At 39.7% G+C, this 144,179-nt stretch overlaps 1 protein-coding gene and 1 non-coding gene across 3 annotated transcripts; both read left to right on the forward strand.

Annotated features, from left to right (window-relative positions):
- The first annotated feature begins 37,450 nt into the window (after positions 1–37,450).
- On the forward strand, positions 37,451–100,851 carry LOC131229424 (uncharacterized). Of its 2 annotated transcripts, none has more exons than XM_058225385.1 (6): positions 37,451–37,995; positions 38,068–38,217; positions 43,405–43,462; positions 43,543–43,635; positions 86,372–86,462; positions 100,436–100,851. In XM_058225385.1, exons 1-6 carry the CDS (start codon positions 37,567–37,569, stop codon positions 100,710–100,712), a joined length of 1,098 nt encoding a protein of 365 aa, XP_058081368.1. In that variant the 5' UTR covers positions 37,451–37,566; the 3' UTR covers positions 100,713–100,851. The 2 variants fall into 2 exon arrangements, with proteins under 2 accessions (XP_058081368.1, XP_058081367.1); XM_058225384.1 differs by lacking the exons at positions 37,451–37,995; positions 38,068–38,217; positions 43,405–43,462; positions 43,543–43,635 and adding exons at positions 67,664–68,266; positions 68,339–68,488; positions 78,171–78,228; positions 78,309–78,401.
- Positions 100,852–122,635: 21,784 nt separating this feature from the next.
- LOC131230093 (small nucleolar RNA R71) lies at positions 122,636–122,742 on the forward strand. The gene has a single exon (XR_009163818.1). It is a non-coding gene; the product is annotated as a small nucleolar RNA R71 (small nucleolar RNA).
- The last annotated feature ends 21,437 nt before the right edge of the window (positions 122,743–144,179 follow it).

A 144,179-nucleotide genomic window follows, 5' to 3' on the forward strand; every position in this document is an offset into this window, starting at 1 on the left:
ATTTATTTAAATAATCTCAGGAAAACTTTTGGTTGTTTCAAAGAAGTGTTTGGCCTCAAGATCAATATTCACAAAAGTGAGATGCTGGGCATTGGTCTCTCTCTTGATGAGACTTCTCACAAATATATTTGGTTGCAAAGTGGGCTCGTTTCCATCAGCCTACTTGGGCCTTCCATTATGTGTGGGCACTCCTCTGAAGCATTTGTGGAATCGGGTAGTCAATAAATTCGAATGGAGAGTATCCATGTGAAAGAGGAGACATTTAACTATGGCTGCTTGTGTTACCCTTATCAAGGCTACTCTTTCAAACCTTCCTGTCTACTATATGTCGTTATGCAAGTTTCTAAAATCTGTTTTGCCGAGATTGGACAAACTCAAGAGGGATTTTCTATGGCAAGGTGTAGACAATAGTCACAAGTTCCATCTTCTCAAATGGTAAGAAGTTTGCAAGCCAATTCATGAGAGGAGGTGTAGGCGTAAGGGATTTGGAGTCCATGAACAAGTCTCTTCTTGGAAAGTGGCTATGGAGGTTCATAATAGATGAAGGATCTTGGTGGAGAAAAGTCTTACAAGCCAAGTATGGTGTTGAAGCTGAGGGCTGGGAGACAAAAAATATCATTGTTGTATCATGCTTCGGGTTTTTGGAAAGTTGTTTCGTCACTAGGACATTTAATCAAACCCAACATTTCCTTTTCTCTTGGGTTTGACAGCTGTATTCGCTTCTGGGTGGACTTTTGGTGCGGCGATGCACCTTCGTAAGTAGAGTTTCCCTCTTTCGCAAGCTTGTACCTTGATAAGAATATAATGGTGGCTAGTTGTTTCTCTGCCAAGGTTGGGGGCGGGGTTTGGTGTCCTCCGTGTCGTAGGGCTCTAAATGATGATGAGGCGGATGATTTCGTGAGGCTTATGATGCGCCTACACAACATCTCCCCTTCCCTTTCTTCCCCAAATAGCCTGGTATGGAGTGCCTCCCCATCTGGGAAGTTTTCAGTTAAATCCCTCTACCAATCAACTCGTCCTGCTTTGATTACCAGTGGGGGTGATATCTTTTATGCCTTTTGGTCTTATGGGACTCCTCCAAAGGTGGCTACCTTTGCTTGGTTAGTGGGCCACAAGTGCATTCTCACAATTGACAATCTTCAGAAATGGGTCATGATCCTTCCGAACGTACATCTTATGTGCACATGGAACATGGAGTCTACAGACCATCTTTTTATTAATTGTGAATTCGCCCACAAAATATGCTCTCATTTGTTCATGGTCCTTGACTTGGCTTGGGTGATGCTGGCTTTAGTTCTTCATCTGTTTAGGATGTGGCATGCCACACAGCTCTCTAATCCTTTTGGATCCTCTGGCGAATGTCACTTTTAGCCGTCCTTTGGAAGAGTTGGGGGGAGCGTAATGCTACATATTTTCACAGCAAAGAATGTCCGTGGGAAGAAGTTCTTTGGAAAATCAAGAGGGATATTTTGGAATGCTCATCTTCATCTGCTGAAGTGAATTTTTCTTCAGTTTTATCTTTTCTTCGCTACTCTTTTATTTCTCAACTTGTTTTCAACTGTTTTCTAATAAATCATTTATTACTTGTTAAAAAAAATAAAAGAAAAGAAAGATAGAAGAATCAAAGCAGCCTCATACAAGTTACAGTAAACTGGAAACAAAACAATGTAAAAATGCCTGGATCTTCATAGTTTGTGTTATTGTTAAGGCGGAAAAATAGAAAATGAATCACTTAAAGATAGGCTTAAGGCGCGTTACGATGTCACTATCTTTAAGGCGATATCCGCACCCTACTGGTGATTAAACCAATTTCCAAGAGGGTTACAGCAAATCCACCTCCAGGATACAATAAGCCTCTTCTCCAAGATGGGAGAATTATAGGTTTCGACCTGTAAAATCGAAAAACTGCACCCCAAACATACTTTTACAGCGTACAACCCTGACTTCTGTGTTGTTACAATTTACCTCCTGAAAACTGTTTGTAATTTACTGCCTGAAAAACTATTTGCAATTTAGCGCCTAAAAACTGTATTTTTCAAAGAACATCCAAAAACGAAAATGCAGAAGAAGAAGAAGATGGAGAAGAGATTGTTGGAAATTGTGAATTTGGATTGACCCAGAGATGGGTTTATATAGAATCATAAAAGATGCTTAAGGCTCTTTTCATGAAAAGACATCATCTTTCCTTTTCATGAAAAGACATCTTCTTCCATGGTGTCTTTTCATCAATGGTGGTGTCTTTCCAATAATGGCATCCCTCCATTTCAAATTCAAAAGATGCTCCCTTCACCAAGAGGCGTCACTATTCACACCAACAATCACCAAAACCATAACCCTTTTCCCAATTTTCTTTTCTTCTTATTTTAAAAAAAAAAACCCAACAATCCCCCACTATTTTTCAAAATACAGAGGTTAGGGTATGTAAGAAAATATATGCATAGGAGAAGATGTCTTATGGACTTGAACCTTCACTTAGTGTAAACAAATGAAAGTTGAATCAGAATCCTTAGTGACTATGGTCTTGAACTAAGTATTCTATATGGCACAACTGGACATGTTACACACGCATATTTTTCAATTGTCATGTGTTCTAAAATTATAGCACATTAACGGCCTTGTGCTCTGTCCTAGATTCATGAGCTCATGAGAGTAGCCAAAAACTCTCGAATATCAGGAAGCGGCCCCACTTCCAATACTCATATAGGTGAGTCCTTATGAATGCCCCTGTAACTATAGCACCCTTGAAAAAAACTCATTAAGAGCAACGGCTCATCCTCCTTTTTTATCATTACAGACACCCAGCACTATTCACACATGTAGAAATGAGACATATTAAAAATGTACAGTGCTGCTTCAGACACTTCTGTGAGGTACTTTGCCCATTGAACCTATTAACTTAGGTTAGGTTTTCCTCATCCGGTGTCTGTGAAATTGGCTTAAGTCTCATTCCTCTTGATGTTCTACTGACAACATCCCTTGCCAGTCCCTTGGTGAACGGGTCTGCTAGATTCTGGATAGATTGTACATATTGTATTGTTATAACACCATCACCAAGTAGTTGCCGCACAAAACTGTGCCTTAGACTAATATGTCTAGATTTTTCATTATAAGTCTTGTTATATGCCTTTGATAGTATCGCTTCACTATCACAGTAGATAGGAACCGGTGGTAAAGGCCTTACCAATTACGATACTTCTAATAACAGGTTTCTTAACCACTCTGTCTCTTTACTATTAGCTGCCAAAGCTATAAATTCAGATTCCATGGTAGAGTGAGCTATGCAAGTTTGCTTCTTGGATCCTCAAGAAACGGCAGCTCCTCCAAGTGTAAAAATTCATCTACTGGTAGACTTGGATTCATTAGAATCAGTGACCTAACTTGCATCACTATATCCTTCAAGTACACTAGGGTAACCAGAAAAATATAAACCATAGTTAATAATTTTTCTCAAGTATCTGAGTACTCTAGAAACAACATTCCAATGATCTAAACTTGGATTACTTGTAAAACCTACTCAATTAACCTACTGCAAAAGTAATATATGGCCGAGTAGAAATCATGACATACATAAGACTGCCAATCACCTTGGAATACTCTAACTGAGATACACTACGACCTTCATTTTTAATTAACTTGATATTAGAATCAAAAGGAGTAGAAACTGGGTTCTTATCATAGTGATCGAACTTTTTGAGTATCTTTTCAATATAATGTGATTGAGATAGGTTATACCGTCATTGTTTCTAAATAGCTTGATATCTAAAATTACATGAGCTTCACCCATATCTTTCATGTCAAAACTAGATGATAAGAATCTTTTAGTGTTATTTATAACTTCTAAACATGTACCAAAGATTAGCATATCATCTACATAGAAATATATAATTACTCCTTTATTATTAGAGAATTTTGAATATACACAATTATCTGATTCATTAATTTTAAATCCATATGAGGTGAATACTTTATCAAATTTTTCATGCTATTGCTTAGGTGCCTATTTAAGTCCATATAGTGACTTGATAAATTTACACACTTTATTTTCCTGTCCTGGAATTATAAAACCTTCTGGTTGCTCCATGTAAACCTCTTCATCGAGATTACCATTTAAAAAGGCTGTCTTCACATCCATCTGATGAATTTCTAACTTATGAATGGATGCTAGAACAACTAAAACTCGGATAGTTGATATCCTTGTTACTAGAGCATAAGTATCAAAAAAATCAATACATTCTTTTTGTGTAAATCCTCTAGCCACTAATCTGGCCTTAAACCTTTCTGTAGTTCTATCTGGTCTTATTTTTCTTTTGAAAATCTATTTACAGCTTATTGGTTTTGATCCTGGGGGCAGATCTACAAGTTTCTATGTTCCATTTTTCAATATAGAATCTATCTCATCGTTTATAGCTTCCTTCCAAAAAGAAGCATCTTGAGATCTAAGGGCATCATATATTGTTACTGGATCATTTTCTATGTTATATATCAACATAGTTTCCTCTGTTATGTTATCTATATCTTCTTCTATTAGCAGAAGGTAGAAGTCGGGTTCGAAAGATGTACCTTTTCTGATTCTCTTGGTCCTTCTAGGTTCTATGTCCTCTTTATTGAGACTACTGATATCTTGATCAGGTATTTGAGAACTACTGCTTGTACTAGGATCTTAAGGTCTTGTCTCTTTTCTAGTTATAGAAGAGAATGAGTTTTCATAAAACTCGGCATCTTTAGATTCTATTATAGTATTTATCGGCATCGTATGATTAGACTCTACAACTAGAAACCTATAAGCCTTACTATTTTGTGCATATTTTATGAAAATACACTCAAGAGATCTTAACCTTATCTTCGACCTTTTAGGATCAGTAAGCCTAACTAAGGCTCTACAACCCCATACCTTTAAGTATGAGATATTAGGAATCTTTTTCTTCCATAGTTCACATGGAGTCTTACAAGTCTTAGAGTGAGGTATCCTATTAAAGATATGATAAGCAGTCAATAGGTCTTCTCCTCAAAATCCTGAATTTAAACCCGCATTATCGAGCATAGAGTTTACCATGTCTATGAGAGACCTGTTTTTCCGTTTTGCTATCTCATTTTGTTGGGGTGAATAGGGAGCTGTAATTTGGTGAATTATACCATAAGTTTTACAAAACTCTGAGAATTCTAAAGATAGATATTCTCCTTCCCTGTCCGACCTTAGAATTTTAATCTTTCGATCTAATTGGTTCTCAACTTCTGCCTTGTATATCTTGAATTTTTTTAATGCTTCATCATTATTCTTCAATAGGTATACTAAGGTATAACAGGAGAAATCATCTATAAAGGTTATGAAGTACCTCTTTTCCCCTCTTGTTATTAAACTACTCATTTCACATATGTCACTATGAACTAGGTCTAAGAGTTGTGATTCTCGTTCCACCCTTGGAAATGGTTTTCTAGTTATTTTGGATTATATACAAATACTATATTTGTTATTAGGTTTTGTATACTTAGGAATTAGATTAATATTAGATATATTATTCATTCTACAATAACTAATATGTCCTAATCTAGCATGCTAAACATCATATGAATCAAACATGTAAACTGAAGAAGAGTTTTCATTTATGAGGTTCAATTTGAACATTCCATTGGATACATAGCCCTTCCCTACATATACCTCATTTTTAAACACAATCAATTTATCGGATTCAAATAGGAGTCTGAATCCAAACTTAGTCAGTAGACTAGTTGATATAAGATTCCTCCTAATATCTGGTACATGCAGCACATCATTTAAAGTAAGGGCTTTTTCGGAAGTTAGATTAAGACATACCTTCCCTTTTCCTACAACCTTGCATGTGGAGGATTCCCCATATATAGTTCTTGATTATCTCTCACTAATTCATAGGAATTGAACATGTTGTAATTTCTACAAACATGTTTGGTGGCGACAGAATCTACCCACCATTTAACATCCTCATTCAACATATTAACTTCAGAGACGACAGCTGCCAGATTCATGTCTTCTGTCATATTGACTTGCCGTTTCTTTTCTTGCATTTTCTTTTTGTATTTTCAACAGTCTTTCTTAAAGTGACCAGAGATTTTACAAAGGAAGCATGGACCCTTCTTGGATGTATTCTTTTTAAACCCTTGGTTATTAGTTTTGAGCCTATCATCTTTCTTAAAAGATGGCTTCTCTAATTCCCGATTCACACTATTCTCGACTATATTAGCGTTACTTAGGGCCTCCTATTGTTCTTCATTTTTTTCACGGAGCCTAAATTCTTCTTCTATTTGAAGAAACATTAGGAGGTCCTCCAAGGACATTTTCTCTTTTTTCTGTTTCAATGATTTTCTAGTATCCTTCCATTTAGGTGAAAGTTTAGCAATAATGGTAGATACTTGGAAAGATTCGTCGAGATTAGTGCCATCAGCAATAATCTGTTGGATGATGACCTGTAACTTATGTACTTGATCAAGGACAGATTTTTCATCCAACATTTTGAATTCTAAAAACTGACTTACTAAGAATTTTTTGTTGCCTTCATCCTCTGATGTGTATTTGGTGAGCAGCGCCTGCCACAAACCCTTAGCAGTCTTCTTTTGACAGTAAACAGCGTATAATGAATCGGAAAGAGCGTTGAAGATGTGACCTTTGTATAGGTAGTCGTTACGCTCCCAATTTTATCTCTTTTGAATTTGTTCTAATATATCATTGTCAGATGGTGGTGAAGGAGGATCTTGAGTGAGCACGTGATCCAACTTGAGTGATGTGAGGAAGAGATGGACCCTCGATTGCCATCAAAGAAAATTTGAGTCGTCGAACGACGTAATTTGAATAAAGTCAGGATGACCCATAGAAGAGGCCATAATATCGCCTTAAAATTGTTATTATTGAGGCAAAAAAATAGAAAATGAATCACTTAAAGATAGGCTTAAGGTGCGTTACGATGTCACTATCTTTAAGGCGATATTTGCACCCTACTGGTGATTAAAGTAATTTGCAAGAGGGTTACAGCAAATCCGCCTCCAGGATATATACAAAAAGTCTCTTCTCAAAGACCGGAGAAATGTGGGTTTCAACCTGCAAAATCGAAAAACCGCACCCCAAACACACTTTTACAGTGTACAACCCTGACTTCTGTGCTCTTACAATTTACCCCCTGAAAACTGTTTGTAATTTACTGCCTGAAAAACTATTTACAATTTAGTGCCTGAAAACTGTATTTTCCAAAGAACATCTAAAAACGAAAATGGAGAAGAAGAAGAAGATGGAGAAGAGATTGTTGGAAATTGTGAATTCGGATTGGCCCAGAAATGGGTTTATATAGAATCATAAAAGATGCTTAAGGCCCTTTTCATGAAAAGACATCATCTTCCCTTTTCATGAAAAGACATCTTTTTCATGGTGTCTTTTCATCAATGGTGGTGTCTTTCCAATAATGGCATCCCTCTATTTCAAATTCAAAAGATGCTCCCTTCACCAAGAGGCGTCACCATTCACACCAACAATCACCAAAACCATAACCCTTTTCCCAAAATCAAAAGGGTTTCTATATTTGGTGTGAATGGTGACGCCTTGTTGGCCTTGTTCCATAATCCTCTGATATTTAGGCCCCCTCAATGTACAAAAATAGCTCAATCTCTGATTTAAGTTATTTCTATATTTTCCTTGATTGAAGTTGTCAAGAATATTATGTTGTACTTCATTAACAACATCATCATCATCATCATCATCATCTAAGCTTCATCACAACTAATTGGGGTTGGCTCCCTAAATCCTGCTCCACCTTTCCATGATATTGTAAATCCAGATTCAATTATTTCTAACATTCATCACTTATAGGTAAGGGCTAGACTCAAACCCAATACCTCAATGTTGAAATGCACCTGGTCTACCACTGAATTTTGCTGATATGTTCCAATAGTATTTTAGACTATGGGTTATAAGGCTCATATCAATCTTCTTCTTTTTTATCCCTTCCCCTTTTATCTCTTTGCAGGGCACGACACAGTTGCTCCCTAACACTGCTGCCAATCCTGCCAGCACGATGGCTCAGGCATCACCAATTTACAAAAGACCGGTTGGCAATGGGCGTTCTTCCACTGAACCCCAGGTAATCTCCCAATCTGGGCTTCTACATAGGAGCAAAGTTGATGGGCCTCCCAGACAAGCCGAAGATGAAAGCCTTGTAGAGCCCCAAGAACTAAAGGTGATATGGTCAATGGCCTCGGAGCCCACAATATTGTGAAATTCATTTTTCTTTCCATAATGTTTTATTTTCTTAAATGGCATTTTGTAAACTTAAAAATGAAGTCTAAAAATTAATTCAAGTATTGAAAAGTTGAAGTACTGAATTTTAGTATTTATGTAAGTACTGAGAATTTCGTTTCGTAATTTATCTGAAAAATGACCCGATGTCCGAAAATAAGCAATTTTTTCACAAAAACTTGTTTGGTAAACACAAATGAGAAATGTTTGAAAATTGACAATTTATCATATTATTCCATATCATCTCAATTTATTATTATTATTATAATTATTTTTTTTAATGTAGTATAAGAAAAAACTTGTCATTGCCCATCCCAATTAAGCAATTGACATTATACCTTAAACAATTTAGTTTTAGTCATCTATTTAATAGCCACAAGTTGAATTGTTAGTACTCTCGATGACCTTAATTTTGAGGCTAGGATTCATTTTCAATGCACCCACAGCTTGGAGGGTTTGGATGGACACACATTTATGCAATGTAACATGTATGATAGACGAATTGATGCATGTGTTATATACCCATGTTGTCCATCTATTTGTCAACTCATTTTAAGGCATGGGCCTTAAAATGATGCAGATCCAAATCTTAGGTGGACAACACCACAAGAAACAGTGGTGATTTACCATAAATAAATAAACTTAAAAAATTTTAAAAAAAAAACTGTGGGCCACAAGTTTTAGATCAAGCTAATATTTTTGTCTTTCCCTTCATCCAGGTCTGTGTGACCTTATCAATGGGTTAGATGGCAAATAAACAATATTTCAGATCTAGCCCTAAAATGATCTCCAAAATGGATGGACCATGTGGATAAAACACATGCATCGTGGTGGGACCCACAGAGCACCGATCCGTAGTGTCACTAACCAAACTGCATCCTGGGAGCGGATCAGGTTAACTGTTAGTGGTTGTTTCCATCACCGTGGGGCCTATTTTGATGTATGTGTTGTACATCTATGCCATCCTTCAATTTTTAGAGCTCATTTTAGGCTTGGTAAAAATTGAAGCAAATCCAAATCTCAAGTTGACCAAATAGTAGGAATTAAATGCCCATTATTAAAAACTTATCGTGGGCTAAAAAAGTTTTGGATGTAGCTATTATTTGTTGTTTCCCTTCATCCAGGTAAGTTTGACATTATCAATAAATTGATGGCAATTAAACATTATGGTGGGCCTTAAAAAGTTTTTAATGGTGGGTGTTCGATGACCATTGTTTCCAGTCTTGCCGTCCACATGAGGATTGAATATACAACACATCCCTCAAGGTAGAAGTCACGGTCAGAGTAGGTGTTACCCCAAGGATCCCCTAATCTGCTACCTAGATCCAATTTTATCGGAAGCATAATGCAGTATAGAAACTGCAGTAGGTTACATCATCAGGGTTTTTGTTGCAAAGTTTTGTAGGCCTCCTCATAATATATCTATTACATCTACACTGTTCATCCAATTTTTCAGATCATTTAGGGGCTGATCCAGAACTCAAGTGGACCACACCACAGAAAACAGTGTAGAGAATACACCATCCAAGATTCACTCCAGCACAACAAATCAGTCCAGCTAGCAACAAATGTCTTCCATGTTTATTTGTAACTATATTTAGTCAGGATAATATTTGATTGATCCTATAAAATTTGCAAACGTGTGTGTATATATATCACAAAGCGTAATGAAATGATTCATTCAGCCAAACAATATTTTGTCCTTTTATGGTATCAAAGCTTCATCTCTAACAAGAAACCTTGATCCTTCATCTATGGCTGAACAATAATCAATCACCACAACTCCCACGAGTATATCTGTTATAGCTTCCTTTGATTCAAACGCGATGTTGATTGCCATTGCTAATGCACAACTCCCTCTCAAACTCATGCCCTTAAACTATCCAACATGACGTGCCCAATTTGATTCTCTCTTGATTGGTTATGACCTAATAGGCTACATAGATGGCTCAAAACCATGTCATTCTGACAATTTATTCACATCAATTATTTGGAAGCGCCAAGATCAACTTCTGTTAAATGCTATCTGTATCTCAGTCTCTGACTCGATTGCATCCCTAATTGCATCTAGCAAATCCTCCAAAGAAGCGTGGGACAAACTCAAAGGCCTCTATGCAAATTGCTCTCGCTCACGTATTATGAGTCTCAAGGAACGACTCACTCGACCCTGTGATGGTAAGTCTATTGCTGAATACCTGCAAACCCTCAAGGCCATCTCTAATGAGTTAGCTCTCATTGATATTCCTCTACTTGATGATGATCTTGTTATTCACATCCTCAATGGAGTTGGTGATGAATTCAAAGAAATCACTACCGGCATTCGTGCTCGGAAAAATCCCATCTCCTTTGAAGATCTCCATGATAAACTTATTGATTATGAAGCCTATCTCAAACGACAAGAAGCCCGCAGTAAATCCCCAATGTTTTCCACCAATGCAACTCACCGTGCAAGCAACAATTCTCCTTGCCATTTTCCCACTAATTGTGGTGATACTCATGGTCGATCCCAACAATTTCGGTTCCCTACTAATCAAGGCACTTAATACAACTCCAATTGTTCCAATCACTTCGAATCATACTAATCAAAGGAACTCATACAATCCAAATCAGCGGACCAATATCTCTCAAGGCCGTGGCTACAAAGGGTTTTGTCAACTATGTGATCAACAGGGCCACACTGTCAAACGATGCCCTCAAGCTCGTCATTTCTCCCATCTGGAACCAACAGCCAACTACACAGCCACCAGATTTTCTACTTCTCAACCTTGGCTTGTCAACTCTGCTGCAACAAACCATGTCACCTCTAACTTGCAAAATTTATCCCTTCACTCTCCCTATAATGGACCCGACAATATTGTTATTGGTGATGGCTCAGGTTTTCATATTACTCACTCTAGATCTACATCTCTCTCTAGTCCATCCAAATCCTTTACTTTATCTAATACCTTGTGTGTTCATTCCATGTAAAAAATCTTATCTCTGTCTCTCAATTTTGTAAATCTAATCTTACATCTATTGAATTTTTTCCCTCTCATCTTTTTATTAATGACCTGCGCACAGGGGAGATTCTCATCCGCGGCCCAAATAAAAACGATGTGTATAAATGGCCTACGAGTGTGCACATTTCTGTTGCTCAGCCCTTAGCCATGATTGGTGTCAAGGCTCCCATGCAAGATTGGCACAAACGACTTGGTCATCCATTGTCTCGCACCCTTTAATATCTTGTCAAGTAGTTTTCTTTACCCTTGTCATCTCTGTCTACTCTCTCTACCTTGTGCTCCTCCCGTCAATGTTCTAAGAGCCATAAACTTCTATTTTGTGCATCTTCTCTTAAAAGTCGTGGTCCGCTTCATCTCATTTACACTGATGTATGGGGACCGACTCCGGCTGAATCAATGGATAATTTTAAATATTATATTATTTTTGTTGATCATTTTACCAAATATGTGTGGCTGTATCCTCTCAAAAATAAATCGGATATTTATTCTCTTTTATCAAAATTTAAAGCTACAGTTGAAAATTATTTTAAGACTAAAATTGTCTCCATTTACTCCGATGGCAGGGGTGAGTATAAAAAACTTGGCTCTCTTCTCTCTAGTTATGGCATCACGCACTTAACTACTCCACCCCACATGCCTCAACACAATGGCCCTGCTGAGCGTCGACACCGCCATCTTGTTGAAACCAGACTCTCCCTACTTCATCATTCCTCGCTCCCACTTTCATTTTGGTCATATGCTTTTCAAGTTGCAGCCTACCTAATAAATCGCCTTCCCACACCTCTTCTTGATAATAACTCCCCCTTCATTGCTCTCTTTGGTGACACACCCAATTATTGCAAGTTGCGTGCGTTTGGTTGTCTATGTTATCCGTGGCTCTGCCCCTACTCTCGCCATAAACTTTACCCTTGTTCTCGCCCATGTGTGTTCCTTGGGTATTCTCCCACTCAAAGTGCATATAAATGATTTGATCCTTCCACCAACCAACTATTTCTCTCACGTCATGTCATCTTTGATGAATCTGTTTTTTCCTACCCTTCATTTTCTTCCTCCAATCCATCTTCATCAACTCCATCCACTGCTTGGCTTCCTCATCTCAATACGACATCAGCAATTATTGTCCGTATACCCATCTTGCATGGTTCCTCAACTTATGAGCTGCCTATCCCTAATACCTCTATTCCTTCATGCCACACACCTCCACTTATTAGTGCTGCAGACTTATCTCCTCCATGTGTTGCTCCTACATCACCCTCAGTGCATCTTGATTCACCTACCCCAACCCCTCTCACCCACCCTAAATCTGAGCCTACCCTATTTCAACCCATATCTCAACCCCTAGTTGAGTCCTATCTCTCCCCACCTCGCACTCATTTCATGACCACTCGTGCCCAACACAATATTTTCAAACTCAATCCTAAGTTCCTTAATGTCACCACCAAGCATAGCCTGCCAGAATCGCTCGAGCCCACTTGTGTCACATAGGCTCTTCGTGCACCCCACTGGCGACGTGCCATGTCCGACGAATTTAATGCCCTGATCCACAACAGCATGTGGGATCTTGTTCCCTCTCACTCCTCTCAAAATCTAATTGGCTACAAATGGGTGTTTCGTATCAAACACCGCCCAGATGGTACCATTGATGGCTACAAAGCTCGCCTAGTCGCCAAAGGCTTCCACCAACGTTCGGGCATGACCACACTGAAACTTTTAGTCCGGTTGTCAAACCCACTACTATTCGGATTGTACTTATCCTTGCTCTTCACCACAGTTGGAAAATCCATCAACTTGATGTAAATAATGCATTCCTTCATGGCTCACTCTCCGAGGAGGTTTATATGTCTCAACCACCGAGGTTCACTGATCCGACACTTCCCTCCCATGTTTGTAAGCTTCGACGTGCAATCTATGGCCTCAAGCAAGCCCCACACACTTGGTACCAAGAGCTTAGTTCCTTTTTACTCTCCTTTGGATTTACCAATGCCAAATTGAACACCTTACTCTTCATTTATACTTGCAATGGTGCTATCATATATTTTCTTGTATACGTTGATGATCTACTAGTTACAGGTAGTAATGCAAGCTTTGTCTCTAGCTTCATTGATGCTCTCTCCCAGCAGTTCTTTGTCAAAGATTTGGGATCACTTCACTACTTTCTTGGGATTGAGGTTACTCACACTACCAACGGTCTTTTCCTTAGTCAACACAAATACATCCATGATCTCCTTGTTCGGACTCATATGGATGGCGCCAAGGACATTAGCACACCTCTTCCGACCATTGGTTCACTTACACTTTGTGATGGCTCTCCTCTAGCCGATGCTACCCAATATCGCAGTGTCATAGGGGCATTACAATATCTCACTCTCACTCATCCAAACATACCCTTTGCCATCAACAAACTCTCTCAATTTATGCATAATCCCACAGATTTACATTGGATAGCAGCCAGGCACTTACTGTGTTATTTCAAATGTACTATTTTTCATTGTTTATTCCTTCGGCGAAACATGCCCAACTCTCTCTATGCCTACTCGGATGCTGATTGGGCTAGCAATATTGATGATCGCACATCCACCACTGCATATATTGTTTATCTTGGTGGCAATGCCATCTCTTGGAGTTCCCGCAAACAACGTTCAATTGCTTGCTCCTCCACCGAAGCCGAGTATCGTGCCATAGCCTCTACTGCTGTTGAACTCACTTGGATTCAATCACTACTATATGAACTCAAAGTTCCAATCTCTCAACCACCAGTCATCTATTGTGATAACGTGGGGGTAAATTATGTGTGCGCCAACCCAGTTTTTCACTCTTGCATGAAACATATTGCCATCGACTTTCACTTTGTTCGTGACAAAGTATCTCAAGGCTTCCTTCGTGTTGCTCATGTTGTCACTGTTGATCAGCTTGCCGATGCTCTCACCAAACCACTGTCTCGCCTATGGTTATCTCTTCTTCGGTCCAAGATTGGCGTCTCTAATAGAAGCACCATCTTGCGGGGGTGTGTAGAGAATACACCACCCAAGATTCAGTCCAGCACAGCAAATCAGTCTAGCTAGCAACAAATGTATTCCATGTTTACCTGTAACTATATTTAGTTAGGATAATATTTGATTGATTCTGTAAAATATTTGATTGATTCTGTAAAATCTGTAAACATGTGTGTATATATATCACAAAGCGTAATGAAATGATTCATTCAGCCAAATAATATTTTGTCCTTTTAAACAGTGGGAATTGAGCACTACCATTTAAAACTTCTTAAGGCCATAGAAGTTTTAGATCAAGCTGATATTTGTGTTCCTTTCATCCAGGCCTGTGTGATATCATGAACAGGTTGGACGGCAAATAAAAATCAAGATGGCCATAGCCCACCATTTTTTGTGATGTTGTCCACTTGAGCTTTGGATATGCCCCATTTTTTGGTTAATGCCTTAAAATGACTTGGAAAAATGGATGAACGGTGTGTATATATAATAGCTGTGTCATGGTGGGGTCAACTGAACTTTGCAATGTCAAAGACTTCACAGGAGTTCCTTTAAAAGGGCAAAGTTGTCATTTAACAAAAGTTTTGAGGATATTTTAATAATGCATTTTGAGGTTTGTTGATTCCAAATGTGCATGGGAGTCCTGATGCATGGCAATTCAAGTGCTATGTGTCAATGATTCTGATGTAGTTCTAAGCGTGGCGTAACAACAGGCAATTTGCAATGTGTGCCTGGTTGGGGCTTACCTGCAAAGTTCACAACTGTTTAACTTGTGGCATCCCCAGTTAGGAGAGAGCTCATGTGTACTTTGACTAACAGGCTGGAAATTCTCTTAACACAGGTGTATGGCAAGAACGTGCTAAGACAAACCATCTTCACGCCCCACATGTGCAAGAAATGGTACAAGGGTGCAGTATCCAAGCCACCTATTAAATAGGTTTGGCAATGTAGATGATCTTGTGCAAATGTTAGGTTAGTCCACTCGTTAGTGTTGGCAACTCCAAGTGTAGGGCTGCACTGCAGTAATAACTCAGTGAGACCGATGTCGAATTCACAGGGACTTAACTTCTACGTATTCTGAAATAAACTCGAACTAGAATCGGACTTCAAACTAAAATCTAGATTAAGAGAGATCAATGGTGAAATAATTATCAATACCAAAAAGTGAAATTAGAGCACCAATGATCTACTTGTAACTATTAAGATGGCACCTTACTTGATTTAATAAGCACAACTAGAATCGAAGTCCTATCATATTTAGTTGGATGATAGAGCAATGAAACCAAAATATGACCTTTTAATTGAATTAGCTCCTACACGAAGCACCAATGTGATGATCGTAAGGAATTCAACCATCTACCATGCCCAGGAGACAATTGTGAATCACGAATTTTATAGATCATATGATTGCAAAATCAGTAAGAAAATATCCAAAGCTTTCACAACATCTACTGTAATTGAACTCACAATAAACCATTGAAAACTGAAAATATTCATTAATTCAAACTAAAAATCAATGGAAGTTCAATCACAAACATGAATCAAAGTAAGATAAACATCTAAACAAAATACAAGCTTCATCTCTTAGCTCTAGCTAATAGATTAGTCAACCAAAGACATGATTGAAACTACAACTCTTAAACAAAACAAAAAAACTAAGTAGAAGAAGAAGATTAGGGAAGAAGGAATGACTCCTTGAAGTTCTCCAACACCTTTCTCTACTCTTCCAACCATAATTCGTACTTAGGAACAACTAATAGACCCATATTTATACTATTTGATCGCACCGACTTTGAAACCACCTCGAATTTACATAGCAAATCATGCTTTGGTCGGACCGAAGTCGAATATGAATTGTAACTTGATTCTTTGTCCTCTACAGTTGCCCAATTTCAGTCGCACCGAATTATCCTTCGGTCGGACTGAATTATCTCATTTCAACTCTGGAGCTTTTTTGCCACTTTTGGTTTCATCGAAGCCTTCCTTCGGTCGCATCGAACTTGGTTTCGGTCGGACCGAATTGACTTTCAGTCGGATCGAATTAGCTCTGAATATCATCGTTTCTTTCTGGACTATTTTCTGTGATTACGATCGCACCGGTTATGGCTTTGGTGAGATCAAATTGGGTTCGGTCGCACCGAACGAAGAGTTGAACAGTCCGTTGCTCCTGCAGACTTTGCGATTTTTCAGTCCTTCCCTTCTCTTTTATACTTGGTTTTCTTGGATCTTTGGCATGTAATTTCTTCATTCTTGACCTCCAAATCTCTAAGCCTTACTTTGGTAATCTTTTGAGCATCAATTTATTGTTCCAAAGCTCTTGAAATCACATCGTGATAGAAAATAAGTAAAAATATATCAATTAAACACTATAATGTTTATAAAAACAAGGGATAAATATAGGGAAAATATGCAATATTTCACACTCAACACACCCCCAACCAGCATTTTGCTAGTTCCGAGCAAAACATGCGAACACAAATTCTCAAAATTCTCAAATTCCAACCCTCCCTTAGATATTAATCTTTTGTGAAAGCCTATACATGTGAGTGATATTCAAGAATATGAAAAGAAAACATGGGCAATCTAGATCCTAATATCCTCAACAATTAAATGAACTAAGTTCTCTTTCATTAATTAACAAATAGAATAATTCCAAACATTAAGTTTCTTGTGTATTTATAAGTCTCATGAGCCAGGGATGGTGGAATGAGACACTATGCCTGAGCCGTCGGCCTATGTTGGGTGACAAACCCCCCATAGTGACCTTTGAGCTTTCTTAAAATGGTTGTTTGAAATTAGAATAATAATGGATGGGCTAATCACACATCTCATGACATGTAGACTTTACCAGGTGGTCGATACAAGACGCAGGGTTTTCTTAGGTCATTATGGGTTGTACCGTAAAGTATTTTACCTGATAATCCTAAGTTTTCGTTGCGTGTATTCGACTACCATGGGCTGTTCTTTTCAAATGGGCTTTTCTGGGTGTCTAGTTTTCCTTGGACGTACATAGAGTACTCTTCCAGCAAGCTAAGCCACCTTGGGTGTCATCTTTGCATGGTCTTTTCTGGGTGGCTAGTTCTCCTTAAGGTGTATCTTTGAGTACTTTTCCGGGTGGCTAGTTCTCCTTAGGCGACCTTTTTACCAGCTGGATGTGCATCCTCATGTCTATGAGCATATGCATACATCCATGCATTTAAATAAGATTATGTCTGTGGAATCTATTTAATGAATGCGTATCTGATGAACCTTATCTGATTACTATGATAATCATTGCAAAATATTTGTCGTACACTATTCCTGATTACCAAGCATAACTATCTTGATGACATGATAAATCTTGGGAGTTATACCTCACTGGGATAGCCATTAACGCTATCAAATCGTACTTAGTGTGCAGGAAATGCAGATGACGCTCATGCTGGTGTTTTTATGGAATAGGAGGAGTCAGTTGATCTTGCGACTCTTTATTTATAATTTCATTTGTATTTTAATTTGCATTGTTAAGTTTTGTAAAACGTTAAGACATCGGTTTGTATAAGTTTTCGAGTAACCACTTGAAATCTTGGTTATGTATATTTGGACTCCCTCTTATATTTGATTTACTTCTATCTCGCTATATTACTAACTCTAATAAAGAAAAAAAATGTACATGAAATTTGAGCCACCATTAAAGGTAAACACTTGGGTTTTTGGAAAATGAGTAGTGTACTCGGGTTTCAGGAGTCGAGGTGTTACAAGAGATGGCCAATCTCCTTTCCTAGCATCAATCGTAGTCCAAGGAGGTGGCCCTATGTAACACCATGGTTCGCAAAACCCAAGGATAGTTACTCCTCATTGAGAACCTGAGTATTACGTTATAAAATGGACCATCGTACATCCAATTAATAGTAAATTTCAAACTTTACGTCTAATCACTAGAAAATTTCATGACGTAAACCAGGCAATTGCCATGTAAACTAGAATATCAATAGTAACAATAAGGAAGTTCAATACATGTAAATGGGAGCAAGATGAAATCTCACAACAGGGGAATTATTTTTACAACTCAAACAAAACATATAGTCTGAATTATGTAAGCATGTAAATCTTAAAATATCAGTTGAGCTCTAACGGCTCAACAACGTTCACATAGAACTCTTCCTCACTAGACTCCAACTCAGCCATCCCTGGAAACCCATCGTAGAGGTCTTCACCTGTCTTCATTCCTGCATCTATTTTGTGTAACCGCACGATTAGGTGAGTGAAAACTCAGTGGAAATTTTTCGCATGGATTCATACATATCATGTCATTCCAAAATAGTTTAAATCAACATATTCAAATTACAAGGAGACAAATCATGAAATTATAAATGAATGTATGGGTGTATGAATGTATGTTCAAGTCACAGATCTGGGGATGCACATCCAGCTGTCAAAATAAAGGGTCGCCCAAGGTGAACTACTCACCTGGAAAAATACTCATAGGTACGTCTAAGGAAAACTAGCCACCCAGAAAAGACCATGCAGACCGCCCGCAGTAGATCATCTACTTGGAAAAAGCCATGTAAGTGAGTGCACCTAAGGATCTCTTCTGGAAAAATACACGAGGTATGCCCGAGGAGTGTCTAATCCCGGAAAAGCCTCATGCAAAGAAAGAACGCCCAAAGTGACACAAATGCACATGCTCTGAGAGTTTAACTGAAGTGCTAAAGTCTTCAGGAATTCAATCAAAGTGTGACTTACATCGAGCACTCGGAAAAGCTCATATGTCATGTGTGAATGTCATGTACCATGATGCTCATGCACATTTCCTAGGATTCACAAGATTACTCTCATGAGCATAATCAAGACTTGTGGTCTTTTAATAGAATGTCTAGCATTTACATATGAGCTCAATATAAATCTGATTGCTTTCTTTAGGCCCAAGTGAGGGCCCACAAGTGTGACATTTCTAGCATTCTAAACAAGTCCACTATCCTTCTCAAGTGAGGTAGTAATCTACCTTTGGCATCCTTTGTACAACTTATGAGATACAAGTAATGGAAGCATCATGTCACTTTTCTCCTCTAAAAAGGCTAGGTACAAATCAAACCATTACTTAGGAAAACATAAAGAATACAAGGCTACTCCTAAACATATTGTCGTTATTTGTAGGACAATTGTATGGCATGAATCATAGAAGTTAATATCATAGTTCACATGTATTTCATCCAAATAAGAAAGCTAAGGACTACCTTAATATGTTTGATATTCTAAGGCCATTCTAACATGGATAAGAGTAATGTAGCAATTTATTTTTCAGATGAAAACAAGATCTCTTACCTCATGATGTAACTAGTGGGAGTGTACATGGATATAAGCATTTCTAAGTGTGGTATGATGTGTGTAACACAATTTTCATAAAATGAATTAGGGGCATGATCACCAATTGAAATTTGGAAGAGACATAATTACTATCCACACAATCACAATATTATTATAAATTTAAGTTCAAACTATCTTAGAATTCCATGAATAAGGAAGCCAAGTGGGATATCCCTCACCTTGATTGAGAGTTTCTCTTGATTTGAACCTTCCTATGAGGTGAGTCTATGAGCTCCTGATTTGGGATTGATCGAAGGAAGGTGTCTTTCAAGTGTATCAGTTGTAAACAGCCCATGAATAAGGTATTATAGAATCTCAGTGAGTCAGTACTGAGTTGACTCGGTTGGGGGTTCTCAACCATTGACTAGTTAAGCTTGCTTCAAGAGTTTAGCTAATAACCGGGTTAGATCAAATATTCATTGGACCGAGTGTTCCCCAACACACCTATAATTGGTTGGAGTTAGCTTGTTTTCGATGAAAAATTGACCGAGTCAACTCACAAATGAGGGCAGAGTTGACTCAGTTAGTTAAAATAGTTGGGTCAGCCCCAAAGTGAGCAGATCTCAGTTGCCACTAGTTGGATTTAGGCTGATTGGAAAATCTTGTACCCCAGGTCCCATTGAGTCAGAACTTCTGATTCAGAATCGGTTCCGAGTCACTGACTCAGTGACGACTCGACCCGAACTATCCCCACAACCCACATCCTCAAGAGTTATAGAACTCAGGTTGGATGAGGCCTGCCTGGTCCGAGTTGTCCTAGTCAGGAGACTCGCTCATAGGCTCTATTTGAGTCGATTCTTTCAACACCTCTCGTGTGTGGTTTGGGATGGTGCAGGCCTGACCCAGCAGAAATCGAGTTGAGTCAAATAGTGAGTTAGACATTAGCTGATTGGATGAGTGAGTTTGAGGTATTACCTGGGCAGAGACTACAACTACAAGAAATCGGACCTTAGCCAACCGAGGGGGCTACCCTTTACTGGCGGCCAGTTTTAACGGCTGCAAGCAAAGGGGCCTATATTATATATAAAAAAAAAAAAGAAAAAAGAAAAAAGAAAGCCCTAATTAGCGCCGACTCTCTCCCTCTCGCTCTCGCTCTCTTTACCTCTCACTATCTCTCTCCCTCTCCCTCTCCCTCTCCATCTCCATCTCCGCCGTCTCGTCTCTCCCTCTCCCGTCCTCGATCTCTCTCCCTTCCTCTCCCTCCCCCTCTCAATCTCCCTCTCCTCCCTCGTTTTCTTCGACGTGCTGTTCCTTCTTCGATCTCTCTCCAACAATCGAAGAAAATAAAAGAAAGAAAGGAAAATCAAAGGTACTCTCTCTCAATCTCTCTCCCTTCATTTGTCTATCTCACTTCCCCTTTCGATTATCAAAATTTGGGCAGCAGCCATCGCAGCAACAGCCATATCCGCTGCTGTCCATGGCCGCCGACATCTGCATGTTAGTTGTTTGAAGAAATGCTTCAACCAATGACGTGTACCACTGTTGTACAATTAATCTCTCTGATTCTTTCATACTTTTTTGGCCCATCCATGAGTGAACTAGCCTGATATATGGGAGGGGAACAATCAACATTGATCCACCTCATTAGAGGCAGTGATCCCATCCCATTTAATGTTGCAATGGCCATGAGTTGAGTCAGATCTGACCACCTAAGCAACCGCATTTTGACTCACTTTTTAATTTCAGCACAGGACATGTATTTGGCAGATCCAGGAATGTGGTGTTTTGGTATGCATTGATGCATATGGATGTATTGCCTGTTTAATGAAATTTCTCAACCGGACTCTGTTTCTCACCAATGAATCGTACCAGCTCCAAGTTGATTTCCCCAAGCATGACCTCATGGAAGCACCTCAAGTCAGAAAAAATTTCATTTGTTTTTTGGGTAGAAATTGGTTATCTGAAATGTTGATCAATTGCTTGAAATGTCTAACCACATAAGATTTTTTAAATCAAAAAAGCCTGACCAATTACTCAACTCTGTATTGGATTGTTATTGTAGGGCCCCCTAATCTCTGATCAAACAGCTTGTGGGGCCCACTCCTGGGGTTTCGTGGAACCAACTCCTAGGCTGCAGCATCACGCATCATCGAGTTCAAAATCAAAATGGACATTTCCTATTCCACATTTCTTAAGTTGCTTATGTTTTATATTTATCTGCTCTAGGAGTAGCTGAATAATTTTTAAGACCTACAACAGTCCACTCAAATATCTACATTTCCTACACATTTGGCTTGAGCTTTAGACCATTCATGTGGGTGTGTTACTACAAACCTTAAGCTGATGAAATTGAAAATGTTGGAAAATTGCATTTACATGATGTTGATAAAACCTAATTCAATTGCAATGGTCAGTCCCAGGTCATTACTGTAACGTTCAGATTCTAGTTTTTACTCCAGCTTTTCCTATTTGTGTTTTTGTATATTGAGTTGAAGTGATTTGATCATTCCTCAATGTCGGGGTATTGAACATGCTAACTCTTTTAAACAGGCCCAAAAGAAGCTGTCAGCGATTGGATCGTGGGAGAACACAAAGAAGGCTTCTGTGGAAGCTCAGTTGAAAAGGATAAGAGGTAAGAAAGTTATGCTTTTGCATTAGATGTAGAGGAATGATCCAATGCTAAACATTCATAGCTAAGTAAGTTAATCAAGCCTTCAATCTTCTTACTCGAGGGGCACTTGTACAAGATCCGGGCCATTCATTTATTTTGACCCAATGCAGATGGGCCATGTCGCTGAAAAAACACCAGATGAGGAATGGGGTTTTGGGTATTTATAGTGATGCTTTAAGGGTGAGTTTATATATGCAGATGTGTTTTTTTATTTGAAAATCTTACGAGGAAAATGTCTTTGGGTTCATCAGCCTCTTTGAATGTAAGATGTTTGGTGTAGGTCTTTGAGTTCATCAAGTCAGCGAGCAAACTCAGTTGACCCGATGAGATTTTGAGCCAAGTCATCAGGTTCAGGAATGCAAGCCTCAGTTTGGTTTAGGTTTTATGCTATTCTGTAACAAGGACTATTTGGAGCCTTTGCTTTACTTTCTTCAAGTGCATAGATACCAGGGGCATGTGAGTCTGCTTTGAAAATTTCATATTTTTTTTTTCTTTTGTATTCTCAGCTTGATGTATTTCTTTCCAATTCTTGGTTGCGAAATGAGTATATTTTCTTCTTGTTACTATAAACAGAATGGTTCTATGTTTCTACCATTGTTGTTATTGAATACCATATCAACTTGATGTTTCTACCAACTAAGAAAAAAGAAATCATAAGAAAATGTGACTATAATGGTTTGCTTTTATTACCCTCTGGTTTTCCACCCTGCTGGTTTCTTCTTTCTTTCTTTCTTTTTTTTCCTTTTTCCTTTTCCTGACAACTTTAAATGGTTGGTAGTATAATAGTTGCTGCAGAACCGTTTAGGTAACTAATCAACAGCTAATCACCAACCTGATGTTGCAAACTAGTCTATTTAAATACTTTTTACCTTAGAAAAATATGGAATTTACTGCCCATCCACTTCCAACTATATTCAAATTGCTTAAGATGAAATCCTTTAAGAAGCTCTGATTTCATTCTTAAATAGGGAATTTGGAGTACCCCTATTTATATGTACACTATAAGAAAGGATGACACAACATCTCCCTGAACTTCCCACCCCAACTCACTGGATGGAATTTTGTCAGTGGTGACCCCTGTGGAGAGAGCTGGAAAGGAATCAAATGCTCTAGAGATGCCATCCAATCCAACTAAATCCTTGGAATGGATTGAGTTTCATAGTATCCCTTTGTCTTAGTGTTGCACATTTTATTTCCTCTTACTTTTGTATGGTTCTTTGCCATCTCACTCACTAATCCACATTTTATTTTCTGTTTCAGCGGCATTTCCTCAGGTAGGGTTGCTTAGGCAATGTGTCTGAACTTTGAATGATCTCCAACTTATCTTGTTTTGAATACCCAGCATGCGTGCTCACTTTTTATCCTTTTTTTTTGGGAAAAGTCCGGTTTCACTTTTATGCATTTATGATCTTCTTCTTTTCTTTTTCTTTTTCTTTCTTTCATTTCTTTCTTTTTAATCTGTAGATGGGAAATGATGCAGCTGCATTTGGTGGAGGCTTGCCACCTAGAATAACTGGTACAAATGACGGGTGCACCATCCAATCTGTAGATGGGAAATGCCTGGGGAGATCTTTTTTCTTCGATGTCTGCGTTTTCTGCCCTTCTACTTTGATTTTCCTTGATTTCTTGTTAGATCTAAGGTTCTTATGTGATATATGGTGTAGATATCTTGAAAAATGAATGATATCTTTTTATAGATCGCTGATAAAATGCTCTATACCCTGTCCATTGTCTTCCGATAGGGATGCTAACAATGTTAATGATGTTATGGAATTTGTACTTCAAAACTTCCCAGAGATGAATAAACTTTGGGTCCGAATGCATCATTAGGTTAGTTGAAATTTTAGAGAACTATCGCTATTGTGTTTGGCCGCAAACAGTAAGTGCATGCCATAAATGAAAAACTGGAGCATGGGGGTTTGTGAAGGGAAGAAGCAGTGCAGGTTGAATTTCATGCTATTCTACATGTTTGATGAAATTCCTCAACCAGACTTTGTTTCTCACCAATGAATCGTACCAGCTCCAAGTTGATTTCCCCAGGCATTACCTCATGGAAGCACCTCAAGTCAGTTAAAAAAAATTGTTTATGATTAGTTATAAGTAACTTTTTTACTTACAAGTACTTAATCAATTCAGTCATATGTGGACCCATCATGATGTTTTTGTTTCATCCATGCTATCCATCCATTTTTTCAAATCATTTCAGGGAATTAGCCCAAAAATTAGGCACATTCAAATATCAAGTTGAATGAGAAACAGTGGTGATTGAACTCCCACCATTAAAACCTTCATCAGGCTAAATGCTTTAGATCAAGCTAATATTTGTGTTTTCCATTCATCCTAGTCTATATGACCTAACAACAAGTTGGATGGCAAATAAACATTACAGTGGGCCTTAGAAAGTCTTTAATGGGGATTATGTTCTTCTAGCGAACATGTATGCAAGTAATAGCCAATGGAACAAAGTGACAAGAGTGAGAGAGGCAATGAGAAACAAAGGAGTTCAGAAACCAGAGCCAGGTGACAGCCTCATCAAGCTACATCCAACAATTTAGCTTGAATCAGAATTTTCAAGGACTGTTGTGGATGCATTTCTTTCTTGTGTAGCAGATTTTCTATGTTGTTAGACTTCCCTCTTCTCTTTCTGTACTTTTCTCTCCCAACTTTTCTTTTTCTTCATTTTCTTTCTCCACCTGATTTGAAAATAGAAAGGGAATTCATATTTATTACTCTCCTTCCACTGATAGACAATTCACTTTCTAGGATAAAATGGTAAATTCAATAGAGCTATTGCATCTATTTGGTTTTTTTTTTTTTAGCACCATTTAAAAATTGGCAGTGACTCATCCACCTTACATATCAGATTGATTTACAGCTATACACACCATCCATATTGTGGATCTCATTGTTGATGGAGCATTTCTAAAATCAGACATTTCTAAATCACACTGATCAAGCAATCTTAACCATCCAATTAATGGATATCATATGGATAGATGGTTAAAAATAAAAGTGAATGGTCCAAATTTGGAAGGACAAATCTGATGGTTAATGTTATCTTCTCAGTGAAGATTTTTTATTATGCACTTGTGCTCCATCCATAGATTTGGATGGTCTGGATTGCCATACAAGCATGCCATGTGTATGTCTAAAGTCTCACCACCATTTTCTAAATGGTGCAAAACTAACACTTGACTCCCCTTGCTCAAGACCTGATAGATGACTCTTTTTTTTTTCTTTTTAAATTTATGGGCAGTGAAAATTATAATGATGGAGAAATTCCAAGTATCGCATGGTAGCTTATGCTGAAATGAACATGAGATAGTGCCCATATCTGATGATCAGGATTCCTCTGTTGGGACGGTTTACTTGGGCTTTTTTTTAAACAGTTTGTATTTTTGGGTGGCATTTTTGTCACGCAATTTTGCATGTTATATGTTGAAAGAAATGAAATCAGAAATTTGGATCTCTCTTAGTTTGATTTAATACTCTGGCAGAGTGTGATGAATGATACGCAGGATATATATATATATATATATATATATATATATATATATATATATATATATATATATATATATATATATATATATATATATATTTATTTATATCTCTGTGTGTGTGTGTGTAGTTTTGCAATATTCCCCACCTTCTTTCATCTACCACCATGCGTCCAAGTCACAACTACTTAAATGCAGCAAAACTTGCATTTGAAATAACCATATAATCTTCCAAACATCAGTCAGTTTTAGCTGATCATCAGATTGGTGGAGATTATTTGGATGCAGCAAAACTTTCATTCATGAGAAGACAAGACCCAAACCATGATTCCATATGTTCCAAATTGGGCCTAAAATATTTTTAAATTACGTTTTGTGCATCTTCACTCGTTATGAATGGAGTTGGACTAGTACAGCTTTTGCTGTTTTGAATTATTGCAATTTGACTCTTTGACGAAACTGCAACTTTGTTCCCAAAGGCTGCAAGGCTGAGGAACCTGACTTACTCTACACCATTGTATGTGGGTGTCACAAAACGTGTCATAAAGAAAGGGCATGACTGTGAAGAAGTTACAGAGACACAGGAGTTTACCAAAGTTTTCATTAGGAAGGTAAAATTTGAGCTATGAACTAACGATTCAACCCAGAGCATGAATCTTGGTTGACTATATGCTTATTGTTTCCTTTCTTATACTGGTATTATGTTTCAGGTTCCTATAATGCTGCGGTCTAGTTATTTTATGTTGTACCAGAATTCAGAAAAAGATCTAACAGAACTCGGGGAATGTCCATATCACCAAGGTGGATATCATGACTGATTCTGTCTTGTGCCTTACCATGCTAGTGCTAAAGTTTGGCATTCCTTGTGGTCTGCAGGGCTTTTCAGGGTAGTATATTCGGGCTACTCTTCCTTATATTCGGACAGAAATGCCAATAATTATTGTGTTTCGAGCATTAGGGTTTGTTGCCGACAAGGATATATTAGAGCATATATGCTATGACTTTTCTGATACTCAGATGATGGAATTAATTCCATCTAATGCAATTCCATACCATTTAATCCCGTGGTCCATACTCAGTTACTCTTAAGTATTCACTGCATGTTTTGTTGGCCAGATTGTAGTTCTGATTGGAAAAGGTCCTAGTGGGCTAGATATCTGTAGAGATATTTCAAAATTAGCAAAAGAAGTCCATCTAACATCAAGATCCATAGATGTTGAAGTTGCGAAGTTGGAGGGCCATGATAATATTTGGCAGAATCCGATGGTATGTTGACCCCTTTACTCTCACTACATCTTGTAGTTCCCACTACATAATTCCTTGCATTAAGGTGTCTGTGCACGTCTGTGCTATATTATGGATGTTGTATCTATCAGGGAATGCTCAAAATAAAATGCTAGATTTTTCCCTTTTTAACTCATTTTTCTTTTCTTGTTTTGTTGGTGGCTGTGTTTCAGGATTCAAGCATTTGAAATGTTGGCAATTGCTATGGTACGGAACAACCTCATATGTTTATACTAATATGGAATGGTTTATTGGGTTTTGTTTATGTTGATTAAATAATAATATTCTAATTTTTATTAGCAAAGATCGAAGTGTGAAAGAACTCTCAAGACAGAGAGCTAACATTTCTGAATTTTGCAACAAGGAGATCATCACTACAAGAAATCGGCCCTTAGCCTACCGATGGGCCAACCCTTTGCCGGCGGCCAGTTTTAACGGCTGCCGGTAGGGTCCCTATATATAAAAGAAAAAAAGGGTCCCTTTTATCTTTCCCTTCTTCGCTGTGTATTTATTTTCTCATGCTTTCTTCATTTAATTGCAGTTTGAGAGTGTTTCATTACCATGATAATGGTTGATCATGTATGTGTATAGTGTGATAGTTTGCTGTATATGTTTGGATTCTAGAAACTAAGTTTGAAAATCTTGGATGGTTTTGAATCATATAGCAGCACGACCTATGTTGCCTTGAAAGGAATTTCGATAAAAGACAGGATATGCAGATAGTTGTATCTGCATATACTTAATGAATACAACTTCTCTTACACACTTCAAATCTATTCCACTAATTTTATTTTTTCATTTGACAAGTATGAATTTATGATTAAGGGCCTATTTGGATATTGTCAAATAAGTTACTTTTTCTATTTACAGCAGTAGATAAGTAACTTATTTCAGATAAGTTTTGTTTATGATTAGTTATAAGTAACTTTTTTACTTACAAGTACTTAATCAATTCATTTATATGTGGATCCATCATGATGTATTTGTTTCATCCATGCTGTCCATCCATTTTTTCAAATCATTTCAGTTATATCCTGATTTGTTTGACCATTCGCTAGCATTTTTCTGTTCCAATAACTTGGGTAATTAATTTCTTAGCTTAATCGGTTGCTGATATTTTGTCCAATCAAATGACTATCCTGTTTTTTGGTTGGTTGGTGGGTCTGTGAGGCAAGTTACTTTGCTTAATTTTCTAGTACTTTTTCTTGGCAGATTGCTAAATAAGCTTTGATTTAGGCTCAATTGTCGAAAGAAGAAAATTGTACATGATGAGTAACGCAAGGGTCGTTCATTAGTTCTTAACTTCTAACATCTTGATTTATGTTGAAATTTAAGCTTTCAATCCAATGAGAATAAATCCTGGTGGGTCATTGCAAGACTAAATTGTGTACAATGTGGGCAATACAGTTGATGACTGCCCTCATTTTGAAAATAGTACAAAAGGCTTGTTTGGATTTTCCAATGGGAGCCTAACCATGAAGAGATGGGATGAGATTTTAGTGCATTGTTTGGTTAGCCAGGGCACTTTTTCATTATTTCAGCTTTTGTTTCCAATCGAAGTATTGTATTAGCAGATATTGCCTTCCTTATTATTATTATTATTTTTTAACTTTCTATCTGTGTTCCTAATTTATGTTGTGCATGAAGTTATTAGGAAATGTTGTATCTATTATTAGCAAGCAATACTTTTCATTTTCATAGATGGGATCTGCTCTTAAGATGACGTGGCCCAAAAATCAATCATGACCAATCATCAGGTGGTCGCCAATCCGAGATGTGGCCTTCATGGTGATGCTGGTTTTTTGAATTGGCCACTTGGATTCTGATTCACCCTAAGCAGAGTAGCAGACCTCCTTGAGTAGTAAACCTTGATGATGGTGATGCTGGTTCTAATTGAAAATAAGTTGGTCCATTTGTTCCACTCAAACATCTTTCTTTGGTAGTCCAGCAGACTATGAAACTGAACCTTTTCTGGGTCAAACGATTTGAGCTTGTTCTAGTTATTTCATTTAAGAAGAGCAAGTTCGATTGGATCTTGCTGGCAGCCAGATGAATGCATAATATTTCTCAATTGGTTTTGATTAAATTATTGTTTGGTTTTATCTGAATTTTGCTAGATTTGAATTGGCATCAACCAATTCTCATTTTACCTTTGATCTGTTGTAGGAAAAATCAATGAACTGGAATTATCAAATAATAATGCCGAGAGTTCAGCGGATTTTTATTCCGTAGACTCGGACTGGTCTTCTCCTGATAAGAGATCCATTCCTCCAAATTCTGAGTTGTCTATAAGGTGGAGGCATACCCGCAATTTCTCACCCGCTGCAAGCCAATTAACACTCTACAAGGTAGAGAATCTCTTACAGCCTGTTTGAAGGCAAGTAGAGTGAACCTCAATGGCAGCTACACAGCTCACCAAAGATCGACAGAAGAAACTAGTCCCTTGGAAACAATGGCAATCATTGGCAACGAGGAGATCATTGACATTAACCACGGTATGTTAGCTGCTAAGATTGATGTATAATTATTTTTTAAAAAAAAAAAAAAAAACTAGGATACATGTGGGTCACCTTTTCTTTTTTTTTTAAAACTTTTTGATAAGAAAGATTTTCTACTTTGCTACGGATTTTCAGTGTCCTATAGCTACGGATATAAACCGTAGCAATTTTTAGGGAGCTACGATGCCAATGGCTACGGTCGTACTGTGGGATAGTCATCTTTAGCTACGGATTTTATTCGCAGCTTTTGACCTATTTTCTGGTAGTGTAACAAAAAACTGATAATTTAGCGGCGTCCAGCATAACCGTCAGTAAAGGTTCTGACCGCTGGTAAATCCGTCACCGACTGAGGAACCGCGGCAAAGGATTTGCCGGCGGTTTTCTCCTTTACCGGCGGTTTTGACCGCCGGTAAAGGACAGTTTTCTTGTAGTGTACCTCCTACCGTTAATGAGGTTGTATTTCTGAACACGCTCTCTACAATGGCAGGCTGGATTTACAAATCAGGTTTTCTAAACGGCATTGAGTGAGCACTCTAATAGGCTATATTGAAGTAGAGTACTTGCAGGGACGGTTGAAACATTTTACCTGTTTTAATGAAAGATTCCATCTACCATTGTAGCGAGGTCCGGGTGAATCTTATGATGCGTTTGATCGAATCAGGACGCTGATTTCGGGAAGGTGGCCAGGCTCGAGAACTCGTCCAGCGCCACAAAAACTCGGTGCTGAGTTGGTTGGATGGAGCTGGTTCGGTGCGACTTAAATGGAAGTTGGCTTGATTTATAGCCTTTGATTTGTTTCTAGCAGCTTCCGCACTAATCACTGGATTAGTTGGGATATTAGGGAGAGAAGCGTCTAGAATTCTTGCTTAGGGCTTCTAAGTCTGGCCCTACACTTGCATGGGTTGGTTCGATTGTTCCTTGTGGTATTTAGGTGGCGTGGGCCACACGATAGACGGATAGGATCAGAGAAAGGATCGATACTACCGGAGGTGGGTTCCACAACTGATTTGGGGAAGATGAGACCTTGGTCATGGCAGATTGGTGATGACCGGATGATCTAATGATCTAATCCGTTTAGATGGCTTAGATTCCACCCAAAAGGTGCGTGGGGTCCATCTCACGGTGAAAGGTGAGCCGTAGGTTAAGCTACTAGCTCCATAGGCGAGAACCCCCCGCCGCTCCAATTTCTCCTTATTATCTCGTTCCTTAGGAGGAACGTTCGGCAACCCTATTTTGGACGTCCCAGATGGCTCGGACGAATCTTCCAGAAGCCGGAGAAGGGTGGAGATCGTGCCAGCTCTAAATGGAAGTTATTCTTCCGCCTTTTTCTGCGTAGGTAGCCATTTCAGGAAACCGTAGGGCTGACGCAGATTTTCTCCGCGCGCGTGGATGGAGTCCGACGAATCCGGACGGCTGGATTTGCCAGCCAGGCAGAAGACGTGGATTTCCCCCACACGCCAGCGTTTTTCTCTCACAATGCCTGACCGGACGTATCTTGAGCTTTTGTAGGCGATTTTCAATCGCAAATTTAAACATGATTAGGGTCGGTGGGACCCTCTATATCAGATGGACGGTCTGGATCGAGTAACTGTATTCAAATAAATGCCATCTACGTCATCAAACGGGTTCGGTTTTGCGAGGACGCCAGGCGGGAGAATTTGAAATTTTCTCTGCTTTTCGATTTCTATCGGGTCAAACCTTGTTTGACCCAAAACTCGATCCCATGTACAGCGAGTGTACATGGTTCTGTGCACGTGCGTGATTAAAAGTGGGTCCCACCTGATGATATAAGAGATCTGCACCGCCTATTCATCTTGGGCAGTTATTCTAAGGTCTTGGACCAAAGGTGGGCTAGATTAAGAAGTCAGGTGGACCATACTTTCCATTTTTGTGAGTCTAACTGACGATTTCCATCGATCTGATGATCAGATCATTCTAAGATTGAACTTCAACGGTCAAAATGGTCCCAAGGGTCCCTTAGTTGGAAATCAATGGTTAGATTACTGATAAGATGGTCTAATATGTATTTAAATTTTTAAATATTTTTGTTACAATATTCTCAATAATGTTATTATTATTATTATTAAATTCATTATTACTATATTTTTAATCATTGAGTATTTATATTCAAATATGATGGTTCTATTATTAGGAGTTGTATTCTAGGCTTTTTCAAACTAATTTATCTATTTATTTATTTATTACACTTATTTTATTTTATTTCGGATTAACGGTTGGATGTTACGATACGAATAACTTACGTTATTAACCTTTATTAGATAAGTCCCAACCTACCACTTAGTTTCTGTTTGATCATTTAGATCTTATCTTATTCCAGGGTAATGATCTGGTGACCTTAAAATTTGTTATTTGAGTGGCTTACAAGACTTTGTAACTACTAAGATGAAGATCTACAGTGGATCTCCCAAATTAATAATCAGATGGCGAAAACTTTGGATGGAGATTACTCTTAATGGTCAATTTAGGCTATAGTGAAGGTAACTGTTCAAATAGTTTAGGTTTGTATTTATACTAAGTTTGGTTACAAGGTAACACTCGAGTACTAGAAAGTATGGGGTGTTACACCCTATTATTACAAACTCGGGTTCCATTCAGAACTCTTCCCAATAATTTAAGGAATAACTCGATCCCTGAGTTGTTTGGTGTACTCGGAATGACATATCAACTACAAAGCAGTTGCATATTTAAACAAATATCAACATATTATAAAAGTTAGGAAAAAGTACGTATGTAATGTTATGCAATGCATGTAGGAAAATCTATCAGTGATAATGACTACTTACTCAAAACATTTATTCTCTATTAAACCATTTTGACCTTTTGATCATTTCTTCATGAATTTGATGCTTGCACTCTGGTTTGATAAACAATTTTGATCAGAAAGTAAGCTTACAGAACTTTTCTTTTAATCTCCTTTTCTCTCCCTTTCTCTCTTGGTGAGTGTTTACAATAAGTGGTTTAGTATTCTTTATATAAAGGAGCCAAAACCCTCTTACATTAATGCACATGCACATGTAACATGCGATAAACACATGTTGATTACATGTAACTCCCATATTAAGGGTGAGAAGTTTTAGGGTGGATGAGGGTACAACTAATGTGTGCGTACGTGCTATGGAGATGTGGGTCCCACAAGTACAGTCTTCTTGATCTAAGTGCATGATTATATTGTTTTACATCTTATGCCCTCTTGTAAAAATGATTTCTTGATTAAAATGACCATGTTTATTTGTAAGGAAATCATAAGTGTTTGTAGAAGCGGCAGTACGCCAAAGATTATGCGCATGCGTTCATGTGAAATAGGGTGTATTAACCAAGTGTGTATATGCCATGATCGTGTAGTCCATACCAAAAGCTTATATGTTCAATCTTTATATCAAAATGAAGCTTTTAATATAAAGATCATAAAATAATTTCAAGATAAGAAAAAATAAGTATATAATACTATGGAACATGCTCAAATGTAGTTCTGTACATCGAGTCGAACCGAGTCGAGCTGGCCTCAGCTCGACTTGGCTTGGCCACTGCTGACCTTAGCTCAAACTTAGCTCTGCTCGGTCCTCGAACCTGACTAGCCAGCTCGGCTCAGTTCAGTCAGCAGCTCAGGCTAGCTCGTGCCGAGTTCGAGCTAAGATCGAGCCGAGTTCGCCATTGAGGCATTTCCACAAACACCCGAATTGCACATTCAAAATTCCTCTGTATGTGAAACAGAATCAATGGTTTTATAGGTATTTTATCAAACACCTTTTAAGCAACATAAAAACTAAGAAAAACCAAGAAAAAATGGGTATTTGTTTCATGTACATGCCTTCCTTGCCACTGGCCACACTTTGTTGACTCACTTTATCAAACACTTAGTGAGCAACATCAATGGCAAAGTAACTGAGTCACCGAACTGGTTTGATCTGAGTTCGATTCGAGATGGATTCGAGTTTTTCGAGCTCAAAAAATCAGCTCAACTCGGCTTGGACTCAGCTTCGAATCGAGTTGAATCAAGCTTTTTCGAGGTGAGTCAAACGAGCTAACCGAGCTAGCTCGGTTCGTGTACACCCCTACTCAAATGTACAGTTATAATGTATATGGATAATTTTTATGATTTTACATATGCTAAAATAATTTAAAAGCATGTTTTTGAAGATCTACAATAGTCATAAAATAAGAAGCTAGTGTATTCTGTTAGGGTCTACAAAATATGCTAAAATTAACAATTCAAAATTTATTGACCTTAAATTTTAACTTTTTTATCCTTATTTAAGTCAAGATTTTTATATGGCATTGTTGATATTGTGACTAGGAATATATTAGATGGTTATCTATAAAAAGATCAAGTGGTCCAATGGGTAAATCTCAAAATCTTGATAATACATCTATTAGATAATAATTTTACTGGTAGATTTAAAAATTAATTAGTTACTATTCAATTTGGATGGTTTTGATCAATGATTCATGGTTTGGATTGGTGATCCAATGGACAGATTATCACAGATCTTGGTTTAAATGGTTAAAATAACCCACTTGATGATCGGTTATGATTAAATAATCAGAAAAAAAAAATTCACATTAAAATTGCTAGGGTATTACACTCGAAACAAAGGAAAATCAAAAGACAATCTGTCATCAATGGCCATCATCTTCCACTTAAGTTTTGGATCCACCTCATTTTTAGTCGCTTCCCAAAATGTGCTCGCAAAATGGATGTACAAGGTGGATTTCTTACAAAGATCATGGTAGCCACGCCTAGCATCCCAACGAAGGAAAATGCGAAAGGCTTTTGTGGGAAATTTGGGTACGTGAAATTATTTAGGGTTCTCCATCTCATCTTCGGATGCAGATTGCACCCTACCTTGCCCGTCTCCAGTTGGGAACGAGCAGGAGCTTTGAGTGGCCAATGTGATGTATGGGTCTTATCTACATTGTCCATTCAATTTTTTCCTATCATTTTAGGGTATAATTTCATAACTGAGGCAGATCTAAGAGACGTGGACTACACAATGGGGATTAAAGTTTTATCGTTAAAAACTTCTCGAGGGCAACATAAGTTTTGGATAGATATCGACTCGATATCTGTGTTTTCTCTTCATCGAGGTCTATGTAACTTTATGAATAGATTAGATTTCAAAAAAACATCATGGTAGGCCCCAAAAATGTTTCAATGGTGAGAATCGTTATTAATGCTGCTTCCCATGGTGTGGTCCACTTGAGCCTGGATCTGCCTAAAATTTGGCCTCACCTACTAAAATGATACGAAAAAATGGATGGACGGTGTGGATAAAACCCATACATCACAGTGGCCACTCAAAGCTCCTACCCGTTCCCAGCTGGAGACCGGCCTAGGACGCAATGGATGTAGCGTTTGAAACCTAGTGGGGCCCACTGTGATATTTGTGAGAAATCTACCTCGTCCATGTGTTGTGAGATAATTTTAGAACTTGAGACCAAAAGTGAGCAGGATTCAAGACTCAAGTGGGCCGCACTAAAGGAAAAGGTGGGTAGGGAAATTCCTACTGTTGAACCCTCCTTGGGTTGACAATGATGTTTAAATGTCATCCATGCCGTATATAACATCATCATTCCCACTGGATGAACTGAGAAAACAAATAGTAACATGATTCAAAACTTCTGTGGCCCACAAATATTTTAATTGTGATGTTCGATTCTCATGCTTTTAGCCGACTTAAATATTGGATCTGGCTAAAATTTTCTCCCATCCCTTAAAATGAGCTCACAAAACGGATGGTGTTGGATTTTTCATTAACAGTATGGCAGGCCCTGCCTAAGTTTCCAGTGGAGGAACTTCCTCCAAAAAGAAATCCGTGTCCGGACACGGTTAGCGTCACTCTGCTTGGAAGCGGATTGGCTGGTGTGCCACTATATAGCGGATGTATTGACGTCAGCAAGTTCTGAGTCACATCATAAGGCACGTGTTATATCCAAATAGTACATCTATTTTGTGAGCCAGTATTAAGTTTTGAGCCGAAAAATAAGGAATATTTAAAGATCAAGGGGACCACACTGCAAAAAGTATCGGGGGATTGAACATCAACCATTGAAACCTTTTTGGGGTCACGGAAGTTTCCGTTTTAGATCAACATGACATTTGTTTTTTGTCTTCATCCACTTATTTGTGTCCTTATGAACAGATTAAATGGAAGATAAACATTATAGTGGTCCTACAAATTTTGTACCTGTGAAAATCATTATCCCTTTGCTATTTTTGGTTTGGTTCATTTGAGCTTTGGATATGAATTTTTTTTTAAAAAAAAGCTAATGCTCCAAAATGATCTTGAAAAATGAATGAACGGTGTGGATATATAAATACATAATTGTGGAGCCAGATCACCTTGAGCTCGAGGAGCGTCCGCGCTCTTCTTCGCACGACATGTATCAACGTGGACGCGGATTTCCTGCAAAAGCCTTTCACAGCAAGTTCCTGCACAAGGATGCTGTGTGGGGCCCACCACCATGTTTTTGGGAAATGTACTCCATTCATCTATTTAGTGAGCTCATTTTAGGAAAAGCGACCAAAATCGAGGTGGATCCAAAACTAAAGTGGGTCCCACGAGAGGGAAAATTGAGGAAAGAAATACCTATCATTGAAAATTTCTTGGTCTCCACTTTGCTGTTTATATGTCATCCAAACCATTTATAAGGTTATTAACATAGAGATGAAGTAAAAATATAAAAAAATTTAGCCTGAAACATTTTTTTATGTTCATAAAAATGTTTCAACAGTTTTAACTGAATACCTACTGTTTGCTCTCATGTGGCCTGTTTGAGTCTTGGATCCACCTTATTTTTTGTAACTTGTCCTAAAATTATCTTGCAAAATGGATGAACGGAGTATATTTCTCAAAAACAATGGTGGTGACCCCACCCAGCATTCTTGCGCAGGAACTTCCTGCGAAAGGCTTTTGGCAGGAAATCGGCGTCCTATCTACTATCTCCTGTGGAAGCGGATTGCGTCCTACCCCTGCCCGGACTGATTCAGGGATGTGTGAGGCTCACTGTGATGTTTATGTTTTATCCACGCCCTTAATCATTTTTATCATATCATTTTAACATATGAGCTAAAAAATTAAGTAGGTTCATGGCTCCAGTGGACCACACCAAAGAAAGCTACAGTGATAGTGACACTAACCGTGGAAACCTTTCTAAGAGCCATCGTAATGATTTTTTTACCATAATACCTATTCATAAGGTTATGTAGAAGTGGATGAAGCGAAAAAACAAATATCAGCTTGATCCGAAACTTCTCTAGTTCCTAGGAAGTTTTTAATGGTGGACGTTCAATCCCAAATTTGTGGTCCACTTAAGACTTTTTCCTGCTTATATTTTTGGCTCATAACTTAAAATGATATAGTAAAAACGATTAACAACGTGAATAAAACATAAACATCATGGTGGACCCCACACAGCCCCGCCTGGACGGACGCAATCCACGTCCCTCTCCTATCTACGCTAGCTTATAAGGGCGCGGATTTCCTGCTAAAGGCTTTTGCATAAGTTATGTTTGTGAGAAATCTTACCTGCTCAACTTTTTTGTGAGTTCTTTTTATGCCATGTTACAAAAAATGAACAGTATCCAAAACTTAAGTGAGCTGAAAATGTATTAATTAAACATCTATAGTTTAAATACTTGTGGGGTTAAAGATGTTTTGATGCATAGTAATATTTTTGCTTTAACGGTATGGATGGCATCTAAACATCACCGTTGAACCAGAAAGGTTTCAACGGTTGGAAATTTTCCTGACCACGTTTTCCTTAGTACGGCTCACTTAAGCTTTGCATACGGTTCATTTTTTACAGCATGTCTTAAAATAAACTCACAAAAAGGATGGAGGGGGAGGATTTCTCACAAACATCACAGTGGGCCCCACCTAAGTTCCCAGCGCAGGAACTTCCTGCAAAAGGCTTTGGCGGGAAATCCGCGTCCGCTCTATAGCTGCTCTGTGGTACACACTCACCAGCCAATCCGCTTCCCCTCTACATAAGGCAAATAAAAACCCCTCTTCAAGAAAAATCAAAGAATCAGTAACCCTAGCTGCAGCACCACCCGACCGGAAATGTTGATGTCGAGGCTGAAATCTCTCCACCCCTTGAGATCCCTGCCCCACCTTCTCACCTCAAAATCCCACAACCAACCGTCCTTTCACCGGTCCTTCTCCCTGTCCCACCTGTCCCACAACATCCACTACTACTCCCTGTCCCACCTGTCCCAGAACTTCCACTGCAATATACCTCCCTTCCTCAAAGAGATACCTCCACCCGCCAACTGGGGCATCGTGATGGTCCCGGAAAATCAGGCCTACGTTGTCGAACGGTTGGGAGGGTTCCAGAAGATCCTCTATTCCGGCATCCACTTCCTGATACCAGTGGTCGATAGGATCGCCTACGTCCATTCCTTGAAGGAAGAGGTGTTCCTAATTCTAGATACGTATGGAATTACGAAGGACGATGCCCGCGTTTTAATCGACAGTGTTATTCATGTTAAGGTAAAATTTTTCTCGTAATTCCATCGGTTGTGCATGTCTCGATTACTTTCTTGATTTTGGCCAGATTTGCAGATAGTCGATCCGCTCCTAGCATCATATCAGTTCTGCAATCAGATCCTTGTAGTTGCGAATCGGTCATTTGGGATAATGCTCCGAAATCTCAGGAAAATGAATCTCAACGAGATTCTCGAAGAGATGGATACTCTGAATGAGAATATCATGGTATGTTTTCTTATTGCAGTTCGACAATTGGACGTGCTTTTTTTTAATCTGTAATCTGGTTTTCATGAGATGTCTATTTGTGGTTCACTTGATTGAATCTTAGGGCCTGTTTGGATTATGGGAAAGGAAAAGGAAAGAAAATAAAAGAAATTTGTTAAGATTATCCAGTAAGGGATTCCCGTGGATTGCATGAGCACTATTGAAACATGAATTCAGTTTTTGGGGTCTTGTTTGAATAACAACTGGCATTCTCATATGCCTCTCGCAATGGCCATTTTTTAATTTTTTAATTTTTTAAAATATCCTGTACATGATAATTTGACTATGATGTTTGGGTAACGACTGCTTTGTGGAATCAACTATTACTTCGCTATCCGAACATAGTGAAATGCCCTTAATTGGAAAAGTTCCAAGTTTTCCTTACCCATCCAAACAGGCCCCAATGCAGTGTGTTTGGATGCACTATTGAATTGAATATCTAATTGTTATTCAACTAGAAAGGGAATGACGGAATTGTACTTCCTTGGCATTCATAGCAGAGATCTGGAGGCCTGCTTCATCATCATTACTAATACAAAAAATTGCCAACTATTATCAATTCCTCTACATTAAATTAAATGTTTGCAATTCAATTCCTCTATATTAAATTGAATGTTCGCAATTCAATTCAATCATGCATCCAAAGGCAGCCTAAATGTAAGAAAAGAACCAATGTTTTGAGCATATAGGCAAAATATGAGTTTTCTTTTACATTTTTTGTTTCGATTATTTTTGTCCAAGATTCTCATTCGTGTGTTTCTTAGACCAAATTTTGATAAATTGGGCAAGAGCATGTTTCTCCTCAATAAATGTGAGGACCACTAGGGGAGATGCAAGAGAGTTCCGAATTACTGTAGGGTTGCACAAAGGGTTAGCATTGAGCCTGTACATTTTCTCGTTGGTTATGGATAGGAGGCAACGAGGCATTTGCAAGACGAGATCTCATGGCGTGTGTTGTCTGCAAATGACACAATTTTGAATCTTTGATTGACAAGACATGTGAGGGTGTAAACACAAATAAAGATTTATGGAGGAGTGCTTTAGAATCTAAAGGATTTAAAATTAGTCAGACTAACCTTTCAAAAAGAAAAAAAGTTAAAATAGTCCAACTAAAATGGAGTATATGAAGTGCACTTTTTGTTACAATAGGAGAGTAAATGAGGAATTAGTTAAGATTGTTGAAGAGGTTTCCCAAAAGATCCATTTTGATATCTTGGGTTGATAATTCATGAGGATGGAGAGATTGATAGGATGTTGCCCTCAAAATTCAAGTTGAGTGGAAGAAATGGAGATAGCCTTTGGCCTTTGGAGTTTTCTGTGATTGTTTTGTACCAATTAAACTTAAGGGAAATTTTATAGGATAGCTAAAAGGCCAGGTTTGTCTTATGGGACAAAATCTTGAGCTATCAAGGAACAATGTGTTCATAGGACGAGTATAGTTGAAATGAGGATGTTGAGATGGATGAGTGCATAAATGAAGAATAATAGAATTGGATATGTATGCATTTAAGGGAACTTAGGAGTAACACCAATATGTAATAAAGATGAGGGAAAGTAGATTTAGAGGTTTGGTCATGTGCAATTGGAGACCAAGAATTGTGCCTATAAGGATTGAGTTGGTGCAAGTTAAAGGCTCCAAAAGGGCAAGGGGAAGGCCCTAAAGGACGCGGGTGGAGGTCGTAAGAAAAGATTTAATGACCTATGGTCTAATTAAAGTTATGGCCCTTGGTAGAGTGGAATGCTGGTAAAGGATTCATGTAATTGGCCCGAAATAGTTGGTATAAGGCTTAGATGATGATGGTATTTGCTGAGGATGTGGGTTGTACGACTGTATAGCCCATCTAATAGCTGTGGATGTGGGCCATCTGATTGTACGATCTACCTAGCGTCTTTCTCTTTTATATTTAGTGTTTATATTGGATTAGGGCTTGTTTGGAATATGAATATTTCAGTGAGGGTATTTTTTTTTGTACTTTTTGGTTTTAAGGGGAAGAGTGGGGTTGTCCAATCCTAACTCCTTTCCCCATCTTATCCCAACTTTCTCTTCTCTATTTAATCTATGATGTTACATGGCATCAGAGTGTCCTTGTTACTGGTTTAATCGATCTTTCTCCCTTCTATCCTACAATTCTTTTTCTTTCGTTCATTTTTTTGGTCTTTTCTCATCCCTCTTATGCTGAAAATCTTTTTAAGAAACCTAGTGTTTCTTTTCTTTTTGTTGTGTCGGGCCCTAGTAATAGTCCATACACGAGTAGGGGATGGAGTTTTTGTGGTCATCACCTCTTGTGTGTAGGACATGTTTCGTCGGATGCCTTATTCGTGATCATCAACCTTTGTGATTGGTTGGAATGCGTGGACATGTGGGCTCTTCAAGTGTGGTGTCTATATCATGTGAAGCATACAAGTTGGATATTCGTCTATTGTGAAAGGTCAGCTCATGTTTGTATAAACTTGTATTTATTCTAATCCCTTATTTCAATGGAGATCAATAGTGATTCAAGAATTAGATTCATAAACCTATCTGATTTTTAAGGGTCTGAATAACCATTATTAAATTAAATGGATCCCCTTTTGTGGTCATCACCTCTTGTGTGTGGGATGTGCGGGCTGATTGCCTTTGTCGATTGCCTTATTTGTAATCATCAACCTTTGTGATTGGTTGGAATATGCGGACATGTGGGCTCTTCAATTGTGGTGTCTATATCATTTGAAGCATACAAGTTGGATATTCATCTATGGGGAAAGGTCAGCTCGTGTTCGTATAAACTTGTAGTATTTATTCTAATCCCTTATGTCAATGCAGATCAATAGTGATTTAAGAATCGGATTCATAAATCTATCTGATTTTTAGGGGTTTGAATAACCTTATTAAATTAAATGAAACAAACTATCTTCAATGGTCCATATCCATCTAGGTAATTTTAACTGCCAAGGGCAAATTAAAATATTGGATCATTGAGAAGCTTGATGAGACTGCTAGTACACATTATTAATGGGTCAATCTCCTCATGAAGTTTTACTTCTAAATACTCGCTATTTTCTTTACTTGCCAAAGTTATTGGATGTGTATGCTTCGTTCACTAATAGAAGGCGGGCCATGATAAGTTAGATCTTAGAGCTATTAAATGTATTTTTCTTTGAAATTTCGAGATTAGAGGTTATTGTTGTTACAATCCTTCACTTTGAAAACAATGCGTGTAGATGTTACATTTTTCGAGTCTACTTTGTACTTTTAAAAAAGACGGTAAAACTCTTGATGTGGAAATTGTTCCTGTGTCTCTTATCATTGAAGAAGACATTATCCGAGCTCCTTCCGCTGCCGACTCTTCCATTCCCACTGTGGCTCAATTGAAAGTTTAAGAACGATGAAAACAGGAAGATAGTGTGGCCAATTATGATGTGCAATCCACCATTTTTTCTTTTGAGCTTAGTGATCCAATAAGTTTTCCAGAGAGGTTAGATGTTCCTATTGCCTTGAGAAAAGGTTTGCGTGCATGTATTGATCATCCTATCTCTAAATGTGTCTCTTTCCAATGCTTATATCTTACTTTCCGTAGATTTGCCCTATCTTTGTCCTCTCACTCTATTTCCAAGTTGTACCAGGATACATTTTTACATAAAGAATGGAAGTAGACTATGAAAGAGGAAATGACCGTTCTTTATTAGAATAACACTTGGGAGCTAACTAGTTTGCCTGTCTTTATTCGTGTTATTGGTTGTAGATGGGTGTACACTATTAAGTTTTATCTTGATGGTACAGTTGAACATTCAAAGGCTTGTTTGGTTGCAAAGGGATATACTTGGAACCTTGGTGTTGATTATATTGAGACATTCTCTCCTATTGCCAAGTTGAACTCCATTTTTGTTACCCTCTCTGTGGTCGTTAATTATGGCCGAATCACAAACTTGTTGGTAATCAAGGAGATGTAATTGAAGGCTCAGGAAAGTATACAGCATTGGTTGGGAAATTTATCTATTTAACTATCACTCGGCTAGACATCTTATGTTGTGGGTGTTCTGGGCCAATTTATGAGCTCTTTGAGGGTACCTCACATGGATGCAATTGTTCAGATTATGCGGTATCTTAAAATAATGGCAAGATAGGGAATTTTGTATAGATGGAACAATCATATTTAGTCATAGGATACTCTGATGCAAACTGGGTAGGTTCTTTAATAGATAGGTGGTTTACTCCTGGGTATTGCACATTTGTGGGAATAAATCTAAGTCATGTGTTGTGGCTCAATTAAGCGTTGAAGCAGAATATAAAGCAATGACTCATGCTATTTGTGAGTTAATGTAGATTAAGAAATCGTTACATGAAATGGGGTTTGTGGTGAATCTACCTATGCAGTTGTTTTGTGAAAATCAGGTAGCATCCCATATTGCAAACAATCCGGTCTATTATAAAAGTTCATTCATATTGAAGTCGAATGTCACTTGATACCTGAGAATATCTTTAGTGGTGAAATCTCTACACCATATGTCTGGTCTTAGGATCAACTTGCTGATGCTTTTACTAAGGCCCTTCTTCACAGTTAGTCTACGCGCATATACTCCAAGCTTGGCATAAACAACTCTTTAAAAAAACCACCATCCATGTTCCGGTTTGATTAACACATGAGGATGTGGGCCATACAGTTGTACGACCCACCTAATGCATGTGGATGTGGGCTATCCCATTGTATGACCCCACTTATCTTTTTTTCTTTTATATTGGATTAGTATATTGGTTTGGGACTCGTTGGAATATGAATAGTATTAGTGAGGGTATTTTTATACTTTTTTGTTTTTATTATTACTATAAAGGGAAGAGTGGGGACGTCTAGCCCTAAATCTTTTTTCTCTCTTCTCCCAACTTTCTCCTCTCTCTTTTCTTCTTATATCTTTAATTTATTATTCTACACCATGTACACTAAATATGATTGTCTCCATATATTTTTTTTTTCACAAACATGGAACATATAATTATAAAACTTCTCATTTCTATAGCATGCTATTGAAGTTTTGAAGTAAATGACAATTGGATTATTTTAGTTTGTTTATGCATCCATTCTCGTACTACTCAATATCTTACATGTTTCCTTTTTACCATGATAAAAAGAACTTCTCACATTTACTTTTTGTGAAATCTCATCGGTGTTGCAGAAGTCAACTAATGAAGTTGGTACTCCTTTGGGTGTGAAGTGTCTACGATATGCGATAAGTGAGCAATTTAATTTTGATGTGTACATTTTCTTGTTGCAATTTTCCATATTATGCCTCACTAGCTCTCCATCTCTTTAGGGGACATATCTCCTCTTCCGAAAGTTGGCGCAATTATAGAGATGCAAGCAAAAGCAGAAAGAAGAAAACTTGCTCAAGTTCTAGAGTCCGAAGGTGTTTTATCTATTATGTCAATAATTTTATTGGGGTTACCAATTCCTAAGGTTTTCAATATGAAGGGCTGATGTGCTAAAAAATAAAATATGGCGGTTAGAGTTGATTATATTTTATGGCGTCAGTTATTTCCTACATGAAATAGTAAGATTAGGATCTTTTTAATTATTCTTCCATGAAATAGTAAGATTGTGATCTTTTTAAAGATTGCTGTTAGAAAAAGATGATTAGATTATCCTTCAATAATCTTTGCTTTGCATGATCATTAAATATGATGGAGATATTATATTTAAACGAGAGAGACAGTTGGTCATTAATATTGCTGATGGGATAAAAATTTCAGCGATCTTAGAATCAGAAGTTACGGTTGTTAGAGCTAAAGGTATTTTATGTTATTTTTGTCTTTGCAGCATTTATTCATCTTGTTAAATGCTCTAAGCTTGCACCAGTCCTGTAGACTTCCCTTGTTGCTTTGAAAGTCTAATTCTTGGATATGTTAAGAGTACTCCTTGTCATGGACCTACTTTCATATACAAATTTGGGGTGATTGCTGCAGATTAGGCTGATTACGATGGAACATGTGCATCATCTCATTATTGTTTCATGCCATCACATCATGTTATTGCCTTCACATTAGCGTTTCTCTTGAAATATGGTGCAATGCTTACTACACCAAGTGGGTGATTTGGCTAGCTAGCTGTTTGAGCCTTATCTTTTATGATCCAGCTTCAGTTCCTATGGGGCCTCTCAAAACTACATGCTGCCATTCTCATACTTCATATGACTAAAAATTTGATAAACGTACACTTTGTCAGAGAAAATACACCCATTTCATGTAGACAATAGAGAAAAGAAATATACATTACTCATTACTCTAGGATATGGTTTCACACATCAAAGGAGGAACTTTATATAACAAGAGAATCAGAGTGGGCATGTAGTTATATGTCTTGGTTGAAAGAAATTGCAAGGACCAAGACATTTAAGAATAAAGGAGACATATAGAGCTGCACTAATTGTCATGGGATTAAACTTATGAGCATACTATACAATTTTGGGAGAGAGTGAATGAACAAAGACTAAGGCATAAGATGAATGTATTAGAAAATTAGTTTGGTTTCATGCATGGTAGGCAAGATATTGCATAACGGTAATGGTGATTGTAACGGCCATTGCCATTACCATTACGATATGGTCCGTTACGGTTACGGGGCTGTCACAGGCCGTTGCGGGCCATTTTTTTTTTCCTGTAATGAGTGTTACAACCCCATAACGCCTAACGGTTACCACTATCAACATTATGTATCGGCCCTTACGGCCATTACATAACCGTTTTGGAATACCTTAATGGGAGATCTAACACTGAAGGTATTTCCTAATTAAGACAATTGATGAAGAAATATAATGAGAGGAGGAAGGATCTCCACATGATCTTTATTAACTTATAGAAAGCAATATGATAGGGTCCCTAGAGAGTTAATGTAGTGGGTGTTGGGAAAGAAAGGAATCTCCAGAGGATATATTGATATGATTAAGGATTTGTATGAGGGAGTGGTAGCAAATGTGAGGACTATTAGTGGAGAGACAAGTGTACTTAGTGAGTTCCCAATTACTGAAGGCTTGTACTACAAGTCAACATTTAGCCCATACCTTTTTGCATTGGTTATGGACGAGATGATGAGGCATTTACAGGAAGAGATCCATGGTGCATGTTAATTGCAGATGCCATAGTTCTCATTGACAAGATGAGGAAGTAGGCACAAAGCTAGATTTATGGAGGGGTGCTTTAGAATGTAAATGGAGTGGGCCGCACGATGAATGGCCCGAATCAGTGAATGGGTCCGATTTTGCAGAAGGTATGTCTCACAATCAGTTTAAGGAAGATGACAGACGAAAATGACATTTTTTAACTGAGTGGCTAATCCATAGATCAGGGCTGTTTGGACGGTCCTGATAAGGCCTAAAAGTGATGTGGGGTCCATTTCACGGCGCAAGGAGGGTTGTTGATTAAAACAGCCACTCAACAAGTGAAAAACCCACCGCCGCTGCAATTTCTCGTTTTCATCTCGTTTGCTAGAATATTTTCGTTGAGCCCTAATCTCGACGCTCTGGATTAACTTGGGAGAAGCTTCTAGGCGCCAACAAACACATGAGATGCATCGTTACTATAAGTGGAAAGGATTTTTTCGCTTTCCGACGGGTAGGGGAGCATTTTTGTAAACAGTAGGGCTGACGGGGCTTTGGTTGCATGTGTGGATTCCGTTTGACTGTTTCCAACGGTCGGATCGGCCAGAGGGGCGGTGTGCGTGGCTCTATCTCCATCGCCAGTGCCTTTCCTTTGCAATACAAAATCTGGTGCTGACCGAGCTGGCGTAGGGAACTTTCAATCCCAGGTAACACCAAGGCCAGGTTCAGTGGGACCCTATCTATCAGGTGAACAGTTTGGATCTCACCTTTGTATTCGGATGGTGGTCATTTGCACCGTCACACGGATGGTCAGTTTTGAGCTAGCGACGGGCGGGAGAAAGAATTGGAATTTGAATTTGTTTTGGTTCTTATCGGGTCAAACCCGATTTGACCATTTACATGGTCTCGTGTACAGCGAGTGTACACAATATGTGTACCCGCATATTTCAAAAGTGGCATCCCCGTGATGATCAACATGATCTGGACCGTCCAATTTTTCTTGGCAGGCCTTTTAAACCCTCTGGACTGAAGGTCCATCTATCTTTACTCTTACAAAGGTCCTACTTGCGGATTTACTCTTCGTGAGTATTGATCACTTCAATTTGGGACCGTTAATGCTATTTTTTTGGCGTGTAAATTAGCAATCCCAAGATGTGTTTAAGGGAAGATAGCATCTTTCTTGGGACTGGGATATCGCTACCGAATTTTGGTTAGCTCATAGTGTAGGAAGGTGGGGTGGTTGGTCCCATTTCAAGTTGAAATTCATGATGAAAATATTTGAGGGTCGTTACAACTGGTGTAAAGAGCTATTAGAAAAAGAAAAAAAGAAAAAGAAAGAAGTTGTACAAAGAGCTAGAACTAGATGGTGGAAAATGACTCTAGTGCTTTGATCTACAAGAAATTGCCTGAATAAGGGATCCAATTACTAGGGAAGAAGGATTAGGCACCTTCCCTTACCCGGTTACTCGAGTCTCCACTTCACACCAAGATGTCTAGGGGGTGGAGAGAACTACGATGCCTGGAAAGTTCTGTTAATTATGACGTTGGTGGTTGCAATACAGGAAGGAAGGGGAGAGGATTTTGCATCGGTTTATTTATTTATTTAAATAATCTCAGGAAAACTTTGGGTTGTTTCAAAGAAGTGTTTGGCCTCAAGATCAATATTCACAAAAGTGAGATGCTGGGCATTGGTCTCTCTCTTGATGAGACTTCTTGCAAATATATTTGGTTGCAAAGTGGGCTCGTTTCCATCAACCTACTTGGGCCTTCCATTATGTGTGGGCACTCCTCTGAAGCATTTGTGGAATCGGGTGGTCAATAAATTCGAATGGAGACTATCCATGTGGAAGAGGAGACATTTAACTATGGCTGCTTGTGTTACCCTTATCAAGGCTACTCTTTCAAACCTTCCTGTCTACTATATGTCGTTATGCAAGTTTCCAAAATCTGTTTTGCCGAGATTGGACAAACTCAGGAGGGATTTTCTATGGCAAGGTGTAGACAACAGTCACAAGTTCCATCTTCTCAAATGGTAAGAAGGTTGCAAGCCAATTCATGAGGGGAGGTGTGGGCATAAGGGATTTGGAGTCCATGAACAAGGCTCTTCTTGGAAAGTGGCTATGGAGGTTCGTAATAGATGAAGGATCTTGGTGGCGAAAAGTCTTACAAGCCAAGTATGGTGTTGAAGCTGAGGGCTGGGAGACAAAAAATATCATTGCTGTATCATGCTTCGGGTTTTTGGAAAGTTGTTTCATCGCTAGGACATTTAATCAAACCCAACATTTCCTTTTCTCTTGGGCGTGACAGCTGTATTCGCTTCTGGGTGGACTGTTGGTGCGGCGATGCCCCTTTGTCAGTGAAGTTTCCCTCTTTGGCAAGCTTGTACCTTGATAAGAATATAATGGTGGCTAGTTGCTTCTCTGCCAAGGTTGGGGGAGAGGTTTGGTGTCCTCCATGTCGAAGGGCTCTAAATGATGATGAGGCGGATGATTTCGTGAGGCTTATGATGCGCCTACACAACATCTCCCCTTCCCTTTCTTCCCCAAATAGCCTGGTATGGAGTGCCTCCCCATCTGGGAAGTTTTCAGTTAAATCCCTCTACCAATCAACTCTTTCTGCTTCGATTACCAGTGGGGGTGATATCTTTTATGCCTTTTGGTCTAATGGGACTCCCCCAAAGGTGGCTACCTTTGCTTGGTTAGTGGGCCGCAAGTGCATTCTCACGATTGACAATCTTCAGAAATGGGTCATGATCCTTCCGAACATATGGTCTTATGTGCACGTGGAACATAGAGTCCACAGACCATCTTTTTATTAATTGTGAATTCGCCCACAAAATCTGCTCTCATTTGTTCAAGGTCCTTGGCTTGGGTGATGCTGGCTTCAGTTCTTCATCTGTTTAGGATGTGGCATATTGCACAACTCTCTAATCCTTTTTGGATCCTCTGGCGAATGTCGCTTTTAGCCGTCCTTTGGAAGAGTTGGGGGGAGCATAATGCTACATATTTTCACAGCAAAGAATGTCCGTGGGAAGTTCTTTGGAAAATCAAGAGGGATATTTTCGAATGCTCATCTTCATCTGCTGAAGTGGGTTTTTCTTCAGTTTTATCTTTTCTTCGCTACTCTTTTATTTCTCAACTTGTTTTCAACTGTTTTCTAATAAATCATTTATTACTTGTTAAAAAAAAGAAAAGAAAAGATAGAAGAATCAAAGCAGCCTCATGCAAGTTACAGTAAACTGGAAACAAAACAATGTAAAAACGCCTGGATCTTCATAGTTTTCTTGATCCTGTTGTGTTACCACTTGATCTCTTGTTTTCAGATTTCAATTCAGCAAAGCAGAATCTCTGACCAAGATAATCTGGAGATAGAGCCTTAGTCCTTTCCCCTACTGTCCTACTTCTTTCTTCTTCTCCATCTCTTCTTTCTTCTCAACGACTTTTCTATCTTTTGAAGAGGAAGATGATGAACACCAATGTTGGTTTGTTGTGCATGATGCAAGATGCAGAGTCGGTTGATCATCTTTTTATACATTGCCCCTTTGCTAGTGAGACGTGGGAGAGGTTCTTGGCGACCTTTGATGTGTCGTGGGTCATGCCGGGATCTATTGAGATTCTATTTATTTCTGGCCATTGGGGTGGGGTCAGGAAGAAAGGGAGGATGCTGTGGAGGCTTTCATTATTGGCAGGCAATTGGGCCTCGTGAAGAGAGAAATAATCGATGTTTCTGCAATCGAAGTGGGTAGTGTCGTGGGTCTTTATGAGGATTAAATCAGATGTAATGGAATAGGCCCCAAACATAGTCTCTTGCTGAGTGTCCTCAATTGGTTTCTTCTTAGTCTGCCTTGTAATTGGACTCTTGTTTGCTCTTTCGCATTTGCCTTCCTATTGATAAAATTATTACCTTTCAAAAACAAAAAACAAAAGCAAAAAAAAAAAAAACGAAATTTTTTTTCTTCTCTATGGCCCAGCACAGTTTAGGCAGCAGGATGCCGTCCATGAGCTCAGGTCATATTTCAAATTATGCACATATGATCTATAAGAAGTATCACTGCCATTGCATAGATCTTTTCAAGTATTACACAATTCACCCATGATCATCAAACTCTGATTTAAATGAGGGAGACATCGTGTCCTGAAGTTTGCAGTTCCTACCGCGCAGTATCGGGCAAGTAAAATTTACTTGTCCACAGACAGGAGAGTAAATTTAAGTCATCCACCAGAGGCCTATGTTCCAAAAATCGATTTGGACTATCCAATGGATTTGTGGGCCACATTTTCCACATTTTGTTTTTTCAAATTCACTTAAAATTTCATCAATTTAAGTTTTAAATTTTCAATATGAAGTCAATCCAAAGTGGGTATCCATAGTGCAAACCGCAGATGTCATGTGGAATGAAAATCAGGCTGATCTACTTGTAAGTGTACAACACTAGTACACTGAGTCAAATCATTGGTTGCCCAATGAATTATTTTAATCAGAGTGATCACTAGATTATGTGATTTGTTGTGGCAATGACTAAGTGTTAGTGGCCTTGTTCCACAATCCTCTGATATTTAGGCCCCATCAATGTACAAAGCAGCTCAATCTCTCGTTTAAGTTGTTTCTATATTTTCCTTGATTGAAGTTGTCAAGAATATGATGTTGTACTTCATCAACAACATCATCAACATCGTCGTCATCATCATCATCATCATCTAAGCTTCATCACAACTAATTGGGGCAGCTACCTAAATCCTGCTCCACCTTTCCATGATATTGTAAATCCAGATTCAATTATTTCTAACATTAATCACTTATAGGTAAGGGCTGGACTCAAACCCAATACCTAAATGTTGAAACGCACCTGGTCTACCAGTGAATTTTGCTGATATGTTCCAATAGTATTTTAGACTATGGGTTATAAGGCTGATATCAATCTTCTTCTTTTTTCCCCTTCCCCTTTTGTCTCTTTGCAGGGCATGGCACAGTTGCTCCCTAGCACTGTTGCCAATCCTGCCAGCATTATGGCTCAGGCATCACCAATTTACAAAAGACCGGTTGGCAATGGCCGTTCTACCACTGAACCCCAGGAAATCTCCCAATCTGGGCTTCTACATAGGAGCAAAGTTGATGGGCCTCCCAGACAAGCCGAAGCTGAAAGCCCTGCAACTGATGCTACTGTTGCTCCAGCACCTGTGGTCTTTCCAGTTGAACCAGTTTTCTCTTTGCAGAGCCCCAAGAACTTAAGGTGATACGGTCAATGGCCTCGGAGCCCACAATTGTGAAATTCATTTTTCTTTCCATCAGGTTTTATTTTCTTAAATGTTATTTGGTAAACTTAAAAATAAAGTCTGAAAATTAATTTAAGTATCGAAAAGTTGAAGTACTGAATTTTAGTATTTAAGTACTGAAAATTTCGCTTCGTAATTTGTCTGGAAAATGACCCGATGTCCGAAAATAAGCAATTTTTTCACAAAAACTCATTTGGTAAACACAAATGACAAATGTTTGAAAATTGACAATTTGTCATATTATCGCCTATCATCTCAATTTATTATTATTATTATATATATTTTTATGTAGTATAAGAAAAAACTTGCCATTGCCCATCCCAATTAAGCAATTGACATTATACCTTAAACAATTTAGTTTTAGTCATCTATTTAACAACCACAAATTGAATTGTTAGTACTCTCGATGACCTTCATTTTGAGGCTACGATTCATTTACAATGCACCCACAGCTTGGAGGGTCTGGATGGACACACATTTACGCAATGTAACATGTATGATAGACGAATTGTTGCATGTGTTGTATACCCATGCTGTCCATCTATTTGTCAACTCATTTTAAGGCATGGGCCTTGAAATGATGCAGATCCAAATCTTAGGTGGACAACACCACAAGAAATGGTGGTGATTCACCATAAATAAATAAAATTTAAAAAAAAACTGTGGGCCACATGTTTTGGATCAAGCTAATATTTGTGTCTTGCCCTTCATCCAGGTCTGTGTGACCTTATCAATGGGTTAGATGGCAAATAAACAATATTTCAGATCTAGCCCTAAAATGATCTCCAAAATGGATGGACCATGTGGATAAAACACATGCATCATGGTGGGACCCACAGAGCACCGATCAGTAGTGTCACTAGCCAAACTGCATCCTGGGAGCAGATCAGGTTAACTGTTAGTGATTGTTTCCCTCACCGTGGGGCCCATTTTGATGCATGTGTTGTACATCTATGCCATCCTTCAATTTTTAGGGCTCATTTTAGGCCTGGTAAAAATTGAAGCAGATCCAAATCTCAAGTTGACCAAATAGTAGGAATTAAATGCCCACTGTTAAAAACTCATCGCGGGCTAAAAAAGTTTTGGATGTAGCTATTATTTGTTGTTTCCCTTCGTCCAGGTAAGTTTGACATTATCAATAAATTGATGGCAATTGAGCATTATGGTGGGCCTTAAAAAGTTTTTAAGGGTGGGTGTTCGATGACCATTGTTTCCAGTCTTGCCGTCCACTTGAGGATTGAATATACAACACATGCCTCAAGGTAGGCGTCGCGGTCAGAGTAGGTGTTACCCCAAGGATCCCCTAATCTGCTCCCCAGAACCGATTTTATCGGAAGCATAGTGCAGTATAGAAACTGCAGTAGGTTGCATCATCAGGGTTTTTGTTGCAAAGTTTTGTCGGCCTCCTCATAATATATCCATTACATCTACACCGCTCATCCAAATTTTCAGATCATTTTAGGGGCTGATCCAGAACTCAAGTGGACCACACCACAGAAAACAGTGGAGATTGAGCACTACCATTTCAAAACTCTTGACCCAGGTCATTCCATTCCCCTCAGCCATTGTAGTAGTTGGCCTATTAACTGCCTCGGCCACCTCCCCATTTTGTTACTGATGTGATCGGAAGGCTGTACCGACTTCGCCTTCTTCAAAATAACTGTGGAACACGGATTTTCCGACCTTGTGGCAGTAGGCAAAGGGCTTCAGAAAGAGTCATGTGTTGCATCGCTACTATCGTAAGACCAACACACCTCAGGCCTACTTTCCTCAATCTCATCTAAAACTTTCTCCGTAACATTCTGTCCAGATTCCTGAGAGGAGTCATCTTCATCTCTGATCCAGTGTGTCCTAGCCATGGGTGTTGCATCAGCAGTATGAGAAATAAAAAATTCAATGAGCTTGAAATTTGCCAAGAATGGATGCGAGATCATCATACCTTGAAATAGACTTTCTCCGAACATGTTCCACTTATGGGTGAGACTACAATATGAAATACTAACTGTCATCTTGTAGTAGTGATGGTTGAACTGAAATGTTTGGAAGACAGAAGTTGTTGTCTTCAAATACAATTGGACTGTTATCCTGGAAATAGACTTTCCTCTTCTTTCGCTGTAGTGAGTTTATCTATTAAGTTTGAGGGTGAGATTATCCTGGAAAACATTGATAAGATTATCTAATGTGCACTCATCAACTCCACCATCCAGCTTGTGTCTTTGGCATCAATTCTTATTCTATATTCAGCAGATCTGGACTATATCATGTAAGTTTAGGTGTAAAAAATGACATAGGTACTGGTTCTCTTGCTTCCCACCTCAAAAAAAAAAAAAAAAAGAGGGCACGTGGATACACCTATGCTATTTATTTTTCAGGTCATTTTGCAATAGTTTTAGAAGTTTAAACTCCTGTTTTTAAAAGCATAAACGAACATGAATAATCTTCTAATGCAGTCCGGTGGGTGTGAGTGTTTAGGGATGATCAAGGTGGATTCATTTTTCTTTTCTTCTGTCTACTACATGCGGTGGATTCTGACCAAGTGGAATTAGAAGCCATAAGGGATGGCCTCCTGCGTTTGAAGTAGTGTGTAAACAAAATCAAAATTTGTCGTTTTATAATAATTATTTTTACTTCTTTTAATCATGCTCTTAGAGAAGTCCATGTCCTTGCTGATAGTTTGGCCAAGGAAGGTGTTTCTCAGACTTGTTCTTGTAGTGGCTCATTATCCATCGACTTAACAGATTTGGTTTTATGCCTTTTTAAATGAATGCTGTTAATTATATATAAAAAAAAAATCTAAAAGAAAATATTTTCAGCATTAGTTAATGAGGCGTATTCACCATTTTATTATGAAATTCAATTCCCAGGGGATTAAGTTGATTGTGAAGCTGACTTCATGCTGATGAGCGAAAACTATTTGGGAAGACTGTAACTCGATTAATTGACTCAGTTCATCTTGTGGTCTCACTGCCCGTTAGGTTTTTCAAGAATTGCATCTTTTTTTCTTTTTTTTTTTTAAATAAAAATAAAATTTTCCTTGATTAAAGAAAATCTGCTTGGTAGCAATGCAGTAAACAATCCCAAGCCCCAGGTAAAGGAGGGTTGATGTCAGGTGGGCCGTCGGTCACCAAACTTCTACCAATCAGTTTTGCTAAGCATTCATCTTTCGAATATTGTGATTGGCGAAACATTAAATTTTAAAGTTGATCCCAAATAGGTTGGACCAATGTTCCAAGTGTTGGCGATATTATTGATAATATCACTGGTATTATTGGTATCAACCTGGGACGAGGCTATGGTGATGACGACGGCGATGGCAACAGTGGCTTGATAAAAGAAAATGAAAGAGACAAAACGCTGTTAACCCATTCTCTGATCCCGTATTTCATGATTGGATGAAGCCTGTAAAGGTTTGTTATCATTTAATGAGAAGTGTGAGAAGAAACCAAATGCATTTATTTTAGGGAATTTACAAAAACTACCTACTTATTATAGAATTTACGTTACCGTACCTTTTTCAAAAAGGTTTTCAATAAGCTACCACATTGATTATCTTTGGCTAGATTTCTTAACAATGGCTCAGGTTGGTTGTGCAAGCAAAGGGGTTGGTGTCTCGGGTCGGCCCCACCATGATGTTCATGTGAAAATTGAAATCCACCACCTGTGTCACTCCATGTTAGGCACAAGGCCCAAAAACTAGCCTCATCAATAAATTTGAAGCCAAGATTAAAATTAATGTATGAGGCAATGCTCACCCTCCAAATTGTTTCCGTTGGTGTGGCCTCACATGACTCGTGGATGGGCCTGATTTTTGGGCCCTAGACTTGGTGTAGCATTTAATGATCGGAGTGGATTTCATATAATCATCACAGTGAGCCTTGTAAAAATCAAGGGTGGACGTGTCTCTCCAAACTGTTTCCCTTGGTGTGGCCCACCCGAATCACAGGTTAACTTGGTTTTTTGGCCTTGGGCTTAACATGGGATTACACATCTCTGATGATGGGCCTTGTCAAGAGTCAAGAGTCGGCATCCCATAAAATTGAGAAATTTACGACTGTACGACCCATTTATAGCCCATTTACGAGACTAAGCCCACCTCATTTTACCTTGCGAGAATAAGCCCTAGCTGTACGGACGCCCTCCCAAAGGTCAAAAATGCCCCTGCTTTTTCCTTCAAGCGGGAAGACGAGCGCTGACGCTCCTCGAACTCCGAGTTGTACAAACGGTTCGAAAGATATCAAAGTTACATGGGGCCCACAGTTATGTATTTATTATATCCACAACGTTCATCCATATTTTGAGATCATTTCGGAGCAGTATAAAAAAAAACAAATCATACCCAAAGATCAACTGGACCACACCACAACGAGCAGCGGGAAATTTGATTTTCACCGTTAAAAATTTTGTAGGGCCCACCAAAACATATATTTTCCATCCAATCTATTCATAAGGTTACAAATACCTGGATGAAGAGGAAAAACAAATTTCATAATGATCCAAAACTGTTGTGACCCATGAAAGGATTTCAATGGTAGAAGTTCAATCCTCCACTGCCTTTTACGTTGTGGTCCACTTGATAGCTAGATCTGACTTATTTTTCATCTCAAGCCTTAATACGAGTTCTCCAAATAGATGGACGGTTTAGATATAACACATACATCATAATGGGACCCATAAACAGCGATAGGATTACAACAGGGAAAAAAAAAAAAAACCAGCCAAACCCGGTCTACCTTGACTCGCTGTCCCACTGACCCGGTTGACCCCAACTTGCTGTTCCACCTTTGTACACTTTTTTTTTTTTTTTTACAAGGAGAACATTTTCTCTCCTACATTTTTCTCTAATACATATTTATATAAATATGTATATATAAGCATATAAAATAAATTCTCCCTTTTTATTCATTTCGTTCTTTATTCATTTAATAAACATCTCTTAAACCAGAATGAGTTACTTTACATACCATATAGGATTTGGGGGTAGGAGATGCTACTTTAGCTAACCAACCTACTTATTTTCGAAGATTCCATCAGGTGGATGGTCGAAAATTTATTTCATTCACTTCGTGGCCAATTTCAATCAGTTCATGGTCAATTTCATTCATTTCATTTCACGTTCAATTCCATGCATTTCACGGTCAATTCCCTTCACTTTCACGATCAATTCGCTTCACTTCACAATCAATTCATTCATTTCACGGTCAATTCGCTTCACTTCACGGTCAATTCCATGCATTTCACGGTCAATTCGCTTCACTTCACGATCAATTAGTTTCACTTCACGGTCATTCCCGGCGATTCCGTGTTGATTCACAGTCATTTCCACGCAGTTCACGGTCAATTCCCTTCACTTCACGGTCATTTCCACGCATTTCACGATCAATTCGCTTCACTTCACGGGCATTTCCATGCATTTCACAGTCATTCCCGCCTAATCCGTGTTAATTCACGGTCATTTCGACACATTTCACGGTGAAGTGTAGTGATTGGACCGTGAAATGCGCGGAAATGACCGTGAAGTGAAGGGGCATGACCGTGAAATGCGCTGAAATGACCGTGAATCAACACGGAATAGGCGGGAATGACCGTGACATGCATGGAAATGATTGTGAAGTGAGGCGATTAGACCGTGAAATGCGCGGAAATGACCGTGAATCAACACGAAATAGGCAGGAATGACCGTGATTTCCATGCATATCACGGTCATTCCCGCCTATTCCGTGTTGATTCACGGTCATTTCGGCGCATTTCACGGTCATGCCCCTTCACTTCACGGTCAATTCCGCACATTTCACGGTCCAATTACTACACTTCACGGTCATTTCGCCGCATTTCACGGTGAAGTGTAGCGATTGGACCGTGAAATGCGCGGAAATGACCGTGAAGTGAAGGGGCATGACCGTGAAATGCGCCGAAATGACCGTGAATTAACGCGGAATAGGTGGGAATGACCGTGATATGCATGGAAATGACCGTAAAGTGAGGCGATTTGTAACGCCCTGTGTTTTCAGGACCCGAGTACACGACCCTTTTCCCAAAAACCTGAGTGTTAACCTTAAAGGATGGTCAAATTTACGTTTTTTTTTCCTTTATCTTTCATCAGAGTAAGCAGATGAGCGTAGAATGAACAAATCAACATAAGGAAAATTTCATTATCATTCAAATATACAAGCAGCCCATAATAACTTATACAAACCAATATCTCAACATTAATGATTACAAGATTTGCATACATAAAAAATAACAGAAAGCATATAAATGTAAGTTGCATGACCATGCAGCTCCTCTTAACAATACGGTCGTACATCCATGGCACCCGTGCACAGCTCCTCATCAAGTCTGAACATATACATTATCTGGGTCACCTGTTCTACCTGTACGGTTGTATATTTGATGCATGAGTGGCCAGCTCAGTGTGAATTCCCCTCAAGATTACACACCGCCGCATTAGGTAAGCATAGTTATAAAACAACAAGGCAATCAAAAGAATACATGATGCAGTCTTTTTAAATGCATGGATGCGTGAATGCACATCGACCTGGGGATGCACATCCAGTCAGACTTGGGCTCGTCACCCATGCAAATCATCAACCTGGGAAAATCATCCAGTCGAAACAAGGGTCGATAGTAGGTGGTCTGGGAGCTAGTGAAACGATACCCCAACAACTCTAGGGCACGTGCTATAGCATCTAGAATAGCCACCCGTCATCGCCAATATGCTATAAATGCATGATTAGCCAAACCATTATTAGTCCAGTTACAATCAGCCAATTTAAATAAGCTCAATGTCACTACGGGGAGCGTAGGCTGACGGCTCGAGCATAGTGTCCCATTACCACCATCTTCAGCCCATGAGACTACCACCTTAGGATGTTTAATGGAACGTCATCGACTAGTGGTCAATCATATTACAACATATGGGGCTTACCATCGCATGGTTACAAAGTATAAAACATCGAGCCCATATAGGGAAAATATCAAAACAAAACCACGTAGGGCGAGTATCAAAACGAGCCACATGGGGCGAATATCAAAATCACGCGATAAAAGACCATCCTTAAAAACTATTGGACACAACAACCTTGGATGGTAGGCCCACATCAATGATCCATCTAGACCACCACTCAATAACCACGAAGTCGAAGGTCCATTATGATCACAACTAGTCAAGTTACATCCCAAGTATGGGTGTACATTCATATATGGGAATTTCCCACTAATGTACCAGTTTAAGTTCCATAAGCAATCCACAAATAGGAATTCACAAGCATGAGCAATTATACAGGATAATCATAAAGCATGTAATACAAGAATTTAATTTCCGCCAGCTAACACATGTGATTATAAAGGGAGATATTAATTATGAATAAAAACTATAACTTAAGCTAATGAGAAGATGGAAAGCTCAAGGGAAAGAATAATCACCTTATATTTTGAACCGCCTACCCGTGTTGCTAGAGAATGCATGTTTTCCTTAGAGTCAAACCCTATCATGAATTGTAAAGTTATACCGTTAGATTCAAGCTTTACACGCTATTTTAGGTCAAGGTCTTAACCTAGGGTTTGGATTACATTAGTTTTAGAGTTTTAATGTATAACTAGGTTTTCGTCCTAGAATTTAGGTCTACGATAGGTTTTTAGGATTTAAATTGTAGTTGGCGTATGATAATTTTAATAATTGAAAAGTAATTGTTAACATTAGTGTTATAATTAACGTTAGTCAATTTATTAATAATAATTATTATAATGCTAGTAATTGTATGATCTACTATTAATGATTGTACCAAAGAATGATAATTAAATTACTAATATGTAATAATGATAGTTTTGTTTGTAAGCACTACTATTAGCATGAATAATCTGCTAATGGTTAGTTGTGTTTAATACTAATAATAATAATAATAGCTATCAAGTATCAATAGTGGATTCAATCATGATAATATATACTATAATCGGCCATTACAGTATTTATAATCATTTGTTTGGCTCACCAAGTTGTGGTTTACAAATCCAACCCATTCATTAAGTGTGTCCCGCTAGTTTAAGGGGTCAAACCAAGTTTCAGGTGCATCCAAATCTCAGTTGGACCCCAGCAAGTGCTTTTATACGGTTCAATGTGTCTTCATAAGATTGTAGATGGTGTGGGCCACCTAAGCTGTGTATGGCTGATTTTTGGGGGCACCCCATATATGAAGGGAGCCCATCAGATGGACGGTGTTGATGTTCAACACACTACATGGTCGGGCCAGTGGTGGGGCCATGGTCCTAGCTAAAATTTTAAGCACAAGGAGGCAGCGTCTTCTGGACGTTTACGTGCATGTTCCTTATATATTTATTATTATTATTTTTTATTATTTTTGATAGGTGGGGCCTACCTCAGGAGGATCTACTCCGTTGGTTAGTTTCCAGGCTCAGGGCAGGTCCAATGAGTCCAATATCGATATGTCTTGATGCACCGAAATATCACGGCAGGCCCTAATGATTTACCACTATTAAATTACTCTTTCTGGTGGTGTGGCCTACCAGAGAGTTGGGCTGGCTTCATTGTTCGGGTCAACGCGTAAAATGAGGTGGGAAATGGGATGGACGGTGGAGACATAACATACATCTAGGTGGGGTCCCACTTTAAGCAAAATCGATGGGCAGTGTTGAATAACACATGCCACAGTCAGACCCACATAACTTGGTAACGTCAATACAGCAGTTATATAACTGGTGTACACGTGCACCTGCAATCACTTCGTAGGTGGGTCCTAGGTGGGGCCCACCACCCACATATACAGTACTATGTGTATATATATACCACCTTATATGTTTTTATTATATTATTTTTATATATGCATATATGTAGATACATATAAGTACCAACCGTCTAGCACTGGACGTCCATTGATGGACGGCCAGGATAAAATATGTAAGTCATGGTGGACCAGGGCTGGTAGGATGGACGGTCAAGGTACAAGCATCTTGGTGAGGCCCACGGTCAGCCCACCTGTATTTTGGTGAGGCCCAGAGTCAGCCCACCTACATTTTGGTGAAGCCCGCGGTCAGAGCGGTCCGTCAGCTGCCAATGGTGAAGAACGACCCCTGTTGCAGGCTGTTTTGGGAACCATTTCTGGCCCTGGTTTTCAGCTTAAACGTGGCTCATCCCGGGGCCGTTTTTCGACCCATTTCAGAGTTCAACCATTGGCACAATGGCTGCCATTTTTCTCGGCCAAAGAATGGCCCGAACAGAGCTTATTACTGAACTATTTTCCGGGCTGTTTTTAGCCAGATTTTGGGCGTGTTGCAACTCAAACGGAGCTCGTTTGCATGCCATTTTCTAGACTGTGTTTCAACCTCAAGCTGGGACCATATAGATGCCATGGTTCGGCCCCAAGCAGGGCCTGAAACTCAAGCCGCGTTCAACCTTAAAACAGCGCCTGAACGCAGGCTATTTCCCGTTTCAAAACAGAGTCTGCCTGTGCAGTCCCTGTTGACGATTGTCATTCAGCTATGAACGTGTGTGGTTGAGGTGTGGTGGGGTCTTAGTTTGGGTTTTTATTCTGGAGTTCTAAAAAAAATGAAGGGAAAGGTTTTACCTCCCACAGTTGGGTCCGACCCGATCTTGGGCTGGCGTGTAAATGCCCACCACTCCTACTCCTCCTTTCTTTTATCTCTCTTTCCACAGGAGTGGTGTGGCTGCAGACTTACACTGACTCGGCTCGGTCCGTTCTCACGGACTGAGTGGGGACAATGCGAGCCGAGCTCACCTAACGCTCACTTTCCCTCTCTTAGCTTTCTCTCCTCTTTTTCTTCCTTCCTTGGGTGTGGATCCTGAGGGCACCAACGTCCCCTTTTATAGGCAAGGAGATGGAGATTCAAAGGCTGGGATTGGTTTTGCCCATCCCCAAGCGACAGTCGTCGATGGTTGCCTCTGTTTTTCTCAAAACGGATAAATGCAGCTTGTAATTCCTCCCGTTTTGGCTATTTTTGGCTTGAGAGAGAGAGAGAGAGAGCTGGCGTCTACATGTCAGAACTCCAACCAACGCGGCTCTCCCCGTAACTTCAGTGGTCTGTTCGCCTTCTGTTTATTCATGATAGAACGGACGGTCAGGGAATGATTCCCTTCTGTTTGTTTTCAGGGGCCAACTAGTATGGTTTTCAGAAAATCCATTCCTTCCATCAGTTTTGTAAGGTGATGTTAGGCTAGCGGCCACAATATGGGATGTATCCGAGTTTTGGATGAGCCACACCACTAGTCAACGTGTGGTGCTAATTCCGTGAATTTTAATTTGCGTCCGCTGTTACAACATGCAGATTTCTATCTGGTTGTTTAAAATAGATAAGGGTCCACCTGTGATGATCTTCTGCAAGATCCACTCCATTCACCGTCTTTGGCACATGGTGCTAACCCATGGTCCGAAATTTGAAGTAGATCCGAACTTCAGGTGGGCCGCACGATCGGCTAATGCATCAAATGGTATTCACCGTTAAACCATGCACGTAATTGAAAATTTGAATGAATTGAGTTATTTTGTGTGAAGTCTACTTTACTACTTGTAGTTGTACGATCTGCTCTGTTCATCGTGTTTAACATGCCCTGCTAGGATTAAGGTCCAAAAATGGGACAGATCTGTTGATCGGGTGGGCCATACTATCCGATCAAGTTTCAATGGTGACATATAGTGGCATTCACTATTTACGAACTCGCCATCCATTTCTCAACCAACATCCGACGCCCGTTATGTCGAAATATGCCGTCCGAATGTCTTAAAATTTGGCGAACAAGCATCATATTTCGTGCTCTTTCCTGTGATCCAGTTTGGGTCCCGATCTCCCGAGGATGAATAAAATGTTCTTTTAATGGCTAATATACTTCAAAATTCCAAAATAATATTTGTACTTCTCTGATTGACAAGTTACCAGGTAGTTTGGACTTAAAACTGAAGATCTTCATAATGACCGATTCATCCTGATATTCGGATGACCCATTTGGTGGATCCAAACCTGATGGATGGTCAGGTGACTTGTTAAAAATAAGAAAGTTTTATGGTTAGCACTCTAACCATGCATATGGGTGGATGTATGGTCAGTTTTGTGACTGGGTGATCACAAAGTGGGTTTTCGGAGTGATCAGGGGTATAGGTCAATGGCGTTTTCGTAATTATTGTTGATCTGTGAGTTTTGGGAAATCTAATGGCCCCACATGGTTATAGGTATGTTTCTAAGCAATTCTTACAAAAGAACATATATCTAAATCATTATGGATAGGGAGTTTATTCGTTATTCCGTTCAAGGAAAAGTTCTTACGATAAATCACGTGACGAATGACCTTGTTTTGAAATTCAATGGTCAGATGGCTTGATTTATAAATGGAGATCATTCCCAATGGATAGATTCGTGTTGGGGAATGGATGAAAGGTCAGGATAACTAGGTTGGTATCTTACACATGTACATATCAAGTTAAACTTCATGGTAACACCCAAGGACTTTCAATACTCGGGTATTGAAAAGTTCGGGGTGTTACACGATTGGACCGTGAAATGCATGGAAATGACCGTGAAATGCGCCGAAATGATCGTGAATTAACACGGAATAGGCGGGAATGACCGTGATATGCATGGAAATGACCGTGAAGTGTAGCGATTGGACCGTGAAATGCGCGGAATTGACCGCGAAGTGAAGGGACATGACCGTGAAATGCGTCGAAATGACCGTGAATCAACACGGAATAGGCGGGAATGACCGTGATATGCATGGAAATCATGGTCATTCCCGCCTATTCCGTGTTAATTCACGGTCATCTCGGCGCATTTCACGGTCATGCCCCTTCACTTCGCGGTCATTTCCGCGCATTTCACGGTCCAATCGCTACACTTCACGGTCATTTCCATGCATATCACGGTCATTTCCGCCTATTCCGTGTTGATTCACGGTCATGCCCCTTCACTTCATGGTCATTTCCGCGCATTTCATGGTCCAATCGTTACACTTCACCGTGAAATGCGTCGAAATGACCGTGAATCAACACGGAATAGGCGAGAATAACCGTGATATGCATGGAAATGACCGTGAAGTGTAGCGATTGGACCGTGAAATGCGCGGAAATGACCGTGAAGTGAAGGGGCATGACCGTGAAATGCGTCGAAATGACCGTGAATCAACACGGAATAGGCAGGAATGACTGTGATATGCATGGAAATCACGGTCATTCCCGCCTATTCTGTGTTGATTCACGGTCATTTCGCCGCATTTCACGGTCATGCGCCTTCACTTCACGGTCATTTCTGCTCATTTCACAGTCCAATCGCCTCACTTCACGGTCATTTCTATGCATATCACGGTCATTCTTGCCTATTTCGTGTTGATTCACGGTCATTTCGGTGCATTTACGGTCATGCCCCTTCACTTCACGGTCATTTTCGCGCATTTCACGGTCCAATCGCTACACTTCATGGTCATTTTCCTAACTCACGGTCATTTCCATGCATTTCACGGTCAATCCCGGCGATTTCGTTTTGATTCACGGTCATTTTCATGCATTTCACGGTCAATTCTCTTCACTTCACGGTCAATTCCACGCATTTCACGGTCAATTCGCTTCACTTCACAGTCATTTCCATGCATTTCACGATCATTCCCGGCGATCCCGTGTTGATTCACGGTCATTTCCATGCATTTCACGGTCAATTTGCTTCACTTCACGGCCATTTCCATGCATTTCACGATCATATCCGGCAATTCCGTTTAGATTCACGGTCATTTCGACGCACTTCACGGTCAATTCACTTCACTTCACGGCCATTTCCAAGCATTTCACGATCAATTCTCTTCACTTCACGACCATTTCCATGCATGTCACAGTCATATCCGGCAATTCTGTTTATGTTCACGGTCATTTCGACACACTTCACGGTCAATTCACTTCAATTCACTGCTATTTCCAAGGACTTCACGGTCAATTCTCTTCACTTCACGGCCATTTCCATGCATTTCACGATCATATCCGGACATTCCGTTTAGATTCACGGAATCGCGCGGGAAAGATCGTGATATGCATGGAAATGAACATGAAGTGCAGTGATTGGACCATGAAATGCACAGAAATGACCGTGAAGTAAAGGGGCATGATCGTGAAATGCGCCGAAATGACTGTGAATCAATACGGAATAGGCGGGAATGACCGTGATATGCATGGAAATGATCATGATGTGAGGCAATTGGACCGTGAAATGCGCAGAAATGACCGTGAAGTGAAGGGGCATGACCGTGAAATGTGCCGAAATGACCGTGAATCAACATGGAACAGGCAGGAATGACCATGAAATGCATGGAATTGATCGCGAAGTAAATGAAATGAATGAAATTGACCACAAACTGATTGAAATTGACCACGAAGTGAATGAAATGGATTTTCGACCATCGACCTGATGGAATCTTGAAAAATAGCCAGGTTGGTTGGCTAAAGTAGCTTCTCCTACCCCAAAATCATATAGGGTATGTCAAGTAACTAATTTTGGTTTAGAAGATATTCTTGTTAAATGAATAAAGAAAGAAATGAAAAAAAAAAAAACAGAGAGAGAAAAAAAAATTATATATGCTTATATATACATATTTATATAAATATGTATTAAAGAAAATTGTAGGTAGAATGAAGTTCTCCACGTAAAAAATTTAAAAAAATTAAAAAAATAAAATTTCATAGACTGGCACAGACTACAGTTATAGGTACGGTTATAATTCGTAGCTATTGGTAAAATACCTTCGATACATATCGAATACACTTCGATATGTATCGAAAATTGCAGGATTTTTGAGTCAGGGTCGACCCCAACTCGCTGGACACTTACCCGGTCGACCCCATTTACCTAAAATCCAGAAAAATGGGGTCGACCGGGTAATCCTCCAGGGAGTTGGGGTTGACCGGGTCATACCTAGTCGACCCTGACTGTTTCCAGTGTGATGGCATTTAATCTCCACGGTTTTCTATCATGTAGCCCACTTGAGGTTCTTATTTCCATGCAATTTAGAGACCGTGAAGTGAAGGGGCATGACTGTGAAGTGAAGCGAAATGACCGTGAATCAACATGGAAATGACCGTGAAGTGAAGGGGCATGACCGTGAAATATGCCGAAATAACCATGAATCAACACTGAACAGGCGGGAATGACTGTGATATGCATGGAAATGACTGTGAAGTGAGGCGAATGGATCATGAAATACGCGGAAATGACTATGAAGTGAAGGGGCATAACCGTGAAATGCGCGGAAATGACCGTGAAGTGAAGGGGCATGACCGAGGTTTCTCGTTAATTCTCTTCATTTCACAGTCAATTCCGGTTTTTATCATTCGATGCATACTCTTCATCTTACAGTTCAGATAGCCCTTCGGAATGGCCATGAAGTGAAGACAACTGACCGTGAAGTCCTTGGAAATGGCCGTGAAGTGAAGTGAATTGACCGTGAAGTGCGTCGAAATGACCGTGAACGTAAACGGAATTGCCGGATATGACTGTAAAATGCATGGAAATGGCCATGAAGTGAAGAGAATTGATTGTGAAATGCTTGGAAATGGCCGTGAAGTGAAGTGAATTGAGCGTGAAGTGTGTCGAAATGACCATGAACGTAAATGGAATTGCCAGATATGACCGTGAAATGCATGGAAATGGCCGTGAAGTGAAGACAATTGACCGTGAAGTCCTTGGAAATGGCCGTGAAGTGAAGTGAATTGAGTGTGAAGTGCGTCGAAATGACCGTGAACGGAAACAAAATTGCTGGATATGACAGTGAAAGGCATGGAAATGGCCGTGAAGTGAAGAGAATTGACTGTGAAGTCCTTGGAAATGGCCATGAAGTAAAGTGAATTGACCGTGAAGTGCGTCGAAATGACCGTGAATGTAAACGGAATTGCCGGATATGACCGTGAAATGCATGGAAATGGCCGTGAAGTGAAGAGAATTGATTGTGAAATGCTTGGAAATGGCCGTGAAGTGAAGTGAATTGACCGTTAAGTGCGTCGAAATGACTGTAAACATAAACAGAATTGCCAGATATGACCGTGAAATGCATGAAAATGGCCGTAAAGTGAAGAGAATTGCTCGTGAAATGTTTGGAAATGACCATGAAGTGAAGGGAATTGACCGTGAAATGCATGGAAATGACCGTGAAGTGTAGGGAAATGACCCAAAAGCATATATCGTACGTCAAGTAACTAATTTTGGTTTAGACAATATTCTTGATAAATAAATAAAGAAAGAAATGAAAAAAAGCGAGAAATTTTTTTATGTGCTTATATATACATAGTTATATAAATATGTATTAGAGAAAAATGTAGGTAAAATAAAGTTCTCTATGTAAATAAATAAAATAAAATAAAATAAAATAAAAAAGAAGAAGAAAGTGCATAGAGTGCGGACTCACTACAGGTATAGCTACGGTTATAAGCCGTAGCTATTGACCCGGTCGACCGGCTCCCAACCCAGTCGTTGGGTAATTTTATTTTTTATTTTTCTCTTTCCTGTTGTAATCCCCACTGCTTTTTGTGGGTCACATTATGAGGTATGTGTTATATCCAAACTGTCCATCTATTCGGCAAACTCGTATTAAGTCTTGGGACGAAAAATAAGGTAGATCTAGCTATCAAGTGGACCACACTGTAAAAGGCAGTGTAGGATTGGACGTCTACCATTGAAACCCTTTTAGGGGTCACGGAGGTTTTGAATCATCATGAAATTTGTTTTTCCTCTTCATCGAGGTCTTTGTGACCTTATGAATAGATTGGATGGAAAATAAATGTCATGGTGGGCCCTACAAAAGTTTCAACGGTGAAAATCAATTTTCTGTTGCTCTTTATGGTGTGGTCCAGTTGATCTTTGGATATGATTTTTTTATTTTTGGATAATACTCCAAAATCAAATTGGATGGGGTTGGATTTTTCACAAACAGCGTGGCAGCCCCACCTAAGTTTCAAGCGGAGAAACTTCCTTCCAAAGGAAATCCGTGTCTGGACACAGTTAGCGTCACTCTGCTTGGAAGCGGATTGGCTGGTGTGCCATTGTATAGCGGATGCATTGACATTAGCAAGTTTTGAGTCACATCATAAGGCACGTGTTGTATCCAAATAATACATCTATTTTGTGAGCCAGTATTAAGTTTTGAGCTGAAAAATAAGGAATATTTAAAGATCAAGTGGACGACACTGCAAAAAATAGTGGGGGATTGAACGTCTACCATTGAAACCCTTTTGGAGTTACAGAAGTTTTGGATCAACATGAAATTTGTTTTTCCTCTTCATCCACTTATTTGTGTCTTTATGAATAGATTGGATAGAAAATAAACATTATAACGGTGAAAATCATTATCCAGTTGCTATTTTTGGTGTGGTTCATTTGAGGTTTGGATATGTTTTTTTTTTGTTTTTTTTGTTTTTTAAGGTAATGCCTTAAAATGATCCTGAAAAATGAATGAACGGTGTGGATATAATAAATATGCCATTGTGGGGCCAGATCACCTTAAGCTCGAGGAGCGTCCGCGCTCTTCTTCGCACGGCACGTATCTATACAGACGCGGATTTCCTGGCTTTCGCAGGAAGTTCCTGTGTGCAAGGATGCTATATGGGGCCCACCACCATATTTTTGGGAAATGTACTCCATTCATCCATTTGGTGAGATCATTTTAGGAAAAGCGACAAAAAACGAGGTGGATCCAAAACTAAAGTGGGCCACACGAGAGGGAAAATCGGGGAAAGAAATACATGCCGATGGGAAAGTGGGGCCACATGTTTTGATGCAGTGTAATATTTTTGTTTTCAATTCATCCCGATGGGAATAGCGTTATTAACGGTACGGATGGCATCTAAACATCACTCTTGAGCCCGGAAAGTTTCAACGGGTGGAAATTTTCCTGACACGTTTTCCTTTAGTACGGCTCACTTAAGCTTTGCATACGGTTCATTTTTTACAACATGTCCTGAAACGAACTCACAAAAAGGATGGAGGGGGAGGATTTCTCACAAACATCACAGTAGGCCCCACCTACGTTCCCAGCGCAGGAACTTCCCGCAAAAGGGTTTCGCAGGAAATCAGCGTCCGCTCTATGGCTGCTGTGTGGTACACCAGCCTATCCGCTTCCCCTCTACACAAGGCAACGAATGGATAAAAACCCCTCTTCAAGAAAAATCAAAGAATCCAATAACCCTAGCTGCAGCACCACCCGACCGGAAATATTGATGTCGAGGCTGAAATCTCTCCGCCCCTTGAGATCCCTGCCCCGCCTTCTCACCTCAAAATCCCACAACCAACCGTCCTTTCACCGGTCCTTCTCCTTGTCCCACCTGTCATCATCATCATCATCATCTCCACTCCCTTCAGCATCCGCCGTCCGATTCATCAGTACGTGCCGCCCCCGAGAGGAACCCAACATCCACTACAATATACCTCCCTTCCTCGACGAGATACCTCCACCCGCCAAATGGGGCATCGTGATGGTCCCTGAAAATCAGGCCTACGTTGTCGAACGGATGGGAGGGTGGTCCCTGAAGACCCTCTATTCCGGCATCCACTTCCTGATACCAGTGGTAGATAGGATCACCCACGTCCATTCCTTGAAGGAAGAGGTGTTCCTACTTTCAGATACGATTGAAATTACGAAGGACGATGCCCACATTTTAATTGACAGTGTTACTCATGTCAAGGTAAAATTTATCTCGTAATTCCATCGGTTGTGCATGTCTCGATTACTTTCTTGATTGTGGCCAGATTTGCAGATAGTCGATCCGCTTCTAGCATCATATCAGTTATTGAATCCGATCCTTGTAGTTGCGAGTATGTCATCTGTGATAATGCTCGAAAATGTCAGGAAAATGAATCTCAACGAGATTTTCGAAGAGATGGATACTCTGAATGAGAATATCATGGTATGTTTTCTTATTGCAGTTCGACAATTGGATGTGCTTTTTTTTAATCTGTAATCTGGTTTGCATGAGATGTCTATTTGTGGTTCACTTGATTGAATCTTAGGGCCTGTTTGGATTATGGGAAAGGAAAAGGAAAGAAAATAACAGAAATTTGTTAAGATTATCCAGTAAGGGATTCCCGTGGTTTGCATGAGCACTATTGAAACATGAATTCAGTTTTTGGGGTCTTGTTTGAATAACAACCGGCATTCTCATATGCCTCTCGCAATGGCCATTTTTTAATTTTTTAATTTTTTTAATATCCTGTACATGATAATTTGACTATGATGTTTGGGTAACGATTGCTTTGTGGAATCAACTATTACTTCGCTATCCGAACATAGTGAAATGCCCTTAATCGGAAAAGTGCCAAGTTTTCCTTACCCATCCAAACAGGCCCCAATGCAGTGTGTTTGGATGCACTATTGAATTGAATATCTAATTATTATTCAACTAGAAAGGGAATGACGAAATTGTACTTCCTTGGCATTCATAGCAGAGATCTGGAGGCCTGCTTCATCATCATTACTAATACAAAAAATTGCCAACTATTATCAATTCCTCTACATTAAATTAAATGTTTGCAATTCAATTCCTCTATATTAAATTGAATGTTCGTAAATTCAATTCAATCATGCATCCAAAGGCAGTGTAAATGTAAGAAAAGAACCAATGTTTTGAGCATATAGGCAAAATATGAGTTTTCATTTACATTTTTTGTTTCGATTATTTTTGTCCAAGAATCTCATTCGTGTGTTTCTTAGACCAAATTTTGATAAGTTGGGCAAGAGCATGTTTCTCCTCAATAAATGTGAGGACTACTAGGGGAGATGCAAGAGAGTTCCGAATTACTGTAGGGTTGCACAAAGGGTTAGCATTGAGCCTGTACATTTTCTCGTTGGTTATGGATAGGAGGTAACGAGACAATTGCAAGAAGAGATCTCATGGCGTGTGTTGTCTGCAGATGACACAATTTTGATCAGGGTTCCCGTATCTGTTACGATACGGCCATATCGGCAGATACGTATCGGTAACGGCAGTGGCCGTTACGCGATACGGGGCTGTAACGGGGCACCCCCCGATTCTGTAGCTGTAACGGCTGTTATGCCCCATAACGGTCAGGGTGTAACGGTCAAAAAATGGCCTCTTTTTTTTTTATTTTTTTATTTTTTAAGGTCTGTTTTTTCACTTTTTTTTTTTACTTCTTTCTTCCAAACTCTTCCTAAATCATTCTATTGCTATTTTCGACCACTCTTAGCTTGATATTACTGATAAAAACAACTTATATTAAAGATTTTCTTAATTCGAAGCTCCGTGGGCCATTTTTCAGAAATTCCTCAAAAATAAGTATTTATATTTTTTATTCAATGTTTTGCTGTTTGAATGATAGAATATGATGTGTTAATCATAATAGAAATTAATGACCATTTTATAGATTGTTGTTGTCAATTTATATTTTTTTATAAATTTTTTCTATTTACGCGCTATTTTCAGCCTTTTTTTTTAAAATTTGAAAAATTATTTTTATCTAATATTTTGCTGTTTTAATGGTAGAATATGATGTGTTAATTATAGTAGAACATGTTAATGTCCATTTTACAGATTATTGTTGTCATTTTATATTTTTTATAATTTTTTTTTCTATTTACGCACTATTTTCGGCCCTTTTTTTTTTAAAATTCAAATATATTACACATGTAAGATATTTTCATATTACATTCATTCTAATATATTTATCATTGGTAGTAGATAGTTAGAAAATTAAATATATGGGTTTTGCAGTCAAATCCAGGTTGTCTGGTTCATAAATTCATCAGACAATCCGATACAACTTCTCATCAAAGAGTGGACCGTTACAGTACCATAAACATGTTCCAATTTATAAATGAATGCATATTTGGAATGCTTAGAATATTCTGGATTTAATCCATATTTTTTCATACTTTTTTGGAAAAAAAAATTGCATCGTTACGGGCCATTACACCCCCGTATCGCTGTTATACCCCCGTATCTGTATCGGTATCGGAGGGCACCGTTACGCCAACCGATACCGATATGGGATACCTTGATTTTGATTGACAAGACATGGGAGGGTGTAAACACAAATAAAGATTTATGGAGGAGTGCTTTAAAATCTAAAGGGTTTAAAATTAGTCAGACTAACCTTTCAAAAAGGAAAAAAGTTAAAATAGTCCAACTAAAATGGAGTATATGTATAGAGAATGTTATAGAGAATGCTAGTGTATTGTATTGTGTATTGTGTGTGGTTAGTGGGCTCGTTTAGTGTAAGTGCATGTGCACACTTCCCTATTCTCCTAGTGTATTATATGCTTTATCATAATAAAATATTATGTGTGAGGGCAAGCAAGCCTAACACATCATCTCTCCCAAACTCTCCTCCTTCTCTCTCAATATTCTCATCTCTTCTTCACATTATCCTCATCAAATCATTCTCTACTTGGTATCGGAGCTCAGATCCAGGCATTCCGCATCCAATAGGTTGAGAGGCGACACGTCACCTTGTTGACGTCAGTAGCCGTACGGCTGACGTCAGCGTTGTACGAATGTATGGGCTTTGTTTGAGCTAAAAGTTTAGGGGTTTGATAGATCTTGATTTTAGAAGATTTGTCATGATTTTTTCAGAATTTATTGGACCTCATTTCATGGTATTTTGGGCGAAATAGAGAAATTCGAAAATCGGTCCCAGATTTCGTTTTTTTTCGATCTACCTCAAATCGGTAAGCTTTTCTTTGGTTTCTTTGCTCAAGATGGATCGAAATCTTCCTCCCAAGCTATCCATGGTGGATTTTTTACTTGAGATCAATGTTTGAGAGGTTTTTAACCTCAAATGGGCGTGCGGCTGGGCCGTTTTTCACTTGGTCAGGCCCTTTTTGACTGCGTTTCATGATTTTTTGGATGATTGATATTTGTTTGAGGATTATCTCTTGTTATCTTGAAGGATGGAGTGAGATAGAGTTGTTTGAATCAGTCTTTCTTGGCATAGGGGGTCTCTTGGCATAGTTTTATTTCTCTTGGACCCTACTATGGCTGACAAAGGGCCCTCATCTCTTGGCATAGGGTCTCTTGAATCCAACCCCTTGCTGATTACCTCCATTAAGTTGAATGGTGACAACTATCTTCAATGGGCACAATCTGTAAAAGTCAATCTGTAAAAGTATTTTTAGGAGCTTGTGACAAGTTGTCGTATATTTTGGATGATCCCCCAAGCTCTACAGATGTTACTTACAAGTCTTGGACAAAGGAGAATTATCAAGTTATTGCATGGTTGTTGAATAGCATGGATTCCTCGATTAGCCACTCAGTGATGTTTTTATCCTCGGCTAAAGGCATTTGGGATACGCTTCATGATATGTTCTCGGAATCTCAGAATTTTTCACGAGTATTCCAGCTTATTCAAGAAATTGGTCGGTTTAAACAAAACTCCAGATCCTTAAAAGACTACTATTCGACGCTTCAGGGTATGTGAGATGAGTTGGATATATATCAGCCTCTTTCTTCCAAATGTAAAGAGGATCATGAACATGCTCATAAGCAACGGGATGATACTCGTATCATGCAGTTCCTCGCTCGGTTGAGTTCTGATTATCTTCACGTTCACGATCAGGTTGTTATGCAGGATCCTTTTCTCCCATTGACGACAGTTTATGCCATGTGTCAGCGTGCTATGGACTTTACTCTTCCTTCTCATTCATTTGTGCCACCCGAGCGTTCGGTACATCTTGCTGGCGATCAGTCCTCCCTTGGTCTTCGGGTACCATCATTGAGCTCAGGGCGCATTCCTGGTTTTGCTGGTCGTGGTAGAGGCCGCGAGGGAGATCGCAGTCGTGGCGGCTGTAGTCTTCGTGGTCGTGGTGGACGTGGACGAGGACGTGATGGTTCTCGCATTTGTTCACATTGCGGTGGAACTAATCACACTGTTGATTATTGCTGGCAGCTACATGGTCATCCTACGTATGTCGCTGCTTCTGTTGCTTCCACTGTTCCTTCTGAGACAGTCTTCCACCCTGATAGCTGAGCAGGATACTTCAGGGGAGTCTCTTATCATTTCTCGGGCGGCATATGATGCCCTTATGCGGTTTCACATTCGGGATAGTCCTGAGCCTTCTCACGCAGCTTCGGCCCAGTTAGGTACTGCCCTTCTTGCGTCATCCTCTCCTACCTCCTGGGTCATCGACTCTGGAGCTTCCTCCCATATGACTGGTAAGTTGCAATTCTTTTCTTCTTATTCTCATTCTCCTACTCAGTATGTCACAGTCGCAGATAGAACCCAATCTCCCATTTCCGGGATTGGTTCCATCCCTCTCTTCTTCCTTGTCTTTGTCGTCCGTATTGCATGTGCCTCGTTTTTCATTAAACTTATTGTCTGTTAGCTCTTTTACTAAATCACTCAATTGTTCCATCACCTTCTTTCCTTCTTATTGTTTGTTTCAGGACCTATAGACGAAGAGAGTGATTGGTGGGGGGCATGAGCGAGGAGGCGTTTTATCTTCTCGATGATACACCTGTTGCTGCTTTTAGTACCATTTCTCTAGATCGAGAGTCCATGACTCAGTGGCATTGCCGCTTAGGCTACCCATCCATTGCTAGATTGAGACTTTTGTTTTCTTCCTTATCTGTCACTAAACCATTATGCTGTGATACTTGTGAATTGTCTAAACATCATCGTGCTACATTTCCTCCTAGCTATTCTGGGAGGAAATCTCAACCTTTTCTTCTAGTTCACTCGGATGTCTGGGGACTGGCTCCGGTTACCTTGACTTTTGGATTTAGATATTTTGTTACCTTTATTGATGATTATTCCCGCATGACTTGGATTTATCTTTTGAAATCTAAAGGTGAAGTATTTGATGCGTTTAAAGTGTTTTATCATGAAGTGTGCACTCAATTTCATTGTTCCATCAAATCTCTCCATTCTGATAATGGGGGAGAATACATGTCTACTGCCTTTCTGTCCTTCCTGCAGGAACGTGGTATTTTGTCTATGACGTCATGTGCTCGTACTCCGCAACAAAATGATATTGCAGAACGAAAGAATCGCCATTTTCTTGAAGTTGCTCACACTCTTCTGCTTGGTATGCATCTACCCAAACATTTTTGGGGTGATGCTGTTTTAACTGCTACTTTTCTTATTAATCGTATACCATCACGCATTCTATCTTACAAATCTTCATTTACTATATTGTATCCTCATGATAATCCATTTCCTCTACCACCTAAAGTTTTTGGTTGTACATGCTTTGTTCAAATTTTGGATGAGAGTAATGATAAACTTAGCCCCAGGGCGATTAAATGTGTCTTTATAGGGTATACTCGGAGTCAGAAAGGGTATAAATGCTTTGACCCATTGACTCGCAAGAAATATGTCTCTACCGGTGTCACCTTTTTTGAGGATCTTTCTTTTTTCTCCTCTCCAGGCCGTTCCCTTTGTGATCCTCTTGCGAGTCAGGGGGAGTATGACTCTTATCCTCTTTCTACAAGTGATCATGGGATTATGTATTAGGGCAAGCAAGCCTAACACATCATCTCTCCCAAACTCTCCTCCTCCTTCTCTCTCAATATTCTCATCTCTTCTTCACATTATCCTCGTCAAATCATTCTCTACTATATGGAGTGCACTTTTTGTTACAATAGGAGAGTAAATGAGGAATTAGTTAAGATTGCTGAAGAAGTTTCCCAAAATATCCATTTTGATATCCTGGGTTGATAATTCATGAGGATAGAGAGATTGATAGGATGTTGCCCTCAAAATTCAAGTTGAGTGGAAGAAATGGAGATAGCCTTTGGCCTTTGGAGTTTTCTGTGATTGTTTTGTACCAATTAAACTGAAGGGAAATTTTATAGGATAACTAAAAGGCCAGGTTTGTCGTATGGGACAAAATCTTGAGCTATCAAGGAACAATGTGTTCATAGGACAAGTATAGTTGAAATGAGGATGTTGAGATGGATGAGTGCATAAATGAAGAATAATAGAATTGGATATGTATGCATTTAAGGGAACTTAGGAGTAACACCAATATGTAATAAAGATGAGGGAAAGTAGATTTAGAGGTTTGGTCATGTGCAATTGGAGACCAAGAATTGTGCCTATAAGGATTGAGTTGGTGCAAGTTAAAGGCTGTAAAAGGGCAAGGGGAAGGCCCTAAAGGACGCGGGTGGAGGTCGTAAGAAAAGATTTAATGACCTATGGTCTAATTAAAGTTATGGCCCTTGGTAGAGTGGAATGCTGGTAAAGGATTCATGTAATTGGCCCGAAATAGTTGGTATAAGGCTTAGATGATGATGGTATTTGCTGAGAATGTGGGTTGTATGACTGTATAGCCCATCTAATAGCTGTGGATGCGGGCCATCTGATTGTACGATCTACCTAGCTTCTTTCTCTTTTATATTTAGTGTTTATATTGGATTAGGGCTTGTTTGGAATATGAATATTTCAGTGAGGGTATTTTTTTGTACTTTTTGGTTTTAAGGGGAAGAGTGGGGATGTCCAATCCTAACTCTTTTCCCCATCTTATCCCAACTTTCTCTTCTCTATTTAATCTATGATGTTACATGGCATCAGAGTGTCCTTGTTACTGATTTAATCGATCTTTCTCCCTTCTATCCTACAATTATTTTTCTTTCGTTCATTTTTTTGGTCTTTTCTCATCCCTCTTATGCTGAAAATCTTTTTAAGAAACCTAGTGTTTCTTTTCTTTTTGTTGTGTCGGCCCTTTGTAATAGTCCATGCACGAGAAGGGGATGGAGTTTTTGTGGTCATCACCTCTTGTGTGTAGGACGTGTTTCGTCGGATGCCTTATTCGTGATAATCAACCTTCGTGATTGGTTGGAATGTGTGGACATGTGGGCTCTTCAAGTGTGGTGTCTATATCATGTGAAGCATACAAGTTGGATATTCGTCTATTGTGAAAGGTCAGCTCATGTTTGTATAAACTTGTATTTATTCTTATCCCTTATTTCAATGGAGATCAATAGTGATTCAAGAATTAGATTCATAAATCTATCTGATTTTTAAGGGTCTGAATAACCGTTATTAAATTAAATGGATCCCCTTTTGTGGTCATCACCTCTCGTGTGTGGGATGTGTGGGCTGATTGCCTTATTTGTAATCATCAACCTTTGTGATTGGTTGGAATATGTGGACATGTGGGCTCTTCAATTGTGGTGTCTATATCATTTGAAGCATACAAGTTGGATATTCGTCTATGGGGAAAGGTCAGCTCATGTTCGTATAAACTTCTAGTATTTATTCTAATCCCTTATGTCAATGCAGATCAATAGTGATTTAAGAATCGGATTCATAAATCTATCTGATTTTTAGGGGTCCGAATAACCTTATTAAATTAAATGAAACAAACTATCTTCAATGGTCCATATCCATCCAGGTAATTTTAACTGGCAAGGGCAAATTAAAATATTGGATCATTGAGAAGCTTGATGAGACTGCTAGTACACATTATTAATGGGTCAATCTCCTCATGAAGTTTTACTTCTAGATACTCGTTATTTTCTTTACTTGCCAAAGTTATTAGATGTGTATGCTTCGTTCACTAATAGGAGGCGGGCCATGATAGTTAGATCTTAGAGCTATTAAATGTATTTTTCTTTGAAATTTCGAGATAAGAGGTTATTGTTGTTACAATCCTTCACTTTGAAAACAATGTGTGTAGATGTTACATTTTTCGAGTCTACTTTGTACTTTTAAAAAAGACGGTAAAACTCTTGATGTGGAATTTGTTCCTGTGTCTCTTATCATTGAAGAAGACATTATCCGAGCTCCTTCCGCTGCCGGCTCTTCCATTCCCACTGTGGCTCAGTTGAAAGTTTAAGAACGATGAAAACAGGAAGATAGTGTGGCCAATTATGATGTGCCATCCACCATTTTTTCTTTTGAGCTTAGTGATCCAATGAGTTTTCCAGAGAGGTTAGATGTTCCTATTGCCTTAAGAAAAGGTTTGCGTGCATGTATTGATCATCCTATCTCTAAATGTGTCTCTTTCCAATGCTTATATCTCACTTTCCGTAGATTTGCCCTATCTTTGTCCTCTCACTCTATTTCCAAGTTGTACCAGGATACATTTTTACATAAAGAGTGGAAGTAGACTATGAAAGAGGAAATGGCCGTTCTTTATTAGAATAACACTTTGGAGCTAACTAGTTTGCCTTTCTTTATTGGTGTTATTAGTTGTAGATGGGTGTACACTATTAAGTTTTTTCTTGATGGTACAGTTGAACATTCAAAGGCTCGTTTGGTTGCAAAGGGATATACTTGGAACCTTGGTGTTGATTATATTGAGACATTCTCTCCTATTGCCAAGTTGAACTCCATTTTTGTTACCCTCTCTGTGGTCGTTAATTATGGCCGAATCACAAACTTGTTGGTAATCAAGGAGATGTAATTGAAGGCTCAGGAAAGTATACAAGATTGGTTGGGAAATTTATCTATTTAACTATCACTTGGCTAGACATATCTTATGTTGTGGGTGTTCTGGGCCAATTTATGAGCTCTTTGAGGGTACCTCACATGGATGCAATTGTTCAGATTATGCGGTATCTTAAAATAATGGCAAGGTAGAGAATTTTGTACAGATGGAACAATCATATTTAGTCATAGGATACTCTGATGCAAACTGGGTAGTTTCTTTAATAGATTGGTGGTTTACTCCTGGGTATTGCGCATTTGTGGGAATAAATCTAAGTCATGTGTTGTGGCTCAATTAAGCGTTGAAGCAGAATATAAAGCAATGACTCATGCTATTTGTGAGTTAATGTAGATTAAGAAATCGTTACATGAAATGGGGTTTGTGGTGAATCTGCCTATGCAGTTGTTTTGTGAAAATCTGGTAGCATCCCATATTGCAAACAATCCAGTCTATTATAAAAGTTCATTCATATTGAAGTCGAATGTCACTTGATACATGAGAATATCTCCAGTGGTGAAATCTCTACACCATATGTCTGGTCTTAGGATCAACTTGCTGATGCTTTTACTAAGGCCCTTCTTCACAGTTAGTCTACGCGCATATACTCCAAGCTTGGCATAAACAACTCTTTAAAAAAACCACCATCCATGTTCCGGTTTGATTAACACATGAGGATGTGGGCCATACAGTTGTACGACCCACCTAATGCATGTGGATGTGGGCTGTCCCATTGTATGACCCCACTTATCTACTTTTTCTTTTATATTGGATTAGTATATTGGTTTGGGATTCGTTGGAATATGAATAGTATTAGTGAGGGTATTTTTATACTTTTTTGTTTTTATGATTACTATAAAGGGAAGAGTGGGGACGTCTAGCCCTAACTCTTTTTTCTTTCTCCCAACTTTCTCCTCTCTCTTTTCTTCTTATATCTTTAATTTATAATTCTACACCATGTACACTGAATATGATTGTCTCCATATATATATATTTTTTCTTTTTCACAAAAATGGAACATATAATTATAAAACTTCTCATTTCTATAGCATGCTATTGAAGTTTTGAAGTAAATGACAATTGGATTATTTTAGTTTGTTTATGCATCCATTCTCGTACTGCTCAACATCTTACATGTTTCCTTTTTACCATGATAAAAAGAACTTCTCACATTTACTTTTTGTGAAATCTCATCGGTGTTGCAGAAGTCAACTAATGAAGTTGGTACTCGTTTGGGTGTGAAGTGTCTGCGATATGCGATAAGTGAGCAATTTAATTTTGATGTGTACATTTTCTTGTTGCAATTTGCTATATTATGCCTCACTAGCTCTCCATCTCTTTAGGGGACATATCTCCTTCTCCGAAAGTTGGCGCAGTTATAGAGATGCAAGCAAAAGCAGAAAGAAGAAAACTTGCTCAAGTTCTAGAGTCCGAAGGTGTTTTATCTATTATGTCAATAATTTTTTTGGGATTACCAATTCCAAGGTTTTCAATATGAAGGGCTGATGTGCTAAAAAATAAAATATGGCGGTTAGAGTTGATTATATTTTATGGCATCAGTTATTTCCTACATGAAATAGTAAGATTAGGATCTTTTTAATTATTTCTTCCATGAAATAGTAAGATTATGATCTTTTTGAAGATTGCTGTTAGAAAAAGATGATTAGATTATCCTTCAATAATCTTTGCTTTGCATGATCATGAAATATGATGGAGATATTATATTTAAATGGGAGAGACAGTTGGTCATTAATATTGCTGATGGGATAAAAATTTCAGCGATCCTAGAATCAGAAGTTACGGTTGTTAGAGCTAAAGGTATTTTATGTTATTTTTGTCTTTGCAGCATTTATTCATCTTGTTAAATGCTCTAAGCTTGCACCAGTCCTGTAGACTTCCCTTGTTGCTTTGAAAGTCTAATTCTTGGATATGTTAAGAGTGCTCTTTGTCATGGACCTACTTTCATATACAAATTTGGGGTGATTGCTGCAGATTAGGCTGATTACGATGGAACATGTGCATCATCTCATTATTGTTTCATGCCATCACATCATGTTATTGCCTTCACATTAGCGTTTCTCTTGAAATATGGTGCAATGCTTACTACACCAAGTGGGTGATTTGGCTAGCTAGCTGTTTGAGCCTTATCTTTTATGATCCAGCTTCAGTTCCTATGGGGCCTCACAAAACTACATGCTGCCAATCTCATACTTCATATGACTAAAAATTTGATAAACGTACACTTTGTCAGAGAAAATATACCCTTTTCATGTAGACAATAGAGAAAAGAATTATACACTACTCATTTCTCTAGGATATGGTTTTGCACATCAAAGGAGGAACTTTATGTAACAAGTGAATCAGAGTGGGCATGTAGTTATATGTCTTGGTTGAAAGAAATTGCAAGGACCAAGACATTTATATAAAGTAGCTATCTTCCCCATGAACCTCTCCATTTATGTACATCAATCAAGTCATTGTTGTGCTACCTATTTTTAAGAATAAAGGAGACATATAGAGCTGCACTAATTGTCATGGGATTAAACTTATGAGCATACTATACAATTTTGGGAGAGAGTGATTGAGCAAAGACTAAGGCATAAGATGAATGTATTAGAAAATTAGTTTGGTTTCATGCATGGGAGGCAAGATATTGCATAACGGTAATGGTGATTGTAACGGCCACTGCCATTACCATTACGATATGGTCCGTTACGGTTGCGGGGCTGTCACAGGCCGTTACGGGCCATTTTTTTTCTTCCTGTAATGAATGTTACAACCCCGTAACGCCTAACGGTTACCACTATCAACATTATGTATCGGCCCTTACGGCCGTTACATTACCATTTTGGAATACCTTAATGGGAGATCTAACACTGAAGGTATTTCCTACTTAAGACAATTGATGGAGAAATATAATGAGAGGAGGAAGGATCTCCACATGATCTTTATTAACTTGTAGAAAGCAATATGATAGGGTCCCTAGAGAGTTAATGTAGTGGGTGTTGGGAAAGAAAGGAATCTCTAGAGGATATATTGATAGGATTAAGGATATGTATGAGGGAGTGGTAGCAAATGTGAGGACTATTAGTGGAGAGACAAGTGTACTAAGTGAGCTCCCAATTATTGAAGGCTTGTACTACAAGTCAACATTTAGCCCATACCTTTTTGCATTGGTTATGGACAAGATGATGAGGCATTTACAGGAAGAGATCCATGGTGCATGTTAATTGCAGATGCCATAGTTCTCATTGACAAGATGAGGAAGGAGTAGGCACAAAGCTAGATTTATGGAGGGGTGCTTTAGAATGTAAATGATTTAAAAGTAGTCGGACTAAAACAAAATATATAGATTGCAATTTTAGTAACTATAGGAGTGAAAATGAGGAATTAGTTATTGATTGTTGACTAAGAAGTCTCCCAATATGACCACTTTCGATACATTGCGTCAATAATTCGTGAGTGGATAGATTGATGTACCTTTGGAGTTTTATGCGATCGTCATGTACCACTCAAACTGGAAGGGAAATTTTAGGATAGCTATATGATCAGCCATGCTTTATAGGGCAAAATGTTGGGCAATTAAGGAACATGTTCACAGGATATGTGTAACTGAAATGAGGATGTTGAGATGGATGAGGGACTAGATGAGGAAGGACACGATTAGAAATGAATTCATTCGAGGAAACCTAAGAGTAGCGCCAGTGGGTAATAATATGAGGGAAAGTAGACTTAGATAGTTTGGTCATGTGCAATAGAGACCAAGAACTACGTGGGTTAGGAGTGAGTTGGTACAAGTTGAAGGCTCTAAAAGGGCAATGGGAAGGCCCAAAAGGATGTGGATGGAGGTAGTAAGAAAAGACTTGATGATCAGTGGCTTAACTAAAGGCATGACCCTTGATAGAGTGGAATGGCAAAACATGATTCATGCACCCGACCCCAATTAATTGGGATAAGGCTTAAATGATGATGATGATCCTGATCATTTCTTTTGCACCAGGTGGGCTGAGACTGAGAGACAACATTGGTTGCTTTAGAGGCGTGCAAATCCAGAGGCAAAGGTCTTTGCACATATTTAATCTGGCCCTGTTATGTAAATTATGATGGGGTATAGTGAATGTGGAGTCGAAACTATGGTCACATAGCCTTCATTTCAAATAGGAAGTGTGACATGTTCATCCATGCAGTTTCACATTTATGCACTATTCATGCATATAGACTCACAAGGCCCATGGCCCACATGCATGCCTTTTTTTGTTTTGGATAGTTTGTTTTGGTGTTTCTCGCTGGTTTAGTTCCTTAGCAAGTCAACCATGATTATTTGGTTTGGTAGTAGTTGTGGTTGTTTGGGAAATCCTTCCTACGTAAAGAGTGCTTACTTTTGACATTGATTTAAAACCTAAAGTTTCCTCTTCTTTCGCTTTAGTGAGTTTATCTATTAAGTTTGAGGGTGAGATTATCCTGGAAAACATTGATAAGATTATCTAATGTGCACCCATCAACTCCACCATCCAGCTTGTGTCTTTGGCATCAATTCTTATTCTATATTCAGCAGATCTGGACTATATCATGTAGGTTTAGGTGTAAAACATGACATAGGTACTGGTTCTCTTGCTTCCCGCCTCAAAAAAAAAGAAAAAGTGGGCACGTGGACACACCTATGCTATTTATTTTTCAGGTCATTTTGCAGTAGTTTTAGAAGTTTAAACTCGTGTTTTTAAAAGCATAAACGAACATGAATAATCTTCTAAGGCAGTCCAGTGGGCGTGAGTGTTTAGGCATGATCAAGGTGGATTCATTTTTCTTTTCTTCTGTCTACTACATGCGGTGGATTCTGACCAAGTGGAATTAGAAGCCATAAGGGATGGCCTTCTGCGTTTGAAGTAGTGTGATGCAGGACATGGAAAATTAAATATGATATGCAAGATTGCAGGCTTATATCACACCAATTCAGAAACAATCACACAAATTCCACATCCCACATGAAAATCCAAACATTCAATCAAAGGGGAATCTATGCGGGTCCAAGCCGACACTGGCTAGGACTGGACCAATAAAATTATAAACCAAACAATGTCAAAGGGAAATAAAATCAACTACTCATGCATAAAAATCAGTCCCTAATCCAAGGGATTCCCTAATTTCAATTCAAGGAACCCTAAGGTAATAAAAAGGGGCAAATCAATTAGGGATCATGTAATATAGGGTTAGGATTCATGAAAAAATTGACTATGAGAGGATAAAGAAGATAAAAACCTGAACCAAAAGATGATCCCGCGTGTAGACAGCAACAATGGTCCAGATGGACGTGCGTGTGATCCCGGCCGTACGTGTGTGGGGCCCACTATTCAGAAAAAGGCCACCTTGGCCCTGGTCGGCCAGGGATGGACTCCAAAACCTGCAAATTTCAGCTCGATCCGATGTACGGTTTGTACGTAGTGCTCTGCCGAAGTTTCAGCTCGCCTGCGGGCTGAAATCTGAAAACCTGCTTCAATGAAGAAATCTGATGCAACAAAAGGACAAATTCGAAGTACAGATGGTGGGGGAAGATGGAAAAAAAAGATGATGGAAGATGGGGGTGAATTGGGATCGATGTGGCTTCGCACCACGGTAGTTAGCCCTTCGAAAAGGGAGGGCTTCGCACCCACTTTTGAATTCTTCCACAACTCACGAAGAGAGCAGAAAAATAAAGCAGGAATTTTTTTATTAACTTCAATGAATGAAAAGAACTACAAGGGGTGCCTATTTATAGGGAGAACCCTATACCCAAAAACTCGCACCATGTGCGACACCTATTACTTGGCGATGAAGTAAACTAAAATAAAAACCAAACGAGGAAATCTAAAGCGTTCATGATGTTCTAAATAATAACAATAAGCAAAACATAAAATATAAAACCAATCTGACGAGTGGGCCACGATCATGAGATCCCATGGTGGGCTTTTCTTGACTATCGGGCCACTTTTCTGAACCAAAACTTGACTTTTAGCTAGGAGGCCCTCCCTGGACGTCGTCATCGAGGCAGATCGATGGTGGGGTCCTCCATCTACGTACGTACGTGCGTAGGAGTGGCGGCGTGAGTGCGCGTGTGCGCGTGATGTCCCCATCATAGTGTGTAAACACAATCAAAATTTGTTGTTTTATAATAATTATTTTTACTTCTTTTAATCATGCTCTTAGAGAAGTCCATGTCCTTGCTGATAGTTTGGCCAAGGAAGGTGTTTCTCAGACTTGTTCTTGTAGTGGCTCATTATCTATCAACTTAACAGATTTGGTTTTATGACTTTTAAAATGAATGCTGTTAATTATATATATAAAAAAAATCTAAAAGAAAATATTTTCAGCATTAGTTAATGAGGCGTATTCACCATTTTATTATGAAATTCAATTCCCGGGGGATTAAGTTGATTGTGAAGCTGACTTCATGCTGATGAGCAAAAACTATTTGGGAAGACTGTAACTCGATAAATTGACTCAGTTCATCTTGTGGTCTCACTGCCTGTTAGGCTTTTCAAGAATTGCATCTTTTTTTTTTTTTTTTTAATAAAAAATAAAATTTTCCTTGATTAAAGAAAATCTGCTTGGTAGCAACGCAGTAAACAATCCCAAGCCCCGGGAAAAGGCGGGTTGATGTCAGGTGGGCAGTCGGTCACCAAACTTCTACCAATCAGTTTTGCTATGCATTCATCTTTTGAATATTGTGATTGGCGAAACATGAAATTTTAAAGTTGATCCCAAATAGGTTGGACCAATGTTCCGAGTATTGGCGATATTATTGATAATATCACTGGTATTATTGGTATCAACCTGGGACAAGGCTATGGTGATGACGACGGCGATGGCAACAGTGGCTTGATAAAAGAAAATGAAAAAGACAAAATGCTGTTAACCCATTCTTTGATCCCGTATTTCATGATTGGATGAAGCCTGTAAAGGTTTGTTATCATTTAATGAGAAGTGTGAGAAGAAACCAAATGCATTTATTTTAGGGAATTTACAAAAACTACCTACTTATTATAGAATTTACGTTCTGGTACCTTTTTCAAAAAGGTTTTCAATAAGCTACCACATTAATTATCTTCGGTTAGATTTCTTAACAATGGCTCAGGTTGGTTGTGCAAGCAAAGGGGTTGGTGTCTCGGGTCGGCCCCACCATGATGTTTATTTGAAAATTGAAATCCACCACTTGTGTCACTTCATGTTAGGCACAAGGCCCAAAAAGTAGCCTCATCAATAATTTTGACGCCAAGATTAAAATTAATGTACGAGGCAATGCTCACCCTCCAAATTGTTTCTGTTGGTGTGGCCTCACATGACTCGTGGATGGGCCTGATTTTTGGGCCCTAGGCTTGGTGTAGCATTTAATGATTGGAGTGGATTTCATATAATCATCATGGTGAGCCTTGTAAAAATCAAGGGTGGATGTCTCTCTCCAAACTGTTTCCCTTGGTGTGGCCCACCCGAATCACAGGTTAGCTTGGTTTTTTGGCCTTGGGCTTAACATGGGATTACACATCTTTGATGATGGGCCTTGTCAAAAGTCAGGAGTTCCCTTTTTTAATGAGGTGTTAAGAGGACCAAAAGTTATAGTACACCTGGATGATAACTTCCAACCAAGTGAGTGCATGTGAAATCCAACCCTTCCAATAGGTTGGCCCCACTTGATGATTGCCTAGTGCAAAAGTTAGCCCTACCTACTCATCAAGTGGGCCACACCATATAAAAAAAAGTCTATAGCCATTGATAAACACCAAAACACAAGTGTGGTTCACTCAATGAGTGCTATTGCTGAGTTTTCTAAAAGTTGATGCTCATGATGGGGCAAACCTATTCGACAGGTTGGATGTCGTACACACATAAAAGGCTGGAAGTTATCAGCTGGTTGGACTTGAGACCTCTTTGTTTAATATATCAGCAGAAATCTCTGTTTTCTTTTGGGAACAGTTGGGAGAGGGATGCCCACCCTTGATTTTTGATGGGGCCCATTGTGATGTATATGTGAGATCCACTCCGACCATTAGATGTGTAATCCCATGTTAGGCCTAAGGCCAAAAAAAATTAGGTTGACCTGTGATTCGGGTGGGCCACACCAAGGGAAACAGTTGAGAGAGAGGTGTCCACCCTTGATTTTTATAGGGGCCACCATGATGATTATATGAAACCTACTGCAATCATTAGATGCCACACCAAAATTTAGGGCTAGGGCCTAAAAATCAGGCCCATCCATGATTCATGTGGGCCACACCAAGGGAAATAGTTTGGAGGGAGAGCCTTGTACTGCTACTTGTTTCCGATTGTGTTGTCTACCTGCATTATTGATGGGGCTGATTTTTGGGCCATGGGCCTAACATGGGGTAAGGCACGTGGTGGTCGGGGTGGATTTCACATAAACATCATGGTGGGCCCGACCCAAGTTGCCATCGATAAATCTAATGAAAGGTACTCTGATGGTAATTATTTAAATTAATGTGGTGGCTTATTGAAAACCTTTTTGAAAAAGGCATCAGGATATAATTGTAAATTCCCTTAAAAAAATGTAATTCTAAATTAAGTAGTTAGTGTTTTTTTTTTTTTTAAATAAATAAAATTCCCTTTTTAACGTCCAATCGGCACACCAAGATTGTTTAAGGGACAAACACACTTCTCTATTTGAGGAGCATGAGCTATTGTCCGTCTCGAAGGAGCATAATGTGTTCCATGGGGGTATGTGTGTATCATCACAAAAAGGCATCTTGTTGGCTGTTGTCATCTATTTCTTACATATCATTTTCCTTCCACTCTTTACCAAAACTGAAGCAATATAAAACTCCATCGAATCATTTAACCAATTTCTGTTACTTCTACAAATAACACTTCACCGTGGTCATATATGGCGTGAATTATGTAACCACTTTCTCATGGATTAGGTAGTGAATTCTGACCAACCCAGTGGAATGTCTATCAGGAACTTTAAAAATAAAATTCCCTTTTTAACGTCCAGTCGGCATACCAAGATTGTTTAAGGGACAAACACACTTCTCTATTTGAGGAGCATGAGCTATTGTCAGTCTCCAAGGAGCATAATGTGTTCCATGGTGGTATGTGTGTATCATCACAAAAAGGCATCTTGTTGGCTGTTGTCATCTATTTCTTGCATATCATTTTCCTTCCACTCTTTAGCCAAAACTGAAGCAATATAAAACTCCATTGAATCATTTAACCAATTTCTGTAACTTCTACAAATAACACTTCACCGTGGTCATATATGGCGTGAATTATGTAACCACTTTCTCATGGATTAGGTAGTGAATTCTGACCAACCTAGTGGAATGTCTATCAGGAACTTTATTCATAAAAATCCAACCTATACTTGTATTGCTTGGTTGTTGCTGCTCTTCACTTACAATCATATTTTCCATTCTTGTAGGAGAAGCAAAAGCTATCCGTAAAAAGGCACGAGCAACTGAAAAATTTATGTCTTTGCTATCAGACTCCATTAAAGTAAGTGGAGGCGTCAAGGTGAGATATTTCCTTCTACTTGATTGTGTGTGAGAGAAGTTAACATAAATCAGTTAGCAGTTGACTTTAATGTTTGTCCTATTCCCTAATCCTTTCTTAGTTGCAAGAACATGAATTACTCCTAGAGACTGTTTGGTTTTCCAATTTCCTATGAAGCGTGAAGTATACGAGTCATCATTATCATTTTCAGGAGTTTGTTTAAACATGAATTATAGCTCAAGGGTCAAATACAGTTGGAGAGAAAGAAGGTAAAGTAAATTGTAATCATTATATTTTTACGTTATAAAATTACAATTTTTTTTATTTATTTATTTAGAAGTAAATAAAACTACTACGTCACCACAGGATTACAGGAGTAAACAATCATTACTCATTCACAACCATTTACCTTTATAATTGAAGAACCAAACAAGCCCTTAACTTCACCATTGGGGCCCAAATTTGAAGTAATCAGTTCTAGGATATAAGTAACAGATTTGGAACCCAAACTTGATCTCCAGAGAGGTTCAATGCAAGAACCTCCAATTCAAAGAATAAGACCATGGAGAGATTCCAACAGTTTTCTAGTAGTGAATCTACCAGAAAGATTGGAAGAAAACTATCTTCTAGTTGATAGAATAGGCAATAATTCAAGTGTCTCCACACTAATATGTAGGACTTGTATATACCGGCTTTGCACATGGTTCTAGAAAACTACTAATCTCTACCATATATAACTTTAGCTATGGACAATGTAAGTCCACACAAGTAGTCATTGGAAGATTTGTAAACTTCAAAATTTTAAAGGATATTTGAATGTCCTTGCGTCTTCAACCAAGGGTATTTTGTCATTTACTTTTCTTTATGCGGGTATCGTACAACATTTCTCCCCTTTCTTGTGCATATCCCATAGGCCACAAGCACCCCCCTTTGATGCAAATCCTTAGGGAGCCTGTTCAACAGAAAGCTTTCTGGACCCATAATGGTGTCGGTGTGACATCCACTCTGTCCATCTACTGCGGTTGCTTGTGTTAGGATGTTAGCCCAAAAACGAGGCAGATCTAAAACTTAAGTGGGTCACAACACTAGAAATAATGGGGATCTCTCTCTCTCTCTCTCTCTCTCTGTCTCTCTCCCCCCTTGAAACTGACTGAATATCAATGTTGTCAAATGGCATAAGCGATCCCGTGTGATTGCTTATGCCATCGCACAATCGCATAAAAGCAATCGCACAATTTTTTTTTTTGAAAAATTTAAAAAAGAATAAGAAATTTGAACAAAAATGAAAAGTATGCGATCGCTTTATGTGATATGTGATCGCATACCATCCACATGGCGTATGTGACCATCGCATATGCCATATGAATGGCATTATGCGATTATGCGATCGCATAATCGTTTATGTGATCGCTTTTGACAGCACTATTGAATACTAGACTAATTTAGCCCTAGTTTTGTTGACCAAGTTCAATAAGAGGAAACTAATTAAATAAACATGTAAGTAGAGACTGCTTAACAGTGTCAACTAAAGGCACTAATGGTGCCCAACAGGTTAACTGTTCCACTTAAAAGACCAGACTATTGGTTTTGTAGGCCTTAGAAAGCAGCCGAATCACTCTGTGGACCATTGGGGCAATCATGTGGGGTATGTCAACTGAATAGTCCCCTATGTCTTGATCACGGATCAGCTGTTGTGCGGGTTCCATTTTCGGACTTCTTGTCAAGGTATTCTAAAATGGTTCAGTAATGGCCGTTATGGAAAATGGCCCCATAATGGTCTTGTAACCAATGTTTTCAGTGTTGATGATATCGGCCGATGTATCCCACGATATATCTTGTACCCACTTCTATGATACGAAATGCATAGGTAGTGTCGATATATCCTACATGTTCAATCCTGTAAGTATTGTTTTTTAATTTTCGATTTTTTATATTGTAAATCATGTTAAATCAGTGTCAAATGATACAAATCCATGATTTTTCATGTTTTGCATGAAAATCATGGATTCAGGGTTTCGATTTCAATATTTGGGGGAGATGGGCCAAGTTGTGAAGAATTGGGATTCTTTTCTCCTATTTCTTGCAAATTGGTTGCAATCTGTGTCCAAACACAAAATCAAACATGTATATGAACTGATCTAGTGATTATTTTAATTAAAAATGTAAAAAATATTTTTTCCCAAATATTTCACTTCGATCATCGGTCAATTGGCCCCCACTTTAGAGTATTTAGGAGTTATTGATTCATCATGATATACACTTTAATTTGGGAATTTGCGGGAAGATGGGCCGATTTGCAGAAAATTGGGGAAAATTCAAAATTTCTCCAAAATTTTTAAATTAGAGAGGATGACTACTAGCGACTAGCGTTATGTTAGATAGTATCTTCACTGGTATCATTCTACAATGACCTGGGCACGGTATTATCGGTTTGTGGAGCAACAATACTATGCCCAGTGTTTCGACAATAAATAAAGGTATTGCAATTGGGGATATCTTATTCAATAATAATAGATAAAAATGAGACAACGGTCATCATCGGATATTTTATTGATTTAAAGCTTCGTTTACATCCTCGTATTTCCCTTGATTCCATTATAAAGTATATTTGATGAATATAACAACAATTTTAAAAGTAATTCAAATAATGATTTTGACGGCATTCCAGATTGCAATGCATTCATTTATAAGAAAGAGACGTTGTGTGGATATGAGAATTCTTCAGAAATCCTCTCTCCTCTAGTCTGTTTGAAATAATAATCTGGAAGGCATATTGTATTTCCATGAGGGATTGCCACAAATAATGTGGGAACAGTGAGATATATGATCCCAAAGAATTGAGTGTGCATGCAACAGAGTCATTGCGCGGCACACATTGACTCTCTATTGCGCGCCCTTGGTGCAATAGGGATTCCCTGCACTTCTCTTTCTTCTTCTCCTGCTGGATACCTGATGTGCTTTAGGTGAAATCCCAGAGGTCTTCTAAAGTCTTATGGAGCTCAGAACTTATGAATAAATCAAATGAAGGTGGTGGAGGGGTATTTATAGGCATCTCACACGTGTGGCCTCAATCCATGTGCCACCTACCTTCATCGCACGACCTTAGGTAGGGGCTCATTGTGTCGTGCAATGGCCTGCGCAACACATCCATTTGGAGCGCGCGATGGGTCTCTCTTCTTTTCCATGAAAACTTCTCTCTTCCTTCTTGTTTTCTGCTTTAATTTCTTTACTCATTTCATTTCTTTTCTCTTTGATTTCATGCCTCAACAGATGCCCCTTGATCATCTGTTGATTTTGTATCAAAATGAATGGAGGATCAATTCTTTCATTGTAGAAATGTTCCCTCATGACATGTTGTGCGGCCTCGCGCAAACCTTTGCGCTATCGTGTCCGTGCAACGACTAGGCGGGTCCATTTGTCTATAAAAACCAATGCCCCCTTCTCTTCACTTCACTTCACTTCAACTATTCCAAAGGAGACTCCTGCACGCTACAAGCCTTCCGCGCAACCAATCATTCCACGCAAGCATTCTGCTTTGGTAGAAAATACTCTTAAGCGTTGGAACTCTATCTGATTTCATTCTTCCTCACATTCTTCTTCTGTAACCAAATGGTTCGGTGTAAGGGCAAAGGTTCATATGATAACCTTACACAGTCTTCCTCTAGATTCTCTTGTTCTCTTCGATCTGCAAATGGGCCCATGAAACGACTAAGGGCTGCAACTGAGACAGCCATATCTTCAAGGGAAAAGGTCGACGATTCCGAGAAGAGACCAAGAAAACGTTCCAAAATACTTTGGATTGTATAGAAGTCCATCAAGAGATTTTTGAATTCCGTAGGCCATTTAAGGGTGAGATAGTCATCATTCCTATGAATTTACGCCGTCATTGGTCGATTCTTCACAGCGAGCCAACTGACCAAATGCCTCGAAACAGACATATCTTCGCAAATCACTTGATTGTGACAGAACTGCGGATCTTAGAAAGACGCCTCAAGGAAAAATGACCTAGTCAGAAAACCGGTAGGGTGCATAGGACGATTCCTATGCCCGTGCTACAATCCTCACCACCTTTACCCTACTCATTACTTTGAAACTACTCAACAACATTTCCACGACAGTTCACTCAACAACATTTCCACGCTAGGGAACTGTCGTGGGGCAAAGGAATTCAGGACAAGGGGTCTTTTATTGCCGCGAAATTACTACAGTACATGGGCCTGAGCCATTATCTAGAAACATGCTAATGTTGTGAAGCTGATCGACCTCTTTGATGCGATTAAAGCTTCATCAGAGTATTTCTGCGCAGACAACTGTCTTTAAATGTTTTCTCAATCATTGATGCCCAATCACTTACTCATTCCACCTTCCTCTGGGCGAGATTAGCATTTTCATCAGAGTATTTATGCGGAGACTCCTGTCATGACAAGAAAGAGCCGTGGCTAAACTAGCTAATGCGTCTGCTCTCACATTTTTATATCGCGGTATATGCTTGATTTCAACATTGTAGAAACCCGCCAATAACTGCTACACTGGCCGACAATATGGTAACAGTTTCGGCTTTCTTATTTTGAATTTTGTCGTTAATTGATTTATTGCTAATTCAAAATCTCCATAGATTTGCAAGACTCGTATTTTCATTTCATGTGCTATTTCCAATCCTATGATGATTACATTATATTCAGTTTCATTATTAGTACATGTCAGACCTAACGTAAAGGAATACGGCAGGAAGTCACCTTGGGGGCTGATAAATATTATCCCGGCTCCCGCTCCTAATGTTCGGGAATCACCATCAAAATACATTTCCTAGGAATTATGTGATTCGACTAACAACCCCTGTTCATCTGGTAATTCATCAGAAATTTCTTCATCATTGGGAATCGGATGAGCTGCTAGAAATTCGGTGACCGCTTGTTCTTTTATTGCTTTCGATGGTTCACAAGTGATTGCATATTCAGAAAGAAGCAACATCCATTTAGCCAATCTTCTAGATAACATCGGCCTTGTTATTAAGTATTTTATTGGATCAGCTTGTGAAATCAGAGTTATCTCATGGGAGAGACAATAGTGTCGCAACTTTTGCACAACGAATACCACGACTATACATTTTTTCTCGATGGGCAAATAATTGTATTCTGCGCCTATCAGGGTTCTGCTAAGATAATAAAGAGCGCTTTTCTTTTTTTTTTTCCCCTTGTTCATTGCATTGAGCTAATTAGGCTCCTAAGGAATTCTCGCAGGCAGTGATGTATGGGAGTAGTTGTTTACCCTTCACCGGTGCTGTTAACACTAGAGGTTGTTTTATTAATTCTTCGATAGAGTCAAATGCGTTCTGACATGCTCGATCCCATACAAATTCTGCCCCTTTCTTCATAAGATGAGCAAACGGCTGGCATCTCCCGGCTAAATTTGAAATAAAGTGTTGGATATATGTTAGTTTTCCTTACAAACTTTTGAGCTTTTTTAATGTCTTCGAAGGCGGCATGTCTTGAATAGCCTTGATCTTTCTTGGATCAACCTCGATTCCTCATTGTCTGACAACGAAGCCAAGGAACTTACCTGATGATACATCGAATGCGCATTTTGTCGGGTTCATTTTCAACTATTTCTTTCTAAGCCGATGAAAGATTGACGACAAATGTTCGCGATGTTCTTCGTGCTTATTTGATTTGACCACTAGATCGTCAACATAGCATTCCACATGCTTATGCATCATGTCTTGAAAGATATTCTGCATTGCTCTTTGATATGTAAGTGTAACGCCAGTATTCTTGAGTCTAAAAGGCATAACCTTATAACAGTATATTCCCAAAGATGTTTTAAATGTTGTAGCCTCTTCATCTTTAGGTGCCATGCGAATTTGATTATATCCGGCATACCTGTCCATGAAGGACATAACCGTATATTTTGTCGTACTATCGATCAACAATTCAGTTATGGGCGGTGGGAAATTGTCCTTCAGGCATGCTTCATTCAAGTTTCTGAAGTTGATACATACTCTAATTTGTCCGCTTTTCTTCTTTACCAGGACAATATTAGAGATCCATTTAGGATATTTGACTTCCCTTATGAAACCAACCTTAATTAATTTATTCACCTCTTCTTCTATCAGATGTATAAAATCGGGATGGAATCGCGTTTGCACTTGTTTGACTGGCTTCTTATATTTAGAGATATTAAGTTGATGCATTGCTATTGAGGATTTTTAATTACAATTCTCAAACTAAGCAAAATGAAGATAATGTCTGAAAGCATGAAAGTAAATAGGTCCTATATCTTCAGTTGAGTTCCAACGGCTCAACCGTATCAGCATACCGTCCTTCCTCTCCATACTCCTCATCAACTGTGCCAGGGGTACCATCATAAGCGTCACCTTCCTCCATCATACCTGTATCTATTTGGTGCAACCGCACCAATGGGTGAGTGAATGCTCAGTGGGAATTTCCTGCAAGGATTCATGCATATCATGTCATTCCAAAACAGTTTAAACCAATCATATTCAATCACGATGAGGATAATATAAACTCGAATGTACATGCATGGATGTATGAATGTATGCTTAAGTCACAGATCTGGGGATGCACATCCAGCTATCAAAATAAAGGGTTGCGCAAGGAGAACTAGTCATCCGAAAAAGTATTCAAAGATACGCCTAAGGAGAACTAGCCACCCGGAAAAGACCATGAAGGTGAGTGCGCCCAAGGATATCTTATGGAAAAATACACGGGGTACGCCCGAGGAATGTCTAATCCCGGAAAAGCCTCATGAAAAGAAAGAGCGCCCAAAGTGACCCAAATGCACATGACTTGTGAGTAAAACTGAAAGGATAATACCTTCAGAAATTCGAACAGGGTGTGGCTTCCAGTGAGCACTAAGAAAAGCTCACATGCCATGTGTGGATGTCATGCACCATCATACTCATGCATAAGGTTATTCTCATAAATATGGTCAAGGCTTGTGGTCTTTAATAGGATACCAAACATTCCACAAGAGCTAAGTATAAATATTTTACTTCCACTAAGTCAAAAGAGGCCCATAGGTGTGGCATATCAAGAAATTTAACATTGAGACAAGTTTATTCTACCTCTCACAAGGGTTGGCATTCCACACCTAGTGTTCGTTATATGACTTGAGAATGAGTTCAGGTATCATCATACTTGTAGTTACTAGTAGAATCATGCCTCAACATTTACAATTACGAAAGTAATTTGGAGCATGCACAATTAAGTCCAAATCACCCTATGATCATATAGGACTTGGGTAATTAGGCATTAGCATATCACTCACATTCAACATAACTAATTAGGATTGAAAGAAATAGTATACCATTCTAAGACTTTAAACACTATAGATTCAGATTAGAATGACTCTAGCATATAAAATGTATTATGGAGTAAACTTATCATTCAATGGAGACGAGATTTATTACTTCCTAACACAGTTAGTGAAAGTGTGTGTATAACAAGGTAATGCTAAGTATGGCATAAAGAGCACCACACAATTCTCATAAGATGAATTAAAATAGCCAGATTCAAGACAATCCTACATGATTGTTAATATCAATTTAAGATTTAAAGAAGCAACATTAACATTCACATAATTATATCATCTTCATACATTTAAGCTTAAGCTAATTTAGAAATCAATGAAATGAGGAAGCCATGTGGGATATCCCTCACCTTGAATGGATGTCTCCCTCGTTTCGAATTTTCTTCCAAGTGAGCTTATGAGTTCCTAAATCATTGAATTTAAGAATCAATTTCTATTCTATCTAATGAATGGACTATGATTGCCTTGAGATTTATTTCACTTACTTGATTGAAATTTGATTGAAGGAAAGTGTCCTTCAGGGATATCAGTTGCAAACAACACCTGTAGGGGGCATCACAAGTTCTAATGAGTCACGACCGAGTTAACTCAGTTGGGGTTCTCAACTAATAACTAGTTGAGCTTGTTTCAAGGGTTTTGTTAGCCACAGGGTTAGATCATAGGTCTATTGAACCCATTGCTTCTCAAAATCATTCTCAACTGGTTGGAGTTAGCTTGACTCAACCGGAAAACTGACCGAGTCGGCTTGATAAGGAGTATTGAGTTGACTCAGTTGTGTAAGATGATTGGGTCAGCCACTAAATGGGCATACCTATAACGCCCATGGCTTGGTTCAAGCTTAACTGGGGGCGAACCGCTATCTAGGCCCAGCTGAGTCGGAGTTTTACCTCCCAAAACTGAACTTGAGTCACTGACTCAGTGTTAGCTTGACCCAGCCGAGTTTCTTTGGCTAGCAGTGTGTAACTGGGTGGAGTCATCTAAGATCGGATTGTGGTGTTGATCACCGTGCAAGGCAGGCCGATCACAGCCATGTATTCTACTTCGGATTTTTCCACCCAGAAATGTAGCTGAGTTACTTAACTCGTAACCGAGTTGGGGTTATTGTGAATACAGCCAGCTGAACAAATGGGTTTTGTCAATAAATGAGGGGAGATTAACGAGGTTACCTGGAGAGGGGCATCCTTCGGACGTTGGAAGGGGTTAGAGACAGTTAGAGGGGATGAAGTGTGTCTGGTGTAGCGAGTTGGAGTGGTGCGAACTCAGGCGGATCGGAATGGGGTAGACTAGCACGACTTCTGCCTTTGCCCCCTTCGAATGATTTACGACTGAGTACAAGAAACGGCTCAGAAAGTGGTTCTGACTCGTCATCAATGGAGCAGGTCGGAGTTACTGAGTTGGACAACAACTAGAAATCGGTTCGAGCATTTGCACACTCGCCTTCTCTTCTTCTGCCTCTCTTTCTATCTTCTCTCAACTCACCCTCTCTCTCTCACAGCAAAGGGAATGGGTTAGGACCCGACTTTGACTCAATGGCTAAGTGGCTGAGTCGAGTTGCTATGAAGCTTGCAACTCGATTCAACGACGCCAAAAAAGAAAAAAAAAAAACTCTCTCTCTCTTCTCCACTACAATTTTCTTTCTTTTTCTACCTCCTTGGGATCCGCCCTAATTCACGACTATTTATAGCCATTCCGATTTTGGAGGGTTCTGCAGCTAATCACGAGGATTAGCATGGAGATTATGCGAGTAAACTAAGAAAGATTTGCCGTCAAGGCCTCCCCAAACATTAGATCTGGCGCAGGGGCTAACACGATTGCCCCAAATGGATTTTAAATGGAGTGGGCCGCACGATGAATGGCTTGGATCAGTGAATGGGTCCGATTTTGCAGACGGTGGGTCTCACAGTTAATTTAAGGAAGATGACATATGAAAATGACATTTTTTAACTGAGTGGCTAATCCATAGATCAGGGCTGTTTGGACGGTCCTGATAAGGCCTAAAAGTGATGTGGGGTCCATTTCACGGCGCAAGGAGGGCTGTTGATTAAAACAGCCACTCAACAAGTGAAAAACCCACCGCCGCTGCAATTTCTCGTTTTCATCTCGTTTGCTAGGATATTTTCGTTGAGCCTTAATCTCGACGCTCTGGATTAACTTGGGAGAAGCTTCTAGGCGCCAACAAACGCATGAGATGCATCGTTACTATAAGTGGAAAGGATTTTTCCGCTTTCCGACGGGTAGGGGAGCATTTTTGTAAATAGTAGGGCTGACGGGGCTTTGGTTGCATGTGTGGATTCCGTTTGACTGTTTCCAACGGTTGGATCGGCCAGAGGGGCGGTGTGCGTGGCTCTATCTCCATCGCCAGTGCCTTTCCTTTGCAATACAAAATCTGGTGCTGACTGAGCTGGCGTAGGGAACTTTCAATCCCAGGTAACACCAGGTCCAGGGTCAGTGGGACCCTATCTATCAGGTGAACAGTCTGGATCTCACCTTTGTATTCGGATGGTGGTCATTTGCACCGTCACACGGACGGTCAGTTTTGAGCTAGCGACGGGCGGGAGAAAGAATTGGAATTTGAATTTGTTTTGGTTCTTATCGGGTCAAACCCGATTTGACCATTTACATGGTCTCGTGTACAGCGAGTGTACACAATATGTGTACCCGCATATTTCAAAAGTGGGATCCCCGTGATGATCAACATGATCTGGACCGTCTAATTTTTCTTGGCAGGCCTTTTAAACTCTCTGGACTGAAGGTCCATCTATCGTTACTCTTACAAAGGTCCTACTTGCGGATTTACTCTTCGTGAGTATTGATCACTTCAATTTGGGACCGTTAGTGCTATTTTTTTGGCGTGTAAATTAGCAATCCCAAGATGTGTTTAAGGGAAGATAGCATCTTTCTTGGGACTGGGATATCGCTACCGAATTTTGGTTAGCTCATAGTGTAGGAAGGTGGGGTGGTTGGTCCCATTTCAAGTTGAAATTCATGATGAAAATATTTGAGGGTCGTTACAACTGGTGTAAAGAGCTATTAGAAAAAGAAAAAAAGAAAAAGAAAGAAGTTGTACAAAGAGCTAGAACTAGATGGTGGAAAATGACTCTAGTGCTTTGATCTACAAGAAATTGCCTAAATAGGGGATCCAATTACTAGGGAAGAAGGATTAGGCACCTTCCCTTACCCGGTTACTCGAGTCTCCACTTCACACCAAGATGTCTAGGGGGTGGAGAGAACTACGATGCCTGGAAAGTTCCATTAATTATGACGTTGGTGGTTGCAGTATAGGAAGGAAGGGGAGAGGATTTTGCATCGGTTTATTTATTTATTTAAATAATCTCAGGAAAACTTTGGGTTGTTTCAAAGAAGTGTTTGGCCTCAAGATCAATATTCACAAAAGTGAGATGCTGGGCATTGGTCTCTCTCTTGATAAGACTTCTTGCAAATATATTTAGTTGCAAAGTGGGCTCGTTTCCATCAACCTACTTGGGCCTTCCATTATGTGTGGGCACTCCTCTGAAGCATTTGTGGAATCGGGTGGTCAATAAATTCGAATGGAGACTATCCATGTGGAAGAGGAGACATTTAACTATGGCTGCTTGTGTTACCCTTATCAAGGCTACTCTTTCAAACCTTCTTGTCTACTATATGTCGTTATGCAAGTTTCCAAAATCTGTTTTGCCGAGATTGGACAAACTCAGGAGGGATTTTCTATGACAAGGTGTAGACAACAGTCACAAGTTCCATCTTCTCAAATGGTAAGAAGGTTGCAAGCCAATTCATGAGGGTAGGTGTGGGCATAAGGGATTTGGAGTCCATGAACAAGGCTCTTCTTGTGGAGGTTCGTAATAGATGAAGGATCTTGGTGGCGAAAAGTCTTACAAGCCAAGTATGGTGTTGAAGCTGAGGGCTGGGAGACAAAAAATATCATTGCTTTATCATGCTTCGGGTTTTTGGAAAGTTGTTTCATCGCTAGGACATTTAATCAAACCCAACATTTCCTTTTCTCTTGGGCGTGACAGCTGTATTCGCTTCTGGGTGGACTGTTGGTGCGGCGATGCCCCTTTGTCAGTGAAGTTTCTCTCTTTGGCAAGCTTGTACCTTGATAAGAATATAATGGTGGCTAGTTGCTTCTCTGCCAAGGTTGGGGGAGAGGTTTGGTGTCCTCCATGTCGCAGGGCTCTAAATGATGATGAGGCAGATGATTTCGTGAGGCTTATGATGCGCCTACACAACATCTCCCCTTCCCTTTTTTACCCAAATAGCCTGGTATGGAGTGCCTCCCCATCTGGGAAGTTTTCAGTTAAATCCCTCTACCAATCAACTCTCCCTGCTTCGATTACCAGTGGGGGTGATATCTTTTATGCCTTTTGGTCTAATGGGACTCCCCCAAAGGTGGCTACCTTTGCTTGGTTAGTGGGCCGCAAGTGCATTCTCACGATTGACAATCTTCAGAAATGGGTCATGATCCTTCCGAACGTATGGTCTTATGTGCACGTGGAACATGGAGTCCACAGACCATCTTTGTATTAATTGTGAATTCGCCCACAAAATCTGCTCTCATTTGTTCAAGGTCCTTGGCTTGGGTGATGCTGGCTTCAGTTCTTCATCTGTTTAGGATGTGGCATATCGCACAGCTCTCTAATCCTTTTTGGATCCTCTGGCGAATGTCGCTTTTAGCCGTCCTTTGGAAGAGTTGGGGGGAGCATAATGCTACATATTTTCACAGCAAAGAATGTCCGTGGGAAGTTCTTTGGAAAATCAAGAGGGATATTTTCGAATGCTCATCTTCATCTGCTGAAGTGGGTTTTTCTTCAGTTTTATCTTTTCTTCGCTACTCTTTTATTTCTCAACTTGTTTTCAACTGTTTTCTAATAAATCATTTATTACTTGTTAAAAAAAAAAAAGAAGATAGAAGAATCAAAGCAGCCTCCTGCAAATTACAGTAAACTGGAAACAAAACAATGTAAAAACGCCTGGATCTTCATAGTTTGGCCTTGATCCTGTTGTGTTACCACTTGATCTCTTGTTTTCAGATTTCAATTCAGCAAAGCAGAATCTCTGACCAAGATAATCTGGAGATAGAGCCTTAGTCTGTTCTCCTACTGTCCTACTTCTTTCTTCTTCTCCATCTCTTCTTTCTTCACAACGACTTTTCTATCTTTTGAAGAGGAAGATGATGAACACCAATGTTGGTTTGTTGTGCATGATGCAAGATGCAGAGTTGGTTGATCATCTTTTTATACATTGCCCCTTTGCTAGTGAGACGTGGGAGAGGTTCTTGGCGACCTTTGATGTGTCGTGGGTCATGCCGGGATCTATTGAGATTCTATTTATTTCTGGCCATTGGGGTGGGGTCAGGAAGAAAGGGAGGATGCTGTGGAGGCTTTCATTATTGGCAGGCAATTGGGCCTCGTGAAGAGAGAAATAATTGATGTTTCTGCAATCGAAGTGGGTAGTGTCGTGGGTCTTTATGAGGATTAAATCAGATATAATGGAATAGGCCCCAAACAGTCTCTTGCTGAGTGTCCTCAATTGGTTTCTTCTTAGTCTGCCTTGTAATTGGACTCTTGTTTGCTCTTTCGCATTTGCCTTCCTATTGATAAAATTATTACCTTTCAAAAACAAAAAACAAAAGCAAAAAAAAAAAAACAAAAAACTTTTTCTTCTCTATGGCCCAGCACAGTTTAGGCAGCAGGATGCCGTCCATGAGCTCAGGTCATATTTCAAATTATGCACATATGATCTATAAGAAGTATCACTGCCATTGCATAGATCTTTTCAAGTATTACACAATTCACCCATGATCATCAAACTCTGATTTAAATGAGGGAGACATCGTGTCCTGAAGTTTGCAGTTCCTACCGCGCAGTATCGGGCAAGTAAAATTTACTTGTCCACAGACAGGAGAGTAAATTTAAGTCATCCACCAGAGGCCTATGTTCCAAAAATCGATTTGGACTATCCAATGTATTTGTGGGCCACATTTTCCACATTTTTTTTTTTCAAATTCATTTAAAATTTCATCAATTTAAGTTTTAAAATTTCAATATGAAGCCAATCCAAAGTGGGTATCCATAGTGCAAACCGCAGATGTCATGTGGAATAAAAATCAGGCTGATCTACTTGTAAGTGTACAACACTAGTACACTGAGTCAAATCATTGGTTGCCCAATGAATGATTTTAATCAGAGTGATCACTAGATTATGTGATTTGTTGTGGCAATGACCAAGTGTTAGTGGCCTTGTTCCACAATCCTCTGATATTTAGGCCCCCTCAATGTACAAAAGCAGCTCAATCTCTCGTTTAAGTTGTTTCTATATTTTCCTTGATTGAAGTTGTCAAGAATATGATGTTGTACTTCATCAACAACATCATCAACATCGTCGTCATCATCATCATCATCATCTAAGCTTCATCACAACTAATTGGGGCGGCTACCTAAATCCTGCTCCACCTTTCCATGATATTGTAAATCCAGATTCAATTATTTCTAACATTAATCACTTATAGGTAAGGGCTGGACTCAAACCCAATACCTAAATGTTGAAACGCACCTGGTCTACCAGTGAATTTTGCTGATATGTTCCAATAGTATTTTAGACTATGGGTTATAAGGCTGATATCAATCTTTTTTTTTTTTCCCCATCCCCTTTTGTCTCTTTGCAGGGGCATGGCACAGTTGCTCCCTAGCACTGTTGCCAATCCTGCCAGCATGATGGCTCAGGCACCACCAATTTACAAAAGACCGGTTGGCAATGGCCGTTCTACCACTGAACCCCAGAAAATCTCCCAATCTGGGCTTCTACATAGGAGCAAAGTTGATGGGCCTCCCAGACAAGCCGAAGATGAAAGCCCTGCAACTGATGCTACTGTTGCTCCAGCACCCGTGGTCTTTCCAGTTGAACTAGTTTTCTCTTTGCAGAGCCCCAAGAACTTAAGGTGATACAGTCAATGGCCTCGGAGCCCACAATTGTGAAATTCATTTTTCTTTCCATCAGGTTTTATTTTCTTAAATGTTATTTGGTAAACTTAAAAATAAAGTCTGAAAATTAATTGAAGTATCGAAAAGTTGAAGTACTGAATTTTAGTATTTAAGTACTGAAAATTTCGCTTCGTAATTTGTCTGGAAAATGACCTGATGTCCGAAAATAAGCAATTTATTCACAAAAACTCATTTGGTAAACACAAATGACAAATGTTTGAAAATTGACAATTTGTCATATTATCGCCTATCATCTCAATTTATTATTATTATTATTATATATATTTTTATGTAGTATAAGAAAAAACTTGCCATTGCCCATCCCAATTAAGCAATTGACATTATACCTTAAACAATTTAGTTTTAGTCATCTATTTAACAACCACAAATTGAATTGTTAGTACTCTCGATGACCTTCATTTTGAGGCTACGATTCATTTACAATGCACCCACAGCTTGGAGGGTCTGGATGGACACACATTTATGCAATGTAACATGTATGATAGACGAATTGATGCATGTGTTGTATACCCATGCTGTCCATCTATTTGTCAACTCATTTTAAGTTGTCAACTCATTTTAAGGCATGGGCCTTGAAATGATGCAGATCCAAATCTTAGGTGGACAACACCATAAGAAATGGTGGTGATTCACCATAAATAAATAAAATTTAAAAAAAAACTGTGGGCCACATGTTTTGGATCAAGCTGATATTTGTGTCTTGCCCTTCATCCAGGTCTTTGTGACCTTATCAATGGGTTAGATGGCAAATAAACAATATTTCAGATCTAGCCCGAAAATGATCTCCAAAATGGATGGACCATGTGGATAAAACACATGCATCATGGTGGGACCCACAGAGCACCGATCAGTAGTGTCACTAGCCAAACTGCATCCTGGGAGCGGATCAAGTTAAGTGTTAGTGGTTGTTTCCCTCACCGTGGGGCCCATTTTGATGCATGTGTTGTACATCTATGCCATCCTTCAATTTTTAGGGCTCATTTTAGGCCTGGTAAAAATTGAAGCAGATCCAAATCTCAAGTTGACCAAATAGGAGGAATTAAATGCCCACTATTAAAAACTCATCGCGGGCTAAAAAAGTTTTGGATGTAGGTATTATTTGTTGTTTCCCTTCGTCCAGGTAAGTTTGACATTATCAATAAATTGATGGCAATTGAGCATTTTGGTGGGCCTTCAAAAGTTTGTAAGGGTGGGTGTTCGATGACCATTGTTTCCAGTCTTGCCGTCCACTTGAGGATTGAATATACAACACATGCCTCAAGGTAGGCATCACGGTCAGAGTAGGTGTTACCCCAAGGATCCCCTAATCTGCTCCCCAGATCCGATTTTATCGGAAGCATAATGCAGTATAGAAACTGCAATAGGTTGCATCATCAGGGTTTTTGTTGCAAAGTTTTGTCGGCCTCCTCATAATATATCTATTACATCTACACCGCTCATCCAAATTTTCAGATCATTTTAGGGGCTGATCCGGAACTCAAGTGGACCACACCACAGAAAACAGTGGAGATTGAGCACTACCATTTCAAAACTCTTGACCCAGGTCATTCCATTCCCCTCAGCCATTGTAGTAGTTGGCCTATTAACTGCCTCGGGCACCTCCCCATTTTGTTACTGATGTGATCGGAAGGCTGTACCGACTTCGCCTTCTTCAAAATACCTGTGGAACACGGATTTTCCGACCTTGTGGCAGTAGGCAAAGGGTTTCGGAAAGAGTCATGCGTTGCTTCGCTACTATCGTAAGACCAACACACCTCAGGCCTACTTTCCTCAATCTCGTCTAAAACTTTCTCCGTAACATTCTGTCCAGATTCCTGACAGGAGTCATCTTCATCTCTGATCCAGCGTGTCCTAGCCATGGGTGTTGCATCAGCAGTATGAGAAATAAAAAATTCAGTGAGCTTGAAATTTGCCAAGAATGGATGCGAGATCATCATACCTTGAAATAGACTTTCCCCGAACGTGTTCCACTTATGGGTGAGACTACAACATGAAGTACTAACTGTCATCTTGTAGTAGTGATGGTTGAACTGAAATGTTTGGAAGACGGAAGTTGTTGTCTTCAAATACAATTGGACTGTTATCCTGGAAATAGACTTTCCTCTTCTTTCGCTGTAGTGAGTTTATCTATTAAGTTTGAGGGTGAGATTATCCTGGAAAACATTGATAAGATTATCTAATGTGCACTCATCAACTCCACCATCCAGCTTGTGTCTTTGGCATCAATTCTTATTCTATATTCAGCAGATCTGGACTATATCATGTAAGTTTAGGTGTAAAAAATGACATAGGTACTGGTTCTCTTGCTTCCCACCTCAAAAAAAAAAAGAAAAAGAAAAGAGGGCACGTGGATACACCTATGCTATTTATTTTTCAGGTCATTTTGCAGTAGTTTTAGAAGTTTAAACTCGTGTTTTTAAAAGCATAAACGAACATGAATAATCTTCTAATGCAGTCCGGTGGGTGTGAGTGTTTAGGGATGATCAAGGTGGATTCATTTTTCTTTTCTTCTGTCTACAACATGCGGTGGATTCTGACCGAGTGGAATTAGAAGCCATAAGGGATGGCCTTCTGCGTTTGAAGTAGTGTGTAAACAAAATCAAATTTTGTTGTTTTATAATAATTATTTTTACTTCTTTTAATCATGCTCTTAGAGAAGTCCATGTCCTTGCTGATAGTTTGGCCAAGGAAGGTGTTTCTCAGACTTGTTCTTGTAGTGGCTCATTATCCATCGACTTAACAGATTTGGTTTTATGCCTTTTTAAATGAATGCTGTTAATTATATATAAAGAAAAAAATCTAAAAGAAAATATTTTCAGCATTAGTTAATGAGGGTATTCACCATTTTATTATGAAATTCAATTCCCGGGGGATTAAGTTGATTGTGAAGCTGACTTCATGCTGATGAGCGAAAACTATTTGGGAAGACTCTAACTCGATTAATTGACTCAGTTCATCTTGTGGTCTCACTGCCCGTTAGGCTTTTCAAGAATTGCATCTTTTTTTCTTTTTTTTTAAAAATAAAAATAAAATTTTCCTTGATTAAAGAAAATCTGCTTGGTAGCATTGCAGTAAACAATCCCAAGCCCCGGGTAAAGGAGGGTTGATGTCAGGTGGGCAGTCGGTCACCAAACTTCTACCAATCAGTTTTGCTAAGCATTCATCTTTTGAATATTGTGATTGGCGAAACATTAAATTTTAAAGTTGATCCCAAATTGGTTGGACCAATGTTCCGATATTATTGATAATATCACTGGTATTATTGGTATCAACCTGGGACAAGGCTATGGTGATGACGACGGCGATGGCAACAGTGGCTTGATAAAAGAAAACGAAAAAGACAAAACGCTGTTAACCCATTCTCTGATCCCGTATTTCATGATTGGATGAAGCCTGTAAAGGTTTGTTATCATTTAATGAGAAGTGTGAGAAGAAACCAAATGCATTTAATTTAGGGAATTTACAAAAACTACCTACTTATTATAGAATTTACAGTACGGTACCTTTTTCAAAAAGGTTTTCAATAAGCTACCACATTGATTATCTTTGGCTAGATTTCTTAACAATGGCTCAGGTTGGTTGTGCAAGCAAAGGGGTTGGTGTCTCGGGTCGGCCCCACCATGATGTTCATGTGAAAATTGAAATCCACCACCTGTGTCACTCCATGTTAGGCACAAGGCCCAAAAACTAGCCTCATCAATAAATTTGAAGCCAAGATTAAAATTAATGTATGAGGCAATGCTCACCGTCTAAATTGTTTCAGTTGGTGTGGCCTCACATGACTCATGGATGGGCCTGATTTTTGGGCCCTAGGCTTGGTGTAGCATTTAATGATTGGAGTGGATTTCATATAATCATCACGGTGAGCCTTGTAAAAATCAAGGGTGGACGTGTCTCTCCAAACTATTTCCCTTGGTGTGGCCCACCCGAATCATAGGTTAACTTGGTTTTTTGGCCTTGGGCTTAACATGGGATTACACATATCTGATGATGGGCCTTGTCACGAGTCAAGAGTCGGCATCCCATAAAATTGAGAAATTTACGACTGTACGACCGATTTATAGCCCATTTACGAGACTAAGCCCACCTCATTTTACCTTGCGAGAATAAGCCCCAGCTGTACGGACGCCCTCCCAAAGGTCGAAAATGCCCCTGCTTTTTCCTTCAAGCGGAAGACGAGCGCTGACGCTCCTCGAACTCCGAGTTGTACGAACGGTTCGAAAGATATCAAAGTTACATGGGGCCCACAGTTATGTATTTATTATATCCACAACGTTCATCCATATTTTGAGATCATTTCGGAGCATTATAAGAAAAAACAAATCATACCCAAAGATCAACTGGACCACGCAGCGGGAAAATTGATTTACACCGTTAAAAATTTTGTAGGGCCCACCAAAACATATATTTTCCATCCAATCTATTCATAAGGTTACATATACCTGGGTGAAGACGAATTGATGCATGTATTGTATACCCATGCTGTCCATCTATTTGTCAAGTCATTTTAAGGCATGGGCCTTAAAATGATGCAGATCCAAATCTTAGGTGGACAACACCGCAAGAAACGGTGGTGATTCACCATAAATAAATAAAATTTAAAAAAAAACAAAAAAAACTGTGGGCCATGAGTTTCGATCAAGCTGATATTTGTCTTTCCCTTCATCTAGGTCTGTGTGACCTTATCAATGGGTTAGATGGCAAATAAATAATATTTCAGATCTAGCCCTAAAATGATCTCCAAAATGGATGGACCATGTGGATAAAACACATGCATCATGGTGGGGCCCAAGAGCACCGATCATAAGTGTCACTAGCCAAACTGCATCATGGGAGTGGATCAGGTTAACTGTTAGTGGTTGTTTCCCTCACTGTGCGGCCCATTTTGATGTATGTATTGTACATCTATGCCATCCTTCAATTTTTCTTTATGGCTCATTTTAGGCCTGGTAAAAATTGAAGCAGATCCAAATCTCAAGTTGACCAAATAGTAGGAATTAAATGCCCACTATTAAAAACTTATCGCGGGCTAAAAAAGTTTTGGATGTAGGTGTTATTTGTTGTTTCCCTTCATGCAGGTAAGTTTGACATTATCAATAAATTGATGGCAATTAAACATTATGGTGGGCCTTAAAAAGTTTTTAAGGGTCGGTGTTTGATGACCATTGTTTCCAATATTGCCGTCCACTTGAGGATTGAATGTACAACACATGCCTCAAGGTAGGCATCACGGTCAGAGTAGGTGTTACCCCAAGGATCCCCTAATCTGCTCCCCAGATCCAATTTTATCGGAAGCATAATGCAGTATAGAAACTGCAGTAGGTTGCATCGTCAGGGTTTTTATTGCAAAGTTTTGTAGGCCTCCTCATAATATATCTATTACATCTACACCACTCGTCCAATTTTTCAGATCATTTTAGGGGCTGATCCGGAACTCAAATGGACCACACCACAGAAAACAGTGCGGATTAAGCACTACCATTTCAAAACTCTTGACCCGGGTCATTCCATTCCCCTCAGCCATTGTAATAGTCAGCCTATTAACTGCCTCGGCCATCTCCCCATTTTGTTACTGATGTGATCGGAAGGCTGTACCGACTTCGCCTTCTTCAAAATAACTGTGGAACACGGATTTTCCGACCTTGTGGCAGTAGGCAAAGGGCTTCGGAAAGAGTTATGTGTTGCATCGCTACTATCGTAAGACCAACACACCTCAGGCCTACTTTCCTCAATCTCGTCTAAAACCTTCTCGGTAACATTCTGTCCAGATTCATGAGAGGAGTCATCTTCATCTCTGATCCAGCGTGTCCTAGCCAAGGGTGTTGCATAAGCAGTATGAGAAATAAAAAATTCAATGAGCTTGAAATTTGCCAAGAATGGATGCGAGATCATCATACCTTGAAATAGACTTTCCCCGAACATGTTCCACTTATGGGTGAGACTACAGCATGAAATACTGTCATCTTGTAGTAGTGATGGTTGAACTGAAATGTTTGGAAGACAGAAGTTGTTGTCTTCAAATACAATTGGACTGTTAAAAACTTAACCCTGATGTGATCGGTCCAAACATTGTTGGGAGCAATGATCATTTTGGCCTTGGGATCCCACGCGAAGCCACTCACATTCAACATATTCTTGGTGATGTAATACAGTTTCTTCAATGCGGGAAGAAGATTTGAAATATTGCCATTGTTCATCAGCTACCATATTTTTTCATGTATGTCAACGATAATTGCCTTCTAGGCCTCAGGTTTAAATCCAATGACATCTTTTCTTCCAAGGCTGACTTGTTCAACTAACGAGTAAATGAGTGCATTATCCATAGGCTCAGCCCTAACTATTTTACCTGACCACTTAGAACCTTGACCCCTGACTAGAACCCCCTCCCCTAGTTTTCTTGGGCGATTTGTGCATTGATTTCGATGGAGATGGGTCTGAAGGCTTAGGTAGGGTTGACGATATTATGCGATGTGAAGTAGTCATTTCACCTACGAAGCTGTTCTGACGATGTGATGACATCATGAATGTATGAAGTGGAGCATGCATGAATCAGAAACAGAAAATTGTCAAGTTTGAATGGCTGGAATAAACAAAGAACCTGATGGGGACATAACGAGCGCACGCACATGCACGCCGCCGCCTCTACGCATGTACACAAGAAGGAGGGCCCCACCGTCGATCTGGATCGATGATGACGTCCAGGGAGGGCCTCCTAGTTAGAAGACGGAGTTTTGGTTTATTGGAGTGAGCTCGATAATCAAGAAAAGTCTATCATGAGATCTCATGATCGGGGCCTACTAGTCAAATTGATTTCATATTTTAGGTTTTGATTATTTATGTTATTTAGAATATGATGAACACTTTAGATTTCTTTGATTAGTTTTTATTTTGGTTTACTTCATCGCCAAGTAATAGGTTGCGCACATGGCGCAAGTTTTGGGGTATAAATTTTTCTTATAAATGGCACCCCTTTAATTCTTTTGATTCATTGAAGTTGAATAAAAAAATTCATGCGTGTTTTTCTGCTCTTCGAGTTTTCAGTGTCGTGAAAAATTTTAAGTGGGTGCGAAACCCTCCTTTTCCGAAGGGCTAACTACTGTGGTGCGAAGCCACATCTATCCCCATCCGCCCCTACCTTCTTCCACCCATAGAACAATTGTGATTTCCTTTCAAATAACGATAGTCATTTTGATTAAGAAATTATTTTTACAAGAAGGCATAAGATGTAAATAGTATAATCATGTACTTAGATCTAGAAGACTATACTTGTGGAACCCACATCTCCATAACACGTACGCATACATTAGTTGTACCCTCATCCACCTAAAACTTCTCACCCTTAAGATGGGAGTTACATGCACTTAACGTGTGTTTATCGCATGATACATGTGTATGTGCATTAATATAAGAGGGCTTTGGCTCCTCTATATAAAGAATGCTAAACCACTTATTGTAAGCGCTCAGAGAGAGAGAGAGAGAGAGAGAGATTGAAAGAAAAGTTCTGTAAGCTTACCTTCTGATCAAAATTGTTTATCAAACCAGAGTGTAGTCATCAAATTTATGAAGAAATGATCAAAATGTCAAAATGGTTTAATAAAGAAAGGATGTTTTGAGTAAGTAGTCACTATCACGGATGGATTTTTCTGCATGCATTACATAACATTACATGCTTACTTTTTTTAAAAAAACTTTTATAATATGTTAATATTTGTTTAAGTATGCAACTACTTTATATTTGATATATTATTCCGAGTACATTAGACAACTCGAGGATCGAGTTATTCCTTAAATTCTCGGGTAGAGTTCCTAATGGAATCCGAGTTTGTAGTAATAAGGCCACCTCCTTGTACTACAGTCGAGGTTAGGGAAGGAGATTGGCCATCTCTTGTAACATTTTTTTTTCTTTATCAGAGTTAGTAATCTAGCGGGATAGAAGCAAATCAAATATAAGAGGGAGTCTAAATATACATGACTAAGATTTCAAGTGGTTACCCGAAAACTTATACAAACCGATGTCTTAACGTTTTACAAAACTTGACAGTACAAATTAAAATACAAATGAAATCAGGAATAAAGAGTTATAAGATCAACTGGCTCATCCTATTCCATATAAACACCAGCATGTACGTCATTGGCGTTTCCTGCACACTGAGTACGGTTTGATAGCGGTAATTGCTATCACAGTGTGGTATAACCCCTAAGATTTATCATGTCATCAAGATAGTTATACATGGTTATCAAGAATAGTGTAAGACAAATATTTCACAATGATTATCATAGTAATCAGATAAGGTTCATTAGATACGCATTCATTAAATAGATTTTACAGAGATAATCTTGTTTAAATGCATGGATGTATGCACATGCTCACAGACATGGGGATGCGCATCAAGATGGTAAAAAGGTTGCCCAATGAGAACTAGCCACCCGAAAAAGTACTCAAAGATACAAGGAGAACTAGCCACCCAGAAAAGACTATGCAAAGAGGACACCCAAGGTGGCCTAGCTTGGTAGAAGAGTATTCTATGTATGTCCAAGGAAAACTAGACACCCAGAAAAGCACATGCAAAAAGGACAGTTCATGGTAGTTGAATGCATGCAATGAAAACTTATGATTAATAGGTAAATTAATCTACGGTACAACTCATAGTGACCTAAGAAAACCCTACGTCTTATATCGACCACCCGGTAAAGTCCGCATGTCATGAGATGCGTGATTAGCCCAGCTATTATTATTCGAATTTCAAACAACCATTTTAAGAAAGTTCAAAGGTCACTATAAGGGGTTTGTCACCCAGCATAGGCCGACAACTCAGGCATAGTGTCCCATTCCACCATCTCTGGCTTATGAGACTAATAAATATACAAGAAACTTGATGTTTAGAATTATTCTATTTGTTAATTAATGAAAGAGAACTTAGTTCATTTGATTGTTGAGGATATTAGGATATAAATTGCCCATGTTTTCTTTTCATATTTTTAATTATCACTTACATGTATAGGCTTTCACAGAAAATTGATATCCAAGGGAGGGTTGGAATTTGAGAATTTTGAGAATATGTGTTCGCATGTTTTGCTCGGGACTAGCAAAATCCTTACTTCTCTCTCTCTCTCTCTCTCTCTCTCTCTCTCTCTCTCTCTTCTTTGCTCTTTCTTTCTTCTTTTTCCATCTCTGCACAAGCCTACATGGTATCGGAGCAAGGTTAGAAATTGTTCAGGCTCCAAAATCCTCTCTATTCCACCCCAAGTGGTTTATCTAGATGTGGGGATTTTCTAGAAACACAGGGGACTGATCAAGCCTTAAGGGAGATCACGTTTTTTTTTTTTTTTTTTGTGTGCAAAAAACATGTTTTCTACACCGTTCTTCAAGTATAAGGAAACAATCATAAAAAGGGCGTAGATGCCTTGCCAAATAATGAAGACTAGTCACCCCAAGTGGTTGATCTAGATTTGGAGATCTTCTAGAAACGCAGGGAACAGATCAGGCCTTAAGGGAAATCACAATTTTTTTTGCCACCGTTACCTTTACATAACAGCCTTTACGGCCCCCTGACAACCTTATGGCAGATCATGCTCTTCATTTAGTTATTCTAGTTCATATTAAGGACGTGTTAGGCATGGTACTCTCCTTGATGGTAGAGGTAAACATTCTTGGTATTTCTATATCTAATTTTGTCACCTTTACTTATTTGTTCATAAATTATCATAAGTTTTGCCCTTACCTTATCTGTTGTATCCATTCCTAAGTCAATCCAGGAGGCATTGTCAAATGAAAATTGAAAAAGAGCTATGGATGAAGAGATGGAAGCTATGTACTCCGATAATACTTGGGATCTCCCCTCATGTAAGACTCCAGTCAAAGTGTAGATGGTTGTATACAGTTAAGTTTCTCCTTGATGGGTCAACTTATCATTACAAAGCTAGGTGTGTAGGTAAGGGATATAAGTATATTTACGAAGTAGATTTTCTAGATACATCTTCACCAGTGACTAAGCTCAAATAAGTTCGGTTGTTAAATCGCTCGGAGCAAATCATGATTGGCCTCTCTTTCAGTTGGATATGAAGAACACGTTCTTGCATATAGATCTACATGAAAAGGTCTACATGGAGCAACTTCCTGAGTATGTTGCTCAGGGGGAGTCATTTAAAGTATGTAGGTTAAACCAATCTATATGTGGGTTGAAGCAATCATTATGGGCTTGGCTTGAAAAGTATAGTAGTGTGGTTGTATCATTTGGATTAAAAATGGGTAAAATAGATCACTTAGTATTCTCAAAACACCTTACCTTTGGCCACATAATACTTGTTGGGTATGAGGATGATATTATAGTGAATAGTGATGACTTGGGGAGTATTGAAAAGTTGAAATCATATCTTCAAACTCAGTTTCAGATCAAAGACCTTAGTCATTTTTGATATTTTTGGGGCATTTAAATGGCAAGAGGACCGTTATGTCAAACTTAAAGTCAAAGAATGAGAATTATTAAATGACACTGGAATGTACAGAAGAGTTGCTGGTAAACTCATCTATTTGATCATCACTAGGCCAGATATTGTCTTTGCAATTAGTGTGGTGAATCAGTTCATGCAAAGTCTGAGGACATTGCATTTAGTAGCAGTTATGATAATCCTCAGGTATTTGAAATATTTTACTGGGAAGGGTATCCTATATAGAGCTCGTGATCATCTTCAGATAGCCCGTTATTCAGATGCAAATTATGCGGGGTCGACTATTGTTATTTCACCTTCTTAGACAATAATGTGGTTACTTAGAAAAATAAGAAACATAACGTGGTTGCAAGGTCAAGTGTTAAAGATGAATATAGGTAAATGGGGCATATGACTTCTAAACTTATATCGTTGAAATCACTTCTTAAGAATTAGGATTTAAAGTTCAAATTCTAATGTTTATACATTACAACAATCAAGCGCGGATACATATCACCAATAATCTTGTGTTTCATGAGAGAATAAAGCATATAAAAGTTGATTGCCATTTCATTCGAGACAAGATATCTTAAGGAAAGATCAACACACCTTATATTTCATCTCATTATCAAATCACAAATTTATTCACCAAGGCTCTTAGAAAATCTCACCAACTTGTTTTCAAGCTGGACATGCAAGACATCTATGCTCCAACTTAAGGGAGAGTGTTAATGGTAATGAGTTTGAGCCTGCGGTCTAATAAGATTTGCTTATGGGTATACGGCCCACTTACTACATAGTGTTTTTGGTCTTGGGATATGCTAAACATTATGATTATTGTATTAGAGGCAATTTCATCATTTTTTTTATTACTTAAATATAATAGAGAGAAAGTGGGGCCATGTAACCCTTACCTCTACTTTTCTTCTCACATTTTCTCTTTTTTATCTCTTCTTTTCTCTTTCTTTCTTCTTTTTCCATCTCTACACTAATCTACATCTATATTATTTCATCATCATCTAAGTCTTATCCCAATTAAATGGGGTAAGCAATCTTCAAAATACTACTACTACTACTACTACTACTAATAATAATTGGCATAAGCATTTCTCTATATTATATATGTATGATATAAATATGTACATATGTATAAAGGTGGCCTAGTTCCCTAAGCCCTAGCCTTAATTGGGCCAAAGGGGCCATTGACCTACACTAGCTGGATTAGGCTAAGCTGACACTATAAGGAAAAGATTTAACTGATCAAAGGTTTGTAATAGTTCAATCGACTTTTTTTTTTTTAAAGTGCCCTCCATCGAGGATGAGTCCTGCCATAAAAATGGTTTGTATTAAATGTAACATGGATCAAATATATGTGCCTACATCGTGCGTGCTTGCATTAGTGTGTGTGTGTGTGTAGAACTAGGTCCAATGCCTCTAAGAAATATACAATGTTTACACTGACCTAAAAAATAAAATCTTGATAGATTATAAACATTCAGTGGGTTTTGATGACATCAATGCTTACTCAAAGCTATAAAACGTAGACTTTCCATCCAAACACAATAATTAGATACCTATAACTTTGGCCACAAAGTTTGCCACTCCTGCAGTTCTCTTGCTCAAAAATCCAAAAGGTTGTCATTCCTAACATCCTCTTTAAGTTTCAACCACTATAACACCCCGTACTTTGAGTACTCAGGTGTTACCATTAAACCGTAGGAAGTATTTAGGCGTATAATGACTTGTATTTAAATCTTAGACACAACTTGCAATTAGGATCAACCATCCACTAATTTATATTAAGACGGACCATTACATTCGTAAAGAAACTTAATTCGAGATTTCAATCACCTTGGTTGACAAGTCAAACCCCCCAACGTTAATATTCAACCCCTAAAATCATTTTAGATTAGGTTTAGAAACTTCCTGACCATCAATGTTATGAAGATTGACAAATCTAGATAAAAAATGACCACAAATTCATAGTAAGTCGTAATAAATTTATATTCATGTAGTGTGACCCTCTTACTCACATCATCTACCTTAAAATAGGACCCTAGGTCCCAAGAACCTATGATTACCAAACTACCTAAACAACCTCCCCTTAAAATTACACTAATAGGCACTCCAAACCAGGAATTTTGGTTTATATGATCATCTGAGTGGTGAATCTGTATGATACTTGGTCAAACAGTCATTAGTGGACCTTCCAAGACAATTGGACGGTGCTGATTGGCCCAGATCACAACGTGGACCCCACATCAAATCTGTGCGGGTGCACAGATACCCTGCACACACCGTGCATGAAATCTAGAGACCAGGTCAAACAGACGTTGAAACTTCCTTTTCAAACAGGAACTCCCGCCCAGATTCCGTTTAAATGGACAACATCTGTTTGGACTCACCGTGGGCAACCATCATGATCATCTGAGACCATCTGGACCATCCATCATATTCAGCTTGGGTTTTCGAATGAAACCCTGAAGCTCCTACATGTGGAGGTGTCCGAACCTACAAACAACCTTGTCCGCAAGCGACGTTGCTTGCGGCAGTCTCTTAAACGAAACTTTTCCGCTTCTAGCTTTGTGAGCTGGCAAACCTGGGAATCCTCTCTCAATCTTGACCGTCCATTCTGAATAAATCCTAGCCCTTGAAGTTAGGTTACTATAACAAGTAAGAGAGAGAGATAGAGAGAGGGAGCAGCCATCCATGGGAATCCTTCTGTTATTGCACTGGAGAAATCCCATCCATTCATACACTTCTAGAAGGCGCTCCAAATGCATCAGGAGCGTCCGTTGTAGGGCAAGCAATGCCTTATCTTGCGGGATGAAGAGATATCGTGAGAAACTCATCCAAGCTTGAGATTTTCGCCCGCGGCTGAATTTCTCGTGCACCATCGGAATATCTTTGATCATTGATCAAAAAGTGGGTCCCACAAGCTTTCTAGCAGCCATCCGAACCGTCTATACTCAATAGATCAAAGGAAAATCCCTCCGATCATTATCCACCATGAACAACCCCGTCATCTCCTTCGTTAGCTGAAAGAACCCACCTCCTTTAAGTGGGCCCCATTCGTTGATCTAAGCCATCCATTTGGTGGCACATGGTCTCAGATGCCTATCCATATTGTCCGATCATAGCCATGCAAGCCAGATCGGGAGTTGTGTATGTGAACTCTCTCAATTAGAGCAAACTCCCGTAACTAATCCCTCGATTAGTTACCGCTCGAATCTTCCAGAAAGGGATTAAGATAGCTTTATAAATGTTCACTCCCCAAGTATAGGGTTGTGATGTAGTAATAAACTTGGTGAGACTGAGGTCGAATCTCAAGGGACTAGAACCTGTACGTAATCTAAAACTAAATAGAACTAGAACTAGTCTAAGACAAAATCTAAAACGAATGAAATTGAGAGAATAATGATGATATAATTATCTAAAATTTAGAGAATTCAAAGGTATGAAACTAGGGATTCAGAGGATCCACTTGTAGAGATCAGGGAGATCTTATGTCTGCTTCCAGAACTCAACTGGACAAGAGTCTCATCTTCATCCAGTTGAATGGTGTAACCATGAAATCAACTGAACTTCCTTTGATATAGTTTTCAAGAGATGAAAGGTATATGAATTAGAATGGATTCCATCACCAAACCATGCCCAAGAGACAAAGTAAACAACAGAATTAAACTAATTACCAACCAATCAATAATGTATGAAGGTTAGGAAGGGTACTGTCATCCGGCCATGCCCAGGAGATGATGGTGAACAACAGGGCTTCCTGACGTCATAAACATAAAAAGGAAAGGAACATGCTCAAAGCTATCACAGACCCATTGTAATTTTAGTCACAACAGACCATTAAAACTAAAAACATTCCCTTAATTAAACTAAAATCAACATCAGTTCAGTCTAAACAAAAGGCATAAGTAATAAGTGTCCCATCATGCTACAAGCTTCACCTCTTAGCCCTAGCTAAGAGGTTTAGCCTGACCTAAACATGATTAGGCTAATCTCTAAAAAATAAAAAAATAAAAACAAAAATAAACACAAACTCTACTGCCTCTCTCTTGTACGTGCAAGCCCACTTCTCGGCCATCGATCCTTCCCTCTCCCTCTCTCACTCTCTCCCCTTTTAATAGGGAAAATAGTCGGTCATGGCTTAAAGTGCGTAAGAAGCTCTTACGCACTTCCTGTTGCAGCAGGAGACTAACTAACTTACGCTGATGCTCTCTAAGGCCCATTCTTGAATTCAAAAAGGAAATCCACTCCGTTCACCAGCTTTTCCTCGAAATTTCAGTGGAGACAGTCGATTTTGGCTATCTGTCGATGCGACCTAGGGAATAATTCATTCCGCCGTCCATCCTTCTTTTGATCACTATTAACATGTGCCCGCGCGCATGGGAATAAAAAAACACCTAGGATTGGATGAGAGGGAACATGGGCTTCTGATGGACGGTCTAGATTGAACCTTTGCTGCATGATGGTGGCCCACAACGAATGTACGTAACCTCTTACGAAACAGAATCGACGCACGTCGACTCTGTGAAGTGTGACGGCCCACTAATTACTGTCAGGTGGAAGATCCACACCGCCCATTGGATCCAGGATGAAAAACAACCTAGGAAGGCCAATTCGGGTTTAATTTTGGTATGGCCCACAAGCTGTTTTAGTCCACCATCCATCTTCCGTTTGGACGATCAAAAACCGATCTTCGATGTCTTTTGAAATTTTGCCACCTAGGCTTGGATCATTCATCCTTTGGAAACATAATAGATGGTCCAGATCCTCAAATTGCATGATGAGTGGGGGGCCCACAAGCACAAACTGGCGATTGGATGAAGAACGCTATTGCATCTTCATGTTTTTTGGGAAATTCGTCGGTCAGTGCCCGCTGACCGACCTTAGGAAAGCCAATGCACGGCTGGAGCATTCACGTTGTACACGTGTAGTGTATAGGTGGGTCTCATGGTGATGTATATGAGAAATCCACACCTTCCATCTTGTTTCTCTTATAATTTAAGATGTTGTGACCAAAATTGAAGCATATCCAAAGGGCCCCACTTAAGGATTTAAGGGGATGATCTGTCTGTTGGGACACTTTCATAAGGATCCAACAGCTGAATTTCGATGTGTACGGTTGATTTGTGGTCCTCAGGCCATATATGAAGTTTCGAGCCAAACGGATGGTGGAAACTCTGTGATCTTGCATTCTGGCTGAATTTCAGGCCTGTTTGAGCTTCAGTTTCTCAATTTTCGCGGATCTCTGACATGTAAATCCGTCGATCTTGGGCCCCTGGAGTCCGTCGCTTGCCTTGGTGACTTTAGAGCGTTAAATCCATGCTTTTAGTACCCTTTTCCAGTCCATGCTCGTAAATACGCCCTGCATCACAAACACGATTAAATCGGGCCGTAAACAGTACCATGTTTGTAAATCCAGACAATAACTAGGGTCTGATATGCAATATTTGACCCTCAACACAACCCCCAACCAGCATCTTGCTGGTCCCGAGCAAAGTATGCAAAAAATAAGTTGAGAGTTATAGGACAATTTCTCTTAACTCGAGTGATTTTTGAAAAACAAACCAGATACCAAAATTTTAAGAGTCATGAATGTTGGGCATTATTCTCTCCTATACTCAAACACACAGTAAACTTCATAATCAAGTTCAAAGTATTAATCCATTAATGAGAAAAAATTCTAAATATTGAGTTCCATGGGTGTATAGTGTAATCTTGACTTATCATCATTAAAATTTACTTTTCTATTTCAGGATATCATTGATAACCAACGAGAGAATTCATGATAACCAAAACTTGCCTCAAAGATCATCTTTTCATTCTTCTAGCTTTTGATTTTTCCATTAAAAGTAACACCAAGAAGGGGAATCAAATCCTTACCTATAGGGAGCAAACCTTTGGTGAAGACTGTACACCCAACCCTTTTCACATATCATCCATGGGAAATTAAATCTACACCCATAGGGAGCAAACCTATGGTGAAGATTATTCGCCCAATCCTTTCCAAAGGTATCTAATTTTTTTTATTTTTTTTAGCTAGGTATTTTCTTTTTCTTCAATTGATCATGACTAACAAATTTTCCAGGCTAGTTCCTTTCATGCTTAGTGATTACCAAGTTAATCCTTCAATATCAAACTGAAACCTTAATGTGAAAGCGAGATGTGACATGTGAAATCATGACTCAATCAATATTTACAACTTCTAATTCTGGATTAACAATTCAAATTTAATTGTGAAATTTAACAGATACTGAATCCAAGAGTCATAAATTACCAACATCACGTATCTTGAAATTCTAAGTGCCCTAGATGGCTGTCAAAATCACTTCGAATTCACAAGAAATTCTAGAAAAATTAAAAATTTTCACAATTTTTGCTCAAGACCAAGAAAACACTGATTAGGAAACCTAATCTCCCACCCCCAACCTAAAATCTATATTATCCTTAATGTAAAATATATGAGCATGCAATGCACATGGGACAACGAAAGTAAATGAGAAGTGATGGAAAGATAGTACCTGGATAATGAATCGAGAGAGACTTTTCCATAGAGATCGTAGCATGAAAGCCGGTCAGCACGAGAGTGAAGACACGAAAGCAAACTATCCTAAAACAACGTATCAAGCAAACTAACTTAACAACATAAAACCGTCTATCCTAGAACAACATAAAGCAAACTACCCTAGTCCTAGGAAAGCGATAAATCTACCTATACCTCCATCAGACTAGGAGATCAAGCTTCGTAAATAGGATCAATCAGAGGCATGGACATGACCTCTGAATCAAATTTCTCGACAAATGGTTTTAATCGATGTCCATTTACTTTAAACTCCTTGCGATTGTCGGGATCTCTTATCTTGACGGCCCCATGAGGATAAACAGTAGCAACAATGTAAGGGTTGGTCCAATGAGATTGAAGCTTACCCGGAAAGAGATGTAGTCAAGATTCATACAAAAGAACTTTCTGACCTGGTGTGAATGATTTCTGTAAAATATGTTGATCATGAAATGCCTTCATCTTGTCCTTGTAAATTCTCGAGTTCTCGTATGCGTCATTCCGAATTTCTTCAAGTTCGTTTGCGTAGCGAGCCAGCGTTGTCTAGATTGAAATTCAGATTTTTGATCGCCCAGTATGCTTTATGTTCCAACTCCACAGGCAAGTGACAAGCCTTCCCATAGACAAGTCTAAAGGGAGACGTTCCAATAGAATTTTTTAAAGCAGTACGGTATGCCCATAAGGCATCAGTCAATCAGGTTGACCAATCCTTACGATCAGGGTTAACCGTTTTCTCTAGAATATGTTTGATCTCCCTATTGGAAATCTCAGCTTGTCCACTTGTCTGTAGATGGTATGGGGTGCTCACCTTATGAGAGATACCGTATTTCTTTGTTAAGCTTTCGAATGGTCTATTACAAAAGTGTGAGCCCCCATCACTAATGATCGCTCGAGGCGTTTCGAATCGAGAAAAGATATTCTCTTTTAAAAATTTAATAACTATACGATGGTCATTGTTTCGGCACCGAATCGCTTCGACCCATTTAGTGACATATTCTATAGTGAGCAAAATATACAAATTTTGAAATGATTGGAGAAATGGTCCCATGAAATTAATGCCCCAGCAATCAAATGCTTCTATGATAAGGATGAGATTCAAAGGCATCATATTTCGACGGGACAATGCTCCCAATTTCTGACAATGCTCACAAGCCTTGTAAAACTCATGAGTGTCCCTGAACATAGTGGGCCAATAAAAGCGACACTGCAGAATCTTAGCCGTGGTCTTTTTAACAAAAAAGTGACCACCACAGGCCTGTGAGTGATAGAAGGAGATGACACTCTGATACTCATCGTCTGGTACACATCTCCTTAGGATTTGGTCTGGGCAATATTTAAACAAATATGGATCATCCCAGAAAAAGTTGCGCACCTTAGTAAAGAATTTCTTCTTATCTTGTGCAGTCTAATGTGTCGGCATGGAACTTGTAACAAGATAATTAGCAATATCAGCGAACCAAGGTGAATGGGAGACTCTGAACAGTTGTTCATTAGGGAACATGTCATTAATATGGGTCGCCTCAAGGGAATCAGAGGTATTAAGGTGAGAAAGGTGATCGGCCACTACATTCTCTACTCCCTTTTTATCTTTAATTTTCAAATCAAATTCTTGGAGTGGAAGGATCCATCGTATCAGGCAGGGCTTAGAATCATTCTTAGAAAGAAGATACTTGAGTGCCGCATGATCTGTATAAATAATGATCCTAAATCCGATCAGGTAGGGCCTAAATTTGTCCAAGGCGAACATTACGACTAAGAGTTCCTTTTCCATAGTCGAGTAGTTCACTTGGGCAGGATTTAAAGTCCTACTCGCGTAATGAATGACGTAAGGCCTCTTATCTTTTCTTTGACCTAGAACTGCTCTAAGAGCATAATCAAAAGCGTCACACATAAGCTCAAAAGGAAGGCTCCAGTCAAGTGGCTGCATGATAGGTACAGTGGTTAACATGCCCTTAAGCTTGGTGAAAGCTTCCTGGTATTGCTCAGTCCACTCGTATGGTGCATCCTTTTGAAGAAGATTACACAAAGGACGAGAGAGGAGACTAAAGTCCTTTATGAATTGTTTATAAAACCTTGCGTGTCCTAAGAAGGATCACAAGTCTCTAATGTTCTTGGGTGGAGTAGGTTAGAGATAAGATCGATTTTTACCTTATCTACCTTGATTCCCTTGGACGAGATGATATACCCAAGGACAATTTCCTTCTGAACCATGAAATGGCAGTTCTCCCAATTAAGTACTAGATTCTTTTCTTTACACATTTAAGACTCTCTAAGCACTCGCTGAAAGATAAATCGAAAACAGAGAAATCGTCCATGAAGACCTCTAGATATTTTCCCACCATATCAGAAAAGATACTCATCATACATCGCTAAAAGGTGGCAGGGGCATTGCAACCCGAATGACATCCTTCTGTAGGCAAAGGTGCCGTAGGGACATGTAAATGTAGTCTTTTCCTGGTCCTCAGGGGCGATTTCAATCTGATTGTAGCCTGAATACCTGTCAAGGAAACAGTAATAAGAATGACCAGCTAGCCTTTCCAAGATTTGATCAATGAAGGACAAAGGAAAGTGGTCCTTCCTCGTGACGATATTCAATTTCCTGTAGTCAATGCACATTCTCCAACCAATAGTAACTCTGGTTGGTATGAGTTCATTATTGGCCTTGGCTACGATGATGATCCCAGACTTCTTAGGAACCACCTGAGTTGGACTCACCTATTTACTATTAAATATGGGATATATAATACCCACATCTAATAGTTTAAGAACCTTGGCCTTAACCACTTCCTTCATGTTTGGATTTAGTCTACATTGTGATTGTCATGCGGTCTTCGCATTATCCTCAAGATATATGCAGTGAGTACAAATTGAGGGGTTGATTTCCTTGAGGTCCACTATCATCCATTTAAGGGCTCCCTTATGCTCAATGAGAGTATCTATGAGCATACTTTCCTGTTCTTTCTCCAGGTGGACAGAGATCACCACCGGGTATATCTCATCTTGACCTAAATAAACATATTTCAAATCAGAGAGCAAAGGTTTTAGGTCAAGCTTCGGCAGCTTAATGTTAGACGGTAGAGGCACTACATCAGTTTAGGACAACTCTTCAAATTGTGGCCTCCACCGGTTAACTTCAAGTACTGGTGCAACATTAAGCATGACACATGTCTCCCTAATCACGTCATCATCAAAATCATGAGAGTATGCCAGGCACATCTTTAGAGGGTCAGAGGATAAGGTCAGAGGTGTTCTCTCTTCCACGAAAGAATTAATCATGTTAATGTCGTGGAAATCGTCATCATCTTCTGAGTTTCTGCCATTATTGAAAAAGATGTTTAACTCCAATGTCATATTCCTAAAAGACATAGTCATGACACTATTCCTGCAATTGATAATTGCGTTTGAAGTGGCAAGGAATGAGTGATTAAGAATGAAGGGAATGTGAGTGCTCATATTATTGATGGGTTCGGTGTCCAGGATGATAAAATCTACAGGGTAGTAAAATCTATCGACCTGGACCAATACATCCTCGATTATCCCTCTTGGTACACGAACAAAGTGATCAGCAAGTTGTAGTGTGGTTAAGGTGGGTTTTAATTCACCCAAATCTAATTGTTTGTATACCGAGTAGGGAATCAGATTGACGCTCGCTCCTAAGTCAAGAAGAGCGTGCTCAATGCGGTATTTACCGATCATAGATGATATGGTTGGGCTACCAGGATCCTTATATTTCTGTGGCACGCCTTGCTTTAGGATGACACTTACTTTCTCTGTCAAGAAGATCTTCTTTTGAATACTCTGCCGTCTTTTGGTCGTGCATAGGTCTTTCAGTAATTTGGCATATGAAGGTATCTGTTTTACGACATCAAGTAGAGGAATATTGACTTTCACTTGTTTCAACACCTTTAGAATATCCTGAGAGTTAGAGAGAGGTTTTGGTGCAACCAACCGTTGGGAAAATGGAGCAACTGGTTTCTCTAGAAGTTCTGGTTTTAATTTTTGTGGGGCATCACTAGATCCATCATTGTTGCCCTCTTCTGGTTCTTGAGGCTTTTCGAGCTTAACTAGAATGGTTTTGTCAATAATCTTCCCACTCCTAAGAGTGGTGATGGAATTAGGGTGCTCCATCTGATTTGAAGAGTTGGAATCACTTATCTCGTATTGCGGTTTAGGATTGGGGAGTGGTTGTGTAGGAAGCATCCCCTTTTCTATAACCGTCATATGGGAATCCATCTTTTGCATAAAATTTGTAAATTCTTGCACTGCCTGAGCTAGCTCTTGTATGGAATTTTGAACTAGTTCTTCTTGAAGTTTTCCCTGATTTGGATTTTGATTGAAGAAACCATGAGGGGTAGAAGTTTGTCCATTCCTCCAACTAAAAATTGGATGATTTTTCCAACCAGGATTGTACGTATTAGAGGTTGGTCCATCGAAAGGTCTTTGATAATTATTTACGACATTAGATTGTTCATTCAATACTTCTCGAAAGGCAGGTATTGTAGGACAATTTTTAGTTGTGTGAATGTTGCAATCACAGATGTCGCAAACAATTTCATTAACCTTATCCTTCTTTCCTTCCATGGCCTCAAATTTTCTTAGGAGATTAGTCACTTTATACTTGAGATCATCCTCTTCTTTCAAGAGATACAATCCACCTTTCTCCTTAGATTGAGTCGGCCTAGACGTGGTGTTCGAATTTGGGTAATAGTCCCATGATTTTGTTTTTTTAGCAAGACTATCGAGGTAATCCCATATCTCATCGACATCTTTATTAATGAATTCTCCATTATACATTGTCTCGACCATTTGGTGCATGGAAGATGTCAGTCCATCATAGAAAAAATTTGTAATGCGCCACATTTCAAAGCCGTGTTGTGGGTATGAACTAACCAAATCCTTGAACCTTTCCCAACATTGGAAAAATGTTTCATTTTCCTTTTAGGCGAAGTTCATGATTGCTTTTCTGAGGGTAATCGTTTTATGATGTGGGAAAATTTTCTTTATGAATTCCCTCTGCATATCATTCCATATGCCAATGGATCTAGGATGCAGTGAATGTAATCACGTCTTAGCCTTCTCTTTCAAGGAAAAGGGAAAGAGTTTTAGCCTGACTGTATCCTCAGATACATTAGGAAAGTATAAGGTGACTATAATCTCATCGAACTCTTTCAGATGTAAGTATGGACTTTCTGATTCAAGCCCATGGAATTTAGGAAGGAGTTGGATAACCCTTGGCTTGATGTCCATATGTTTTGTATTTTCAGAAAAAATCATGCATGAGGGTGTACTCACCCCCGTTGGTTGTAAATAGTCTCATAAGGTACGAGGCGGGGGGTGCTTGATGCACCTCATTCTCATCCCGAGTGTCCTCCACCCTAGGTGGAGGTAATGCTTCAGGTTGATTTGCAGCCATTACTTCAATCAACTTTGGGGATCTCGAGAGGTGTCTAGTCCTGCGGTGTACAGTCAACCCCTCAACCAATCCTCCTTTGGTCAAGAGACGTCGAGTGTTATCACGTGCCCACTTGGGCATGAAACACTCTCAGCCCTCGATTCAAATTCTAAAGAAGAAAGGAAAAAGATCTAAAAGAAAAAGGAAAGTTGGAAAGAGGTTACTAGATTAGAAGTTTCTATTTGAAAAGGCCTGCAAAAAAATAAAAGAAGTTAGTCTTTAGAAGATAAAATCTAATATAAAGAATAGAGGAAGTAAAGAAATTAGAACAAAGTTACCAACTAAGAAGATCTAACAAAATCCTACAAAGCAGGAAAGTAAGTTAGTATCTAAAAATCAAATAGAAAGAAAAATCTAAAACTAAAGTTAGTACAATCCTAATCTTAATATAATTCTAAAACCAATTAATTTCAAAAATACGTAGCCGTCAGTCCCCGGCAACGGCGCCAAAAACTTGTTCACTCCCCAAGTATAGGGTTGTGATGTAGTAATAAACTTGGTGAGACCGAGGTCGAATCCCAAGGGACTGGAACCTGTACGTAATCTGAAACTAAATAGAACTAAAAATAGTCTAAGACGAAATCTAAAACGAATGAAATTGAGGGAATAATGATGAAATAATTATCTAAAATTTAGAGAATTCAAAGGTATGAAACTAGGGATTCAGAGGATCCACTTGTAGAGATTAGGGAGATCTTATGCCTGCTTCAAGAACTCAACTGAACAAGAGTCCCATCTTCATCCAGTTGAAGGGTGTAACCATGAAAATCAACTGAACTTCATTTGATATAGTTTTCAAGAGATGAAAGGTATATGAATTAGAATGGATTCCATCACCAAACCATGCCCAAGAGACAAAGTAAACAACAGAATTAAATTAATTACCAACCAATCAATAATGTATAAAGGTTAGGAAGGGTGCTGTCACCCGGCCATGCCCAGGAGACGATGGTGAACAACAGGGCTTCCTGACGTCATAAACATAAAAAGGAAAGGAACATGCTCAAAGCTATCGCAGACCCATTGTAATTTTAGTCATAACAGATCATTAAAAACTAAAAACATTCTCTTAATTAAACTAAAATCAACATCAGTTCAGTCTAAATAAAAGGCATAAGTAATAAGTCTCCCATCATGCTACAAGCTTCACATCTTAGCCCTAGCTAAGAGGTTTAGCCTGACCCCTTTTTTTTCTTAGCTTGTTAGTACACCACACTGTGTGTTCACACATCACAGTTAGCCACCCCCACCAGGGAATCGATGCCAAGACCTCGGTGTTGAAACGAGGTATCTTTCACTCAGTCTACCATTTGAGCTATGGATTTGGGTGTGACCCAAACATGATTAAGCTAATCTCTAAAAAACATAAAAATAAAAACAAAAATAAACACAAACTCTATTGTCTCTCTCTCTTGTACGTGCAAGCCCACTTATCGGCCGTCGATCCTTCCCTCTCCCTCTCTCACTCTCTCCCATTTTTATAGGGAAAACAGTCGGTCATGGCTGGAAGTGCGTAAGAGGCTCTTACGCACTCCCTGTTGCAGCAGGAGACGAACTAACTTACGCTGATGCTCTCTGGGGCCCATTCTTGAGTTCAAAAAGGAAATCCACTCCGTTCACCAGCTTCTCCTCGAAATTTCAGTGGAGACAGCTGGTTTTGGCTGTCTGTCGATGCGGCCCAGGGAATAATTCATTCCGCCGTCCATCCTTCTTTTGATCACTATTAACATGTGCCCGCGCGCATGGGAATAAAAGGACACCCAGGATTGGATGAGAGGGAACATAAGCTTCTGATAGATAATCCAGATTGAACCTTTGCTGCATGATGGTGGCCCACAACGAATGTATGCAGCCTCTTGCGAAACAGAATCGACACACGTCGAGTTTGTGAAGTGTGACGGCCCACTAATTGCTGTCAGGTGGAAAATCCACACCGCCCATTAGATCCAGGACGAAAAACCACCCAGGAAGGCCAATTCATGTTTGATTTCGATATGGCCCACAAGCCGTTTTAGTCCACCGTCCATCTTCCGTTTAGACGATCAAAAATCGATCTTCGATGTCTTTTGAAATTTCGCCACCTAGGCTTGCATCATACGACTTTGTAAACCTTATAAATGGTCTAGATCCTCAAATTGCATGATGAGTGGGGCCCACAACATGAACTGACGATCGGATGAAGGACGTTGTTGCGTCTACATGTTTTTTTAGAAATTCGTCGGTCAGCGCCCGCTGACCGACCTTGAGAAAAACGGAGTGCGGCTGGGGCATTCACATTGTACACGTGCAATGTACAGGTGGGTGTCATGGTGATGTATATGAGAAATCCACACCATCCATCTTGTTTCTCTTATAATTTAAGGGGTTGAGACCAAAATTAAAGTATATCCAAAGATCAGGTGGGCCCCACTTAAGGATTTAAGGGACTGATCTGTTCGTTGGGACACTTCCATAAGGATCTAATGGCTGAATTTCAATTTGTACAGTTGATTTGTGTTCCTCAGGCCATATATGAAGTTTCGAGCCGAACGGATGATGGAAACCCTGTGATCTTGCATTCTGGCTGACTTTAAGGCCATTTGAGCTCAGTTTCTCGATTTTCGTAAATATCTAGCATGTAAATCCGTCGATCTTGGTCCTCTGGAGTCCGTCGCTTGCCTTGGTGACTTCAAAGTGTTAAATTCATGCTTTTAGTGCCCTTTTCCAGTCCAGACTCGTAAATACACCCTGCATCACAAACATGATTAAATCGGGCCGTTAAAGAGTACCATGTTCATAAATCCAGGCAATAACTAGGGTTTGATATGCAATATTTGACCCTCAACAATAAAAGGCTGCCTTTTAGGGCATCCTTTTCGAAAATGGAGAGAGAGAGAGAGAGAGGCGCCGCTTCTATTGCTGAACCCAGTGGATTCAACTCAGTCCGAGTCGCTGCAAAATCGGGGCTGAGTCTAACATCTTAGGTCCCTCTAGCAGAGAATAACAGAAGAAGGATGAAGTAGAATAAGAGAGAAGGAGAGGCATAGAGAACTCGAGTGCAGGGTTGATGTGGCCATGCCGCACCAAGTCTCGACTCGAATTTGCCAAGTTTGGGGAGAGTCACCGAGTTTGGGGAGAGTCTAAGTCGAGTCCAGTTGCTACACTTCCTCAACAGAGAAGCAGGAGAAGAGATGGAGAGAGCAAAGAAGAAGGATGGGAGAATCAGTAGGATGCATCGAGTACTGCACCCATTTTAACTAGATTGAGTTGCTGGTCGAGTTGCGGACTCAACTCGACGAGTCAAGGGTCGAGTCCACTAAGTCCGGATATCTGGATGTGGAAGAAACAAAGAAAGGAGAAAGAAGAATAGAGAAGAAAGAAGGGAAGAAGAGGAAAGGGTAGCTGAGAAAGTGGTCACTAGGTTAACTCAGTCAAGGCTGTTGAGTTCACCCGAATCAAGCTCATCTCGAAGGTGTTTTAGGTTCAGCAACATCTGGATGCCTTGCTAGAGAAATCTTGACTTTATCAAGTGATAGAAAACTTGGTTTTGGGTAAGCAAATTTCTAAGTTTCATTCTTTAAATTTCGTGTTGTGATTGAATTAATCCTTTCGTATTCAGATGTGTTCTCCTAGAGTCAGCTTGGGTTGGGACCGAGTTATCTCAAAACGAGCTAATGTATAGTTGAGTCCTTAGCTGGCGGTCTACCCAAATGTCTAGTTGACTCACTTTTCATTTGAATTGAATTATAGTTTAGACTAGACTAATAGTATTAAATATGGAAATTGGATATCGAATGAAATTTCCAAGGACCATGATTATACCTATGTGGTTAAAATCCAAATTACGGCCGAATTTAGACTATAGCGAGTTGTGTCAATCAAATTGAGTTAACTTAGGGTGAATTAAACTCTCTTGCTTGGTAAATCTTAATTTTCCTTAATTTTATGGTTTAATTTCACATAGGAGATCAAAGCCCGAAGTTATAATCTTAACAGTAGAAGATGTACTGAACTTAGCTCCAACCTGTTCGAGTTGGATTCGTGCATTAGAACGTTCGTATTGCAATTGTCTAATTTAAAGGTGAGGATCACCCTTCAATCTTTTCCACATCTTGATTATTACCCTTACTCACTATTCTTTGTTCATTTACTTTATTAATTGCTTAATGTGGTTCATCACTCTTATTAATTTTGATTCCTCATGATGATGGATATATTAGATTTAAATTTAATATTATGTCATGAGATTTAATAACCTTTATTTTGATTTGAAATGAATGCTTTAGTTATGCATGTGCTATATCGATATTATACATGATTTGTCATTCATGATCACTTGATAGAATGATTGAAGGTCCTAAAACTAGTGGTCATTTTGTCTAATAAATTAAATGGAACATTTGATGTGGGCTTATCATCTTACAAAATGTTTGTTGTCTGAGTGACTGTTGGGATAATTCATTTTTATTATATCCTTGGGATGGGTTGTTTGCCCTATGCGGCTTGATTTGATATTTGCCCTATGTGGCTTTAAGGAACCATCTTCATATAACCTTGCAATGATAAGTCCCACTTGTAAAACTATAATTGGCCATTAGTTGAATAGGTTACCTTTAAACATCCTATTTGCTAGCCTTATGAGCCAGGGATGGTGGAATGGGACACTATCCTTGGGCGATCTTTATAGTCTTTTCTGGGAGACTAGTTATCCTTGGGCGTACCTTTGTGTACTTTTTCAGGTGACTAATTCTCCTTGGGTGACTTCGTTATATAGTCTTTTCTGGGAGACTAATTCTCCTTGGGTGACTTCGTTATATAGTCTTTTCCGAGAGACTAATTCTCCTCAGGCGACTTCATTATATAGTCTTTCCAGGAGACTAATTCTCCTTGGGTGACTTCGTTATATAGTCTTTTTCAGGAGACTAATTCTCCTTGGGCGACTTTGTTATATAGTCTTTTCCAGGAGACTAATTCTCCTTGGGTGACTTCGTTGCATAGTCTTTTTCGAAAAACTAGTTATCCTTGGGCGCACTTTGTGTACTTTTTCGGGTGGCTAGTTCTCCTTGGACGACTTTTAACCAGCTGGATGTGCATCCCCAGGTCTGTGAGCATGTGCATGCATCCATGCATTAAACAAGATCATCTTGGTGAAATTTATTTAATGAATGTGTATCTAATGAACCTTATTTGATTTCCATGATAATAATTGTGTAATATTTGTTATACACTGTCTTTGTTAACTAGGCTTGATTATCTTGATGTTACGATAAATCTTGAGGGGTATACCTCACTGGATAGCCATTGATACTATTGAACCGTATTCAGTGTGCAGGAGACATAGAGGATGTGTATGCTGGAGTTCTTGTGGAATGGGAGGAGCCAGATGATCTTGCAACTCTCCATTCCTGATTTTATTTGTATTTAATTTATACTATTACGTTTGTAAAGATTAAGATATTGGTTTGTATAAGTTTTTGGGTAACCACTTGAAACCTTGGTTATGTATATTTTGAACTCTCTCTTATACTTGATTTGTTTTTGTCCCGCTAGTTTACTAACTCTGATAAAATAAAAAAAAACGTACATGAAAATTGGGATATTTAAAAGTTAACGCTCGGGTTTTTGAAAAACGAGTAGTGTACTTGGGTTCCGGGAACCAGGGTGTTACAACCACTCTGTGGAAAATATCAACAACTCCTCTTTTAAGGCCTGTTTAGATCGCTTAGTCATTTTGCTTAAGCTACTCATGCCTCAAGTAGCTTTTCTTGGTTTCTACTTATCCAATATGTATGTTTAGCAAATAGCATAGTTATCAGCCAAAAAGTTAAAAAGTTTGCTTGGTTTTCAATATCACATAACTAATTTTAAATCTATTCTATTAATCTCTCTCTCCCTTCTTTTCCATTTTTTTTTTAATCTTCCATTAAAATCTCTTCCAAAGTTCACTTATTCATTTGGGTCACCTTTAACTTAAGCTACTCATGCCTCAAGTAGCTTGTCTTGGTTTCTACTTATCCAATAAGTATGTTTGGTAAATAGCATACTTATCAGCCAAAAAGTTAAAAAGTAGTTTGGTTTTCAATATCACATAACTAATTTTAGATCTCTTCTATTAATCTCTCTCCCCCTTCTTTTCCAATTTTTTTAAAAATCTTCCATTAAAATCTCTTCCAATTTTCACTTATTCATTTGGGTCACCTTTAACTTAAGCTACTCATGCCTCAAGTAGCTTATCTTGGTTTCTACTTGACCAATAAGTATGTTTGGTAAATAACATACTTATCCAAAAAGTTAAAAACTTTGTTTGGTTTTCAATATCACAAAACTAATTTTAGATATCTTCTATTAATCTCTCTCCCTTTTTCAATTTTTTTAAAGATCTTCCATTAAAATCTCTTCCAATTTTCACTTATTCATGTGGGTTACCTTTAACATCCATTGTCCATTATGTGGAGCCAACCTTTTATGTGGACCGTTCATTATGTTGGGCCCACCTTGGCCTTGTCTTTCAATGTGAACCATCCATCATGTGAGGCTAACGTAAAATGTGGACCATCCACCTTATAAGGTCCAACTTCAATATGGGCTATCCATCATGCAGAGTGACCTTGGATGTGGATGTCCATCATGTTGAACATTGCATGTGGATCGTCCATCATGCGAGGACCACCTTTAATGTGGACCGCCCATCACGCGAGGTCCAACTTTGAATTGGCTCTCCATATGCGAGGCCCATGTTGGACGAGGGTCATTCATCATTAGGGCCCAACCTTTGATGCGGACCGCCCATTATGTGGGGCTCACCTTGATGTGGGAGTGGAATATCCATCACTTGGGGGCCACAATCAATGTTAATTGTCCATCATGTGAGGCCAACCTTCAATGGTCATCACCCATCATGTGGAGCCCACTTTTGATGTGGACTGTCCATTGTGTGTGTCATACATCATGTAGGGCCCGCCTTGGATGTGAATCATTCATCATTAGGGGCCGGCCTTTGATGTGGGCCATCAATTATGTGGGGCCCACCATGATGTGGGTCATTTATGACATTGTGCCCACCTTCAATGGCCACCGCCCATCATGTGGAGATCACCTTTAATGTGGACCATGTAAGACTCGTATCCTAGACCGTACCGTTCCGTAGGCTTCCGCGGTACTCTCGGTCAAATTTCGACAACCCTCGACCTGTATCCGACGTTTTCGCGCGATCCTAAGCCGAGTCCTGCATACCGAAGTCGGCTTGAACCGAAACTTGTACCTCAGCAACCGCGTCGTCGCCGCGTTCCAACGCTACGACTCCTGCACCGATCCGATACCCGAGCCAGGAGATATGACCCACGTTTATCTCGAGGAAAATGTCGCGCGTTGCGAATTCCGAGAGAATCTCTAAAACATGTCACATCCATCAAGTCAAGTACACCATTATACCCCAATGCCACATCACCCTATCCCAAGTACAAATGACCACTACCCCTTTTCCCATAAGTCAACTCTCTCTCTCCCTACCCATCCCTCTTTTACAACATTTCAAACACAACCATACATCCGCATCTCCTTTCCTTACAACCACCACTCCATCCATCCCTTTCATCCATTATTTCCCTCCTTCTCTCATTTCTCAAAAAACTCATTTTTCCCAAGCAACAAGTTCCAACGTCCAAGCTTTCTCTCAAAAACTAAGTGTGGCCCACCTTCTCATCTCTCATCTTAACCTTCCAATCACCATCAACCTTCATCAAAAGTGAAGGCAGGGAGTATACGAGTCCAAGGGATCAAGAAGAAGGCCGATAGGTGGGTGCTCCACAGTTGATTCTTAATTTAAGGGCCCACTTGTTGTGGGACCCACATGATGAATGCATTGTATTGGGAGGGTCCAATAGTGGCGGGTCCCTCCCCTTCACGGTTCTCTCTCCCACAATGGAGTGGGCCCCACCAATATATGTGTTATATTTACTCCGTCCGTCCGACGGTGTGGCCACCATATTTCAGGTGAAGATCTGCACCGTCCGCTGGGAAATCCCACACGCTGGACCTATGCATATTACATTATATATATTATAATATTATATTAGGAAACATAAGTGGTGGGTCCCACAGATGTTCTGTGATCCACCAGATACGGGACGGATTGGCTGGTCTCACACATCAGCTACAGCAGCTGGTGATCTCACCAAGCTCTGTGAGTCCCGCACGGTGCACGTGCCTCATCCATACTGTTCCCATGTGGGACCCACTCCGTGATTTTTCTAACCATCCATCTGTTTATCCTCACCGTCCATGCCTTGGACGGTGGGTCATGATACCTTATGCATTTCATCCAGCCGTTCATCTATATGGACGCTGGCACCTTCACGTCACGTTCTCACACACACACACATGTATATTTATATAATAAATATTAAGCATATAATATGTAATATTATATAATGTAATGTATAATACTATATAATATAAATATTATATTTAACAGATGATATGGTGCGCCACTCCCATGAGGGACCCACCGTACTTACTGCAACCACGTTGCAGCTGCATTAACGTCAGCTGCTGACGAGAGGTGAATCCATACCGTCCATACAGCAAGACGGTGGGACCCCCTGCTGATGGGTGCATCCCATCCATACCGTCCATCTATTTGGCGTGCCAAACACGGCCCTACCATAATGCACGTGTTGTATCCCTACTGCCCATCTATCTGGCGTGCCACGTGCGCCCACCATGATGGAAGTTTTCCATCCAAACTGTCCGTCCACCTGATAAATCAGGACCGTCCATCTGCTGGACGGTCAGTGTCCCACCCCCCTGATATTTGTATTACATCCTAACCGTCCATCCATTTTCATGGGGACCACCATGATGTAAGGGTCTTAGCCGTACCGTCCAAATGGTTGGACGGTGGGTCCTACCCACTGATGTACGTGAACCGTCCATCCATTTGGCAACTCATGTAAGACTTGAGACTAAAAATAAGACTGGTCTACCATCGAGGTGGACCACATTACAGAAAGCAGTGGAGTTGAACGTCTGCCTGTGAAACCCCGATTTTGGGATTACAGAAGTTTTGAACCATTATGATATTTGTTTTTCCTCTATCCAGGTCCTCGTGACCTTATGCATAGATTGGGCGAAAAGTAAATATTATGGTGGGCCCACTGGAAATTTAACTGTGGAAATCATTACCTCCACTGCCAATTTGTGGTATGGTCCATATGATCTTTTGATATGATTCATTTTTATATAATACTTTAAAATGATCCCTAATAATAGATGATTGGTGTAATGGTGCGGCCTACTTGATTCGGCCCATTTATATCGGCCCATTTGATAGGCCCAATTGGTTCGGCCTATTTGACTTAGCCCGTTTGACTCAGCCTATTGATTCGACCCATTTGAATCGGCCCATTTTACTTAGCCCGTTTGACTCAGCCCATTGATTCAGCCCATTTGTATTGGCCCATTTGATCGGCCCAATTGACTTGGCCCATTTGATTTAGCTCATTTGTACTGGCCCATTGATTCGGTCCATTCAAATCGACCCATTCAAATCGGCCCATTTGACTCGTTCCATTCGACCCGACCCATTGATTCGGTCCATTTGACTCAACCCCTTTGACTCAGCCCATCAATTCGGCCCATTTGATTCGGTCCAATTGATTTGATTCATTTGATATGATCGATGTTATATACATTGACCCACGAGTGAGGCCCAATGTGATGCGTATATGCCCCATAAGCGAGGCCTATGATGATGTGTATTAGACCATTATATGAGACAGTGGACCCATTATATGATTGACCCTATGAGCGCCTTTCCTTGGGAGCGATGTTGGTTAAAGGTCCATATTAATGGGCAATGGTGTGGTTAAACGTCCACAATGTGACCTTCCATTAGGCCTGGTTAGGCCCATTCTAGTCATTCTCTAGTGGGTTACCCCAAACGATTAGGCCCCATTGATATTACTTGGTCCATCATCGGTTGTCCATCCATGGATCCGGCCTAGCGTAGAGGCTGATTACCGATTCTGATTATCGAGGCCGATTTCGATTGTCGAGGCCGATTCCGATTGTTGATGCCGAGTATCGAGACTGATTTCGATTGTTGAGGCCGATTTCAATTGTCGAGGCCAATTTTAATTGCTGAGGCCGATTGTCGAGACCTATATAATATATATGCGACCCGTAATTGAGGCCCCTTGTGATGTGTATTCGGCCTGTGTTTGAGGCCCAATGTGATGCATATGCGGCCCATATTGAGGCCCATTGTGATGTGTATTCAGCCTGTGTTTAAGGCCCAATGTGATGTATATGTGGCCTATGGGCAAGGCCCATTGTGATATGTATTAGGACCATGATGCATGGCCCATTTGATGTATTAGAGACCCATGTGTAAGTCCCACATGTCATGTATTTGAGGCCCATGAGCAGGGCCCACCTGTTGTGTATATGTGGCCCTTGAGTAAGGCCCATTGTATATTAGGCCTTCGTGTGAGGTCATGGGCCCATTATATGTTTGAATCTACGTGGGCTATTTCTTTGGGGGCAATGTTGGTTAAATGTCCAGATTGTCGAGGCCGATTGTTGATGCCAGTCATTGATACCGATTATGAGTATGAGACAGTATAACATCATGATATATTCTCATACGCATCATGTGCATGTTTGTTATGAGATGTAGTTGACCATTACATATGTCATTGGGCAGATTATTATGAGACTCCTTATTAGGCGGAGGTTATCTCACATGAGTGTACGGTATGCGCAGGATTGATGCATGACTGGATTGTATGACTCATGCATCTTGCATTGTGATTACTGTACACCCTAGCGACATGAGGGTCGTAGCCTTCACTGGCATGTCATGGATAGTTAGATAGAATATCGAAAATATTTGGTTTAAGCATCTGGGTACTTTTAATATCCGTGGGTGAAAGTCCATAAAACTCCGTGGCCAGGAGACGCCCCAACGTCGAGACCGAGTGGATACATGAGCGCCCGAGTGCAAAATTTCAGGAGGCCGTGCCTCCCACTAAAAAGAACATGTATGAAGGATCGATAGTACAGCATGGCATTTATGCTAGGAGCGAGGAAGAAGACCTACTTCAGCCCTTAGACCATCCGTGTCACGCCCCAAACTCGGAAACCGGGCTCACAAAATTCCCGATCGCCGAATCTGGCGCCGACAGCCTCCGTAGAACCCCATTCCCGACTCCCAGCGCCCATTCGCCAGGTTCCGATCCTGGGATGCTACAAGGAGGATTTTCAACATCAGTTTGATTCGTAATAAGCATAACCAAAGGCATAACCCACAAACACAACCAAAAACATTCATCACATTTCCACTATAATCAAAAACTTTACAGGTACAATGAGCATAAGGGAAATACAATGAAGATAGACCAAAACTCCAAAAGAAGATCAGCCACGCGTCCAAGCCTCAGCGCTGCTGCGATCCAACGTCACCTGCACGCAACGGTCGTGCATAAGCTTATAGAAAGCTTAGAGGGTGGTGAAAGTGTATGCTCAAGGTGATAATGTAGTTATGCAGTATCAGAGTAATGCGGAACATGCTGATGAATGCTAAGAGTCCCATTAGCCGTACCAAGGCCATGCGGTGCAAAGAATGATGTCGGCCATACCAAGGCCATGCAATGTAAAATGCAAGTCAAGCATACAAATCCTCATCTAAGTCCACATGTCAATACGGCTCAAATCTGGAATATCACCGGGGTCTAGTACACTCCAAGCCAGATTGCCGCCCCATCGCGCGCAATAAGGTGAGTGGAAAAGACCTCACTATCCGCCTGCCAATATCGGGCTCGGCTCGCCAATAGCGGACCCATTCCTCGAGCTGGTCAGACTCAGCCTAGCATTGCCCCCTACTCTCGGGCGGGTAAGGCCGCACCCCCTTCCAACCGACCACGACACAGTGGAAAGCGCAACCGTCTGGTAATCGGCAATCAGCGCTCATGCATCCACTCGGTCTAGACGTTGGAGCAACCTCCTGGTACCATAAGGGTTTAGGGACTTTCACCCAGGGATATCTATCGCACCCCATGTAGAACAGTATTTCCGGTATCGATCACGCCAACCACGATACGTGCGTGGAGGCTACGACCCTGATGTCGTTAGGGCGTACAGTAACCATATCACTCAATGCGAATGCATGAATCACACTATCCAGTCATGCAGCAATCCTACGTGTATCGTGCGCTCATGTAGGGCAACACCCCCTGTAAGGGAGCCCCTAAACAATCTGCCCGAAGGCTATGTTATGATCAGTCATTTCTCATATCAAGCATACGTATGATGCATATGATCATGAATCATGGAATTAAACATATTATATGGGGTGGATGACGTGCATACCGAAAGTGGCCTAGACGGCCTACACATACCACGCATGAGCCTAACAATGGGCCCTAGGGAAAGTCATAATGTGGACATTTAACCACATTATACTTGCAATGTGGACGTCAAACCACCATTGCTCCCAAGGCATAGCTCTGTCATAAACATCATTACATAAATTATGTTAGGATCGTACATTGCAATGGACCTCAGGCACGTCCCATTGGGCCTCAAATACGTCAAATGGGCCGTATCATAGGGGTCTTGTATTCATCAAGTGGGCCACATCACTGGGCCGCACTAATGGGCCTTATGTACATTGCAATGGACTATAAACCGTGGGCTTTAGAACGTATCAAATGGGCCTAATCTTATGGGCCTTACATGTGTCAAATGGGCCTCGACAGTTGGGCCCCATATATGCATCAATGGGCCTACTCACATGGGCCTTATATGTATCAAACGGGCCCCGCCAATTGGGCACCATACGTGCATCAAATGGGCCTCAACCCATTAGCCCCATTACATCTTAATGGGCCCCGACCCATTGGGCCCCCAATACATTTAAATGGGCCCGGACCCATGGGCCTTGCATATACATTAAAGTGGGCCTCAAACCTAGCCCATAAGTGAACTAAAAATGGGCCTACCCCCACCTTTATATTATATATGATATAATATATCATATATATACATTACATATAATATTATATATAATATAATATTATATATATATATATATATATATATATAAATATATAAATATACCCACACGCACGCACCACACACACACACGCGAGCACCCACCCACACAGTGGGCTCCACATTCAGTGGGCTCCACGTACACTGTCCAGCGGACAGTGAAACACATGCATCATTGTGGGCTCCATGTGGGGCCCACCATAAGGTTTAGATGCCATCCAAACCATTGATAAGGTCACATGGGCCCAGTTGAAGGGTGAGAACAAATCTCACCCTGATCCCAAACTTCTGTGGGCCCAGGAAGGGTTTCAAAGGTAAATGTTCAATCCCACTATTTCACACGGTGTGGGCCACCTGAGTCTTGGATCAGGCTGATTTTTGGGGTGGGCCCACGTCAGATAGTGGCCCACCCGATGAACGGGTTAGATGGCACATAAACGTCAAGGTGGGGCCCACGGCTAGGGCCGTGGGTGGCTGCTCGATCAACGTCCGCCCGGACGCTGGCGTGCGCTGGCGGTGCCTGCTGCAACGCTGACAACAGCAGCAGTAGCTGCTTCTTCATTTTTTTATTTTTTTTTTTGTTGTTTTTCAGAAAATCTGCAGATTTTGCAGGTGGGGTCCACATCCAGTGAATCCCCACCGTCCAGTGCTCTTCCATGGCTCACCACGAGCAGTTCAAGTCCAATATCGGACATATTCCAGTGTACAACCCATCAGGGGAGGTTTCAATGGTGAAAACCACCTTTTGTTATGGTATGGCCCGCCTGAAGGTCTGATGGGTCCCACCTTCTGGCTCAACGCCTAAAATCATCTTAGGAAAGGAATGAACGGCATGGATTTAATACATACATCAAGGTGGGGCCTACATGAGTGGGCCACCCAAAGCCTTGAACCAAGCTAACGTTTGTGTTTTCCCAATTGAACGTCCAGCGTCCAGAGACGCTGGACGGTCTGCCATACAAGGTGACCTGCTCAGGTGGGCCACCACTGATGAATGGTGTGGGTAGTACACATATAAGGTGGGCCCCACTTAAATAAAATACCTACTACATGGTGGGGTCCATTCGAGCGGGCCACACAACCTTACCATCATACAATAAAATAAAATAACTAAAAAGACATGAAATAAAAAGGGAGAGATAGAGAGTGAGACCGTGTGATGGAGGGACCCCGACACTATGGGCCCTCCCTTGCACTAAATCATACATCAAGCGGGTCCCATTACATGTGGATCCATGAAAGCGAGATCCAACGGTGGAGATCCCTTCTCCACTAAAATAAATGGTCTAGATGACCCTAAACATATAAGGAAATAAACATCATGATGGGGTCCATGGAGAATGGCCCCATCATGGAATGATCATGATGATCCAAGTGGGCCATCGGCCACATCTTAGGGTCCAAAGTGAGATCCAAACCATTGATCGGTTGGCCTCACTTGGTCCATCTTAAAAATATGAAAATCTACCCTATCAAGACACCCACCACTTGATCTTCTTGCTCCCTTGACTTCCTTAGCTCCTTGTGCTATTCTTTGATGGAGGAAGATGAAAAATAGATGGTTGAGATGAGAGATGAAGGGGTGGGAAAGGTGGGCCACACAAGTAGCTTGGGAGAAATGGGAGAGGGTCTCACGTATGGGGTTTTTTTTTTTGCTTGAAAAAAAATATGAGGGAATAAAGGAGAGAGAGGGAGAGATAAGAGAGAGGGAGAGTAGCTTAGGTAGGTAATAATGAGTTGTAAGAGAGGGTGGCTAGCATTAAATGCTTGTAAGAGGGGTAGGGGTAGGTAGGGTGGCTATAGCTAGGGTAGGGTGGCTATAGCTAGGGTAGGGTGATGTCATCGTTCTCATAATTTCCTAGAGATTAGTGCCACATGGAATAGGTGGGCCCCGCAATACGCGGTCCACGGTCATGATAATGCATAGTCCCCAACTTATGATCTAAGCGTCGGTTTGACGCACAAGACGCGGCGTTGGAACCGCAGCGACGGTGCGGTCGCTATAATACAACTTTCGGATCAAGCCGTCATCGGTGCGCGGAACCTGGCCTAGGATCGTGTGCAAACACCGGATATGGTACGAAGGTTGACGGTATTTGACCGGAAGGACCGCGGAAGCCAACGGAACAGTAAGGATTAGGACACGGGTCTTACATGCTGGGTAGATATTGGCTGACTACTGGTCAGGTGGTTAGTGAGGTCTTTTACACTTGCATGGTCGCGCATCAGTGGGCGGCGATTTGCATGTAGAGTGTACTAGAACTCGGTGATGATCCCAGAAATGTATAGTACGGATTTGTGGAGCAGGCGTTGCATACTCATTCATTCATTTATTTACTATCCACTCGGGCTGGTGGTGCGCAACTATTTGTTACATGTGCCTTCGCAATTGCCAGGATTTCGGTTAGGGCGCGCGACTAACCTGAGATCAGGAGTTTACCACATTGAGTCTGACTATCTAAATTAGGTATGAGACTGGTTTGGATAGAAGTCCCTTGTTGTGGACCCTGTAGCCTACGATACTACGTACTACCATTCTGACTTCACACTCCAGCATGGTCATTCCATTCGCACCGCATATTGCATTACATCCACGGCATATGGCATTTAGGTTACTGTGTTTCTGCATTTTTATGGTTTAGATATGGCTGACGGTATTCGTGAACTCATCAGGAATTGTATATTGCATTGCATCCTCGGCATCTGATATTTGGCTCTTTATGACTCCTCATTTGCAATGCCGATTTGTATTGCGTACTTTGATATTGTTTGACTCATGGACTTGTCAGTATTTCCGATTACTCTGATATCTTATGATTCATGATCTTACCTGTATTTTCGACATTGTATGATTGTGACGTTGTATTTGTATACTTGGCACTTATTCTACACACACATTTTCACCACCCTCTAAGCTTTGTATAAGCTTATGCACGATAGATGCGTGCAGGTGATGTTAGGTTGCAGCAGCATTGAACTTGGAGCATGCAGCGGACTTCTGGAGCTTGGTTTTTGATATATGTATTTCCCTTTCGACATTATACCCAAATATTTATATTAGTGGATATGTGATGATGATGTTGCCTTTGTGATTTAGTAAACTTGTGGTTATGCTTCTTACGAGATAAATGTACGTTGGAAAATCCTCGTAGGATCCCAGGATTGGAATCTGGCGTATATGCACTAGAAGTCGAGAATGGGGTAGTACGGAGGCTGTCGGCACCGGATTCGGCGATCGAGAATTTTGTGAGCCCGGTTTCTGGGTTTTGGGGCGTGACAGACCATCCAGCGTATTGACCGCACCTTCGCAGTGGGTTGTCCATCATGCAAAGCCCAATTTGGATGTAAGCCATTCATCATCAGTGGTTGACCTTTAGTGTGGACTATCCATTGTGGGCCCAACCTGATGTGGGTCATCCATCATGTGTGGCCCACCTTGGATGTGGGTCATCCATTGTGTGGGACCCACCTTCGATGTGGACCATCCGTCATGTGGGGCCACCTAGAGAGATGAGAGAGTAAAAAGGTAAAAAGTAAGAATTGTTTACTTATGGCTATAAGTTTAAGCCAATAAACTAGTTTTACAAAGGTGGTTACCAAACAAAGTTTTATTAAAAAAGTAATTATTTGTTGCCATAAGTAAAAAATAATAAATAAAACTACTTATGGAGGTGTATACACGTAAGCCCTTAGTCTTACAAGACCAAAGCATCACATCCCCATTCATCACAAGCTCTCAATTAAAGTGATTGAACATCAATGGGCTTGCAATGCCACCCAAATCTTTGTCCAAACTCATATAGGGCATTACATGTGGCAAACACATTACATTAAACTAATCATCCAATTTCCGAGTGAGAAGGACGACACTCAAAAAAGGATTCAAGAAGCACCAAGGAGGTACTAGTGTAGGGTCGCAATGTAGTAATAATCTCGATGAGACCGAGGTCGAATCCACAGGGACGAATCTTGTGTGTAGTTTGAAAGTAACTAGAACTAGAATTAGAAAAAGATGAAAACCTAAATCTAGAAGTATAGAGAGTAATTGTGATTAAAGTGATTAAAACTAACAAATTCAAAAGTGGTAACTAAGGTTTTTAAGGATCCATTTGTAGGTTCTCGGGATGTTTCCTTGCTTGATTCAAGGATGCAACTGGAATCAGAGTCCTATCTTATCCAACTGGTGTCACGCCCCAAACTTGGAAAATAGGCTTACAGAATTCCCGATTACCAAATCCGGTGCCGACAGCCTCCGTAATATCCCATTATCCGGGAACCGATTTTCTACCTATAAATAGAAGACTTTTCTCAGCTTTTTTCATTCATTCTAAGTCAATTCAAGCCACCACTCTGAGAGATAGTCTCTGTGATTGTGAAGCTATTGTACGGTAATTAAGATTCTTTATTATAGCTTTTTTATTTCTAATTTCTTGATCTCTTGCTACTTCAATCTGATTTGATAAAAAAGGTGTTCTTCACTACCGCTTTTGAGATCCAAGAAATTGAATCATTATAGCCTAAGGTTAGTTTAATTTAAAAATCATTTAGACCTAGAACCCTTCTATATGTGAGATTAGGCATTGGACATTTACATCTTCCAATGAAGCGGTTCTACCGGGCTACATTGAAGAAGAATATTTAGATAAGTATTTTTTATTTACTGTCTTTGGTTTGTGAGATAAGCCAGAAAATCTCAATCGTGGTTTTGACTGAGATAAGCCAGAAAATCTCAGCGTGGGGTTTTTAATTGTGATAGCTCATTGAAAACACAATTGTAAAGGTTTTAAGGTGAATTTTGAAAAACCTTCTTTCTTAGTGAAAGCCAATATCAAGTGGGTTGTGATTATTAGGATTGGAATAGGTGTGGCTGTTTAAGAATAGTTGGTGTACACACCGAATCACTATAATTCTTGGTATTTGGTGGATGATGATGTATGTGTGGTGAATTCCTTTATTTAATTCATATACATGTCGTGAAGGTTGTAATAACTAGATTTGTTTACATTGCTTCTTATTCTAGTTTGAGTTTTTGATCCTTACCAAGTTCAAGATATCAGGTTGTCCTATCATAAGCCTTGGTTTTTGGTGTAAGGTTGTCCTTTGAACTAAGTTTGAATCAACTCCTCAATACTATTGCAATTGAGTTTATTATTTGATTAAGCTATCTGTATTTATTTTCTACATTTATTTTTTATTTGGCATGGTCCTATTCACCCCCCTTTAGGACTGAGAGCTCACCCTTTTCAAGTGGTATCAGAGCCAAGTGGCTTATTTTATTGGATATATTTCCTGAGTTTATCGATTTAGAGCTTTCAATATGTCAAATTTTGATAGTCTATCTGCGTGTAGGCCACCACCATTTGATGGCTCTAACTATACTTATTGAAAAGCCAGGATGAGAATTTTTCTGAAATTTTTATTGATGAAATTGTGTGGCAAACCACAGTGACTAGATGGAATCCACCTATGTCTGAGGTTCTAAGCAGTGATGGAACCAAGTCCATGAAGGAAACACCATATTACATGTAGACTACTCTTCAGAAAAATGAGAGCAGTGCTAATGCTAAGGCTTTAAATGCAATCACTTGTGCACTATCACCTGATGAATTCAAACGAATCATTTCATGTGATACTGCGAAATAAGCCTGAGACATTCTTGAAATGACACACGAGGAAATAACTATGGTAAAAAAGTCTAAAGTTCAGATCACAACTAGGTTTGAGGAAATTCGTATGGAAGAAAATGAGTCTTTTATAGACTTTTATACGAAACTAAATGACATCGTTAACTTTATGTGGGGTCTTGGAGATAGTATCTTAGAAAGCAAAGTCTGTGCAAAAATACTGCGATCACTTCCTGAAAGATTTAATTCCAAGGTGACTGTCATTCAGGAACTAAGAGACACAGATCATATGAAGGTTGAGGAACTTGTTTGTTCACTACAAACTTACGAGTTAAATTTCAAAGCCCCCAAAAAGTAAGTCCATAGCTTTAAAATCTTCCAAATGTATTTCTCAAGATAGTGATGTTAATTTTGATTCTGAAAACTCAGTGGATGATATGGCTTTACTTGCAAAAAGTTTTACAAAAATTTTAAAAGTAAGAAAAGAGTTGATTTTCAAAAATCCTCTGAAAAGAAAAAAGGTAAATCTAAAAACTGAAAATCTCTAAAAGATAGTTAGTGTTTCAATTGCCATGAATATGGGCATTTGGCAAATAAGTGTCCAAAAAGGGACAAGCCAAAAAGAAAAGGCATGTTAGCCACATGGGATGAATCATCCAGCTTTGAAGCTTCTTCTGAGTCGGATGAATCAGAACCCGAAACTTCAAATAAAGTCAAGGCTTTGATGACTCTAGCCAGAGTCACTTCCACAAATAGTTGCGATTCAACTGAATATGAAAATCTGAGTGACCCCGAGAATGAAGATGATCTTCAGGATGCCTATAATGCCTTATACAAGGAAAGTTTTAAGATTGTTGTTGAGCTAAAACTTCAAAAAGAGAAATTTCTGAAATTGAAAGAGGAATTTGAAATTCTATTTTAGAAAAATTTCATATTTCTGATTTTTTTGAAAAAGTTAAATGTGATCTGAATTTCAAAACAACTGAACTTAAAAAACTAAGAACAGAAAATGAGAATCTAAAAAATGAAGTGTCTTCCCTATTGAGTTTAAAGGATACATGGAGGTATTGTAATATCTCGAACTTTTCAGTACTCGAGTGTTACCATATAACTAGATTTAAAATAAATGCAAGCCTAGCTTAAGTAAACGTCCATGTGCATTCTAGCCTAAATCCAACCCTTGAAAACAATCCCCATCCGCACATCAAGTTATCCATCCGTCAAGTTCCAAGATTGATTACCATACCATCAGAGATACTCATTTTTAGGATTCCAATTCACTAATAGACTAAGGACAATTTTTTATTATAACTATGAACGATGACCCTTAAATGGCTAATCATTCGGTAGCATACTTGAATACATACCTTATAAGTGATTTGATGATTGGTCAGCTTACTTGACTTCATGTCTTAGAAGTGATTAGATCATTTGACTAGCTCTCTTAAACACATGTCTTATAATAGATTATAATACTTGATTAGTTACTTAAACAAATGCCTTGGGATTGGTTAGTTAGTTAAATAAATGTCCTGGAATTAGTTAGAATACTCAATTAGTTTACTTAATAAATATCTTAGAATGGGTTAGAATACTTGATAGGTTGACTTAAACCAATGCCTTAGGAGTGATTAGAATACCTGATACGGTGACTCAAATACATGTCTTAGATTGATAAAATATTTGATTAGTTTGTTTAAGTACATGTTTTAGAATTACTTGACTAGTTACTCTAAACACATATTAGGGAATCTAATCCTTAATTCAACCTCTAATTCCCAACTGAGTGGTCCCTAGGACCCTTTTAACCTCTGATATCCAGATTCGGAATTATCCGACCCTTAGATTAACGAAAACCTACCAATATGACCCAAATCAAGTGGTGGGCCCCATCTAGGCCTTGGATCCGCCCCATCTCTGGTCAAGGGCTTTGATTGGACCTTCCAATTGTAATGGACGGAACAGATCTCACCGATAATCACTGGGGACCCCACCTTAGTTGTGCGTGTGCACAGTTCACATATACCAGTGGTGCACTGGACGGCATCTCCAGTCAAAGTCAGGCTGACCCAGCAATTCCAAATAAAGGAGTGTTCTCTCCTCCTTTTTGCGTTCCCGCCTACGGGCCGTTTGAACCCTACATCGTCCGGGGGTTGATTTTGGACCCACCCTCATGGACGACATCATGGTCTGATCCGTCCATTTGGTAGAGGGACCACAAGAGACCCAAAACTTATAAGACTTCGAGCCGGTGGGCCCGTGCGAGCATACAACAACGATCGCAGGAAGACCGGCGTGCA

Source organism: Magnolia sinica, chromosome 16 (assembly GCF_029962835.1).
Source record: "Magnolia sinica isolate HGM2019 chromosome 16, MsV1, whole genome shotgun sequence".
In the NCBI taxonomy this organism is placed as follows: domain Eukaryota; kingdom Viridiplantae; phylum Streptophyta; class Magnoliopsida; order Magnoliales; family Magnoliaceae; genus Magnolia; species Magnolia sinica.

What these genes read in the sequence shown, in the direction of transcription:
- LOC131229424 (XM_058225384.1), top strand. Translation starts at nt 67,724, where the DNA reads ATGGATAAAAACCCCTCTTCAAGAAAAATCAAAGAATCCAATAACCCT. An exon ending in GTGTCTGCGATATGCGATAA is followed by an intron (nt 78,229 to 78,308) that starts GTGAGCAATTTA and finishes CCATCTCTTTAG; the next exon opens with GGGACATATCTCCTTCTCCG. An exon ending in TCAAGTTCTAGAGTCCGAAG is followed by an intron (nt 78,402 to 86,371) that starts GTGTTTTATCTA and finishes CCATTCTTGTAG; the next exon opens with GAGAAGCAAAAGCTATCCGT.